Source organism: Eucyclogobius newberryi, unplaced genomic scaffold (assembly GCF_026437365.1).
Source record: "Eucyclogobius newberryi isolate DKJ021-1_F unplaced genomic scaffold, fEucNew1.0.hap1 SCAF_6, whole genome shotgun sequence".
Classification (NCBI taxonomy): Eukaryota; Metazoa; Chordata; class Actinopteri; order Gobiiformes; family Gobiidae; genus Eucyclogobius; species Eucyclogobius newberryi.
In genome coordinates, this window is record NW_027316278.1 from 19,871,234 (window position 1) to 19,994,018 (window position 122,785).

Here is a 122,785-nt window from a genome sequence, read left to right on the forward strand (position 1 = left end):
AAAAACTTTTTTTTTGTTTTTAGATTAAGATTAATGTACTTAAGGCTTTGATGGCAAATTAATAAAAAAATAATTAACTTTTGTTTGTTGCTTGAATGGGTTCCAGTGGGTTAGGATTGCCTAAGCGTTTGTTTTTTTTCTCAGTTATTAATTGGTATAAAATGTGTTGTTAGTTTTAGGGTCTGGCCTATAAGAGGGGTGGGGCTTACACCCTGTGACAGCTGCCTCAGGGGAACACATTGCACTAAGAACTACGTGTCAACAGTGCCTTAAGACAAAAGGCATCCAGGCGTCTTCTTGGTCGGCGGGGGACAGTTCTGAGGGCATGATCTCCTGTCCATACCCCCGCTGAGGATCCAACAAACTCTGAGTTCTGCACCTGTCACACACTGTGGGGAGGTGGTTTGACAGTGTCACCCTCAGAACACAAGTGCACGCCCATCTCCTGAGGTGAACGTGTACAGTAATTATCATGGCTTCTTTTCACATCTATAATCACTCTTTCAACTTGACAGAGCCACTGTGTTTTTGTGTTTTCCCCTCATGCTGAAGTGATTTGGAGCTTGGGGTTTGTGAAGGGTAATTGCCTTACAAAGTAAACCGAGACACGAGGAAATGTGTCTAACAAAGTAATGCATAGACACAACAAGCAGAGCCTGCTCCTGGAGCATATTCTCCCTCAACAACCTGCTCTGCTATTAATTTTGCAGTCAATTCAACTTATAGTGTGTGGGTGCCCCTAACTCACCAGCCGCATGTATAACCTGCTCAGCAGTAGCTAAATGTTACTCTGGGGATATGGCTTCATAAGAGCAACGCCATGCATCACACCAAGCGCATTTAAATACCAAATATTGCCCATTCGTTTCTCCCTATCCAATTGTAGAGGAGAGCACAGCACTGTGTTTAGCACAGGCCAGAGGGATTTGAGCAGGCAAACAGATGGGACTTGAAAAAAGGTATGGATAAGGTACAAACGCAGGCACAGAAATCCCCTGGGAGGCCCCTCCTCATTCTGGCACCCATTTTCAAGGTATGTTTAGTGCCCTACTCTGTATGAAATATGAACAGACTAAGCCTGATCGTGTGAAACTCTGAATACAAATTGTTACACATGCTACATGCCGTACTTAGAGTGTAGCATTCCCTTAATAACTAGAGTCCTTGATAGTCTATAAAATAAAGGGTGTTTGAGATATTTCATATTTTTTTGGACACTGTAAGATTATTTACCGTGTACAGTATGTGGAAGAAAATGGCCACTTGACCAGTCCCAGGCTCCCTACCCACAGCCTGTAGACCCACTCAGCTGCCCCAAGTGTGAGACAGATATTCCTGAGGACCTTTTTGCAGTATATCTTTGAGACGCCACAGAACAAGAGTATTATCTATGATCAGTAATGAATTGAGACATTATTGATGATTGTTTTTTTTCACTGGATCTCCATATTTTCATGGCCCATGTCTAAATAAGGGTGGACATAACAAAATCTAAGTTCAGTGAGATGTTACTATGCACAGTACCGGTAATAATTAATTGATTAAGTCTAGATGACAATAGTAGAAAGTGTATACCGGTATCTGGACCAGTAATGGTGAAATCCAGTGTGCACTGCCGCAGTTTACAAAGTTACACAGCGTAACTGAACAGCAGTTCAGGTTCAAACAGCGCTCTCTCAAAGAAAGAGAAATATCACTTTTTTAACACTGGACTAGGAGCAAGACGGAGCAAATCTGTGGAGTTGGAAGAGAGATGGGGAAAGATTCTGACTTTATGAACTAGTATGCAATGCACCTCGATACACACATGCTTTGAACGTTGTTTGGATGATATTATTTTAAAGGGCCTATATCATGCAAAATCAACTTTTCAGAACTTTTTACCTTCTTACAGCGCTATTTGCACCTCGTATGTGTGCCCAAAGTATTTTTTTGAATGATTGAGTCTTTAGCTAGAGAACAGTCTCTATCCTTCCCCTTGGATGAGCAGATGAACGGGGGCTACTCACCAGGATGACGCGGCACGCTTCCCGATTTCAGCCCCTCCTCCAGGAAGCACTCTGTACCTGTAACACGCCCCCACCATCTCCACTTTAGGCGAGTTTGTGGGCGGGGAACACACGCTCACGCTGAGACTACATCACGGGTTGGTTGGGCGGGGGAGGCAGATCGCTCTTCACTCATTTTGGGCCGAACATGACGTAAAAAATTAAACTGTTAAAAATATAAGAAATAAATAGCTTTATATTGCCTAGTTATAGTTATATGTGGACAAAGTTGCAAAAATCTGCGGCAGGTGAAAGACCATAATCATGCATCAGCAGCTGAAACAGGAACATGGACTTATGATATTATTTCTGATATGAAATGTTGACGTCACAAAACTGATACTCAAACAAATTATTCCTGTAGTGAATCAAATGAGTGCATTGTGTTTGTATTCAGTCGCATTAGTTTGGACTCAGTCAGAGCTCACAGCAGCTTCACTCTGCAATGTTCACACTTTATTACACTCTGACCTGGGTTTTTCCCTGTGGTTCTGGATTTATCCAGGTTTGCACTGGTTTGACTGTTTTCCTCACAGAGTTGTCATCACATTTTCTTGTTGTTTGCTCCACATTAGTGCCGCTTTTAACACAGCTCTACAAAATCGTCCCCTTTCTTTCTTCCACGTGTTTACCAAAACCACACGTCTGTTTCCCTGCTCAGACCTCTGCTCAAGTTTATAAAAGCAAGGCAAGGTAAGTTTATTTGTAGAGCACAAAAAATGCATTAAAATCAAAAAAACAAAACAGAAATCAAAAAACAGTTGAAGACATAAAAGTTAAGTGTGCAAAGAAAATACTTTCAGTCATATGCACAGCTAAACAAAACAGTTTCTTTTTATCTTAGGTTTGAACATTGTCAGAGTAGAAGCCTGTCTCACATCTTCAGGAAGACTGTTCCAGATTTTAGCTGCATAAAACTGAAACGCAGCTTCCCCATGTTCAGTCCTGACTCTGGCACCAGCAGGAGGCCGGTCCATGTTTAGTCCTGACTCTGGGCACCAACAGGAGGCCGGTCCATGTTTAGTCCTGACTCTGGCACCAGCAGGAGGCCGGTCCATTTTTAGTCCTGACTCTGGCACCAGTAGGAGGCCGGTCCATGTTAAGTCCTGACTCTGGCACCAGCAGGAGGCTGGTCCATGTTTAGTCCTGACTCTGGCACCAGCAGGAGGCCGGTCCATGTTTAGTCCTGACTCTGGCACCAGCAGGAGGCCGGTCCATGTTTAGTCCTGACTCTGGCACCAGCAGGAGGCCGGTCCATGTTTAGTCCTGACTCTGGGCACCAGCAGGAGGCCGGTCCATGTTTAGTCCTGACTCTGGCACCAGCAGGAGGCCGGTCCATGTTTAGTCCTGACTCTGGGCACCAGCAGGAGGCTGGTCCATGTTTAGTCCTGACTCTGGGCACCAGCAGGAGGCCGGTCCATGTTTAGTCCTGACTCTGGGCACCAGCAGGAGGCTGGTCCATGTTTAGTCCTGACTCTGGGCACCAGCAGGAGGCCGGTCCATGTTTAGTCCTGACTCTGGGCACCAGCAGGAGGCCGGTCCCTGAGGTCCTCAGAGTCCGAGATGGAGAGACTTGTATACAAGCAAAGCTGCTTTAAAGTCTATTCTCTGAGCCACAGGGTGTGCACAAGTGTGCGTCGGCCCTCGGCTGAGAAGCAACACACACAGTAGCGTGGCTGCTGCAAAGGACTGTGGGACTTGTAGTTCTTGCGATAAAAATGCTATATAACTGTCGGAAAGTAATAACTATAAATTATAAATGTTTTGCAAGCCAGATAAAACGTCTAGGGGGCCGGACATCCCTGGCCTACACAGTGGACTGTTTTTAATGTAATTATTTGGACAAATATCTTAGACCAAGAGTATGAAATAGTCATAGAATTACATACCCACTAATAAAGCAAGCCAATTTTGACATAAAGCAGCAGAAAATTGAGTCTCATTTCCTCGTGGCGTGGACTGCCGATTAGTCCTGCCACGTATCAATCATAAAACGCACCTACCGCTCAGCTGCAGCCGCGTGCGGTTCGTCCCCACGTTTCCTCGTGTCTAAGCGCATTGATCTATCATAATATAGTTCCCTCAGTGTACGGGGCAAAATGAAGACGGAGAAAGACGGTTCGAGCTGACTCAGAAGAAGACGGAAATCTACGGGAGACGAGAGATGCGATGTGATCCGTTCAAACAAACGCACGTGTGTGTTGTATCAGTCCGCACGGGGGAGTGCACATGTGCACTTCCGCCTGCATTCTCAAATCGCCGAAAAGGTTCACTCAATATAGTGAACTGTTTTGTTCATCCAATGAACAAAACAGTAATATATTTGCATTGAATTGCTTTTATGCATTAGCTCAACTTTTAGCAAATTAAAAACTTAATGGACTAATAAATTTGAGCTGTGCAGATTGGATTTTTAACTGTGAGATTCCTGTTAAAAACAGTATGAGTTGTCCTCAAATGTGTTAGTAAGTAAAGACAGCTCTGCGTGTCTGAGATTTAATTCCAAGCTAAGTAGCACCACCGTCATTACAATCACCAGCCTCTCTGTTTCTTTCTCTGGGATTAAACAAGTTTTAAAAACGACTGTACAGCGCATGCTTGCTTGTGTGTGTGTGTGTGTGTGCGTTTTTGTCTGTGGGGTCGTCACGCATTCAGATATGAAGCCAAACGTCCCATGAAAGAGGAAACAAACAGCTGCTTTCTCGATGCGTATTTGTGCATTACGTTTCACAATGACATCTCCAACGCTCTTCACTGTCCCATTTTCCCACTTTTACTCTGCGTCCAGTATTTTCAAATGGTAAAAAAGTGGAGCAATACGGCGAAGAGCAAGATGCGAGCGAGCTGAGAGACGCGAGAGACGTACGAGTCTTATTGTTAAATGAATTATGTGTTTTGCTTTTAAATACATTGAAAAAATCTCATTGTACCTTAATTAATCAGCGTTATTACATATTATACACCCTCTATGGGCTATTTTTAGGAGAGAGAAAAAATGACAGGCAATTATACCGTGTATCATGCTATAATTAGAAGACGGTAGGACGATATGCCGTATTGAGAAGGTCATTATCTGGTACGAAAACTGAATGAGTGATAGAGTGGCTAGCACTCTCGCCTCACAGCAAGAAGGAACAGGGCTTGACACTGGCTCTCTAGTGTCCCCCATCATCCCTGAACATGCACAATGGAAAAATCCTCCAGCTAAGGTGGTCCTGACCAAGCCTAGCTCAAGATCTGGAGATGGGTCCCTGGTGATACGCTTATGACGCTCACAGCTTCTGAGGTTGCCCCAGCGGCAAAAGCAAAGGATACATTTCATTATGGGGGCAATAAAGAGCACCTTAGGTATGTTTATGAAATTAAAAATAAAAATTGTACATATCCTACCATTAACATTATTCACTTTTGAACATAAAATATGCAGCACCGGCTTTTAGAAATATTATTTTTACCTTACACTTTTCTCAGGCTGTTGAGCTTATTTTTCTCATTTATATCCCAGCAGTGAAGGACAAGTGGTCTTGTCCAGGTGAATGTGTGTCACTGTCCATTAATGGCTGCTGTGCACTGGAGACAGACAAATAGCCCTGCTCCTGTGTTATCTCATTCGAGGCCTTTGTAGGTTTTCAGGGGGCATTTGCTCGAGCCATGGGTCACTGTTCGCGTGCCCTGACTTTTACACTTCTGTCTCCATGTGCACAAACACACATGTCACAGACTCACAAAAAAGAATCACAATCTGTTAATCTATGTCACAATGCCCCTGAAAAAAAAATTGGGCTCCCTTCAGAAAACAGTCACATTACAACAAAGGACAGTTGGTGGAACATGTTGTCAAGGTCGAGGTCATGGTGAACCGTGTCACTGTAAGCCACAGAAACAAATGAGGTAGACCTATTAAGCAAACTCCAGGTTACATGGGCATGTTTAAGGACGAAGAGACTGGAATGAATCAACTGGCCCTGGATAGCACCTGCTACCATACTAAATTTAAGCTACCACTGTATATCAGTTCTTTGTAAGCATGTAAATAAATAGCTACTGTATTTTGGCAACTTGATTATTATGTATGAGTTAAAGAGAATAAGTTAACAGTCTTTGAATTATACTGATTTTGCATACTGACATGTGTTGTACAAAAAGCTTTGAAAAATTGCTTGATAGTACCAATGATTACCAATTATTTAGCCTGGTATATTCAGCACTGAAGATGTTGGAGAGATCATCTGCACAGAATGTACAAAGAACTGGTCAGCAAGTTCTTCTCCTTGATATTTTATTCTGATAGCGTTTGCAACTCATATGACATTGAAAATACAGGCTACTTTATAACAACAAAAATCTAAATCTATCCATCTATGTATTATTTTCACAGGATCAGTGCACAGAAAAGTAAAAAAAAAAAAAAAGACCAGCCAGCCCTCCTTCATTCGGTTCAAAAGCAGAAGAATTTGTAACCAGACCATGGATCGATTCAAATAACTGGATAGGGAATTGCTATCTTAAACCTGTTGTGAATTGGACTAGTGGCCAATCCATTGGTACAGCACCAGAAAATAACAACCTGTAATGTAATAACGGTGTTCCTCATGCACGCTTGCATGGGAGAAGAGCACCGTGTATGTTCGGTGGACGGAACTAAAGGATAAACTTGCAACACGCACCAATGTGCTGCCATTGATGGACGATATCTCTAAATACCCTCATAACAATCAGCACAAGCACACTATATGTAACCTTTTTATGATGGATACTTCGGTTGCTCTGATTCAACAGAAATACAGCAGTTCTTTGTTACTCGTAAGCCGCCATGTTTGTTTAGACACAAATGTAACATGCATTTCTCTGATTGGTTAATCTGTCAAACACGCACATTCTAAATACTACCAGAATCAGAATCAGAATCAGAAAAGGTATATTTCCATTGTTAATGAACAGAATTCACAAACATAGGAACTTACTTTTGTGATGCAGTGCATCTTAAAGGTCCCATAACATGCAAAATCGACTTTTCAGAGCTTTTAACCTTCTTACATGGCTATTTGTGCTTCATATATGTACCCAGAGTGTTTTTTGATTGATTCCTGCAGTGTTTAGCTATATTACAGACTATCTCCTTTCCTCGAATCTCCAAACTGACGGGCGGTGGGGCAAGCACGCGTCATAAGGGCAAGCACGCGTCACCACCCCCCCTCTCCACCCCCGCCTCCCGCTCCCTTCCCCCCGGCTCCGCGCTGCTGTCTCCCTACAAGCCCATTCCGGAGTTTTTCTGCTTCGATTTACGACGAAATACGGTTCAAAGAGGCCCAAAACTTCATTAATGATATCGCACTCTTTACTATTATCACAATGGTGAAGGTTTATGTGGCAGTTCATGCAGCAACCGGGAAAATAAACGGAGAGAAGTTCTATCTGATACGAAAAACCAGGAAATAAGAGCGCGATGGACATAAGACTTTTATATATATATATATATATATATATATATATATAGATCTATAGATATATCTGTTCTGCGCACGCTGTAGAATAAACACGAGATTTATTTAGGCTCAAAGTAGTGTTGATCTGAAGTTCTATCGTTTCTCACTCAGTCGCGCGGCAGGAGCGGCGCTTCGCGGAGCAGACAGCTCTGAGACTACGTCACGGGTGGGCGGGGGAGCCAGATCGCTCTTCGCAAGGGTGGGGGCGAATATCAAACCAAGCCGTCTGCATTTCCGGGTTGGTGAGGGGGTCCAAGGTCTGGGTGATATTTCTTAACTATTATGTTAAGGGTGTTGCACAACCCTTATTATTATCAATTATACACTTAGGATAGACTACGAAACGTGAAAAAAGCATGTTATGGCACCTTTAAAACAATGAACAATGATAAAACAACAAAAGAACAATTTAAATCTGCTAGAAGATGAAAACAAAATAAAAATGTACTATACTATGTACACAAAATTTACCAAATATACCACCTGGAGAGCAGCTTCAGTGAGAGACTGATCCACCCTCGCTGTGGGAGGGAGAGGTTTCGTAGGTCTTTCCTTCCTGCTGCTGTCAGACTTTATAACAAACACTGTTAGTCCTGAACACTCGCAATACTGACCTAACCATGTGCAATTCTGTCATATGTGCAATTACTGTTGTGATTCATGTGCAATAACTGTGAAATTCATGTGCAATCTATGTGCTGTTGTGACACATATTCATGTGCAATTACTGTCGTGATCACATGCAATGGTATTTATGTATTTATTTATTTGTCTATGGGAGTTTTTGTTTATAGGAGATCTTCTACTGAAAGTGTTTTTCAGACTTCCTATAAGTGATCTGTTCTTCTGTATCTACCTCTGTATCTACCTGCGTTGCACCAATGAAATTTCCCCATGTGGGACAATAAAGGAATATCTTATCTTATCTTATCTTATTTACGCCTTCCATTTGGTAGGCTACAATATTAAACAAATATCCATTATGGAGCTTCCATTTCCCATTCACTTTCCCATAGACTTTCTAAAAAATTATAATATTTAAAGTTTGAAAGCTTACTAGGGGCATTATTATATATTTATGAAAGTTTATATACCACAAAGTTGGAAGACATACGTTTCCGGCAAAAAAATGTTTGCTAAACTAGCTCAAAAAAAACATTTTTGTGCACCACAAGTGACGTTTTGGGCGTCTGTCTGTCAAAACTCCATGGGGACATTTACCGAAAACAGCTCAAAGGGCTCTTAAAGATCCCATATCATGCTATTTCTCCTGTTTTGTAGTCTACCCTAAGGGCATATTTGATAATAATAAGTGTTGTGCAACACCCATAACATAAACGTTATAAAACATCACCCATATCTTGGACCCTTACGAACCCGGAAATGCAGACGGCTCGGTTTGAGATTCCCCCCCTCGAGAAGAGCGATCGTCTGCTCATCCGAGGGGAAGGACAGAGACAAAAAAACACTTTGAGCACATTTACGAGGTACCAATAGCACTGTAAGAAGGTTAAAAGTTCTGAAAAGTCAATGTTGCATGATATGGGACCTTTAAGCTCCTTTTGTACCTAACCTGCCTGGATACCCGTCATCTGGCTGGATGACCTTCATTAGATGAGCCTCAATCCCTCCCTTGAGTGGCTCCACAGTATCTGGATGTGACTCAGTCTTGGACCATCTACAACCTGTCCGTCCATGGGAGTAAGATCTCTCCTTCACTGTGGTTCTCCTCAAGGTTTTTACTCTTTCCCATGTGTTTTTTGTTTTGTTTTGTTGTTTAGTTCTTTCTTGCCGAGAAGGAGGGTCTAAGGACAGGGGATGCTCTCGAACAGTTATCTATTTCATTCATTCTTGGGAATGTTGGTTGATCTGCTTCTCTTTTTTTCTGGTGGTATGTTTAAAGTCCAGGGACAGTTACACAGTGTGCATTCAGCATTGGACATAATGATTAAACACAAAGAACACAATTATGCCAAACATTGACACTATGGCCTGAAGTCATTTGCTCAATACTCTGTAGCACTCTTCCCAGAATAATGGGTGCATGTACAGTTTGCACAATTGTCACAGTTCTTACATCTTGCAGATGAAAAGATGTTCGTGTTTGAGGGGGCATCACATGTTGTGTGCATGTGGTTAGCTCGAGGAGGCAGCTGTTTGTCTGTCAATCTCTTTCACACATAATGGCCGTGCTGAGATGCTTAAATCTTGAGCCTGGAGGGAAGTAGAGAAACCAAGCATTGTTCCACTCTTATGTCCATGCATCTGGGTTCAAAATGACGGCAACTTCCTCCTATTCCATTTCAGAGAAGCATCTCCCACATGCAGCAAGAGACTCCACTTTAGACAAGGCAAATGATGCTGAGGAATGTGTTTTTTTTTTCCTTTTGAAGTTACTGTCTCCAAGGTAACAACTTGGTTTCTCCATAGCTGACTCTCAAGAATGTAATTGATTTTAATCAGTGAAATTATCAACACAATCACAACAACTATGCAAACACGTAACAGAGCAGTTAAGCTGTTTTCTACTGTGATGAATGATGGCATGTTGTAAGTAATTTGCACTGATTAACAACACAAAGCATCAAGGAGTTATATCACATTAAGCAGGTATTACCACATTAAAATCACACCAATGGATAAAATACGACAATTCAGAAATGAGACGCCACTCACGGCATCAGTTGGGTTGAAATACCGTGTTGCAGCTGAAATACCACTACCCATGGTTATGCAGTAGGAGGCTCAGACCTACTGTATCTGTTTAGTTGAATCCAAGTAGTCACTTTTTTGGGCAGGCAGTGTATTTATTATACTGATATTGCATCCTGATTCAAATCCGTTGACTGTGATAATGATTAAATGTCTTCTTTATAAATAAAATGACTAACAATTTTATTTCATGCTACTTCTATTGTCAGGTTATTATGGTGGCACAAGTTAAAATATTCAGCAGATCAAAAGACAACCAGATGGCCCATGTGATATCAACCTGCTTTGTTTTGAAGATTGTTTGCTTGGTAGCTGCAGCTAACAAGCAAACAGACACGCAGACATAATGTCCTTGGCAAAGGCAGCTTAGTTTTGCATTAAACGCCAAGTTTACTAAGTACTTGGTTTCTAAAGACAGCTCTGCGTGTCTGAGGTTTATTTCCAAGCTAAGTAGCACCACCATCATTACAATCACCAGCCTCTCTGTTTCTTTCTCTGGGATTAAATAACTAAATTGATGCGAGCCAAAAGCCTCCACTGCCCTGTGGGGGATATAAATACCTGCAGAATCACAGAAGCATGCCACTAAGAGAACCAGGAGAGGCCAATCAGGTGCATAATGGCAGGACTTTTTACGTTGTTGGTCGGCTGTACAGGTCGCCATCAGAAGTAATGTCCACCTTGAAAAAAGTAAGTGTGCTGTTTGATCAATGCAGCCTGATGGGAAAGGGGGAAATCAAGCCCATAAACAGGCCCTTGGATGCTAAAAGGGGAGTCGGACCTGAGGGACTGTCCAGGGAAGTGTATGGTGAGAGGTGTATTGATGGCCGCATTCCGAGAAGTAGAGGTGTTAAATCCTATAGCACTTTGCGCACCCTAATATGCATGCATTTGAACACAGTTGATCCACACAAGTTAAATCTTGCCTTCCCGAAATCTGTTTTCCCGCAGTGTTTCTGATACCACAAATCAACAAGACAGTAAATGCTTTTGCTTTGTTGATTCCACATTCAGTTAGATTCCAGCTCTAATTTAAATATTTTTGTCTCAAGACTTTCATCCAGATATTTATATATATTTATTGTCTTTGATCGTTCCTCACACTGCTTTGGCTATTTTGGATGGCAATTTTGTTTAATAAATCGAGTTTCAGAAAGCAATATTAAGCCATATTAAACCATGTATACAACAACGCATGTACATGGAAAATCTGCACAAATCTGACAGACATTTTGACCTTCTTCGGGTGACTTTTAGTTAATCCCTCTATGGTTGAAAAGTTCATTACATCAATACAAATCGAAAGACAATCCATGAGGAAAGATGCCGGATGAAACAGAGTGCAAAAGGAAGAAGCAAAGTTTCTCTTCTCGGTAAAGGCAGCCATGCTTGTGTGTCACTGTTCCCTCCGTTTCATGGCAAAGGGAGGAGAGCCAAGGTCGAGCGTGTCAGTGTGAGTCAAGCCTGAAAGTGTGAAGGCTCCAATTAGACATAGCCCGGGGTATGACTCCAAAAGACAAAGGTAACACACACATACACTCCCCAGCACGGAAAATGTGCCAAACAACCACTAGCGCAAATACACACACACAGAGCAGCACCCGTCTTCATGTCCCTGTTTTACATGAAATGCATGTTGATACCACAGCTGTTTGCACCCCATCCATCATCTCGAGCAGGCAACAAGCAGAATTATTAACAAGCAAAATCTGTCATGCCCTATTAGCGCAATAAGGAACCTGCTAAGGCAAGTAAACAATTTATTAATGTAAGGCTGATGTATCTAATTATCGCTTGTGTGAAAAAAGGCAAATATTTATGATTTCACAGTCTATTTGCACTTAATCGAAAACGTTGCTTGTAAAAATATCCCAGCATTGATTATTTAATGAGCGACAAGATGTTGCACTGAAGTTTAAGCAGATGGATCTCTTCCACTCTCTTAACTTCTTAAAGGAAATGACCTCATCATTGATTTTACCTTGTTTGGAGTAGGGTGCTTTAAAAGGTCTTTACATTTCATTGAACGGTCATCAAAGAATCAAATACCAGCAATAACTTACAGATGTCAATAGCTTATACTTTTGTTGTAGCATGCATCTGATCCCTTTATATTATGCAGTGTATTTTAATAATTGTAATTCAATAATTAATCATTTGGAAGGGTGTATTTTGGATATTGCATATTTCACAGGGTGGTTAATTTTTCTGCATCACAAAAAATCTGAAAATAAGTGTATGGCCATTGTCAAAATTCACAAACTAAGAACTTGCTTCAGTAATATGGTGCAACATGAAACAATGAAGAACTATGATAAAATATGACATGCCTAAAAAAACAAGGATTAAGATCAAATAAAACTAGACTTTGACTGTATAAACACAAGATATATAGTCAGAACAGTGCAATTACATTGTTGACATAAATGATGAATATATCCATGTAAAAAAGCCAAATTTTACCTATACATTAATTGATTCAATTTCAATATATTCTGAAGTGTAGCATCATACTGTACTGATCTAAAAACACACGACTCCAGAGCAGATGTCCTGTGTGCACAGTGGACCTAATGAGCCATGAATGATATGAGAGGCAAGTGGAGCCTCGGTCTTTCTGCTAAGGATGTTCTGGGGACACATCTGGTACTGGCCCCTCCCCTCCTCTGCACCTGTGCTCCGGATGCTGAGGGACTGTTGTGGAGCAAAGCACACCATTTAAACTTACCAGACATCCTTTGCACTGTGCAGGAGAAAGACTGTATCACGATCAGCACTCCTGTAAGAGAGGAAATGTCTAAGCAAATATGTACATTTAATTATGATACATGCAATAGACCAATATGTTGTGTGGCCATTACTGATTAATATGAAATTGCGTGGTCATTATTCTATGAACAGTTTTTGGATTGTAAATAATGTCTGTGAACTGCAAAAAGCCTTTTGTCATTAGCTGTTTATTTACCAAAGGCCTTTCACAAAACAGCACTGCACTAAAATGTGAGTGTGTAACAATTCCATTACTTTTGCAATGCTCTACCAGACGTCCAAAGCAGTAATGGTCTCACTGGTGAGTGATTAAAAGAGGGGTCTGAGTGACTATTATGGGGCAGAATGGGAAATGAGAAAGGGAAGTGTGATAAACCAGAAATGAATGAAGGATAGTGGAGGAACTAGAGCAAAAGAAGGGCTATCAAAGTGATGAGCAGGAGCACGAAATCCACCAGAAAGTGTTGAAAATATAATTTGAAGTTGGTTAGTGAAGCTCCCAGTGGTTAGCTCCTCGCTGTGTCAGGGGCACAGATGACCCAAAACTACAAAGTCTCACCACTGTCGCCCACATCCACAGACCCCAGTGGAATGACCCAATTTACACTGATTTATCTCCATCCAGGGCCTCACATCTGACCTCTCACCCAGTTCTATCAATTTAGAACTTGTAAGTAAAAACTTGCATATTTATGGGCAGCCATGACTGTCACTTAATTGAAAAATGTTTGTCTACCCACACAATACCGCCAACACCATCCTGTTTTGTCTGTTTAATGCTCTTTTGATGAGGACTGAACTCAATCAGCTGCTCTGCCCCTTTAGGGCCACAGGCCCCAAGCTATTGCTTAAGCCTAGGTCCACCTTTAGAAATTCAAGAGGTATGAACTATAGGGCTGAATCCACAAGGATTTGATCAGTGCTTCGGCCTCAATATCAGCTCATGTACCATTGCGTTCAGTGTGAATGAAAGAATAACGTATGCAATTTTAATAGACAATTTCTGCAATTTGTCCTTTAAATGGACCAGTAACATCTGCCTTGTATTGTGGAATATAAGTTGGATTGTATCATAAAACATCAACATACCGTTTATCAGTGATTTCTAGGTAACAAACACCTGCTTCAATGAAAATCTATTAACACAGAGGAGATTTGTAAAATAAAAAGACATCACTGGAGGCTTGGGGTGAGCTTTTATAGCTGCACACGGCTGCTCTCTTGTCCAAGCAACAAATCAGTGGTTAGACTGAGTGGCCCTGCTCCAGCATGTTGAATAATGAATTAGGGCTTGATATCCTGTGACGGAGGCCGGGAGAGAGCACTTCCTCCCTGGGCCAGAGCGGGGCTTGAATACCCGTGAATAATACATGGCCAAAAGTGGCTCTGTTGGAATTACTCAATACTGGGAGTCAAGTGCAAGATTATCTTTCCAAGCTTATGAAAATATTGCAGGCTTCGTAACACAATATGAAAAGTTAGATGGTCGTGCTAGAGAACACTTACAGTTAGTGTATGAGTTTGGAGTATACAGGCTGTTTTAACACAAAGACTTGAGTAGGAAGCCAAAAGCAAGCTTTGAAATGTTAGACATGTAGTTTGTTTGATTCAGCTCCAACCAGTGCCAAGCAGTAGTGAGGACATCCCCTGATTGACCAAAGCAGTTTAGCAATAGATTTAACAAGAATAACAAGTATTTTCCAATGACACAGTAAAACTTACAATTGGATAGTTAGTATTACGCGAGTGCAAGAACAAAAAGCATGTATAATTGAGCTGTAGACCACTCTAACTAACAATTGAATTCAATTGAATTTGTCTTCTTTCCTGGCCTTTTCCCTCTGAGCTCCAATGCAGGATTCTGGTTACAGCCGTCTGGAAAACTCATAGCCCTAGCACCTGTCTTTCCAAACACTAAATAAACCCTTCCAAGACAGAATTATGATATATTTACTTATCTTTATACAGTTGTCAATTTACACATGCGGAATTGGATTTTCAGCCTCCCACAAGACTTGACTGGGCCCCCTGTTTTCAGCTCCCTCTCTGGGCCAAGAAAGCTGAAAAACCACAGTCTCTCACTCAGCCCCTGCTCTCCCGGCTAACCGCTAATCCATGTGTTTGATACATTAGACGCTCTGCTTGGATCAGTTCTATGGGGATGTGCTGTCCCTTCTCCTGCCAACTCTCCCCTATTCCCGGTTGTTATCTCTCTCTCTCTCTTCCTCGCAGTCCAGTGGATTACGCCAAAGTCCATGGGATTTATCTAATTGTGTTTAATTAAGGCTGGGTCAGACTGAAGTCACAAAGTTCAGCATGGTTGGATTTTTACAAAGCAGCAAAGTGGACTTGCCTCACTAGATTGGAGTGTAGGGATTGAGTGAAGAGATAGTAAGAGCAGAGAAAGAGATATATGAGGGCATAGGGGAGGTGCATAGCGGAGGGATCAGTCAGGCGACCACAACACCTCCAATCCCCCCAAAAGAGAAATCAATTGCCACATGCCATGCAGCTCCCCAGACCTTTGCTTTTGAATGCTTTTCTCCATGACACTGGGGCTGCTGGAAGCTGTAACTCACAGCGCTCTTGGGCAGGCTTAAGCGGATTGTGGGTCAGGAAGTCCTCTCTTTTTGGAGCAATGCACTGTATTCGGCTGCTGAAATAAATTCTCCAGTGAAAAGCATTAAGAGTGGGTAGGCCCTCTGCTCTGGTGTGCAGAGTTAGTGCTGGTGAGGGCAACTAGGAAGACAAAAGCCCAAAGGAGTCTCACAAGAAAGATCTGTGCAGAGAGAGAACTCCTAACCTTTTGGTGTCCGAAGTCATTTGACAATTATTTTTTTATTAATTATCTATTTTATTTAATTGTCCCCATTGTAAATATGGACTATAATGTTCTTTTCCCATAGCTATCACTGTTCAATTCAATGTTGTCTTTAATTGAGGTTGCAAAGTTAGTGTAATGTCTCTGACATTGGTAAAAGACTCAAAAATCAAATTAGATAAACAAATAGGAGTTGTCATGTAATATCTCATAAGCTATGTTTCTTGAAAAATAAATTCATTCACCTCGTAATGTTCTTTTACAATGGTATTGTTTGTGTTGAATAAACAAAAGCGCTCCTCTGGGGAGTGCAGAAAATGGTGACTGTAATGTGTGTTCTGATGTGGCCTTGGCATGAAGGTGTTCTCTTAAGTGTGATGTGCAGATGCTGATTCACATACAAATCATGAAGTAAACAAAAAGCCACAAAACAAGAGTTACTAGGCCTAATATGAATAATTTTATGAATGGTAAAACTAGCCCGATCTTCATAAGGTTTTATTTGACATTAAAGAGGGTACATGACTACAGTTGATATAGTGTCCAATTTATAGCCATTTTGTTTCCGTGAAAAAGACCCAATAGAAAGGCAGTTTGAGCCAACTTCAACTGACTCAAAAACCCTGGCCAATTACTCTCCCCTCCTCATCGCAATGACCCATGGCTGTATCCAAGGGTCTCCAATGTGCATCGCAATGTATTAATATACAATTATTCAAATCACAGCTGAATAAAACCTGTGCATGAAGTTGTCAAAATTGATTGAATATAGGAGCAGCATGCAACGACTTACAGGGTCAATGCTGGGCAATTAAGTAATAGGCTTGTAGCCAGGGTAACCTTTCAGAATGAAAAAATAACAGAATAAAATGTGCTTCCGTCTGTCCATGGGAGAAAGCACAGCAAGGCTTACATAATAGAAAAAAATGGTTTTGTTTGTTAAGTGAGATTTCTTGTCTTAAAGTTGTAAATATGCTATTCAGAAGTTATTTTTTCCTCGATCGCTACACTCCCGAGTATCCGGCCATCTTCAGCATGAAATGGAGCATCAGCGGTGTGAGCTTTCATCACATGGGCCCAAGGAATGATAAAATGAGTCAGATTTTATTATTAATCACATGGCTGGCAGTGTGATTTTTGAACACAATATCTCCATTTGCATTGCCGGACCAACATCATCCTCTGTCATCGCGGGCATTAAGACGTGAGCCAAGAATATCAGAGCTCGTCAGTGCAGTGCAGTTCTTTATACCTCTCCTCCATGGCAAATGGTAAATTTAGTCAAGCACACGCACATTTTGTCAAACAACACCACAGAATCCGACTTGTGTATATTTTTCCCATGTACATTCAAGGAAGACCAACGCGTAGTTTTACAAGGGGTTTCCAGATTTTCAGAGAGCATAAAGCAGCAAAAATGTGAAAATAAATAAATAAATACAAGCGACCCGACTGCCACAAAGTGAAACCACAAAAAGTTAGATGTTGTGTGTCACAGCTGAACAGGCACTCATTTGAATTGCATGTTTTCAATAGCTTATTTTACATCAACAACCACTTTAAAATGTTAATATGCTGCATATCAGTCATTCCTATTGACACAAACCCAAACTAGTAAAACGGTGAAACAAAAAATATTTGATTGCAACCCCCAAAAAACACAACTCACTCAGGTTAATAAGATAGATGGATAGCTAGAAAGATAGATAGATGGTATAAAGAATATATACCTGTGAATGTCACAGGAAAGGGCAACTACTACTGATCAGAATATTCCCCCACACACACTCACAGGAAGGAGAAACAACAATGCAGCACCAGGATTCGACCCAGATATGAAAGGTTGTTTTTGTTGCAGAAGTCACCTTTGCCGACTGGTACAGTGAAGTATGGCTGTGCTGTCCCCACTGCACGACGTAAAAGTGGGGCAAAGCCAGCCTTAATTTAGAGGCAGCACATGTGTTGCACATAACACTGGGGCTGGTTGCCTAGTCACAGCGGAACACAGCGCTACATCCTGGTCCCAGCGAGCGGAGTGGAGATGCTGACTCAGGCAAATCCCTCAGCTGCAGGGTTGAATCGGCCCCAGGAGCACCGCGTCTGACCCACAAAACTCAATATGCTTCACTGATGAACCAGCATACATTAAGTTTAGGGAGAGTTTACTTCCTAATACTCACCAGTGAGCTTGAGATACCTGAAATGACCCATAGACTATATTTTCAGACACCATTAAAATGACCATGTTTATTTGATTTTATATATGGACTAGAAGTGAGTTATTTCTCTGTCTGGACTGCGATAAATAGGCTTTTTGTTCTTGAATTAGGCTCAAATCCCATATTGGTCATAAAGCTATCTGACACACAGACAGAGTGGTTATGTGTGTGTTCGCCCGGGGCTAACTCGCCTGCAGCAACAGACCACAGGACCATCGGCTCCCATTAACCTTCTGCCTGCGAGGGGGAGAGGACTGCAAACAGACAAGAGCTCAGGTCTTTATATTTAGAGACAGGCTGCTGAGGTTCTGCTCTATCCCTTTTTGTTCCACCTTGAAAGGCGAAGCTTGCCGCTAGGCAACAGGTTAGGTACTCTTTACTTAATGTGTGCCTTTATAAAACACACACACACACACAAAATAAATAAATAATAAATAACAGTAAATTGTCTAGAGGTAGTTTTGCAGGATTTTCTTTTTTTTTTAAACTGAGAAGTACAGATTTTAAACATGTTTGGTTGTTTTGTTAGGTATCAAAATCCACCAAACAGAGTTGCATTTTGTGTGCCAAAACAGCACTCCAGGTCTATCTATATCTATATCGATATCTATATCTAGCTATAGATATAGATATGCTATAGCTATCTATTTGATATTAAAACATTTGAAATAGAAATGTATTTGTATTGTATTATATCTAGTTGTAACAGTTGAGAATATAAAAACCATCCATCCATTTTTCTTTTAATATCAACCTTTTTAACCCCTTTTATGGCAACTCAACGCTCTTGGCCAGAGATTCAAACAAAGGCTTTAAAAACATCAATCGTCAAGAAAATTAGCCAACAAATGGAACAGAATGAGGTAGAGAGTATCATCAGAGTAGGTCTATTATTGTGTTAAAGGTTGAATGGACGATTTTTTTGGCATAAATCTGAGTCTTATTTCCTCGTGGCGTGGACTGCCGATTAGTCCTGCCACGTATCAATCATAAAACGCACCTACCGCTCACCTGCAGCCGCGTGTGGCTCGTCCTACATTTCCGCGTGTCTAAGCGCATTGATCTATCATAATTTAGTTCCCTCAGTGTACGGGACAAAATGAAGACAGAGAAAGACAGTTTGAGCTGACTCAGAAGAAGACTAAAATCTACGGGAGACGAGAGATGCGATGCGATCCGTCGCGCTAATAAACAAACGCATGTGTGTGTTGTATCAGTCCACACGGGGGAGTGCACATGCGCACTTCCGCCTGAGATCTCAAATCGACGAAAAATCGTCCATTGCGCCTTTAATGTCTCAATGAATAAATCAATGAAATAATCTGAAATCATATCTATTGTGTTGTTTGTTTGTTTGTTTGTTTGTTATCTATCATAACAACAATTATGTTTTGTTTATTATTTAAATCTTCAAAAAGCCATTGACTATACTAAATAGTATTGTAATAATATGCATTTTTTATATCTTGTATATTTTAAACACAGATTTAATAACACAGATTTAATTCCTGCGAGCAAGTCTGCAATCACCACAACTTGTCCTATCTCTGTTTGCTCAAGTGTCATTTATACACCTGTAGGGGCACACGATATATGACTTTGGCGTATTTTGAGATACAACAAAACGACCAATTATTTCGTTTCAGGTGTGAGGACAGTTTGTTTTATTTAACATGCTGTTTATGTCAGGATTTGTGGGTGACTGGCGTCAAATGCTGAATCTTATCAAACAGAATGACATAGAGGCACATACATTGTCACCGCTGTCTTTGTTGCTGTGCTTGTGTCCACAGGTAAAACACTTCACCTTGCAGAGTATGAATGTGGTGTGTGAGTGTTGTTGGTCGGAGGGGCCAATGGTGTCGGCAGCCTTCAGTCAGTCAACAAACTGCTACAAGAATAGCTCACCACCACCAAAAGTGGCATGACTGAATAATGCGCTGTAAAGCAGACTATCCCAAAAGAACCAATACAATATCAAAAGGACTACATGTAGATTTTGTCCCCACTTTCCTATAAGACATAAAGTACTTTTCAATGGCCTGCAGAAAAAAGTATTTATCTGAAGTTGATTGAAGCCTGGCAATTCATCACTTTTTCTGATTAGTGTAAATGAAGAGAATGACGGGTTTTCTGAAGTACAGAATTTATTATTTCCACATATCAGTGTTTGTCTGTCTTTGTATTAATGAGTATTAACCTGTGATTGTTTTCTTTCACGATTACTGTTCAGGTGCTGTCTTCTGAAGGACCCCATTCTCTTTAATCAATTATGCACGAGAGAAGTTTCTATATAAATAAACAGTAAACAATTGATTTATTTAGATGGTCTGACCTTCCTTCAAATAATCGAAAAAAAAGCAGTAAGGATAAGGATCCAGAGGAAATTCTTAATAACTGGCAGTTTTCATTAAGAGTGAAACAAGTTAAAGGTGCACTAAGTAACTTTTCTGATAGAGTGCATGGCATTTATATTAATGCTAACCCTAACCCCTACTATAAAATTGGAAGATTCAATAGTATGGTAGTAAAGGAACCACATATAGCCTGAATAACAACTGAAGCTGGGTGTCCAGTGCCTTAAATGCAGATAGAGACATACAAGTTATTCTCCTTCTCAACATGGACAGGCCATGTCTCATGTGAAAGCACCTTCTCCTCCAGAAGTCCTTCACTGAGCTGTAGAGGCTGCACTAGCACTGATTCATGATGGCTGCAGGTTATGGGCTTTACCAAGAGAGAGGATGCATAAACCATGTCAATCTGTGGAACATTCCAGGCAAAGCATATATCCGTGGGGGTAGAAAAGTTACATTGTGTACCTTTAAATAGTTTATATCAAATAAATATTTTTGTTTAATTATTTTTTGTACATTTATTTTACATAAGAACACAATTCACAGTTTTTTACGTGAATAATTTGTGCTAATTGCTAAACAAAAAGTTCTCACAAAGTTTCGAGGAGTGAGATCTTAGCACATGTAGTAGTTCTTCTAGTCTTCAGTCCACAAGTTCATACAGTTAAATTTCCCCAACATGGGAAAAAAAAAGAAGAAAAAGACGTATGTGAACTTTTCCATGCCTACTTCGATCAACGTTGGGCTGTAACCGGCCTCTGGATTCTGTACAGGAAACTTTGTCCTAATTGTTGAAGCTAACACAGTGCAACCTCTACTGTGTTCTCCGGGCTCCAGTGGACACTCGGCAGCGGGCTTTATTTTGTTGTCAGACGCATGAAGAAGGAAAAACAGCCTGAGTTGTATCAGTGGTAGAAGAGGACATTCACTTTTATTAATAGTAACAGCCCCATGACAGTGAACAGAGAGTAGCCTGTGTGAGCCGCCTTTTGTTTCAGCTACCCTCCCATATTGCCCATGATCTCTCCACTTCCCTCCGCCCCATCATCTTATAAAATATGTACAAGCCAAACAGAGGTGGGGTTGATGTGCGGACCTTCCTCCTCTGTGACTAACCACTACACGTCCAGTGCCATTACTTATTTATAAGGCCTGCCGTGTAAGTGCCAGAGTGGCCTTGCTTGCTTCCCTCCATGCCATAGGGGCACTTTCATAACACACTGTTAACATTTCAACCACAGAGACGAGTTATAACAAAAAGGCTTCTCCAATTAGTCACAGTGTCCAGAGCATGTCACAGGATGCTCAAAGTTCCACTAAATGTTTGTGTTGTACCGTAAAACTCTATCCACTAACATTTGCACCAACAAGCTAGCAATTTCCCTCATAATGTAACTGAAGTATTTGTTGGATCACATAGTAGAGTAAAGTGTGAACCACATAGGCTTGAATTTTATTTGTGCATCGCCATCCCAATTTAGAACTATGTATCTGGGCCACAGAACTCCAGCCATGGTCACAGTATATGGAGGCATGTAACAAAGAAATGATCACTCAAACTGAATCAAATATCAAGGACCGGCCATAATTTATAATGGACATACTTTTGTGTATGTTATATAAAATTTGAAATAATTAAATATGAATGAAAAAAGAATAATAATATCAACAGTACTTAGATTTTTGTGGTATCTATGATTGTGCAACATTGAGGATATCTTTAAATACTAACAAATTCTGTACCACGCAGACAAGTTTGATTACAACACGGTCCCTTTGGAAAACAGCCCTCATCGCAAGCTAACGAAGCAAACGAGGCTAACATGGCTAGCAAATCTGAGGCAGAGAACCACCGCCCCTTCCTGCCAGATAAATGGGGTCCCGCCGGCCCAGATAAAGATTCTCAAGACCTCTTTGCATCGGAAGGGGGAAATAATATAACAAATCATACGTTATTGCTTAAGATGATTAGAAGATTATTCCTGAGCTCCTTGATGGCTCAATAGTTGAAGTCCCTCTAATCACAATCGAAAGAGCACATTGCCTGGGCAAACCAAGACCAGCAGCTGATAAACCATGAGGCCTGATAATGAGGTTTCTTAACGATCACGTGAAGGAAGGTGTCTTTAAGGCTGCAAGGGTTGAAGGAGACCTCCAGTATGAAGGCATGTGTTCTTTGCTCCAGATATTCCATGCATGGTTCATCAACAATGGCAGAAGTTCCACCACATCTGTGAGGAGCTCTTCTGGTGATTTTTGAAGGTAAAAACATGTAATAAGAACACCTGGAGAAGCAGAGTTTCTCCTCAGGAAGATGCAAAACACAGAAAACTGAAGAGTATGAGATATGGAGCCACCAACGTGGGGTATGTGAGTTTGGGTTGTGTTCACATGGCGATACATTTATGTTCATTTGAAGGGACTGATAACATAATTTATTTGTTTTTAACATCAGACTTTATGCTCCATGTGTGCTGTCTGCTTTTGTACATAAACTCTGTGACTAAATACATCTACTCATTGATGTGCCAAATCTGGGAGATTGAATTTGTGGGATATTGGAAAATACTTGCAGAGTGCAGCAGGGGTTACATATCCAGTTCTTTCCAAGGAATGGTGTCAAGAGAGCCTGGGGAGTTTTTTTGCGGGAGCCCTTCATTAGGGTTGGACTTCCCTCCCTTTTACAATCATTTTTTGATCAGGTTTTGGGTTTGATGCCTGTTTCCAGCATTAACCCTTTTGTTTTATTTTTTACCCTTTCAGTGGTTTTGTGTTTTGTGGTTCTTGTTTATGTCTGTTATCAACAGTAAGATCAATACAATCAGCCCTATGGCATCAGAAGTGTTACAAGTAGCTGATTGTAAACCACTCTGAGGGAACCCGAATTTGTGGCAGCAACTGGAATCTTCGCATTCAGCCTACAATGGACATGTCGAGCTCAGGTGTCACTGGAGGAACAATGAATAAGAAGTTCTGTATCTTATTAAAGAATATAGGATTGATTGCCATATGGAGGGGGAAATAGATTACTTGTTTGTTCTCAATAAAGACGGATCTAAAATTATTGAAGCAGATATAATATAAAGATATAAAGATAATCAAAGCACAATAGACCTAAGTGATCATGGTCCTATCTAGATTTCTGGAGATTTGGAGGAAAGACAAAAAAAAAACACTGCCAGCCTGGTTAATGACCCTTTGTTTAAGGAAAAAATGTCCAACAACATTAAGACTTATCTGGAAGAAAATTATACCGGGGAAATGTCTCCACCCATCCTTTGGGATGCTTCCAAAGCAGTCTAGAGAGGACAAATTATAGCCAAAAATGTATTGTTGGAGAATAGCCATGCCAAAAAGGGATGTCCTGAAACACAATCAAGTCACAATGAAAGAAATTAAAAGATAAGGAGGAATAAATTATCTGATTTCAGTTAAGAAAATCCTCTTTATCAAACTCCATTCATGAAAGTGGATCAAAATTTTCCAAATTATATGTTGCCAACGTAGAAAACAAAAAACAATGAAAGAACAATTTGTAAAATATGGGACAGGCAAAGTGACGTAATCTTAACTAAACAAGATCAAATTTAATCAGCATTTGAATCATTCTAGTTAAATAAAAGGACAATAAATAAAACAATATAAATTCCTTTCTGGACACCCTCAATGTGCTTTGTTATGTCAGAAGAACAAAAAAAAAATTAGGAGCTGAAATAATGTTTTGGAAATACAGGGCGCAGTCAAAAGATTAAAGAACAATACATCTCTGAGTGGTATAAAGATTTAAAAGACACATTCAAGACACACAACCTTTAATTGGGCACTTAAGAAAACTCAGACCCCTCCTAGTTAGAAAGAGGCCTTCATATCCCTGATACCAAAGGAAGGGAAGGACCGATTGGATTGTGCCTCATATAGACCTATATAGACAAACACAAGACAACACAAGACGATCCATACACATAATGACCCAAATACAAAAACAACAAAATAAAGCCATAATAAGTGTTGACGGTGAAAAGGCCTTTGATTCTGTTAGCTGGCCATATTTATTATAAGTGTTTCAAATTACTAATTTATTTATTTAAAAAATAATTGGGGCTCTTTACTATGGTCCAACATCAAGAATTCAAATAAATGAAGTTCATCAATGAATGAAGCTCAATGGAAAAATATTGAGATTAATGTTGTGCCGGGGGTTCCTGTACAGGCTTTACTGGCAGATGACAAACGGTTGAGTCTGTTGGAGGAAGTTGAGAGTCACTGGATTAAATCTGTCCTTACCACATGGAAGGTGCTAATCAAGACATACAAACTGGACAAGGATGTTAAAATCTTAAACTGGTTGTTTTAGGACCAAGGTTTTGTACCAAATGGAACTGACCAGAGATTAAATGTATGGATTACAAAAGATATAAAGGTTTTTCACCAGTTGGTAAAAGATAATCAAAGGAAAAGCTTTGATATGTTGATAGAATGCTTTGTCTTGGAGAAACAGGACTCTTATAGGTTTTTACAAATAAGGAGTTACTATAACCAATACATTAAACATGCTAATGACCATTGTAGCCCTCTGACTGAGCTTATACACTTTCAAAGGGAATTAAATGATATAAATGCATTTCTAATCCAGACAGCTATTCCACTACATACTGTATATTTTTTTTAAAAGTGAGTTGTCTTGTTTTGACAGACAAAGCATGGGAAGATGTTTGTACATCCCTATGGAGGAGAGTTTGGAAAGAGTTTTGCTGGAATCACATATTTTCTTAACACCATATCAAAGATCCCATTACTCACAGGGAAATGCAGACTGTTGGAAAAAATGTAGCAGCAAGGAGGCAAACCACTCTCATGTATTCTTGTACTGTCCTGTGGTTCAAAAGTTTAGGACTGAAATTTAAAGATGCACTACAAACAGTTTTTGACATTGCCATTCCACTCGATTTTGGAACTATGCACTTGGGCCTGAGGACTCCTGCCATGGACACAATAAACAGTTAGCTCTGGAATATACTCTTGACAGCGGTTAAAAAGTTCACAACAAAAAAAAGGATGACACAAATTGCACCGACAACCAATGACTAGACAGAGGATACTTTGTACATTCAAAAAATTGGAAAAACTCACATTCGGCATTGAACTGAAAATGGACAAATTTGAAGGACTATGGACTAAGTTGCTATATTTGTGCGGTAAAACTGTGCACCCTCCCTTCTTTATGTCAATGTAGGTCAAATCCCTCAACAACTCTCCCTTATGACTGCCGTACCATGAAGCTAGCCCCCATATCTGGATGCCACAACACAGAGCTACCTCTTGAGACACACACAGACACACCACACATTTTGAGTGAAGCGGAGCCAGCCAGACCTCAGACATGTTCCCATACTGCACCACTGTTCGGGAACATCATAGCTTTAACCTCAGACCTGACCAGCTCTAAACATGTGGCCCAGACCTGGATAACATGAGTCAATCCATGCCACCATTTTTTTCCATTGCTCCCTAATCTTTCCCATCACTTTTCTCTTGCTAGCCACGGGTTTGGGCCCTTGCAGCTTCCGTCCTTGCCATTGCCATCTGCTTTGTGAGTTCGAGAAAAGCAAGAGGAGCAGTTTGCCAGCCCGCCAACTCGAGTCTTGCCCAGGGCTGCCATGTCCAAAAACGCTGTGCCGTGCCGGAGAATCTTAACTCACTGTCACCCAGCCGTCCACTGTGATTGATCTAGTCCATTTAGGTGGAGCAGCCAAGTCTGGAGGAGGGCTGGTCCTGGTGTACAGCCCCTGTCGCCCCCTCAGCTCACTCAAGTCCACTCCAGTCCTGACATCCTCACTAGTGCAATACAAACAGTGCAGCCGTGCCAGCTGGACTGCCCACCAATTAGCATACTGCAGGCCTAGAACCAGCCTTACTGGGCCAGCCACTCCATTTGAATTGGCCTTTCTTGGTGCGAGGCGACCAAAATGAATGACGGCCAATGATTCCATGCATTTGTGATATGTATTTGCTGTTGTTGTTTTAGTAAGTAAGTAAGAGCTGTTGCTGATCAGCTGTTTAGCGCTGCAGTTAACATTAAGCCTACTTATTTTAGTGTCGTCCTCATTTTCCGCGCTGCACAATGATAAGAGGATGTTTGGGTCTTTATGTGCTTAGCAGGTATGCTTGGAAGGTTAGAATATTTGTTTCATAAAGTCACTATATCTCAAAATTACATTCGATTTGTCAAATATTTTAGATTAGGAAATGCCAGATGCTGCCCTACCTTCATGGGAAAACATGTCCCAACAACAAATGTGAACTTTGTGAACTGCAATGAAAAAGGTTAAATGCACTGTTTCCAAAGGTCTAATTTATTATCTAAAGTTAACTGCGGCCTATGATTTACAAGATAATTAAGATGAACCACTAACAAAGAATCTATTAAATTATTGCAAATAAAGTAATACAATATATAAGAATGGACCATTCCCTTGTATCTTGTGTACTCTATAGTCTATTTAATAGAGTGACATTGTTGGAACAAACCATTAAAAATATAATACGGTAGTTTGAATATCCCAGATTTAATCAAGACAATTTGGTTCATAATTTGGTTCAGCAAAAGCCTCCAGAATAACCACAATATATTTCTGACAACTGAAACTGAATGAAGAGGAAATGAAGAGGTCATTGGTTTGAGTTTTTGTAGTTTTATTTTACACTACTCAATATTATTTTATATTCTCCATATGTACTCATCCTTTTCATTGGAACAGGACTCTGGCTTGGCTCAGTCCAAAGAAGACATTACAGTGGTGTTTAGTTTCAGTGAAAATGAGTTCCCTAGACACAGAGGTCACAGCCACAGCTCCTCGTGCAGTTACATCACTTTGAAATTAGTCTCATCCAATTCACTGCACTTCTCAACACTCCCCTTAATAACCCATGTGTTAGTTTTCCAAATGTTCATGGCCAACGGTTTTTCTTAAAATTCCAACCACATCACAGGGACTTATTTTTCTTGAGTGCCGAGAATAAATCGATTCTTCCACTGCTCCATTTCACTATGTAAACAGAAGTGGGTTGTAGATTTAGTCTTACAAGTTGTGTGAGGTTTTCTTGATTTGTTGATATGGATGTGACGTTTAGCTGAAAGAAACATTGTGCAAAAGCTTTGTGGCCACTGAAGCGAGGAGTAGATACCTTTTTGCTTTAAAAGCCACAGTTCAGATGGGAAAGGAGCCAGTGTGCGGCAAAGTTATGAGGGAAGTTACTACATGTGCTCTCGTTAATATTTAACCAGAGAAAAGCTTTTTCTTTGAGACGTCACTGTGTCTTTATGGTCACTATATTTTTTCATCCTGCTTTCGAGCTATTCTTTGTAATTCCCAAGGTGCCTTTTTCTATTTTGGTATTACTAAGCTTGGGTCCATACCTGGGGAACACCACGCTTATTTGAAAGGTCGAGGAGTGAAACAAAATACTGGTAGTCAAATGATTTGCAGCATATTCTCCTGAAACAGTTCCTTCACTTTCAGGAAAAACACTTGGATTACATGTCTGTAGGGGAAAAAAGATGATTAACAAGCAGCGGACTTTTTACCAATATAATGTAAATAGATTTGTAATTAAGGCTGTTTGAACATTGAAATAAAGGGGTTAAAGATAATGATTTTTACTGCGATAAATTCTGCTGTTCAGAAGGACTCTTTACATTAAGTGAATGTATGTGTTTGTGTTTTTACATTCTCTGAACTAAATGTGTAATTTTCTTTTCTCTTATTGTGTGCATGACCTATTCAGCCACTATGCCACTGTTTAACGGCAGTTTAACGATACATTTCTTATACATAATATAGTATGAGTTGTCGTTGTTGTTTTAAGAATTGCCTTTGCCCGAAGTACTATTGTTCTAACATTATCCACTGATTGCTGTAGATTTTAATCTTCATCTGTCGTGTACAAGTCACACTAAAGTGAGACGACAGGCCTTCCCTATCTGCCTGCCAGATAGTGTTCTCTGTGAGCTGTCCAAGGACCACCATGGGAACTCCTCTGGAAGCTGGAGGGACTGTGGGAGAGCAGTGGTGTCCGGGGAACTTTTCTCATGTGAAAAGCCACTGTTCCTTCCATTGAAAAACACCAGCAAAACTGCATTCACACATGTCCTAGTCCGGGTTTAGTTTAATTTTGATACGGTGTGTGCGCCAGTGTGAACTTAAGTGCATCCATGACCTGCTCACGAAGCTATCCATTTTTTTCCCCACCTAAATTCAAAGCCAGGTTAATTAAAGACCTCTTAATTCCCTCACACATAATCACGACAGTTCTGCAAGCTACCAAGGTAACATGATCTCATATTTTGGGTTGCTAACCGTGCCGCAAAGTACTTTTAAGCGTGTCTTCGCGTGGCTGACATCTCATCACGGCGTGCTATGAAATGGTGCTGAAGTTGAATGAGACTCGAACAAAAGCGTGCGGGGAATTAGCACACACGAGGCACATTTCCAGCAAGTGTTTATGTTCTTCTTAAAGCCTTTCTCTGGCAGAAGCGATTACACGAAACGTCTCCCTACTTATTTGTTTTCTCATCCCAATGCTTGGCTGCGGCGTTTATCCATTTTGACAAGCACATAATATGGCTTTTGCCGCTGTGAGGGAGGAAATGAGCCGCAATCGGGAGGCAGGCATAAAATATGGAAGTTGAAACAGAAGCTAAGGGTTTTATCACTTTCCTTGCTCTCATCTCACTCCCCAAAGATGTGTTGAAAGATCACAATAATCCCCACCAAATGACATTACTCTCCTCTCTTTGAGTAGGTGGAAATGTAAAGAAGCCAAATTACTGAAGACACTCAAGGGTGTTAGGAACCATGCGATAAACACGCAAAGTTTGCAGTGTAATTAGATTAAGTTAAAAAGTATAAATATGGAGTGTGCATGCATGGAATTGCATGTAACGTTCATTAGAAGATTTAACCTTTTTTAAGCTCATATAAAAGTTTGACTTTACTAAGAGGGGAGGGGAAATTCTCCAGATCTGAGTAGAAGTACAGTTAGTAAAGTATAGAAGTAACGTCAATAGAGATGCATTAGTCAAATATTTTTTGAATCGTAAACACTCTAGAGTCAGACTATGTTTCAATTATTGCTAAATTTAGAATTAGGCTAACTGAATATTTTGATGATGTGTGGCATCGTATAGGATCTGAAAGAGCTTTATTTACTAAGTATGCATTCCTGCTACAATTCCTCTTCTATCTCCATAGTGTATCACTGTTCAATGCAAATGCTGCTACAACTACTACTACTACTACTACTACTACTACTACTACTACTACTACTACTACTACTACTACTACTACTACATCTTCCCACTTTGGCATGATCTACTTTAGTTTAGTTTAGAGTGGGCTATTTACATTATTATACAAATTTGTGATATTAAGTTAAGGTGAATCACATAATATTGTATTTGTCAGGTTGAAATACATGGTCACATACAGGATATATAAGCAAATTTAGCTTCTTCTTCTTTTTTTTTTTTTAAGAAGAAGAATCACATATTGCGAAAAAATACCTCTTATACCTCTAATACTTTTTTTCAAAGGTTAAAACATAAAACACAAAAACAAACAGAACACAACCTTTGACAACTAAAGATTTGGTCAAGGTTTTTCTGCCATGTAAAGTAATTAATTCTATCATCTAAATTTAGTTCAGAAATAATACCAGCAACACTCAATTTGAAATAAATGTTTTATTTAAAAAAATAAAATACACACACTAGTGACTGGATCTGCCTTGAAGACCAGTCCAAAAGACACATTATAACTGAGTGGCCCTCTAACATTCTTTCTGAACTGCTTGAAAATGGAGCGTTTCAGAACATGGCCCTCTCCCTACAGCAGCTCAACCCTTTCAACAGCAGAGCCAAAGCTGCAGCAAAGTGCTTATTTCTTCTCCATCAGACGGGAGTCAGGGAGGCTGCTCTTGAGTGCGCTCAGCTCCCAAAATTGTGACCAAGATTCATCCAAGACATTTCAGACAGAGTTTACTGATAGCCACAGCCTACTACAGTAACTGAAATGTCTTGTCAGGTGTGAGGCCAGTATGAAATATTGCATTTTGTTTGACCTACAGCATGTCTAGTGTCAAAATAAATGTAGTTTTGTGTTCTGTGTTAGTAGCAGTACTTTGTCGTACAAGTCTCAGTATTGCTCAAGTTATAATTACCTTTTTAGTTAAATTCATACACAACAAATCATTTAAGATGTACGATTAAGATCAAGACTTTTTACATAAATAATATTCATGTAGTATTAGTAATGACAATAGGAAGTAAACATCAAGTTGCTTCTACATCTGCATAAAATTGAATATGTTTATCCTCATTTGTGTTAAATCATTTTTGATAACGGTAAGTATATTTATTATGATCACAATAGCATTTACCCTGCATTATTGTGTCAGCCATGCATGTGTGTTTGCCTATCCACTCACCCTGTACCCTGTGCCTGTGTGTGAAGTGCAGGATAATTAGCCACCTTATCAGCCCAGGACACTGCAGTCTCTTCTCCACTGACAGGTCATGGAGCCCAGCACCAGCGGGAGGCTGCAAGAAAAGAGTGAGGTTGATAGGGCCATGTTAGGAGCAGAGACAAGGAGGACAGAGGGACCCAGCTATGGGTGAGGAGACGGGGGGAGGAGAAGGGGAGTGAGGAGGCCCGGAGATGGAGCACTTGAAAAGGAGGAGACAGCTAGGCCCCGCAAGGACAGAGCAGCTGCTGCGGCCTATCAACTCTTCCTCAAGACCTCGCCGCTCATTAGCATAAATTCAAATGACAAATGTGGCCCGCTTTGGCAAGGACTAATTAATTCACAGAGGGGGGGTAGGCACGCTGGAGTAAAAATTCAAATCATTCAATGCCATGGGCCCTAACAAGTGTTAAGAGGCAGTGTTCAGTTACATAGTTTTATTGTACATACTGATAAAACAAAGAGGCTCATTTCCTCCATATTTTCTTTGTTTTATTTTTGTTGATAATCAAGAAAAATAAATATTTGGGTGTTTGAAGAGGTTTGGTCTGATGTTGAGTGAGTGGAGAGGTTACTCTGATTAGACCCATAGGCCGTGTTGTGCGGTTCATCACATACTTTGGACTTCTTGATTTATAACAAGGAACAATGGACCAAAAAAGATTTCTCAGCTCTGAAGTCTCGGAAAGTTATACTGGCAGATGCGGGAAGGATAAGTGCTCCCCCTTGTGGTTTGTGTGAGTACCTCAGCTTTTAGTCGATTTTCAGACTCAACAAAATGTAACTATCTCTGGGTTTTACAGTTGCTTTCTCAGAGAGGCCTACCTATAATGCACTGCATGGAACACTGATGCTGATAAAGTGCTTTGAATACTTTTTAACAAAGAATTTCAAAGGGAAAAAAAGTGTGCTTTTTATTTCACTTTTGTTTTTTTTCTTTCTGTTTTAAAGAAATCATAGAAAGTAGATGGCATGCAATCAGAAGTTCAAATGTGATAGAAGTAGATCTAGGTTAAGCTGTAAATGACTTGTAAACTTGTAAGACTAGTAAAAGAAAAGAACTTACTTACTTTGTCACTAATTCTAAGTACAATTCAGCACAATTGTATCAATTACGATTAATGAGTTCTGTAACATCTGTAATAAATACGATATTCTGGACATGGGAATGCGTGCCTGTTTTTGTTAACTATCACTTTTCTTTGGAACACACTTTGCAGCAGCTCAAACTGACCACAACATCTGTCCCCTATCACAGCCAGGTGTAATTCCCATTTAAATGCATGTATTTGTGGTGCACCCAAACCCTGTCTTTCCCACCTTTTCTCTCCGTATCTCTATTACTCTCTCCACTTGTCCTTTTGCCCAGTCGAAATCACACCATCAAGAGCCAGGTGTGACCGTTTTTCCTTTACCAAATCCCCTCTTAAACACTTGACAATGGCCGCCCTGGAGAGTTCCCAGCTAAACCAGACTTCTTCTTCTCATTGCACCATAATTACATCAAAACAGAACATGTTGTGCACTGAGACGCCTATTTATACATTCACGACAAGAGCCAGTTTCTCCGCTTCCAACGAACATCCTCCTGCATCCGAGCCATTTGTGTGAGCGCGGGAGACTGAATGGTTGGAGCTGGCAACGGTGGCGCGATTCTCCAGGTGGTACATCGGGGGCCCCTATAGTTGTTTCTGCCCATTACCAATTATATGCCTAGACTGCCACCACACCTGTAAAACACATTATATTTTTGACCAGAGTGGCCACTAGTCTTTTCGTCTGAATGTGGATGACAGTTAAAACGATTCCAAAGCAACGGCGTAACCAGAAGGGGTCATTCAGGCAAAAGCCACTACTATTATGGGCCTACGGCTATTCATATCGTTCAATGAGACCATCTGAATTTCCATAGTAGCCTCTATGTAATATGATTGCCCTCAAATTTAAAAATACAGAAATGGTCTTTGTTAGAAATATCTCATAATGATGCAATGTTCCAGGCCTCTAAAAGGCAATTACAGGCCCTGCCGTTTTATTTATTTATTTTTGTAGCATCGCTGCCATGACGACAATGTCTTCCTCATTCACATAATGGTCAATGAGCATGAGTAGAGTTTTATTTTTATTTCTACAGAAGCAAGGTAAATCTATGCTGATGTAAGTTAAAAAAAAATGGAAGAAGACGTGTGAGACGACCTTTAGGGAGCGAAAGACATTGCATCCTGAAGTTGGCATTTAGAAGTATATTTTTACATGTGTGGAATGTATGAGTAATAACTAGAAAAATGTGTTACCTGTCCAGAAGGTATAGAATTTGGAAAAGTTTGTGATGAGTATCTATAAATAAATTAAAAAACTGTTTTGTAGCCTAAAAGTTCAAGATTGTAGCACATGTAAACCTGAATTACCCAACACTTCTCAATTTGAACGTTAGAACTACTTTGTTTCTTTCTTACGGAAAAGTAGAACTGTCAGTGTGGAGCGACCATTATTTCCAGACTTTTTTGTTAAAACTAAAAGTATTAAGTTAAAACGAGAACATTTACCCATTATAACTATGTATAACTTTATTTTCAAATTTGAATGGCTTGATTTTCATGTTAAATAAAATAGATTACATCTGTTCACCAATAACAGAATAATCCTTAAAAAAGAAGGCTAATTCAAGTTTCACACATTATACGTAAAGTCATTTTTAATGTCCAAGTGTAAAGACTGAAATGGCTGGTTTATGCACACGCCGTGGTGGGGAAGAAGGGGGTGTATGAATCCTGAGAGGAAATGGTTTCATGGCTGAGCTGTCTGTTTGTGTTAGTGTCTGTGAAATGGGCATCGTCTGCTAGCACTCTGACATGGTGTTGCTCTGGCCGCTGGCATACATCCATCCCTTCAAACTGACCCTCACACACACATGCAGACATGTTAGGCTTTTATGCTTCTTGGGGATATCACATTGATTTACATTTATTGACTAGACTCTGATTCTTAAACATAGTCACCCTAAAACAAAACCCTCAACCTGATTACGCCCATATCTCAACTTCAAACCATGTTGTTGATTTAATAAAGGATTTACATGGTGGACAGGTCCTTCTAAAGTGAGTGTGTATACAGAATAGTCCCCACAATGTGATAAATACCCACGCTCACACGTGTATAAAGGCGTTGAATAGGCTTAGAGACACACGTGGTGCATTTCACTTGCCTTCTCGCGACCTCCCCGCTGCGCCCGACACAGCACCCATGATCGTGTGGCTGGCGGGCTGTTAGCTGTCAGGACGACGAGCCATATGGAGACTGACATGTGACATAGCAGACAGGATCCAATGTGCCAGCCTCAGACAAAGAAACAAAGACATGAAATACCCTTTCACAGAAGTACTTTTTCACTACTAAGTTTTCTCACTAATGATGATCCGTGTTCCTCACCGTCTCACTGTTTATAGCTGGGGAACATGTGGGACGAATATTTAAAACGTATTTTCATTTGCAAGTCAATATAGCAGAAGTTGTTTGTGTCTTCCACCTTCTCGCTTTCATCTTTCATTCCTGCCATCATTTTTGTTTTATGCAGGATGCCCTTCCTAATGTACCTATAATAATCTACCGGATTCTCTGTTGACAACCTGGATATTTTTGGAGACCAATACGCAAAGCCAAAAGTGACTTCTATAACTTTGTGTGCTGTATGGGTGCTTTTCACACTACGTTGCATTCTTGTCGATCGATAGGCCCATAACTTTTACAGCAATTTGAACACAGCGATCTGAAAAAGTTGGCGAAAACTTTGGCACGGTCAGTACTAACTTCCTCCAAGTTTTGACGTGACTGGTACAGGTGTTAAAATTAGAGTTGGACACAAAAGTATAAGAGTACTGTAGTAATCCTGCTCTGTCGTCAAGGTGACAAGACACTGACAGGTAAAGCACACTCACACACGTGGGGTATGTACAGTGAAGGCCTCGCGGACTTTGCCCAGCCTGTCCAGCCCTGTCCAGTTGTGCTGCGCTGGCCGACCACACACATACGCATTTCGAAACCTTTATTGTTCCTTCCACTGGAGTAATGGAAAGGGAGTGAGTGTGGTACAGAGGTGAGGGTGTGTGTTGGGGGGGGGGGGGAGCTGGCCAAGGGCTCTCAACAGACCTCAACAGTCCCTCTATGGCTGCCATCCTTCTCCACTCACACTCACATCGGCCTAATTGCGCACACCACCTTTCCTTTCCTTATTCTCCTCTTCTTTCCCCTCTGTCTCTGGGCTGTCTGCATTTGACACACACAAATATACCATTACCAGGGAGTTCGGCAAGCCACACTTTAGTGCAAACACAGTGCCGCCCCTGCCTCCTTCCCTCCCTCCCTCACCTCAGCTCAAATGGGAGGAAATCCTGGACATGTCGAGCACATTCAGGAAAATACTTGAGGTTTTAGAGAAATTGGGATCACCTCATCCCCAAGTAACGTGATGCTAGTTATATTAACAAATGAAAGGGTGCCCAGATGGAAGCTATTGGCAGATTAGTACGTGCACGTATACATGAAAGGAAGCAGAGGCGGGTTGATAATGAGAGCGCCCGTGACGTTTTTATGTTGTTATTCTTCTGTGTGGCTTAGCTAATAGGACAGGGGGTTTATCCACAATTGCAATGTTGGGTTAGGGAGTATTGTTACTGCCTAAACACATTTGTATGGTCTTTTTGGACTTTGTATTATAGTATCAGCTCCACACTTGGCAGGTAGAGTTTAGGGGCTGGTTAGAAGGCAGGATTTATTTAGATTAAACAGAGAGGAAGTGGTGCACAAAAGCGAGCAAAGCAAGGCAGGATAAGGCCTGCTTCTAAAGGATGATTTTATGCTGTTAAATTTCTTTGATTTTTGTGTTTATCTATTTACTATTGTATGCATTCAGGGTGAAGTTTCTGCATGAGAGAATACACAGATGTCTCTGATTGTATTTCCTGGTAAGTGGAGGGTCCGATCCCTTCTTTTCTCCGTGGAGACGATGTTGTTTTGCTAGAATGCTCCTTACATTGACAGAAAATATATAAATCTCGTTTAAGACAAGCAGGTGACTTCACAAAACCAATATTGCTCCAAAGAAAATTAAATGAAAGATCGATAAGTAAGCTTAGGTTTGATTTCTCCCAAAACGCCTGACTAAAATGACCCCAAATTCAAACTGAAGCTGTTTCTGAACATTTGGAGTACAGACAAATGGCTGGGCTCTTTGTGAAGCGGACATAGATATTTTGGCCTTGGCTGTGTGATTTACTCTGATTTCAAACCCTGCCTGGATTTTATTGGTGTAAATATAAGGAGGGGTAAAGCTGCTGTTGGAGGAATGCGCTGACAGACAGAGCATTGGTTGGGTCCAATTTGAAAGCTGAACCAATATTAGACATGTCAGATAAGGAATTACCGGTACATTAATAAAAAATACAAATTAAAGTCCAGGGGGAATCCCTTGAAAGCCTGTTTGAATCAGTTTTTTGCTAATTTGTGGGTTTAGATAACAAACTGATCCTGATTCTTCCCTCATTCCTCCTGATCCTGATTCTTTCCAGAATTGGTTGATCTGACTGAACATAAGTGGGTTATAGGTTTCCCTTTAGGTTTGACATGCCCAGGAGCTTGATAGTTCCCTTTAGCCAGATGGTTGAAAAATGCAGCGTGTCCGTTTGGTTTGGCACAGGCCAGAGAACATATATAATGCACCTTTAATGTTCATAATGTTTGAGCAAAGAGTTTTGGAGAAAATGAAAATTACTATCACTACATTTTTAAAGCCTATTCAGCTTTAATAGTTTGAACAGAAACAAGGAAAGGGTTTAATTCATTGTTGCCTGTGAATGACATTTATGGTAAATTGTAACTTTGTGTCGAACAGCTGTATTTTTCTTGAATAATGACTGGTGTTTGACTGGTGAACAGGAGGATGTTAGACAGATGTGTTGTCCTGGTCTGGTCGATGCCAGGCTGTGTGAAGGTCTGTCTCCCTGTGTTGTTCCAGACTGTGTAATCATGGTATTAATTATTAGCTGTTTGCTCTCCATCATTCTCTCTCCCCTGGGAGGAGCACTGAGCAGAGGTTGCCAAGCGTTGCTCTGGGTGTATCTTCCACTATAAATGTGTAGACTTAACATTACTATCCCACTGGAGTCATTGAAGCACTTCAGAAATCAGAAATAGTTAGGGGAATTACTAGTTTTGCTGCTCTATTTTTAATTTATTTTATTTCAAAGGTGTGGTAGATGTGTTCTCTTGACATTGTTATAGTGACAGTATTTAATTTATGTTTGACCTAACGTCACTATAAAAATCACTGTAGAGACGCGGTTAAATTTATAATTAATTCATGATTTGTTGATTTACAATATCCTTTTTTTATATTTTCAGAATGGTTTATATTTTGTGGCCTTTACCTTTAATCGCCTGGAAACATTTATTTCAGCCATGGAGTAAACAATGTGTCCCTGTGGGCTTAGCCTAAACGGTGTGAGAATAGATGTCACACATTATTGAGCTAAATGTCCTTAGGCTACGGCATGAATTAGAGACTTCTCCAAGTGTTTTTTTACAGACACTGCAGGCAGCATAGCCACATCACATTATTTGTATTTTTGTACAGTGCATTATATTTCTTCAAATGCCTGATTTGCATTGCCCCTGAATAAAGACCTGAAATGAAAGATGAAATGAAATGTCTGAGGGAAAGCATCTGGGAATGATTGAAAGTTCACAGGGCGGAGCGTGAGGAGCACAGAAAGCCTTGTCCGCATGAGCCTATAGAGGCATTTACCTATAAGTTGACTGATGACTTCTGAAAACAATTAGGTCTTCAGCGCAAAGTAATCCTGACAACGTGGCTTTATGTTGTGGAAGTAATAGTTGCTACTGGTGTTTATGAAATATAAGCTAACCGTGTCGACATTTAAAGTCATTTAGTGGATTGAAAGCAATTTAGTAAATCAGTAGATTAAGGCCCTTTATCCAACATTGATCTTGGACGCGTTCACTGCAGCTTCTGTCATGCGTCCAATTTCTTTCATTTTCAATAAGAGTCAAAAAACCAGAAAATATAATTTCAGTAAAATACATTTACCGTCAGTTTACTGGATGGAAACATAAATGAATGGTGTAGCCCAAAAACAATAAACCTGAAGATGACTGTATTTCTTCTGGAACACGGACTGTTTAACAAAAGTCACTTGTGCTTTTGGAGACACAACATTATTTCAAAGTGCAGGAAGGCCATTTGAAGAGGAGGCAGGGATTTAACCAGGGAAGAATTAAAGAATGCATTTTTTGTTTTCATCTTTGCAATCAGAAAAATAAAGCATCTCGGAGCAAGTCTGTTGCATTAATTAAGAACTACACTTTTCCCCTGTGGTTTCCGAGCACTTTGAAGATTCCTTCACAATAGAACCAAAGCTTCAACCATTTACCAGCTCAAGAAAGAGAAACATCCCTGTGATCGGATCACAATGCCACATGTTAGCTGATAGGCAGAGAATTTGTATGGTAAAAGCAAAAAGCCTCTCGGGAATCATGACAGGAAAAGTCCCAAAGAGAAAGCGCTGCCAATAGTCTCCTCCAATGACTGCTAACAGATTTGCACTTTCTTGCTTTAAGACAGAGCGATGTTCTAATCCTTTGCTCATTGTTTCTGGCCGAGAGAAGCTGCAGAGGAGTGGGATCTTTGCCAAAGAAGCCCATAGAAGTTAATAGGTTCTTTCTGTGCTGACAGTGATATCTTGGCTGGCGTCATCACGATCTTCTAAGGCTTTATCTACTGTAGTGGTTTTGACGATAATCTTTAAAGAGGAAAATGTGGATAGGACAATGTCAAGCAGGAAAGATGTCTAAAAGCAATGGTTTAACCAGGACTTACAGCAGATGGAATTATAACTTATCTAAAGCTGATTTGTCTCCGAGCACTAAACACAATGAGGGAAATGAGATTCATGTTTTGATACACAGTTTACACTTAGAGTGCCATCACCATCGCACGCTACTTGATTCATCCGATTAAAAAAACACTCAGACAGCAGCACTGTCAGAATTTTCAAGTTGAAAGAGACTTTTTTCCCTGTGTGGGTCCTCCGTAATGTGCAGATGTTAACAAAAAGGCTTTATTTAAGGGAAAGACAGGTGCTTTTGAGCTATTTTGGGAACAATGATGCATGCCTGCTGCTAAATCATCATAAGGCGATACCGCTGTGGATACATGAAAATGTTGAGGTGGAGATCGCAGAGTTGGGGCATAAAAAGAAATGTTTCAGACAACGTCAAGCCCCAAAGAGAGACTCACAACCTTCCTCACTGGCTCTCCTCACATGTCTTCTTCCCTTTTGCCAAGTGCCAAGAAAGAAAACTAGACGCATTTCCACTCAAACTTGCCCACAGGTGCTTGCAAGCTTGCCGAGATAAGTCAGGGTTACACAAGAATGCTGAGATAGAATTTTGTCGGCACCATAAAACTGACACCTCTCCCAAACACGTAATTAATCACTAAAAGTTGTGGCAAACTATTAGTTAGAAGATGACAGGCAGGGGTTGGGAAGTGGCAAGGAGAAAAAGGTTGATTCACAAACGAGGGCTAAGAATAGTGTGCGTGCATGAGCTATAGTGTGTGTGTGTGTGTGTGTGTGTGTCTGTGTGTGTGTGTGTGTGTGTCTGTGTGTGTGTCTGTTTGAGTGTATATGTGTCTATAATGTGTGTGTGTGTGTGTGTGTGTGTGTGTGTCTGTGTGTGTGTCTGTTTGAGTGTATATGTGTCTATAATGTGTGTGTGTGTGTGTGTGTGTGTGTGTCTGTGTGTGTGTCTGTTTGAGTGTATATGTGTCTATAATGTGTGTGTGTGTGTGTGTGTGTGTGTGTGTGTGTGTGTGTGTGTCTGTGTGTGTCTGTGTGTGTTTGTCTGTCTGTGTGTGTGTGTGTGTGAGTGTGTGTGTGTGTGTGTGTCTGTGTGTGTCTGTGTGTGTGTGTGTGTGTGTCCATGCATCTTCTCCACTGATCTCGCAGGCTCCAGAAGAGGAACATGTGGCCCAGAGCTCTGAGCAGCCAGGTCGGATTAGGTTAGTGTCATTTGGCCTGGTTGCTGATAACACTGCATACAATGAGTGGCACTTCCCCAGCGCCACTTCACCTCGGCTATCCCACACTTGTCACTCAGATAGTCTGTCAGTTAGAAAGGTGATAGCAAAGGGTGGATAAAGGAGTACAGGTCATATACAGTTAGCTACAGTGGATGTGTGGAAAAAAGGCAGTTTACTTTTTTGTCTATAGCGGTGATTTCATACAAGTACAAACATTTTCTTCCACTTATTCTTGAGCAAAAGCACTCATCAATGTCAATATTTATTTAATTTTTTATTCTTTTTATGTAGAAGATGATATTAAAATTAAAAAACTAAAATGTTCTGGCATTGGAGATATACTCTTCAAAATATATATGCTAATTATAGGCACGGACTATCACTAATCTTTGTTTAAAGTATGTATTTGTCATTAGCAATCTGTAGTTTTCTACAGTGTTTAAGTAATTTGCCTTGTGTTTGTGTGTCTACGTTGACCTTTAATGTTGAAAAAAGTTTGAGAATAATTGTACTTCCTGGTTCAACAATGGATTACAGGTCATATACAGTTAGCTACAGTGGATGTGTGTGTAAAATAGGCAGTTTACCTTTTTGTCTAGCAGTGATTTCATACATAAGTACATACATTTTCTTCCACTTATTCTTGAGCAAAAGCACTCATCAATGTCAATATTTCATTTATGTAGAAGATGATATTAAGAGATACACTATTCAAAATATATATGCTAATTTTAGGCACCGACTATCACTTATCTTTGTTTAAAGTATGTATTTGACACATTATTTCATTAGCAATCTGTATTTTTCTGCAATGTTTCAGTAATTTGCCTTGTGTTTGTGTGTCTAAGTCGGCCTTTAATGGTGAAATAATTATTGGAGAGTTTTGTAATTGTACTTCCTGGTTCAACATGAGCAGCAGATGTCACAGAGGTCATTTCACAACTATTACCTAGCGACCATACTGTAAACAAGGGCCAAAATCTATATAAGTTAGACAATAGTTATGATTTGACCAAAATATTACCTGATAACACATACTATATTTTGTTAAATGATTGCATAAACTGTCAAGATTTTTTTTAATTGAATTCAGTATTTGAATCCAGCTCTACTTCCTGTAATGTTCAATTTAGATTAAAATTGTTTTCCTCCACAAACTTGTCACTTGACTGACGTGAAACTGATAAATATTTACCATAGGTCCACACAAAGTAATAATCAAAAAAACATGAGAACCTGTCACAAGCACTTTAAATACGGGTCAGGAAATGCCACAGAATTCCACATGCACATTTGAACTCACAAATCACACAAGGCCTCAAACTTTCTGAACACTTTCTTGAGTACAAACCCAAACATCATTTCATAAGTGTCTCTACAACAATAAGATGTGGCTAAGGATGGATCACTTAAGGTACAGCCTGCAGATAGTAAGGACTGCAAGGCTGACTGACATGTTATCTGGCCCCTCCCTATCACTCTTCCTAATCGGAGTAGACAAGATACCCCTGGTGTTGTGGGGATGACCATGGGAACAAAGCTTCGGCGTATAAGAGGGCATAACTGTCCAAACCAATTTGACTTCAGACTCTGCCTTAACACATGCGACTCTACCTTATACCTTACTTCTAAAGGATGTCAAAAAACTTACTCCTTTTCTATTTTGGAATTAATCTAAATCCCTCTGAAACACACAAGCACTTTTAAGCCGTTTCACGCTCTTCTGCCCTCATTCCAATTACTGTTTTATAAAAGGCTCATCACCTTTTCACACATATCACCGACGATTAACCTCCTGGAATAACATGGGCACGAGCTTCTCTTGGATAGATTTAGTGAGTATGTCAACATGCATCAGTTCAGCTTAGATCTAACCCAAGGTAAAGCTCATACCTCTCTATTACAGCTGCCAAACACCCTTTCTGAACTGGCATCACCAAAGCATCACCCAAAATACTAAAGGTGTATACTTAAGAAAAATTAATGTCATATTTAATCAATCATTATTTCCCTGGAAGAAAATCCTGTTTGAGGTGAAGAAGCATTAGCAATTTTTAGTCTTGGTAAAGTCTGGCTATCCCAACAATGCACCTTCTTTCTGCCTGTCAAAATAGTTCTCCTTTTGTCCCTAATGGAAGGCCATTAGTGCGCGGCCTGATGTGAGCAAAGGCAATGTCGCCACCTGTAGATACGCACAAGGAACTGCAATTTTAGGCCATTTAAGTTTTGTGTGAAATATTAAATGCTTTTCCAAAATAGTAGTGTTATAGAAATCGTATGTGCATGAAAACTAATAAAAATCACAAGAACGCAGCAATTAATTTACCCTTGTATGGTGTTATCCGGGGTTCCATGCAAGGTTGTTATTGTTTTTTTTTAACGTTTTAGCAAATTTTTTTGAAGCTCGGTTTAATTTTATTATTGGATTCAAACTTTTATCTGAACATTTATCTGAGGTCAAATAATTTGGAACATTTCTCATCTGTTCACAGAGTTTTCAGGCTCTTTCTCAGAACAGAACTCTCATTCAGAAACATACCTGTCCAGTGGTAAACTGCACCAAACCAGTGGTCACTTTGTTTGCTGAGAGCAAGACTAGACTTCTGCAGAACTGCAGAGTAAATGAAATGAATGAAATAGCACATGAAACGCATGAGTTTGAGAGTTTTGGTGGTAAAATGAATTATCAGCTTAACATGCGACACTAACATTTTGTGTTTAACATTTTGTTCTCTGAAACTCTGTGTAGGATTTTATGTAAGTGGAGAAGTGTTAACTTATAGTTGAGTGTAAAACATATATTGCCATACATAGAATTATGCAGTCAAAGCAATTAACATCTGTATGGAGACATGCCACCAGAAGCTTTATATAGTGCACCTTTAAAAATACAAAGTAGAAAACTCTATAAAAATCAATTAGACACTATTTATTGTTATCAAAACTTATCAAAATTATCATTCAGTATTGTTTGCTATTTTTTACCAAATTTGATTGCCAAATATGACCCGTCCCCTACAACAGCAACGGTCAAAAACTTTCAAAATAAAATGCATATTGTACAGTAGACTTTTAATAGAAGTATTTTCAGGTGTAGTACATTTGGAGCTTCAGAAAGACATTCAAGGGTGGAATAATGTAAGTATGCTTTAGTGTTTCTATACATTCTTATATACAGTGTGCAGTTTTATTGGATAATACAGAGCTCAGTGAATTGAACGTACAAGGCAAGACAAATTAATGTGATAATGAAAGAATATTATGAAAAAGACACTCCATACTAAAGAGACACATACAAAACAGCACAGTGCTTCTTTATGTGATGCTGTGGGTAAATTAAAATGTGGTAAACAAATATAGTTCTGCAAAATATCTCAGGGCAATAAGATGACATCCAATATGTGATTAGGCACACCAGCCAAGAGAACAGTAATCTATACATAAAACACACAAAACAAACTGGGAGCAGGAAATAATGCTTGTTATGTGAAAATATGGTTATGGGGGGTGAAAAAACGCGTTTGTGATCATTTGTCATCCGTTTGTTCCTCCTCTAGATCATTTTGAGTGTATCGCAACAATAAGTTATTTTGGTTCAAAAGGAAAAGGTCTTATACAAAACAAATGAGGCTGGCTTCATGCTAAGATAAAACAATATTGAAAGTTTTGCAAAGACAGAAAGTTGTTTTACTGTGTGGATAAAGGTATAAGAGCAATTTCCTGAGCGTCTATAATGCGGGCGTGTCTCCAAACTCATTGCGGTGATATGGTCTCAACATAATTGGCTGGGAACAAGCCTTGTCGGCCATCTTGGCTCCAGCCTCTCCACCAGCCTTTGTCCACAGCCTCCACGTCCCTAATGATGTCACCCAGTTCAAAGGAGAGCTCTGATTCGTCCTCTATATAAGAGACCACAAAATAACATGGTGAGGACTGGTTACTCATACTCATACTGTACTTGGAAGTATAGGGCGCACTTATAGCGCTTCGCAATTATTTGCTGAAATTGCAGCTGCTTACCTGCTTGATAGTCATACAGCGCTCGGACACACAAATGTGGTTCGGCTGAAACCTACGGAGGAAAAAAAGGAAGAAAAACAGAAGAAAATTGCTGTAATCATGGAAAGGTCTTTGTGTGCTTCTTTAAACTAAACTCACTATGTCAGGAACAGAAAGTACACAACCCTCTCACACAGGTCACACCCTAAAATGCGATGTATTGTGCTTTTGGACGCCCTTCTATCAGAACCAGAATTTGGAGCTGGCCATAGAGAAATAAGTGGGAAAGAGAAGGTATGTTTGTTTTGACAGTGAACGACGAAGAATGGGAACAGATATGTGCTTTGTTATATGTGCTGATGTGACACGTGCAGATGAATTAATGATAGATCAACAAATGATGGAGCAGATTATTTAGCGTTGTAGGGTCTTGATTTCACTGTACAGTAACAACATCAGTTTCACCTGCCACACAATTTCTGTTTAGTCCTGTAGCGTGCGATGTGGTCCGCAGTAACCATACCTCTTCTCCGTTCTCTGAAATTGTGATGTACTTTTGGATGCAAATGTCGTCCTCTTCATCATCCCGCACGTTACAGTACACCGCGAGCTCTGGACTGTCCAACTCCGGGTCAGACGGACTTAAGGAGTGATCTGAAATTTGAAGAAAAAAAAGACTTTTCATTGGGATTCAATTGCTGCTTTACAGTTTAACCTTTTGCTACAGCTGTACATCGAACCTGTTCCATTGTGCTCCCGCGAGTTTCCATTCGGGATCACGTTGACTGCCGAGTCCGGTGTCAAACATTTGAATCCCAGGCTCTCCTCGGATATAGGGTCTAGACAAAACCACGCCATATAAAAAATAAAACATGAATTTAGTGTAAATTAAAAGGTACTTGATTCCACGTCTACACATTAAAGAACAATCACAAGATCAATAGCAAATAGTGAGATGAATTGTATATAATGTTGGCCAAACTTCTGTGTCAATGTCAATGGAAAAAATGAATAAGACCATTTATTTTTTTATATTTTTTTATTGTTAAAATCATATGGAATTTGAAATAGTTTGAATATGTGAAAAAAAGAAATATTATACAGTTTATGCTTGTTTGTTAATGCTGTGATGAAGCAGACGGATAGAACAAGACCATTTACAGGTCCAAAGACAGAGGCTATGATCTTTTTCTATTTTTAAACATGTGCTATGTGTCTATGGGCAAGACACTTTCCCTAACGTGCCTGTTTTCACGGGATTGTGCACGTGATTATTGAGAGAACAGCTCGAGAGCAACGCTCTGGAGGAGTTACGCAGGCACTAAATTGACCCACAAAGGAATGAAAATTGGACTTAATGTTGCTTTTAGTGCTTGACTTACCTGTGAACTCTGAAGCATCCTCATGCTGTCTAAGCAAAGCCGCTTCGTTCCATTCAGGGCTCAGATGTTTCTCTGATTGGTCCGGCTCCTCTTCAGTCATCTTCTCCTCCTGCTCCTCGGGTTCCTCTGATGTCACATGGGCACGTTTGACCTCTGCAGTCTCTTCTGTCTGTTCCTCCGCTTGCTTCACTTCAGTCTGCGTGTACTCTGTGTACTCTGTGTACTCTATCCCATGCACTTCCTTCTCTAACCTCGTCGCTGTCTGGGCCTGCTCCTCCTCGGCTGAAGTCTCCTCTGGTTCTGTGCAGGGTAGAAGTTCACCTTTCTCCTCTTTGACCTCTTCCTCCTCGACAGTCTCCACTTGGTCGAGCTGTGTTTGTGTCTCGTTCCTTGCAGCTTCTTCCCAAAATGGCTCCTCTGGATCAGGTCGTGGTTCTGTTTTGGGTTGAGTGTCTTCCTTCTCCTTCACATCCGCCTCTTCCTCTTCATCCTCTTCCACAAGCACAGTCTGTACTTTGTAGCTTATTTCTGAAGCAAGCTCAGCAGCTGCAAAGACATGTTTTGTATAGAAATGCATGTGCAGATAGGTTTAATGTTATTTACAACATCATCATTATGACTCTCAGTGTTCCTCAAGACACAATACGAAAGATTTACCGAATTACTGGATTTTAGGTAGAGGCGTAATTTGGATTATTTTGAAATGGCCAATAAAACCACACAATAAAATGATGTTCCTTAGTTGTGAATGATTAGGAATAGATTTTAATATGCAACACATCATCCTTTTGTGCCCCCCAGAGCCCCCTCTCATATATACTTCCAAATACTTTTAAAATACATGACGGGATACTTTAAATGAGTCCAAATATGTACTAATTAGACAAGTGCAAAATACTATGGAAGTTCCAAGCGTGTACGATGGGAGTCTAAGCCCCCAGTGGTGTGTCCAAAGTCATGCACTTGAAACAATCCATTAGAATTACAAATACCAGGCCCACACAGAGACAGCACCGCACTGAAGTCACCATGGCGTTGTAAGTGTGATTTATCTTGTAAATTAGTTGCACATACATTGTTCCGTCTCTCACCTGATATCGGGTGCTCTGGCAGTGAAGCCCTTGGTGCTGGAGGAGATGCATTCAGTTCAAAATTGAAAGCGTTGTGCTCTGTAACGTTCGGTGGTGATCCGGGCGCATCGCCTGCTGAGGAAAGCCCAACGGAAGCCACTAATGTCGGGGAGGCCGGAGGAGCAGAGGGCTCTGATGGTGACCGTGCCCGTCCTCTCATCTGGATGTTGGCCAGTGGGACGCTGGGCAGGGCGGAGGACGGTGGGGGGGATAGGGGCGGGGAAGCGCGGGTTCTTTGTGGAGAGGTGGATGGGAGAAAGAGTGGACTTGTGGGTGGTGATGTGGCCCGGTTGAATGGGGAGGGAGAAGCTCTGGAGAAGGGCGACACAACAGGGGAACTGCGGGGGGAGGATGCAGAGCTCTCCTCGGCTTTGGAGAAGATGAAGGCCGTGTCGGTCAGACTGCGCTGGTAACGCCTGAACGGTTTACCTGAGGAGGATGAGAACAGCCATGAACGTCTGCTAATCTGCTGAAGTAATCTGCTGCAATAAACTACAGCCTCAGGTGGGGAGTACAATTACCAGTCACTTTTTCAAGAAATGTTTGTTACTAATAATTACTATAATTTAACTCCTACTTGCGTAATATTTTACAGTACTGTAGTAACAGTACTCTTAAGTTGAGTAAAAGTAAACTTCCTCTTCGACAAGTAACAAAGGCTTGATGTTGACAATATGAAATTATTTGAACGATTGTCTTTCATGCATCGCTCCTTTAGATAAGATTTAGTTTGTGTAAATCCTTTTTTTATCCTTCCAATTACATAAACTTCCGATTATAAATCAGATGTCACATCCAGATAGTTACTCCTACTAGAGTAATAGTTTCCTTTAATACGTCGCACTCTTTCTTGGACCACTACTTAATACTTCTACTTGAGTCATGCTATTTTACTTGATTATCCTACATTTTTTCAATTCCTTACCCAAATATGGCAGCTGTAAATGTACTAGATGTGTACCACAGAGGCACTGGTTCTAGCACTACACATTTCCCCAGCTCACACATACCAGAGCGAGAGGGACTGGTGGGACTCAGTGATGAGGACGACGAGAGCTGTCTGAAGAACTCGCGAGGGTTCATGGTACGTTGGGACACTAATGCAGCGGCCTCCTAAAAATCACACAAACACAATCAGTTGTACATCCTAAAGAGGGAAAGGTCAAGGGACACTTTTTGTTATCACTCCAAAAAGGCTGTTATATGAGAGCAGAGACAACGCAAGCAAAGAGATACCTCGCTTTTTTCTTTATTTCTCTCATTCTAACTATACTTATGTCTAATAAATAATTCCTAAATAGTGATTTACCGAATGATTTACCAGTACTCTATTAGCAGCTAGACTGGAAATTGACTAAGTTCCTCCCCTTGGATGCCTTTAAAACCAAGTTAAAAGCATTAGAAACTAGTGAGAAATTGTTTTTCATAACTTCATAATGCAATTGTTTTTCATAATCTATGCTTCATTATGTTGTTTTATTGTTGGTTGGTTGGTTGGTTGTTTGTTTGTATGTTCTAACTGTGCCTTTGAAAAAGAGGTTTTTAATCTTAATGGGACTCTAATGGTCAATAACAGGATAACATACATAACAAAACATAATTAGTTAACATTAAGTCTCTCCAACCATTGTTTCCTCAAAGAAGAAACATAATTACATCAGGAGTACATATTTGTATCTTCACATTTCATCTGCGCTCACATTAAAACAGGGTGTAAACTCAGTGTTGCTGCGGCCTTGCCCTGACACTGCTAATTCCGAACATCCCTGGCATTCTGCGCAGGTCTGGCTGACACGGACTTACTGCTGCTTTCTCAATCGATTCACTTCTTTTGAGGCGCGCTCTCATCTCCTCCTCGTGCTCCCTCTGCTGCAGCTCCTGTCAGCGCACAAACACAAAACACATGTCACGGCCTCGCGCTCGGCGTAACCACTCACAGTCACAGGAAACATGGATGCAGCCTCAGCTCAACACTAGTACGTGGTGTATACATGGATTACACAGATGCCGTTGGATATAACACAAAGTCAGGAATGTTGTCATCCCCTGTCATAGTGTCGCTGTAACGCCACTAAGCGGAAGAAACCGAGTGTCACTTTGCCCTATCTTTGCATAAGGATTGTGTAGTTTCCCAGTTCTTTAGCGCAGTTGTCACGTATGTGCAGTACAAACTAGTCATTCTTGTATCTGTAATATTTTCTTTAGATGCAACTGGATGTTAGAATTGTATAATAAATAAATGCAATAATTAGCATTATTATAACCCAAAACCTTCTTTCACTTGTGTTGCTCCCGTGTCAAGTTTGCCTGTATGTATTGAAACACCATTTACTTCATAACTCACCCACTTAAACTTCTCTTTTCTCTGCCCTTCTTCTTCTTGCTCCGCTGCTATCTGCCTGCAACACAAGAGGCATGTGTTTCTCCAGATCTGCCCACAAGAGGTCACTCTCAGTTTTAAAACAGCCTTTACCTCTGCTCTTCAATCATTTTCAGCTTTTCGTTCATCTTTCGATCTCTCTCCTCCGCGTCTTGTCTTTCTTTCAAAGTCCTCTCTCTCTCCAGTCTCCGTCTCTCCTCTGCTGCCCTCTTCCTCTCCTCCTCTTTTCTCTCCTCTTCTTCACGCTGAAAAACAACACACGACTTCATTTAACGCACCGCCGAGCCTCAAATAAACGCTAACAAGAAAATGTACCTCTGCTCTTGCCCAAAAGGAATCCCTGTTTGCCAGCCGCATCTCCATGGCAGCATTTGTTTTTCTGTAATTAGTGCCCTGTTTCAAAAAGAATAACAAAACAGTTTAAGGTTGGACAGGAAAGCAGGAAAGACATAATTATGTAAAATAAACTTTACGGTGTATTTCGATTGATTCATAACTTAGTATTGTCGCCCATTCGAGAGTTGAGTGCTGAGGAAATGTCAGTTTTCATCTACCCCTTATCCCCACCTTCTTCCCTGTACTTACTTGTGATTCATTCAAAAAATCTTATAAAATCAATACAATAATAAAAAAAAGGTAAATTGCTATTTTTTTACAATCAGCAGTTTTGAAGAGGGCATTAATGAATCCTTTTCTATTATAAAGCTACTATAGATCAACTTATGGTTTATTTTATTTTTTTATTAAATATTGATCTACTACTATTATAGTTTCATACTAAATACTCCCCATAAAGCATTATTTGTCTTCTTTACTGCGCTGCAAACTGAGAATGATTTGTGTTTCTCTTTCATTTGAGCGCATGCAGCGCAGTAAAAAAAAATAAGAGCAGTCATTGTCTCCCTCTAGTGGATCTTTGTGATGTTACATGAAGCTCACCACAATGTCCTTCCTGTCCATTGATGATTGTGAGCTCCTCCTCAGCCACTGTGTGGAAGCATTGGTGTGGGCTTTGCTGAGCTCAGCCTTTATCCTCTCCTCTGTCACCTCCTCAGACTTCTCTGCGTTGAGGAACACGTTCACTTCCTGAAACAAAGTGTATGATCTCGGAACATAAATTATGTGTAACAGAACAAGCCTAAATCCACACAGGCACACAAAATGGTTTTAATTTACGGTGTGTAAGAGTTATGCACGCTCACAGCCAAACAGTTGTGCAACAGCTCTGTTTTAAACACTGGGAACAAAACCAGGCTTAAGCGCTGGGTGGTTAAGGGAAAAGTGGTGAGGCAAAGAAAACGTTCTTGCAACAAGACAAAGTAGGTATGAGAAGGAAATTGTGTAACTCAACAGGTATTTGTTTGATGTGACTAAATTAACTCCATTGTTTCCCTAAATATAGCAAACTTTGATCTGTGTTTGGTTTCATTCATGCATGTTTGAAGACTTGGGTTGTCATGTAGACCATCTCCCTTCTTCTGCTGCCAACTGTTGCATGTTTTGTGGACAGGAGGGCTGAGAGATACACTTTTCTGTGTTCCATACATAAATCTCAAACTAAATGTGTCAAATGAGTCTCTTTTTTTATAAATAATGCTTTAAGCAACAACCTAATTTATGATAAGATACAGAAACCTTCCTTTAGGCAGTCAGGTTCTGTTGTGTTTTAGGGCTAAGTAACAGTATCAAAGTCATTTCTGCAGGTAGTTTATAAAGATTATAAATCTTTTCCATCCTGAAAAAGTCTGGAGAGCCAGCACTGTCAAACTCCAGGAAACCACAGCTCTAGGTGAGTGACAACACTGACAATGACACTGAGCCTAACACACAAAGAAACCTGTAATAAAATGTCAGTGCAGAGTGTAATCCACATCACACTCTGCCAGGTTCACACAAACCCACACACTGAAACACACACACACACACACACACACACACTGAAACACACACACACACACACACACACACACACTGAAACACACACACACACACACACACACACACACACACACTGAAACACACACACACACACACACACACACTGAAACACACACACACACACACACACACACACACACTGAAACACACACACACACACACACTTAAACACACACACACACTTAAACACACACACACACCCACAAACTTAAACACACACACACACACACACACACACTGAAACACACACACACCCACACACTTAAACACACACACACACACACTTAAACACACACACACACACACACACACAAACTTAAACACACACACACACACACACACTTAAACACACACACACACACACAAACAAACTTAAACACACACACACACAAACAAACTTAAACACACACACACACAAACTTAAACACGCACACACACACCTGAACACACACCTGAACACACACGCACAGATTTTGAGGCCCGTTAGGGCATGTATGCAATCATAAAAGTAGACGTATTATAATTTATGTGAGTTCACACCACTCCACAATCCAAGGTGTTTTGTTATGTCTGAGGTTCTTTTAAAGGGGAAATATTATAGAAAATGTACTTTACCTAAGATTTTTGTGAAATTAAGGTTTTCCCTCATCAATAGGGAATGATTCATATAATTATGATTATGTGATTATAATTATGTCTGAGTAATCCTGCATTTTCCAGCTACATTTGAGTGCTCAGAGAATGCACCTACCCCCTATCTCCTCCCAACACTTGATACTGCTGACTATGTAGGAAATGTTACAAAGTAAGAACTAAAGGAAAATGTATTGTGGCTGTGAAATGCTATAATGAAGCGGCGACGCCTCTCAGTTCTAAAGTTTTGTAACATTTAACATATAGAATAATGGTCTACATATGTTATAGTTTTGTGCTTTTTTGGAACTTTTGGTGCTCACCGTTTGACAACTATTCATCATCAGAAAGCCTACTGTGACGTGACTTTCTCACTCAAGGGTGTTCTGTTATTTCAGGACTTGAATGCAAACTGTACAATGGGGGAAATGTAGACAACATGTTCATATTTGGGTTTTCTTAACTTATTCCAACAATGCAGCCCAGTATCCACACCCAAATGTGCAGGCACTCGCCTCGACAAAACAAAGTCACAGCCAGCTGGGACATGCCAGAAGAAGCTGCCATAATGGTGATAGTTGTTGTGAAAATGTTTTTTTCCAGATAAAATAATGACATGTTTCTGTAGAGTATTAGTTTATTGTAAAAGTGAATATTAGTCCACCTGTGATCTGTGTTGTAAGCTACAGTGCAGTGCTCCTCCTCTCAACATGGCAGGTTGAAGGCTTAATATTTGTGAGCACCAGGTTCACACAGAAATCCTGTCCAAGTCTCTAGAAAGTACATTCACAGACGAAGACCTTTGTAAAAAACAAACTTTATGAAACTAAAATTTAGTGAATTTGAGTATTGTGTATTACGTAACAGATTTGGCATTTGAAAGCACTGCTGCATTGTTCTGTCTTTATTTTTTGTTTTTAAATGGCACTTCTGTTTATGCAAATGTGTCCTGTGTGTGAATTACTAAAGCACTAATAATGTATCAGTAGAATCTGGTAGCTTTAAAAAGAATTCCCATTTCCCACATGTTCATACACACAACAAACAGTGAATATTCACTGATTATTGATCTAATTTAACCCTAATTATAATCAGGAGTACTTGTATACAACCAGCCACAAACACACACCCTTCACATCTCATGGACGAGCTGGGGGCCTCCAGACAGCTCCCAGAACTCCCAGACTCGACTCACGCTTTCAAAAACATGGACAAAAAACAACAAACATTCCAGAAATGCTTGGCCAGTTGACTGGGTGATGCCTTTATATGGAAACCAGTAACTCAAGGGTCATTTAACCCACTCTGAGTTCACACTGAACCTAGTGGGAAATGTGTAGCCTTGTGAGATAGTCATGTACCAGCACCAGTTTTTAGAATAAATGTAAACTGTAGCATTATTTTGCATCAAGAAGAAGCATGTGGGCCAAAAATAAAGTAGAAGTTTTCAGATCGTTGTCATACAAAACAAGCAGTAATGGGACAGGAAGTGCACTGAGCACAGGAAGCCCTCAAACAATGCAACGTAAACCAATGTGGGTAAAAATAGAATGCCCAAGTGCAGAGATGACAAAAGAGACAAAACATTTAAAAAGACTAAGATTACCTTCATGTGCATGAATTCAAAGTGGTACAAATGGAGACTATACTCTAGAGCAGGAGGATATTAGTGTACCTTGAAGAAGTTCTTGATTGCTGGGATGTGACTGGCACATTCTGTCCTTCTGAAGTCGTCCACATCTTGACCCATCTGAGAACAAACGCAGGAAGCAGACTCTTACATTCATGCCATACCTTTCTCAAGACAAGACAATATAAGCCAGAAGGAAGACAAAAGTGAGGAAGTTAAACTAATACTGTAAATGAACTAGCACTGGTGTAGTTAAGGGGAAATTCTCAACATCAAACTCTGAAATACTCACCCAGATAATCATAGCTGTCCTGGAGCTTCCACTGTCTGCGTTCACCATCCTGCAGAGTCCGTACTGGGCCTGGGACGTGTGGAGCTTGGATGCCAGCTCTGCCACACCACCCACTATGTTTAAAGCAAATGCAAAGAAAACAGAATCAACAATTATAAACGCAGAATCAGAAAAAGTTTATTTCCATTGCTAATGAACAGAAAACCAAATAAAAATGATTTAAATCTGCTACAGGATAAAAATAAAATAAAAATATAGACACATGTTCAAATGACAAGCATGATTTTATGATTTTTATTTTATTTCAGTTGAATAGGAAAATTATAATTGTGTAGCTATATTAGTTGTCTGTTTTGGACCTCACGTTTGAACATTTGCACCATTTGTGACTCTGCTCTTTACCTCCTGAGTCAGCCAGTCGGAGCTTGTTGCTGATGCCATCGTAGACGAACAGCGCCCTGCAGACACACCAAAGGTCAGAAAGATGCAGTACCACAGTATACCACAGTTAGAGTTAGAGAGTTAGGACAGAATATATGCGACATCTGCTTGAACAAGAGCCACACAGACGCACAGTACGTGGTCAGAGATGTTGAAGCACATACTTGGACTAAAGCAAAACACGCCTTCTGCAGTTCTTTACATCTCCACAATGCAACTCTGTGACGCTGCTTTTGTATTAATTGCCCCTCTTCTCTACGTTGCCAAGTGGACCCTCTGTGTCTGTGGTTTATTTCTAACAGCACTCTTCTTGCTCTTCAAGTGTAAAAACATTTATGGATAAAACTCAAATCTTTGCCATTCACTGCTGGAGGATCTGTGCAGGTAAAGGCCTGTCCTACCCCTCCCAAATGTCACAAAGACTTCAGCCCCAAAGCACAGCACTGTTTTAACTGGCTACTTATACGTCAGTGTGAAGGAATAACATTTGATGCATTACTTCAGGAGTTTTGCACAAAAAAGTAATTTGCCTTCAAAACAAGTATTTCTACATTTAGCCAGGAAAGTTGAACTCAAAACCTTATTATTCTGTAGCTAGTTCTGCACTTATATCATTTTATTTAGTGCATGTTGTTATTAGTGCTTTGTGTGGGAAATTACGTTCACTAATAATGACTATAATCAATATTCTGATTCTGATGATCGTAGCGGTGAACAGAGGTATTCTACATGAACAAAGTGTCTTATCTTGACTGTTTTCCTGTCTGTTTATTTTCAAACACAATTGAAATACTACACTATTGTAACTAATATAGACCAACATTTTTCCTGAATTATTTAAAGGTGCTACCCGGTGGTGGAGTGGTTAAGGTGGCAGCACATATGCCTTGCTTCATGTGCACTTCTCTCTTATTCCAATTTCACGCTAATACTGTCACGTCTAATAAAGCCTACGTGCCATAAAATCCTTTAAGAAATAAATATAAATACTAAAAGTGAGGTGCAAAAACCTTTCTTTCTTAATTATTTTTCTTTTGTTGTTGCTATTTACATATACCAAGTGAAAAATGATATCAGATAGACAAAAACAAGAGTTTTTCAAGTGCACCATGGTTTGTTGAGAAGTTTAGCCAGTGGTTTAAAATGAAGTTTGTGGTCATATTAGAGTAAGTGTACTAACTTAACCCTTTTCTAATGGAAGGCACACTGTTATTCTAATGTTGTTCTGCATCAGTCTGTCAGTCTGAGGTAAGTGCGTGACTAAAGACGCCCGTGCAGTGATTAAAAACCCTCTTGTCTGTGTAGGAGACGACGTGCTTGTCAGCGTTAATCTCTGCAGAACTCCAGGGAGTGTGTCAAAAACATCTGCAGGCCACAAGCTGCTCTTACGACAGGTCAAAGGTCAACCTGAAGGTCTATGCGTGTTTATCACCGCGACACAAAGAGAGAGAGTTGTCAAATAAATTCAAAAGGCACCGTATTGAATAATATGTGGTGTTAAAGTTAAGCCTTGTTAAGCCTACTTCTACTTTTATACAGACTTATACAGATAATAAACTTTGAACGGACTAATTTACCAAAAGATTTGTGGTTACGCACATTCACTCGCTGGTCAATTGCGTTGATGCAAAGATCATTTATGGATTTACAGATTGAATTTATGTCCCCTTACCTGCTTCTTACTCTCACCTCTGAAGTCTGTGCACCAAGTAGGCTGCTTTGTCCATTTTTGTGAACTTTCAGTACTAGTTGTGTATTTATACTGACTGTTTATACTGTAATACTGTATATTAAAGCTGTGTTCCTTGGATCTGTATAGGGTGACGTTGCATAAAGTTTCCAAATCATATGTTGTCTTGGAATTAGTGTCCAAATTGTGAAAAATGGTCCCTATACTTTATGCCTCAGCTGTTTCCATTGAACCAGCTGGCATGAATCACTGACATTTTTGCAGACAATCTTCTTTTGTCATGAAAGAGCAAAAAATAGCAATACCAGACAGTGTTTTTAGAGCCACAAAGAAAACAATGAAGCGGTCACTATACTGTGCACGCTATAGAATGGAAAGCGTCCGTGTGTTAAAGTGCACTGATATAAGTCTATTTCACTTTTGTTAATAAGCTAACAGTTGTACATTTTTGTCTTAATTCTAACTAACATTCTTTGAGCCACCTGAGTGTTATTTGAGCTGATTTTATGGCTCCACCTCCTCTACATCATTAGCCCTGTCAGCATCTGAGTTAAGACCAAAATCCACATCCCTGATCCTAAGTCATTTCTTAAGGTCACTTTTCACGAGAGGCTGGGGTCAGGGGTCGCCGCCTCTGAGGGAGTGTGGAAAATATGCATACGTTTCCAACTCAGAACCGAGGGGTCAGCCAGAGGAGACACGAGGAAATCTGAAGCCTTTCTGTTCATAAAGGTTATCTATTACAAATGTTAATATTATAGTCACTGCAACGGAGCAGAGGGCCACAAACAACCTGAAAATGTCAAATTTGTAGAATGACAAAGTGAATCTTTTGAAATATTGCATTTGACATAGTTATCCATGCGCGTCCACACCCTCCACACCCCACTGAGATTTGTGATATTAATATTAAATTGGTATGACATCAAAATGCTTGAATTTTTCCAATTTTCCAGTTCCTTTTTGTTGTTTGGACCAACTTAGCCTGAAGTCGGGCCACATTTGGCCCCCAGGTCGTAGTTTGGACATGCCTGCCCAACATTGTTTCAAAATTATGCACAATAAATTGTTTTACCAAACAAAAATAGTCCATTTACAATAATACACACTTCATACATAGAATACAGCTTTTGTTTTGAAAAAGAAATAACTTTGACTTTACTTGATAAAATGGCTTATGAATTGGACCCTTTGACTTAAGATGACTCTATAATATGCCTCAAAATGAAAATTGTGTCTTTTATTTACAGATTATTGTTAGATGCACTGTGCACAAATGTCTCTTCTAGCTTTTCTATTTGTGACCAGGACTTTTTAAAGAAAGACCTTTTTTTTTATTACATAAATTGCAAAGCTGTAATTTAAAAGACTTATCAACGCATAAGAATTGGGACTGGACAGACTTGCAAAACAAGGACTTATAACAATATATATCTTCATAAAACCAAAGAAAATACATCAGAGTATGGTTAAAGTGAGTAATTTTAAGAGGCAAGTATTATAATTCAAGCTTACGGAGTTAAGATAAGATAAGATAAGATATTCCTTTATTGTCCCACATGGGGAAATTCCATTGATGCAACGCAGTTACATAGACTCTCACACTACTTTTTATACTCGACCGATTTGCTGTGTTCTACTACATTTTTGTCAAGAGGTATGAGATGGATGATGAAGAAACCAATATACAGCACCTTCAAACTCAGCCAAATCTCTGGAAAAGGGAGTGACGACAGCGACAAGGAGGCCAATAATGTAAAAACGAGCTTTGAAACGGGAGGCTAAAGAAAAACAATGACATCACACTCTCAGAAATGCACAATGACTCTCGAGTTGGTGCAAGTCAGCTTTTTGTTACTGTACAAACAAATAAACGCTAAAGAGTACAGAGACAATCACACCTAGTTGTATACAGAGCCGTGACGGAAGGACAGTAGTTAAGTGTGGCATCAAACCTGTCTGTCATGGATGTCAGGTTAAAGAGCAGATCTGACGAGAGCTCACAGTACGAAGGCAGTGTTAGCAATAAAAATACCTGAAAATTATGTTTTAAAGCCATAAAAAAGCAACAGCGTGTCTTTAAGTAACTTGTTAGCCTCTGATTAGTGGAAAACAATTGTGAATATTCAAACAAAGCAAAGCAAAATGTAAAACCCCGTGCGTTTTCCTGTTTCTGCCTCATTGTTGGTTTATTCATTCCATTTGTGCCAGCGGGGGAGATATAGGAGATTTGTGCTTACGTGTGCCTCTACAATATGATAAACTGAGCTCAAGGAGAAGTATATGAGAAAACAGACAACAGACTGAGCTCTCGCCAGGACTCAGCGCTGAGATTAAGGCCTGCATCAGGAGACTTTCCTCCCGCCCTCCCTCACTGCTGCTGTCTTACATTCCCCACTGACCCCCAAGAGTTTTCATCTTTCATATTTTCAGCCTCCACTCTGGGCTGTCACTTAATCCTGCTTTTCTATGTAAATCATTCAAAGTTAAAAACAAAAGATGATACTGTAGCATGAATAAGAACAGTGAGATGTGAAAAGTGGAATCTTAAAAGCAAGATATAAAACGTATACAGTTGTAGACATGTATGTACACAAATGATCCCTCATGGACCCTCCCACCATGGACCCTCCCACCATGGACCCTCCCACCATGGACCCTCCCACCATGGACCCTCCCACCATGGACCCTCCCCAGCATCTTCTCAAGCCGCGCTCTCAGACATTTACTCCTTCCACACTTTGAGAATGAGAGTCCTTGTGCACATGTCACTATAATCCAGTACTCAACACTCTAAACAGTTCTGCACAATTATGGCACTTGCTCTCTGAATCTTGTCCCTCAGCAGACACAACCTGAACAGATCGTCTGGGGGACAGTCCTTTTAGTGCTTGCAAAGAAGCTTTTGAGTTCCATTATCTTCACCTTGTTGAGAGTTACTGATAAGTGCCAGTTGGTGGTCCACTATCATGACAAACCAAATATAGCAGTGACGTGTCCAAACAATAAAATTCAACAACAAAATAGTGTCATTCACCTTATCTTACCTCATCTTCTACTTACTGCATGACACTAAAGTAAAGCCGTGTAATATTCCGGGGGGAATGCAGACTTGGGGGAATAAATAGGACATTTTGTGTCAAATGTAAAAAATCTGGCCTGTTCTGTTCATAAAAATAAGACTGAAAGCCAATTTTATTCGTTTTTTCTGAAGAAAAAAAAAAGTTAAATCAAATAAAAAAATATGGCTGATTACTACAAGGAAAGTCTTTTTTAATTCATGAAAGGTATATTTACTTGTATCAGTGTTATAACATTAAGTGTGATAAGATAATAGAGGGACAAATGTGAAATATTCTCCCAAAACAATAGAGGCGTCCGCGGGCCACTCAGCTAACTACAACGACTTATCTGAAGAACATTTGTCAGGGCGGAGGATTCTGCCATCTCAGGAGACTATTACAGACCACTAAAGTTATTTAGTCTGGACTCCACGATAAATTGTCAAGGAAAATTATAGAGGAGATAAAGAACAAAGATTATACAAAAGAAAAGTGGCTTCATGCAGACGAGCGATTCAGGGACATTCAGGGGGCAGGATGGACAGAAGAGTGGAATGCATAAGGAGGTGAAGAGAGGGAAAATATTTAGTTTTTTTTGCTAAACAGTCAGTCAGAGATTAGAATTTTACCATCTAAACAAATAAGTTATTAAGAATGTGCCAAGGATGAAGGAGAGAGTAGGCTCGGCCATGGAAAGTACTGTGGGAGGTACAAATGTGTCTACTCTCTGGTAAATCCCTGTAAACACTCTAACAACTGAACATAAGAACATGTGAACAGAGGACAATCAAGTTTTATTCTGAAGGCATCGGCGTGTAGCATGGATAACTAGTGTTACACAAGTTAATCCACACGCCACAGCAGCCAGTCATTGTGTAGTGTAAGCAGAGCCGCACTCGTACCAATTACGTATTTAGGGACCACATTTTCCTCTGTGAAACTCAATCCCGAGCGCGAACAAAAACGTCATGTAATGTCTTTAGCACTTCAAAGAAACATAGCATAATTGATTCTCCGGCATGTCCAGTAGATTCGACGGGTGGGTTCAAATGCAGAGAGCAATATTAATGGTCAAGGTCCTTTTGGGGCTGTCCTCTACATTTCTAATATTTGCTTAGTTAAGAGTAATTTTGATCCTCCTTTGGCTACTTTCTTGATTAAAACTCTCGTAGCACTGATGTAGTCCCATTGTCGTCCTGGTTTAGCCTTAATTTAGACCTGAAAATTGTTCTGTTTTAGACCCGGTATAGATCTGGTGGTACTTGGAAAGCCAAATGTTTTCTTAGGTGGTACTTGGTGTGAACATTTAGTCTTGAGACGTCTAGTGAAGCACATACAGAAAAATACATCAACGCTGCTATTTGAATATTCTTTATGGCTTGTAGTCAGATTACAACTTCACAATTTGTTGGTCTGGACATTTTGGTCCTCAATAGTATGGAGGCACTTTGCTGTTGTTTCAATAAAGTCAGACAATATCTACAGGACACTAAAGAGGAGACACAAATAAAGTATGCTGTTGAGTTGAAAACAGAGTGAACTAAAGCAGAGGAGCGCTTTAATGCCGTGTTCCGTCGGGATATCTCAGGCATTTCCTGTGCATGCTGTCTCACACTACAGAAACACCCTCTCAACTGCACATCAATACTGTTATACAACCACATTATTAAAACAGTTCTATAGAACAGCTCAGGCAAGGATCTTCTGGACTTAAAACTCCACCGCAACTACAACTACTACTGCTCTAAGTTGTCTCATCATATCTCTTTCTTTAACAATCAAGCTTTAAATTCAAATATAAGAATCCTCTGGTGTTATGACTGGTGCCTGCACGAAGTATGTACTTTGGACTTGACTAGTGGTTAGAAATGTCATAATATCAAGATTAAGTGTTACGATTATTGTGAGAAAAACATCACAATTTAACGATTATGCACGATTAATCCTGAGATTGTGACCAAACAACAGAGAAATCTTTCATTTTCTTTTCATTCCCGTGGTCTGATATGTTGTTGCTCCTCAATTTTGTGAGCAGCTTTATGAAAATGAACTTTCTGAAAGACAAAATAAAGTGAAATGTGACAAAAACAGCCAAATAAAATAAGTTCTATTAATAGGTCTATTGTTTTGCACAATAGAATGAACAAAAACACTTAATTTTACTTCTAAAACCGTCACAATTGTTATATTTTTGATTCTTAAAATTATATTGTGATCTATATAATTAATAATGATCGTTTAACTGAATAATCTTCACATCTCTATCAGTGGCCAAGGCTGATACAAGACACAAAGACAAACATATATTTCATCACTGTCGCCGCTCACACATACAGTTGAACAGAAAACATCCAACGATCCAACAAGGATGGAACGAACAACCTCCTCACACTCTTACACCCTGCTATGCAACAACATTTGAAGTTAAATGTCAGTTTCCCCTGTACTTAGGGCATCATCATATTTTGTTAGAATTTCTGCCACCAGGTCATAAAATCAAACACAGAATGTCTTTTTTACTTCTTGTTTGATCCATGACCGTCCTGTTGTCCGGCTGCTTCCAAATCGTTAGTGTTGTTGTTGTGTCACTTTTAATGTCAATTGGAGGCCAAATGGAACTGTGCATTTACCACCACCCACTGTAGTCGAACGTCTTCAAAATACGTGTTTTACGCTGTACCGTAAAAAAGAGGGAAAAAAGGTGAGAAAGAAAGAGAAAAAGAAAGAGAAAAAGAGAGAGAAAGAAGGAGAGAGAGCCAAGAGCAAAATCGTGTTTTTTTTTTTACTGTTTGCACCCTGTCCAAGCATCACCCACCTTTTCCCCCAATCCAAATCTTTCCCACCAGCGTCACCGGGACAACAGTGTGTCGCAGAAGCCCTATCCCATCCATCCCAAATGGACAAACAGGGAAATGAAGACCTCACATCCAGCCCAACTTTTATGATCAGAAACCCCTGCTTGTCCCAGTTTTAACAGCTCGGTAACCCCTTCGTAACCATGGTGAGCTGGGGTTAACAGTGCGAGTAATTCTGCAAACACAGCTGACACTTCAGACCGTCTTCTGACACGTCAGACCGATCGAAACAGGTTCAAACTGTTGGAGTTCCTTTTTCATAAAGTTGGAATATAATACACACATCAGTAACTGCTTTGGCCAGATGTGTTGTTACCAACGTGAAACAATTCCAGCTTAATCATTTTTGTTTAGTGTTTTGTTCCAACATAAAGACAAACACTTTCCTGGGACAGATGTTAAGAACAAGATGACTCCTGCAAACAACATGCATTGAAACAAAGTGGTACATAATATCTTATAATGTAAAGACAAAATCTGAAGTTGTTCAGCCTTAATATTTACATTGAGTACATTATTTAACATACATTCAAGATTAATTGAGTTTTGATGTCTATTTTTAAATCAGAACTATGCCTTATCCAGCTAGTTGCTGCATTCCAGGACTCTTTAATGTAATACTTGGTTGTAAATGATGATATCCCTTCAAAGCTGTTGTTGAGGACTTATTCCTGAAAAGAATGCGACCGGATGGCCCTCATTTGTTGTGCTGAGCAGATTTGAGTTAATTCTTTAATAATGAGGCACCTGTGTAGGAGTTGGCTGGGACGCGCAGAACACACTGTCTCCCTTTAGCTTCAACTCCTACTGTCCAAACCAAGCATTTTTCCACGGGCACAGCGTTGCAAGAACATGAAATCCACCACAATTGTTTGCTAAAGGCAAGGTTTCAATTGCACATGTGTATCGCTTATACACACAAGTCAAGTTCTGGCAAATCAGAAGTGAAGGAAAAAAATCACAAATGCCCTCAAAAACTGATAGACACACCCGTTGCTTTATGTTTCTCAAAATGTCATCTGATTTGATAATAATGCAAAGTTGCAGACGTACAAGAAACTGTATTGTATTTAGTCTGCTGTTGTGGGCACAGAGAGAACAGATTGCACTGGAAACTATTTGAGTGTGCGGCTGGAGGCTGGCCATTGTGCCTCTACAGAAAGGAAGCAAATGCAATTTAGAGCTGTTTGAATCAAAAATTTCAAATCATTTACTATTGAAACATAAATGAATAATTGGAGAGGCAGGTGGTGCAGAATGTTGTCACAATGGATTATTGACACTGCTTGATTATCAATCAGTGCGTTGTTAAAAGTTTAGTAAGTTCGTGCCAAATGTCAATTAAAATAATAATAATAATTATATCAATCAAATAAGTTAATTATGTTCTGTGTCCAGAAACCCAATCCTTACAAAGATCTAAAATACAGTGTACACCCAAACACAATATTCAGTCATGTCTGATCTTGCCAAAGGGCCGACTGTTAACTTACAGCTTCAGCATAAACCCATCTGAATCCAAACAATGTTTAGCTACGCAGTAAGCAGTGGTTTTGTGCTGCCTGGGGTTCACCTAAACAAATCTAGGTATAACAGCAATTACTGTATCTATCTGTCATCATGTCCTTAGATGCCACCCACACACGTTTCCAAACTAAATTCTAGTAAGGTTTTTAGCCTTTTAGTAGGTGTTTTAGATTTACTACAATATAGCTTAATAAACTTTTTTGTTGTTGTTGAAAATCTATCACAAATTAGACCATTTGTTTTCATTTTCTGTATTTTTCAATACCCCAAGCAGGGAAATTAAATAGGTTTATTCATCAGTTTTAGTCCTGGGTGACAAAAGATGTGGATTACATTTGTGCGTCAAGTACATGTATCAGTTAAACAATGAACACACATTATGAGGAAAAAGCAGAAGTTTGCCTAATGCGGAAGTAGATACTTCTCCCCCCAAAAATAAATGATTATTTTTATAATTCCTGTAAAATTGTTTATGATACTGCTACTTGCAGGTGTTATGTTACTGTTGATATCTGTATTCTGTATATACCTGAGCAAGTGGTACAGTAGTGTATAAAAGGGTGCTCTGTGACATTGCGAGTCCTGCCTCTTGTGTCCCTGGCCCAAACCCACAGGTGTATCCCATCTACAGTGTAACTATAGCCCAGCTCTCCTGAGTCCAGAGCTTTCACTTAATCATGCATGAGCCTGCTCCAAGTCTGGCAAGTACAAGCACCACAACCACCTCAGGGCTCAGATAAAGAAAAACTTCATCTCTTATCACAACCTCGGAAGTATCTAGTATTATATCCCATGTGTGTCCCAAATTAAAGAATAAACGATATTGTTGTTACTTACCCTTCGTGCTCAGCCTATTTTCGGTTAATTTGGCACAGGAAACTGGACATCATATAACTTGCATCTGTGTGTGTCCAAGTTTGCTAATATCTGCATAAACAACAGTATTTAACCTCCAGCTGCCCAGAACCAGTCTACATTTCTGTGATTATCTGAATTCGAAGCTCTCTGTTTTCTTTCATTCAGTAAAATAAGGGTTAAATAATACCAAACGTGTATCCAGAGGCAGCATCGGTGCTCTCACAATGGACAATCACCTAAACACTCATTATGTTTTGTTGATATATTTCCACATAATAACTGGTTCCTTGTAACACAGTAAGTAGTAGTAAGTAAAATAGTTCTTCTCGAGATGAGAAACAGACTTAACCTACAACTGGCATTACCTCAGTGACTTGGAGCTAAACAAGGTAATTTACAAGACAACATACAGCTTTAATGGTGCTTTGTAAAACTGTTCAAACCATTGTTAACTGCCTGGGTGACCCTGTGCAAATTCACTGAACAAACCCAGAACAAAACATTTTATGGCACGGAAACAGAACATATTTGACAGAACGCCTGTACAATTCACAACCTGAAAAGCTGTTAGGTGTTAAAAATCTCCCCTGCTGTCCTGATGCTGGACATAAGGGAGAGGAAAGCATTGAGCACTCTCTTCTTCAAAGCCTGCCCACAAAAGGTCTGGTTCCCATTCAGTCCACAAGGTCATTGGATAATACACACGGGGACCTGAAGGCCAAGCTGTGGGGGTGGGACCGTTGAGCCAAACATGCACCCCCATACGATAAACAGAAACTTGGAAGCAATTGCGATGTAAAAGTTGTATTGGAACAGGCGGACGAACACAGTGAGAAGTTCACATCTGTCTTGCTCAGCTGTTTGACAGGATCATGACATCATAACCCTCCACCCCCTCCATAAACCCAAAAGTAGGCCACTTCTTTTCCCTTTTTCCCTGATACTGATCGAAACAAATGGATTTCAGTTTGCACACAAAAACCGTGGATTTTGACAATGTCCAAAACCTGCATGAAGAAGAAAGTAACAGCATTCTATTGTTGAGTTTTAGGTGCAGATTTGGCCTGAAAGTGGAGAAAAGAAAGACGGTGGAGATGTAGAAAAGCATCAGTTGCGAGCACATGTGTTTTTTGGCAAGATGGTCTCAACTATGAGTCATAAAGCTGGGAAAAACTTGCAACATAGAGGATTGAGAGACATATTCCTTTGTGCGCAAGTCTCTTATGCAAAGTGGAGAAATCTATTGCATTCAACTATCACTTTTTTACAAGTTTTTAAATGGGTCTGCAATAAAAGTAAAATATATAGTATGAACAAGTAGGTCAAAAGGATGTTACCAAGTCTACCTCTTGCATTAATGTAATACACTTTTAACGCGAAATGTTTAGCAGACAAATGTCTTTTAATTAGCTTCATCGCCCTTCTGAGTATAGGTGCCATGTATCCTGCGTCTGTCAAATTAAAGAGCCACCGTGAAAGACAACCCTGTCAATGATCACCAGAAACCCGATCCCCTGAACAGACAATAGCCCAGTTTTAGAGGTGTGCGCGGTCTTGGTAACAGCAGACAGCCACTGGCCAGGTGTTGCGCATGGAGACGCATCAGACGCTTGACGTGCGTAAAACACTGTCACCCTGCATAGCCTTTAGTTCTCAACGTGTGGGCCTACTCACCAGTGTACTTCAAGTGTCCCACACCAACAGAAGATATTAACAAAGCGCAATATTCCCTCACAGAATGGCTTATAATAAAAACAAACCTAAAACGGGTGCTTAAATTGCGGTGGGATTTAATAGTGAGTGGAGTGACCATGCTGTGTCTAAAAGATGTTTTTTTCTAAATACAAAATGCAGTGGGTTTTTTTTACCAGTTAATGGATGAACGCGGGTTGATGATGTCCTCTTTTGCCGTGAGCAGTGAGAGGCTGTAGGTGTCCAGGTTGATCGTTCGCGTGCTCATCGTGCCAAAAAGTTTCCAGAGCACACCCCGACTCTCTCTCTCCCTTCACCCCACGACAGGGGATTTTGCTCCGTGCAGCGAGTAGCCAGAACCAAAACTGCAAAATGTGGAGGTATGCAGTGCTCATGCAGCGAATGGGCTTGAAGAAGTTCGAGTAGAAGAGGTGTTTGCAGAAGCTGCGCTCTCCCGGTGCGCGGGGGTAGGACTGCCAATGCGCGCTGCTCTTTGTGCGATGGGGTAGAATAAGTTTTCAACAAAAGCCCCACCTCCTGTTGGGTGAGTGGAAGGAGTAATGACTTCACTGGCTGCTGGGTCATCAAAGGAGGAAAGTGCTACTCACCAACATCAAAAAAAACCTACCCATAAGAAGAGCTCTAAACCTGAGATATTTGAGGTGTGAGATTGTCCAAATGTACCACAGGCTTATCTGTGCACACCTTATTTTCACCAAGTTGTCATTTAAATTTGACGTAAAAATATTGAATAACAAGGGTTGAAGGGAAAGGATGCCAGCTGTGCGTGTGCCAACGTGTCTTTGTCTTTGAGTGGACCTCCTCTGGTTCTTGGCAGACTTCAGAGACGCCATTTACAGTGTCACAAGAGGGGAAGAGAAAGCCAAACAGGACCCAATTTCATGGGAAGTGAGTTTGGAACAGGCAGCTAATAGAAAATGCAGGGAGCCACATCAGCCTGAGAACTGGTGGATTTGTGGAGTGGCAATGTTGAATAAAATGTGACGTCTCTGCAGTAATTAGTAAGTTAGGCCTGTATATGTGTACCTGACTTTCCTTTCTTCTAGCGGGTGAATATGTAAAGTAAAAGCTCTACTTTTAGGGAAAAAGTAGAGTGTGATCTTTACAAGAAATGTAGGTAAGATGACTGTACAGAAGCAACTACCAGGGACACTTTTTGTTCTTTTTGTTCCTTTTGTATTTGTTCAGTGATACTTGTTGACTGTCTGTTTATCCCAGGCAGTTATTTTATGGCCAAGGTTTAATATCAGAATGTTAAAAGATTGAGTGGCTGAACATTTATGGGAACTATATACTGTCTGTGATCGTCTCAGAGAATTATTTTTCTGTCATGGTTAAACATCAGAGTGAGAGAAGGTAAAAAGGGGCGAAAAGATTTTTCAGAGAAATATATATGTAGCAGTAACTTGCTTGCAAAAGGACATGAGGAATAACATCCCCACGCAACAATATTCTTTGCCTTCCTGCCATTATGGCCCCTGTAAAACTTGGTCCAGTAATGGGGACAAACTGTTGTACTTGAAGGGGCTTTGGCATTTCCTTTAGTCCACTACATGTCAATTATCACAGACTTCCTGCCTTCTTTATGCAGCCTAAACTAACAGCATGTAATGACAGAATAGCATGGTCTTCTTTTTAACAGTTCTGTTTTTTGTTGTAACGTATTTGTTGTTTTAGTCAAATACAAATTAATTACATTGTTCCATCTGAACTGTCATGATGGACCAAGTCTTGCTGTAATTTGCCTTTTTGTTTGGCATATGATTCAGACCAGATGCCCTGGTATTATGCTCTCTTTTTTCATAGAAAACCATTTATTTGTTTAAAGCTGGATTTCCTACAGTTGTAGAAATAACGTCAGGCGTAATATTTTATATATATATATATATATGTTTATATATATATATATATATATATATATATATATATATATATATATATAATTATAATAAGATCCAAGTACATCAAGGACAAGGCTCCTACAGATGACATGCTCAGTGAATGTCAGACAATGGGGAACAGAGGATGATGAGGTGCTCGAGGGCCCATCATGGGAGGACAAGCCCCGACATGGGATGTACCACCAGAACATAACTGAAGTGGCCGGTCTGAAGGATAGCACAGAGGCCCTGATCATGGCAGCACAGGAGCAGGCCCTGAACACCAGATCAATAGAGGCCCAGATCTAACACACCAGACAAGACAAGGGACAGGATTCATGGAGCACCATAACCAGGTGGCTGGCATAGTGTACAGAAACATCTGTGCAGAGTACGGGCTGGACACCGCAAGGACAAGGTGGGAAACACCTCCAAAGGCGGTGGAGAACGACCGAGCCAAGGTCCTGTGGGATTTCAGATACAGACAGACCGAATGGTGATGGCGAACCAACAGGACAGAGTGGTGGTTGACACGGTGCAGAGGAAAGCTGTGGTGGTGGACATCGCAGTACCATGAGATGTAACATTCGGAAAAAGGAACATGAGAAACTAGAGAAATACTAAGGCCTCAGAGAGAAGCTGGAGAAGGCCTGGAGCGTGAAGGTATCGGTGGTGCCCGTAGTGATTGGAGCACTTGGGGCAGTGACCCCCAAACTGGAGGAATGGCTTGAGCAGATCCCAGGAAAAACATCAGACACCTTGGTACAGAAAAGTGCAGTGCAGGAACAGCAAAGATACTGCGCTTGAACCCTCAAGCTCCCAGGGGCCTCTGGTAGAGAAATAGAGACTATCCGTGGAGGGTGAGAAGAGTTTTTTTTAAATAACTAAAATCATATTATTAATGATCATTGGTGAAGAGGTGAAATTAATTATCTGACCTCACAGGAAATAGTTAAGAAAAGGCTCTTTTACCAAAAGAAATATATTATGAGAGTGGATTAGGTTAGGTTAGGTGTCTCTATTCGTACCTTTGGGTAAATTGGTTTGCAATGATTAAGAGATTTTAAACATACATGCACACAGTATAAAAAAACACAGACCTGGATAATGGATAATCTGGACAATCAATCCACTATATATATAAAAACAATGAACAGGAATGAGAAGGTAATGTTGTTTTGACAGACAAAGTTGGAAAAATGTGTCATGTTTCAAAGAGTCAAAGTGCTCACTGTTTACTGGGATCTGCGAACTGCTGGAGAAACTGTGGTTGTCAAGTGGTTCATCATTACCGTGTGTTTTGGACCTGCCCTATTATTCACGAATACTAATCTGAGCTCAATGGGGCACCGCGGATTGTCTTTGACACCGATATTCCATTTGACTTTAAAAAACCTCATTTGACCTTAAAAAATGTACCTCAGACGTAGGACTCTAGCAATGGAGTTGGACCTTGTACTTGGCCTAGTAAACTAATCAAATTACTCAATTATTGCTTCACTATTATGTCAATTTATATACCACTCATATAGTAGGCCTAAAACACTAAAATAACACAAGGTAAATGTAAAACCTTAAGTGATGCCATACTTACCAGTACATCTTGACGTTTTGCAGAAAATCACGTCTTCCTATCAGGCTGCTTCCAAATGAGGTCACTCCACAGCTATGCACCTTCAAAACACCCTTTAGAGCCCTTTTCTCCTCGCTCAGAAGACACATGTGTCTGGGTCCAGGAGGGAGCTACATATGTTTTTTCAATTTTCACCCACATTCTCAAACTTAAGTAATTCAAATATATGAATTGTTTAGTTGTTAAAGCAGTATGGTTCTTAAATGTTATGTTTGTATCTGATATTTATTAAACTTGTTTTTAGATGTAAAACTAATAACCACAACTAATACTGTGTATAAGATAATCCTTTATTGTCCACACATGGTATAGATGCACACGTACCAAGATATCAACCAAAAGCTGTAAGGCAATGCTACAGCTTATAGCAGCAACAAAATCTAATCATTTCATTTAGTTCACTTTCAAATGTTGTTACCAAAAAGTTACAATCACTTGTGCCTGGGCATCTGTTGTTTAAACTACATCAGTTTAATCCTTTTTAATGAGTCCATCACCAAATGACTGTGAAATGCAGATCTCTTTGTGTCGTTTAGGGGAAGACTGAAAAATGGAAGCCAGATGTGGTGACGTCATTGTGTCTCTTAGAGTGAGCCTGTTAAACCAGAACATTTGTGGGAAATAGGAATTGGAGCAAATGACAAAGCAGATGACAGCTTTGTGGTTTGTAATCAAATATTGGCCTTTAACTAAGAAAATACTGACACATCAAAATGGGGCCTTTATTGAATGACTGCCCAGTGGACTGATTATTCTGGAGGTGGTGTCGTGATATCTCTATCAGAGGGATCTTGTACTTTTCTGTAACTTGGAGTGTCCACAACCAGCTTGTCTCCCTGGAGATGTTTGGATTTATTTATTTGCTGGTGTTTTTATTGCTCAAAAATACCTTGAAAAACATTTCTGCATTCTAACGGTCACTTGACAGACCCACTGACACTAGAAAGAGGAGTGAGTCAAGGATGTGCATGGGCTGTCTTTTTGTTCACTTTGTATTTGTAAGCATTGGCCTGATTTATTAGACATCAAAAACAGTTATACATTGAAAAGATGGAACATTGCCTGCTACTCGGATGGAGATTTTTAACCAAACCATAAAGAACACAATCGAACTCTTTCTCCAGATCCACTAATGTGGACTGGTTGGGCAAACTCCCATGAACCCTCGAGCACCCGATGGAGAGTATAGAGCTGGTCTAGTGTTCCACGACTGGGCCGAAAACCACACTGCTCCTCCTGAATCCGATCTTCGACTATCAATCAGATTCTCCTCTCCAGTACCTTGAAATAGACCTTATTGGGCAAGATCCGTAGTTGTGAGACACCATCTGGTCCCCCTTCAGAGACATGTCAGCCAAGACAATCCTGCAACATCCAGATACTTTGGACAGATCTCATCCAACAACGGAACATTGCCACCAAGGACTGTAGGACTCTTACAATACATGGGTTTTGGTTGACAGTTCTGTCTCTCTTCACCTGAGTGTCCAAGACACATGGCCAAAAGTCAGATGACATGACAACAAAGTGGATCATTGATATCCTGGTGCTTGAACATGGTGTTTGTTACAAACAAACTATGACCAGTCCAATAATCTTGTCTGTAATTATTAATAGGCACAGTCCATAAAATAAATAAATAAATAATAGTGATAACAATAATATTAATAATAATAACATGCATTCTTACTGTGAGCAGGGGCCGCCTCTCCGCAGATCTGACCTGCAATTGTGCCAGGTGGCATTACTAGTTTGTCACCATGGAGATATAAACATACTGTGGAACATTGCAAGCAAAGTAAGATCTCCAAGAGGACACGACAAGCAAGTGGCACAGTTCTGGTTAGTGCACCTTCAAGATCAGCATGAATAAAAACAGAAGTCAAGTTTAAAAGATTCCCAGTTTTAATAAACCCAGTCAAACATCAAAATACTGAAATGGCAAAAAATAAGCTTTTTTTTTTCTCCTCGGATTTTCTCACTATGTTTGTACAAATCAGTGGTTCAAAAATATTACAAACCTTAAGCGTCACAACATTTTTTGCAACTGCCGCAAAAAACATTCTGATTGTTTTAGATTGTTTGAAAGCCCTTGATAGTTTAGTTGTGTATAGTGTGCTCTTTTTGCCTTTTATTGTAAAATACACAACATAAGTAGTAGTAATAAAATTAATAAAATCCATACCATATGAGTAATTAGAAAAAAAGGTGCATCATAATACTACAGAGCTAATACCCTCCACTTAAAATACAGTAAACACCATGTCAGAATTGTACTGCCCAAGAACACTGGGCAAACATTAATCATGGAGAGAAGCCTTTGCTTTGCTTTGTATGTTTAAATTTCCAACACAGCCTTATGTTGATTTAAAGCACAATTTAGTCACAAAGTCTCCTTACAATATTAAGTATAGTTCGTTGTAGCCAAGCAACAAAAGGGTGTATGATTTAGTTTGGCTTAAAGACAAAAGACATAAGAAACAATGGACAAGAATTAGGTATGTCCACACTTAAGTAGTAGTGATAAGCTACATATCATGACATACAGGCACCTTAATGAATGCAACACTGGAAAACACTGCTTTAACTGCTGGGTTAGAAATATGACATTTCAGCATTCAAGCATAGACAATACACTAGATGTACTGGTGGAAATTCTTATAACGCTCCTTGAATGTCTGAAAAGGAAGTAGTAAAAAACACAGGCTAACCGTGCAAGAAGATATTACATAGAAATGAGAGCTGCCTATTGTTGTTTCTGTGCTCTTATGTGTTTCTTGGCTTTATCAACTCTTTTGAGCTCGGAAAGCTGCGAGTGTAGTGCCTGTACACAGCCAAAAGAGTGAGGTTCTACTAAAGGCACCGAAAAGGAGACACCAAACTAACAGTGATGACAGGCTCTACTAGAAATGAGGCCTTGTAGTTAATGCGCTTGAACAGACTTTGGCCAGTAGGTGTCAGTGTTGCACATTTATAAAAAAGTAATGTTTCACCTTATCCCATAACCCCAAGCCGGTTAGAGCCTTTGAGCAAGCATTCAAAAGTAAAATGCCATAATTTATATTTAGAAATCCATATGCATACAAGGCGGATGCTCAAAAAAACATGCACAAGAACTTCTTTACTTAACCATTGTTTATCTTATTGTTTATATAATTCAACCGTATAGTTTGGCTGTTGTAAATTTTATGTAATAATCTGATTCAAATGTTTTAATGTTAATCATGTTAAAAGCACAGTAAGGGCCTAACCAAATGCTTTGGCTGAGAACCCATTACTTTGCATATTGGGTACTTCTGGGAATATTCTTGCCTAATGCTACTTTGAGCTGCAACGAGCTCATTTAGTAAAGCTGATCTGTGCATAAAGCAATATAGCAAATTAAAAGCTACTGCAGAGTTGAACAATAACCATTTTAGGTTTTAGGTATCAATAGCATGCTACAATCAGCAGAACATAGTACACAATAAATTATTTGTGTAACATAAAAGCATAGTTATAAACATAAAAAAGAAAGTGCATTCCAACACCAAGTGCCATTGCAAAGACTAGGCTAACCGTGCACCCTCCCAGCACCGAGACCAGCCAGTGCTTCACTCCGCAGACTCCAGGAATCCACCTGTCAAACCATCGCTTCCTTCTTCCTCTCTAAAAGTGGAGTGGAACTTTTAGACCAAACAATATCACAATCTGAAATAAACCTAAGGCCAAGGTTGCGTATATTACAAAAGTTTAAGTGAAGGCCATCTGTCAGCAAATCTATGACAAACAGACAAAGGTGCTCCCTGGGCATGGCTCAGGTTGGCTCAGAAGATCTCTTGAACAATGGCAGAGAGTGCATAAAACAACATCATCACCCTTTATATCATTATCATTAATTATCTACCACAGAAACCATCTGCAGATTCTGAGAATTTAGTTGAAATCCTACCTGACTGGTTGTCTGACTATTATAAGGCACATGAACAGTAGGAAAGAATTACTGATCAAACCAAAGCAACCACCTAAAATCAAATATACACAGGGACGTCCATCTAAAAAGAAAACAAATGGTGTTGGTTGCATGTACTGCACAAACAGATAGAGCCTGGGTTTGGCTTTTCCTTCATTCAATTCAAACCTCTTTATAATTTGCTAATTTTCTCACTTAGTCTTGTGAGATTTCTACCTTCTATTTCTGTAGCTGACAATAACTTTGACACATCTCCCATGGAAAACAACACCACGTGTCTCACACAATCCATCTTTCTCCAGCAGTCACACTGGTGACGCTAAGGGGCACACAAGCCCCAAATAGAACAAAGTGTTAATAGAAACTTAACACCCCAATGCCTTCTTTTCACATAAAGGCTCAGAATCCAAAGAAATTAGCACTCTTTGCAAAAATCTGTGCTCTCACCTGCTCTCAACTATTCAATGACAATAAAAGCACTATCTTCTGGCTAAGAAGAACAAAATGCAGCAGAGGTCATGGGGTGGTTAGTCGTTTTACACATTCTAATATCACTGATCCTATGTGACCCCATATACACTGTCAAAAGAATTCACAATACTTACCCATTTGAATACCCTCAGATGTGTTTTGGGTAAACACTAACGCTCTTGAGAGACACAGTCAGTGTTAAATTGCACGTGGACACTATAAATTGTATGTTAAGCACCATTTTCAATTACAGCAAGAGGAAATTGAAGGCAGTATGCACCTTTGATATATTTCTCCCAAACCAAAACCTACACATATTACAGTGCATTGTTATTTTTTGAATACTCTTTAACTATATCTTCTGTCACCTTTTGCTAAAGCCTGTGTGGATTAAAATAAACCACGGCTTTGGTTTGTATGAAATAAGTAAAAGTATTAGTAAATTAAGCATGTGAGTAAAGAGGTCCCCAAAATCTAATTTGTCAGTAGTGGTCACTGTCAGAAAGCATACAAAGTGCATAGGGGTTAATTCAGTTTGTCACTAAAAGCTCGTATTTGATATTTCAGTCAAGCACTAAAGATTTGGGCAGTTTGTATAGACAGAAGACCACTTGAGCGGGGGTTGATTGCCATTATCAGGTCATACAATTACCATGGTGACTAGCAGTTTGGAGTTGTCTTGTTACACCCACTTCCGCACTTCACTTTAACAGTCTTTCTTTCTGGGGCTAGTGACCATGCATGCTCCTTATAACATAACTTGTGAAAGAGAATAGCAAAAAAGTCAAAAAGACATTGCCATTGTCCATGTTTCCAGTGCTGGTTTTGGAGGGCTGATCATGTTTGTGTGTGCAAGTTAACAGTCTGTGTACAAGTGAAGGCAGAATTAAGCCCCACACAGGGAGCCTTAAGGTCAGTGTGAAGGATGGAGACTGAGAGATCAGAGCCCTTGCACCCAGTGCACACTTGAAGGCTGGGCACTCTGCCGCCGAAGGGACCAGTTCAAGTGGAGGAACAGAAGCACGGCACTGGGAAGCACAAGTGTCACCCAAAGCTACATATCCATAACAATCCATCACCCACCTGAACCCAATTTTAAGTTCCAAACATTCATAAAAAAATTCAGGCATGATCAGTTCTCTCTTCGAACCAGGGAGCACACTTCAGGAGATGTGTGGAGAGGAAGATGGGTGTCTCCAGAAACACCAACCCCTTTTCGTGTGCTGCTTGCGCAGAATCTCCTCCTCACGCTCACGCTCCTTTTGGGAGCGCAGGTAACGGTCCTCTTCCTTCAGGAACCACACTGGAGGCCAACGCTGCTTTTCAAAGTGCTTCTGGTTATCTGCACATACAGATTTTGTGTTTAATGAACATTAAACTAAGTAACTTATTAACAGACATTGTTTGCTTTTGTACTGTAAAGTGTTTCAGCAAGTGTGTAGAGTTACCTGGAGACATGGCCTTCATGTCCTTGGGAAACTTGCGGCATATGCTGTTATAGTTAGTGCAGATGTGATGAAGACACCAAGCTGAGAGTTGTTTGGCATTGTGAAACTACAACAGGGAGGAATATATTAATGAGGAGGAATTAACATATTTCCTAGTCGGTACTTCTTTGTTTCTAACCTGTGCCAGTTCCAAGTAGGCCAACACTTGCCCATCAATATCTACTCCTTTCATTGCCAACTCCAGAAGCTCATCAACAGCATGTTGTTCTGTGAGCACAAAATAGCATAGTTAGTATTGTTTGTTTCAAGTCAGTAACATTTTGAAAGATAATATTTATAAAGAAACACCAATTTACCGGTGAGAGCAACTAGACGTGGCAAACAGAGACGATTGGCCAGAACTATAAGTTCTATGGGCTCCAGACCTTGACTGGGAGTCAGCAGACCACAGTAGAGGAACTCCAGCACCCCTCTCATACATGCAGTGCTTGTATTGGGGATGGACACCTATAACAAACAGTAAATTATAATTATGCACAAAGTTTAGTTTGACACTGTACCACTGGGACTAACGATGTAACCACTGTGTAATTATGATATGCAAGACTAAAACTAGGGCGACCACTTGGCTATTGAAAAAATATTGGCTATTGGCCAAAATCTCTAGATTTTCTAGAATCTAGAAAATCTCCATTCATCTGACAGATTAATGTCTTAATATTTTTATATTAAAATGTCTCGTCTCCCGCAGTGCACCTGAATGCAGCACCGGAGTGACACTCCTGTTTGCACCAGCTCTGACCTTTCATGACTCTGACTGAGGTCAGAATTAATATATAATATATATATAGAGAGAGAGAGAGAGAGAGAGAGAGAGAGAGAGAGAGAGAGAGAGAGAGAGAGAGAGAGAGAGAGAGAGAGAGAGAGAGAGAGAGAGAGAGAGAGAGAGGTATCAGTACACAGTATGAAGAGCCTTACGATCTAAACTCAAGAGTATTCTTCCTGAAACACCTATTTAGGCCACTAGATCACCTAAATACCTTTCCTAAACTATAAAGCACCTATTTGAATAGACTAACACATTTACAGAAACCTGCGCTCCACCATAAATAAATTACACTCAGACAGAAAAAAGAGAGCCTAACAAACTAACCCTGAGCAGCAGGCATTCATTCACCTGTGCGCTATGGGACTGTAACACGGAAGGAGGCTAAATAATAATGAGCGCGATAGTCTGACCCCACAGGGCGCTCCTAACTGAGACTCTCTTTCACCTCACCTTCCATAACCAATTAGAGAGAATGTCAGCCCAGTGACCAATCAAAAAGTGTAGTAAGCGACAATGCCAAGACATGGGTGGTCTCCAGAACTGAAGACCCCATCTGAGAACAGGAAGCATAAAAGAAAACACCCTACAACAGCAATCCTGCAGGGCACTTGTGTAAGGCGCTCTATGTACATTATCTACCAATTGGTTTAGAATTTAAATATCACAATCATAAGAAATAACATTTAAATAATAACACAGAAATGTCAAACCCTAACCCTATCTTAAAATATGCTAGAAGAAAAAAGCTATGCTTTTAGTGTCTATGATTGATGACACTTTGGCTCTTAAACATGCACATTTGACTGGGCGACAAGTGCATTGCCTGAGGGAGGTCAGTGGGGCCAAAGGACACAGTTTGAATAAATGTGTAGAGTGAGATAGTGTGCAAGGGGTTACCTAAAGATTTTAGTTTATTTGAAACACACTGACTATGGATGATGACGGTGACTACTGCCCAACTGCACAGCCAAATATGTGGGTTACTGTATACAACACAGTTAAACAGTGCCACAGCAAACTCAGTTAATGTAACCATAGCCACAAGCAGCCCACCAGCAGTCCACACTGTGCCCCCTCAGCCCTGCTCATATCCAGTCTACAAAAAAAAACACTTTCACCCACTCACACAATGTGTTTCTTTTCATTTTAAGTTAACACAAAATTTGTAAATCTGTGAAACCTGCTTTACTTTTTTACATCTGGGTCTAGGTAATGTTAAACTTTTTTTGTAGTTTTTCCTGGCCGAGAAGGAGGTTCTAAGGACAGGAGACCCTGGGACATTACCAAGTCCCTATGAACATTGTTTAATCTGTTTTTCACTGTCGCCCTCCGAGACAACTGCTGTTGTGATTTTGGGCGTTATAAAAAAAAAAAAAAAAAAATGGAATTGAAATAAACTGATGTTTGCCCAAGAAACGATACTCAAGGTATCCGATTCTTCATAGTCGACAGCGCATAGAAATGATGAGATAATCTACTTCCTGTGAAGTTAGGTCAGGCCTGAATATGAATCTAAGCACTCCTCACAGCACAATAACTTCTACAAGGCCAATCCTAAATTGTTACTAATTTAGAAAATAGTCACCTATTGATAAAAACGAAAATACTAACCTCATCTCTTTACGGTAATTATTGATGTAATTGAGCATTACCTTACATTATTGAAGATCATGCAGAGTTACAAAGAGTATTTTGCATTTACATTTTCATCAAATAATGTGCAATAGTCTGTGGTCAAGTCTACCACATTGACCCTCAGTTTTGTGAGATCGACTCCAAGTCAGGTCTCTGATAATTTGCTGATTGTCTCGCCCCACTCTTCTTTCCCTTTCAAGCTTACATTCAAATAAAGCAGAACTTGACCCACCTCGTCAGTGTAGCTTTCCATGAAGGAGCCACGGAACATCGCAGCCATCCAGTCACAGCTGGAGATGAGCAGAGGCTTATGGGCCGGAAGACAGCCATCATCCAGCTGGAACACCACATCTGAAAGCGTGTGGAAAAGAGCATTCACCTTGTGGAGTGCCACAGAGAAGCCCAGGCTACAGAGACAGGTACGGATGGACATACACCATAGGACACACAGGGAGGCAAACAGGGACAGAAACATGGACAGAGGACAGACAGATAAATCGACAGAGTGAAAGAACAGCTACTGACGTCGTGACGTGAGTGGATGTGAACAATGAAGTTAACTGTATAACTGTATCAGGGAGCTGACGACAGACTCCACAGAAAGTAATAATCTACACCAGCTTCACCAATCCTTCCAGCAAAGATGTATGAGCAGAGTGAAGATCTACTTTAGCCTTTTTATTTTTGAAAGAATGCTTCAAACTGGATTAATTGTATTGTGGACTGGGACTTATTGAATTGGAGAAAAACACTAATGGAATGCAAAACTTTGTAGCTTCACAAGAGATGAGTAATAAAGTATTATTTTATTTCAATTTCAAGGTTAGTTTACTGTGGAACATTCCCGCCAAAGCAATAAGCAATCCATTCACCAGGAAAGTTATATGGTGCACCTTTACCTGAATTAAAATCATTTATTGAGGATGTTTATTATTTATTATTATTATTATTATTATTATTATTATTATTATTATTATAATAATAATAATAATAATAATAATAATAATAATAATAATAATTAAAGCCGCGGTAGCGGCAATGATGGCTCTCGCCACCGGTGCGACCGCCATCCCCCGCGACTGTGTTTTGAGCGCAATTGCCCCGATACTGCGTTCTCTTAGACTTTATTCTTTAGACTTTATTCTTTAAACCCCCTCCTCCCTGCACCCCCGTCACCTAGCAACAGAGACCCGGCGTTAATGTTGATGCTAACGCCAATGCTAAGATCACTTCCTCTTCCACAAAGAGGAAGTGAAGGCATTAATTGCGCCCCTGCTGGCCAATAGTGAAAATACACATTATCTGCAGTGCACTTTTTTCATAGCGTCTCGAGGAGAATATAATCCATGAGTTTCAAACAAATCAGACAATGTTGAATTTTTCACACAACGGGTAGGGGGCGCTATAGAATAAATTTGTTACATGGGTATTTATTTCCAATAAGATCAATTCCAATAGGCGTGACTTGTCCTTGAAAAAACAGGAAATTAAGGGTGTGTTACGCAGAGATTGTAAGGTATATCACTTTTTTTTATATATATATTTATTAAATTTCAATGTCTTTAGATGCAAAAAAAGTACAATTTTGAAAAAAAAAAAGTCAAACATGGTGGCGCCACTTTGATTCAACATGGCTGACTTCCTGTTTATCATAGATCGATGCTGCCAGGTGTGTTTTACTTGTCAAAGGTTAGAGGTCAAAGGTAGCTCTATCACTGTCCCAAGTCTCCTATGTGCCTAAGATAAGATAAGATAATCCTTTATTGTCCACACAAGGGGAAATTTCGTTATTACAACGCAGTTGCGTAACTCTGCAAACAGGAGGAAAGGACAGAGGAAGTTTCAAAAACACACTCTTAATAGAACTCTTATGAACAAAAACAAAAAACTCTTATTAACAAAACTCCTCTCCTATCTTAATAGGGAATGGATGGGGGGAAATAAAATAAAATAGATAAAAAGAAAAAGAAAAAATAAAATAATGGTAATAGAATAAAATAAAAATAAAGTAAAAATAGCTAGCACAAGACTAGGTCAAAGATTAAGAGTTTCATGTGTTTTCTTTTTTGAACTAGTCGGCACTGGTGCGACGGGCGTTCTTGCAACCTCCATTTTATTCTAGTTCGGGCCAAGCCGATCGCGTCTATGTCCCATGTGGGACATTCATCAATGTTCAGGGGGTCAAAAATGCCCGAGTTGTGGCAAAATGACCATGAAAGAATAATAATAATAATATTACTAAGAAGAAGAAGAAACCTGGCAAGAACAAAGACTCTTCGCATTCCATTCTCGAGCCAATGATAATACTATTATCAGGCCTAAATTTTAGTAAATTCCATATAAAAAAAAAGATAAGACATGATGCCACAAAACAAGCACAAAAAGACACTTGAAGTGAGCAGATCAATAAATATAATTGAATTATTGATGCTTGTGCACCTCAGCACTTGTACACTGGCCTAATGTACAGTATATTAGCACATGCATGTATTCACAAAGAAAAGTACAGTAACAATAATCTTTCTAAGCTTCATATTTTGAAACCTATGGTCGTGTGTGGTTTACCAGCAAAGGTCCCTTTGCTGAGACACTCCTTGATCCGGTTGGCCCTGCGCACGTGGAAAGCCTTGGTAATCTCCTGGTTCATGAAGCTCTCTCGGTTCAGCACATTGGCCACCATCATTCGCAGGTCAAACACTTCCAGCAGCTCAGCTATAGTGGCCACCTGCATTAGATCCCCTCTGCCCTCATCCAAGCTGCCTGTGTAGAGGTACTGGAGCGCAGCCTAGAAAAACAGAGCAGCCCAAAATAGGGCAAACAAGCAATATAAATCATAATCATTGTGTTTTTTAATTCATTAAGGTAAATTAATGTAATATTTGTATTATAAATAAATGGTGGTCTAGTAATGTCTACCAACAAGCAGGAAAGAATGCAGATTTACAAATCCAGGTGGTTAAGTACTACTTAAAATTAGCATGTGCCATTTTGTGGACATCATGCACGTTATTTGCCATTAGAAACGTACTGCGTGCATATTATTAGTGCCGCAAATCTGATACGTGTGCCCAAGCTGTTGTGACAGCCACATATAAAAAGTTATGAGGGATAAATGACAGGAGATGTTCACTATTAATAATTAGGCTACTACGTTATAAAAACAACCTAATTCATTCTATTGTAGGTCTATAGCAAAAAGATGTTCTTATGAGACATAAAAACTATTTTGAATTGCTCTGATTGCGAACTTAGAGGCACAGAAAAAAGGGGTAAATAGTTAATCAACATCTATGACTGTGTCTCTCATCTGATGTTCACATTGCAGCTCCTCTAGGCCCTGGACAGAGGGACGTGCTGAGAGAACCTGCAGGCAAACTGTAACCAGCGCTGCCAAAAGTCTGAACCTGGGGCCGAGGACCACTGAGCTTGAAATGGGAAAACAGGGGAGTACGGACACACGCACGCTTGTATGATGGAGTCGCCCGGGATCAGAGGAAACAGTGAACAGCGCCTCCTCTTGTGTCAATGTGCACAGACCCCACTGTCTTCATTAAGGACTTTAAAAGGATGTGGGACTCCTTAAATCTGTTTGAGGGACAGCTTCTGTGAATTGCTCAAGTACAGATTACTATAAAGGTCAACGCATTTTATAACGGCTGCCGTCAAAACAGCACATTATTATTTGATCATGATAAGGAGCTATATCCAAGCATCGATACGCAAACTACAGTAGTCTGTGCTGGTTGACGTTTACATCTTAGGTATTACATTAATTTTGGAATACAAGAAGTCAGGGTTTTGGCTGTTTTACCCCTCATGAGTTGTTACAAATAAGACAATGTTCGATAAAAGATATAATTTGGATTTTCTCCACTTAAGATTTTGCACAATGTGGTAAAATTGCTTCATTTTAAATTTGCAATAGCTCCCTAGAGCCAAATTTGCGCTGCAACCTTTTTGCGTTCATTAAAGTTCATGAAACTGGCCGTTTGCTCCACGTAAGCATGCACGGTCCATTTCGCAAGTGAAAAAACACTTAATATATCTGGTTCAAGTGTACATAAAGCACATGAACTTTCCCCCGAAGAGTATATTGTAAAAGCAGATATTTGTGACAAAATGAGACCACTAGGCACTGAGTACAACTATTAAAAAAATATTTTAGCACTCATAAACCCAGAAGTAAAGGCCAAAAGCAGCACTCTGATTGCGCTTCAGCAGTCAGCCCCAGTTTCACTTCTGTTTGAAAAAAGCTGTTCTAAAGCCGCAACAATTCTTCACTCCTAAAGAGTTTGTGAGAGCTATGAATTTAAACTTTAGCCTTTTGTGGTTTGAAAATCACATACTCCAGCTTAAAGCTTACATGTGTAATAAATGAAAAACAACAACATTATTATTACCTTAAATGGTTCTTCTTGTATGAGCGCATCCATGGCTACCACAGTCATGAGTCTGGGCCGTCCTGTCATGGGATCATCCACATGCTCCAGACAAACACCCAGAAAGCCCCTGCCCCATCCTGAAAGCGCCCGTCCGGTCCCGAGCACACCCAGTGCGTACTGGGCTCGAGAAGGGAGAGCGTTATCACTCTGGGAAGTCCTCAGAGAGCCCTGCTGGAGGAGATGGGGTTGGTTCAACACCTGTACCCCTCCCTGAATACCATCTTTGTCAATGTCCAGGCTTTTGGTACGACCCGCCTGCTCCTTCGCTCCTCTCCTTGTTTGTTCATCTTCTTCTCCAAGTTCCATGTTTTCTTTATTCTCTTGATCCTCCTCCATCTGCCCTTTAGATAACCCACCTAAATCTAGAGTGAATAGGTCATAGAATTTGGAGCAAGATGTGGCAAGATAGACTTTATGTGCAAAGACTCGAGTAAAGCCGCCCTGAAGGAGAAAAAGGACATCCGAACAGAGCGGCAGGCAGAACAGAGAGTCTGGACCTTCTCCATCTGAGGGTGGGGGGTCTGGGATTCCTACTATGGGCCGTGGCGGGCGAGGGGGCAGGAAGGGGGCCTGGAGTAGCGGCCTGTGGACCCTTTTCAAATGGGACTTCCAGAACTGCAGGTGCCGTCGGGAGATGAGGGCAGCTCGGATGGCATTGTCGAAAACATCCTTGACTCCAAACTGAGCTACAATACTTGTCTCATAGTAAGGAATACCGAGTTCCTTTGCCACCTCATGGCCTCTCTCTGGTGGAAGAATGTCCGTTGGTTTGATGGGTCTGTAGAGAACATTAAAAACAATTAATTTAAATGTACTAACTTTCTGTGCTATATCTTTGGAAACGTGTGTGTGTGTGTGTGTGTGTGCGTGCGTGCGCGCGCGCGTGCGTGCGTGCAATAATAGTTTATTGCGCTGGGCCGCAATAAATTATTATTTTAGTGGTGGATTATTCAGCAATTATTTTTTCGATAAGATTATACAGACGATTATTGTTCAGTGAGAATTTAAATACATTTTTAACAAAATAAAGGTTGACATATGGTGACTGAGGGTCTCAAGTTCAGGAAAATGTTATTATTGTATTATAGAAAGGTTTTTTGGAGTCTGTGATTATTTTATAGTCTCGTCATGGTTATTCAAATTAAGTGTTGCAGCCCTAAAATAATTTAGATTTAGCAAGTGTTTATTAGATTATGGTTTGACAAGTAACAATTATGGGTAGTGAGATTAAATCTATATATGTATTAACTTGCAGTTTGGCCTCAAATGATTCTTGATCTGCAATGATAATAGTTCAGCAGAATTTGTCTTACTTGGCTAAGGGTCGACGTGCACGATTAACAGCATCCAAGTCAGCGTAGCGCAGATCCAGCTGGCAGCCAACAAGGATGATAGGCGTCCGAGGACAGAAGTGCTTGATCTCCGGAAACCACATGGTACGGACATGTCGCAGGGAGTTTGGGTTAGCCAGAGAAAAACACAGCACCACAACGTCCGACCTACAGGCACAAAATACAATTTAGAGACACCAAGAAAAATTTATTACAAACTAATAAACTGTGTGGCATTTACAATTATGTGATGATTGCAATATTTGAATAGTAACGGTAAGTATTTAAAATAGGGTTGGGCGATAGGACAAAATGAATTAATCATCTTTCAATCAATAATTTTATTTTGTTCATTCATTAATTCATTAACTATCCCAGTGATTTTATTATGTTTATTTTGTTTTAATATTACAATCTTGAAAATAAACAGAACATAAAGACTTTCAATCCGTGCCATTAAAGACAAAAGAATAGCCAAATGCCTTCTGAACTCAGCTCCGAACTACGTGCTTTTAAGACAAACTGTGGATTTTATTTAAAAAGACCCAAGCATATCATTGACAATTAAACAGGACTGAATTACAATTCAAATTTGATTAATTGCACAGTCCTAATTTAAAACAAGCGTTATGATTGTAACTATGGTTCTATGAATCCCTAGTGACCGCCAAAGGCTTAAGCACTGAATGAATCCTATGCACGCTTAAGCACCGCCTCTGGCAGAGGGATGAAATAGAACCACTGATGTACAGTATTAGATCATCAAACAAGTTCAAATTAGGACTATAACAATACACATTTGTTTCTTGTGAAGCAGACATTGCATTTGCAAGTATTTATTATACATTGTGCACTCCTGATGGCTAGAATGCAATAGTGCAGAGAGCCAAATGTGAGTGTGTATTGGACTTGGCTCTGCATCTATGTGCACATGTCTGGACCTCCAGGCTACTGATTTGTGTGGCCTATTTTTCTCTTACATAAACACATCTAAGCCCGCTAAGGCTACATGGTCACAAAGAGATGACTAAGAATAGCTCAGACAATGTAATTTGCTTAAATTATGTTTTGGGCATCAGCACCAGGGACTGTCATTATCTCTACAACACAACGTGCATATCTAGGTAATGGTTGATAAAGTGAGTACATGCTGACATTACACAAGTCTGTTAAATCCTACGTGTAGATCAACACCACTACAAGGGACTTTGGACTTCAAAGACCAAAATAATACACAGATTTCTTTTTTATATCTACTAAAAAGCTGACCAAAATGAAAAGGTCATGGTGTCAATAATCAAGAATATTAGTTCAATAATTGTATATGGTGACATCCCTACTGCTCAAAGGATATATTGAAAATCAATATAATAATCCATTACCACAATAGCGCCCGGCTAGTTCCAGTTGCCGTAAAAGTGCGGATCTTAATTTCTCTATGGGAATTAGCTAAGCCTTGGTCAAATAAATAAAAACAAAAAAGATCTCATAGTGCAGAGCAAGCCGAGGTGCAGCTGCCCAACAAGCAAGACTTCCTTATTGTTGCAAAGCAGAAGAACCACACTAATGTTTATAGGCGGACTCAGTTGCTTCGGCCCCAAAGACCCCCTTGCAACACCACTGAGAGTTACAGATGGATAATCACTGGCAGCATGTTAAGACTTTTATGCACAATGTAAATATGTCACTGGAGGAAACCTGTGTTCATAAAAGTATGTGTTTTTGTCTCAAACTAAAGGCTAACACACATTAACTTAAATCTAAAGTAGACAAACTTGATTAAAGTACGTTGAAGGCAAAGTCAAGGGTCTTTGTAAACAGGTTAGTTGAGTTTGTGGTATTATTTTAACAATATCGATAACATTTATTGTATGTTACAATTACACTGCGCTTACTTTTCTAAACATCGAGATTTCCCCAGGTGGTTTTTACATGGTACATAAAGATCTTAACATGCTGCCTGTGATTATCCCTCTGTAACTTGATCTCAGCTTTGTGTTAATTAATTATTTATTTATTTTAGCAAGACTCAGCTAATTCCCCCGGATAGAAGGTAGTGGAGCGCCACAATTCAAGGCCACCGGAATTAGCCAGTCAGTTTTGTGAAAAGTGACTATTGTGGGGGTTAGATATTGGATCAAATTAAATTTTGAAATAAAAAAGCAATTGATATTATATTTATATTATATTGTATAGTATTATATTGAGTATATAATTGATAGCAACATTCACACCAGTCCAGAGGGACCTTTCAGGTGTCAGGTGTTTGGTATTTTGTTTTATTTTTTTATGGAATGTAAACAATCTTTCATTGTTTCTACAATTAACATAATAGCAAAGCTGTATTGCCAAAATCACTCTTTAAGATGTTTTTAATAAAGCACTTTTTTTTAAACAGAAAACTTATGAAGTACTAAGTACGACCCGTTACAATTATTATTACAGTTAAAATTGTGGGTATTGTGTAAGATCATATGCATAGGCATCTTACTAATCTTAAAAAGATGCAACATTACATAATACTGCAACAGCTGCCACCCATAAGATTAACATGTTAACGATATTTTACTAACCAGGTTTTTTCTGTTTCGGAAATGACCTATTTTAAACAAACTTGTTTTGTTTTCCAACTCCTGACAAAGCATGTGACATTTGGTGTGATACTTTGAGTTTTTAAACACTAACATAGCCTTCCGTGTAGTGCCATGGCCAAATGTATTATGGGAGAAAGGTTGAGTTATACTGGGCATTTAGGAGATAGGAGAGGTCAAATGAGGTGACAAATGGGTCACTAGGCAAGTTCCTGAAGAACAAAACGCACAAATGCAGCGTAAATACAACAGAAGGAGAAACGGTCAGAGGTCAGTGCTGCAAACTGCTGAGCTGGCACTGCGTCTCCATCAGCTGACTACAGTCAGACAGAGCACATAGGACACGCTCGGGGATAAGCACTAAACACAACCGTGTACTATGGCACTGGGGCTCATGTGGAGGGCAAACAATAGGATGCAATTACACACACAGTTGATGCATAACAAAACACAGCTTATTATAGAATACAGCATCACAGTATTTTTTAGCTTAGCAGTTCACTTAATGCTAAAGATATGAATAAAGTCCAAAAGGAATAGTTATTAGTTTTGAACGTGTACTGTAATATATTTTACAAGAGTATGTTTGGTAACGAGTTTGAATTGGCAAGAAGAGCTTTCGTAATTATATTTAAATGTATATAGGTCATTCTGATTTGGAATATTTAAAGCACTATGTAATTGTGATCATTGTAGTAATTATATTGCTATCGTATGTGGATTTGTTTATATTGCAAACCTTAATCAACAATGCATGCTTTTGACATCTGTAAGTATAATTCAGTGTACACGGTTAATTTAACTTTTTCACTTCCCTATTGATATTTTAAATAAATACGCAGGCGGCAGTTCCCTATTTTCAAATATTAATCTTTCACTGTCCCTTTACAGATTTTGTTATTGAAAAATCTCAAGCCAATAAAGCAGCTTTGACAGAGGATGTGGAGTAAGAGGATAGAGCGATGATCCAATCATGTTTGAAGGAGCACGGATGTAGCTGGCAGAGGTCAGGGGTCAGTGGAGAGCGTGGCAGCTGGATTACACCAGTGTGGGTCTGAAACAACTGTGGTTCTCTTGTTTTCTTGAGTAATCTACAATTCTTGCTCTTTCCTTTTTTCTGTTTGTTCTCTTGTTACTACAGATTATCTAATGTGTGTTAATAAGTGTGCAGCTATATCCCACATGTCACAACATTGTATTTGCACTAATATGTTTGTGATTTGTTTAATTAAAAAGCCCCTGTAATGTTTTCCTGTTGGCTAGCCCGGACTACATTGGTTTATTTTCATTCTTCTGCGTTTTACTGACAATGCAAAGGCAAGTTATCTGCTTTGAAGATGTATTTAGTTACAGAATACCGACTACTTGCATAAAACTGTATTTTGTAACGTATTCTGAACACCAAGAAATACTTTAAAATTGGCTCATATTATAGTTTAAAACATGCAAAATTGGATTAAAACAGCGTTATCGTCGGTGCACCTCCTGTTCTTTCCTATAATATCTGGACTTACCTGCCATATGCAAATCTTCTGTCTTTGTGGTGATCCCCAAAGGTATCCCACAGCCGCAGAGACACACTGACCTCATCCACGACATCACGAGATCGCTCTAACACCTGTAAACCACATTCGCCTCAAAGGGTTAAAAAAGGCAAAGCAGCCTGAAGAAGGAAGCGATCTTGGCCTCATAAAAGAGCACTTACCTCCTGGCACACTCGATACTGGTCAATGGCCCAGACTGTTGGCACGTGGGTGGCGAGCAGCTGATACTGAGTGAGGGTGGCGTTGCAGGCCCGTGCGCAGATGAGCCTGGTTTTACCAACTGCGTTATCCCCGACCACCACGCATTTAATGGTTTCCACATTGGGCCGCTCATAATCTGTGTCTATATCCATGGAGAGGGCCCTGGAAGACAAATGTGTAAAGAGTATTATTAAATGGTAATTGCAGCATTTAAACACCGTAATACAGCCATAAGTTCAGTTATTTATTGTTAATCGGCTGTGTTTCGTTTTAATCCATATTCTTTCACCTATTGTCTCGGATTGGGATGTCACGATATATAATGTTTGTGTTACAAATATTACAATTTTACAATCATTCCTGATTATTGACACCATAATAAAACAAGTGAAATCCTTGATTCTCTTTCATTCACATTTCATTCACACTTTTTTGGTGCATATATGGAAATGAATGACTTCTATTTGTTTCTGACGATTCTCACTATTGTTATTTTGTATTTCTTGCGATTGCAATGTGACCTGAATAATCATAATCATCTGAATTATCAATTAACCGAATCATCTTGACATCCCTAGTCTCTGATGATGGGTACAGTGGCCGGTGATGGTAAACAGTAGCGCTGACCAACAGCAGATACATGCAGCAATCCACTCCCATAATTAAACGTATAGAAACAAATAAGCACATGAATCTTGCTTCAAGATATAGGAAGAACTATGTTTAGATGGCAATAATAGAATAAACATGCCAATTCAAATCTTTCAACCTAACATTCAAGGTGACTGAACTGGTTTATAGAGTACTACACACCTCAACCAAGTATCATGTGGTTGCGGTTGAGGCGCTCTAGTACACATCAATGCCCAACCACAGCCTTGGCACTGGATGTTGGCAATTCTGTGCAAAGCTCGACTTCCTCTTAAAGCCACGCATAACTGTGACAAGCTTATCAAAATCTACTTTCCAGAAACAGCTTACAAACATTTCTGGCATGTCCAAATGCATGATAATACTTTTTTTTTTACATTCCTGGAAGAATCTACTTGGTTGCATAATGGCCCACGTACCCACACACACCGGTCTATAGCCAGCAAATCAGTCCATCTGTCCCTGTGGCGAACTTGTTTATAGAACCATCCCATGTCCCATAAATAGAGTATCTGAAACATTCATAAAGGTCTCACTTGTTATTCCATTGATATGAATGCCAAAGCAGCACTTCAGTCAAGCATTGACAGATTTGCAGCTAAAAAGAGCATCTATTCATCCGACATACGAGCCACGTGTGCGCTCTTTTAAGGCCTCAATATTGTGTTTTGCATAGCCTTCTGCAGCAACTTCACTAAAAAAGCATTTGATGTCATTGAGTACTCTCAAGAATAAATGTGTTTGAATGATCTGTTGACTTTATCCTTTCAGATTTATTGAAACAACTCTCCTTCTTAGGTCACATTTTATTTATTTGCACACACAATGAGAGACAAGAGGAAGAAATTACATTTTCTAGCTCGGATTCGAAGGGAACCATGATTATATATAATATTTTCCATTGCTGTACAGGATGTTAGTGCTGATGTAACCAATGGGCAGCTTGTCTATCAAGTAGGATCAAAACAATACACCAAATATTATTATGTCTGTGGTTCTGCACTAGGCTCTAGGCGGGTCATGCATCAATTACCACAAAACACTCACACATCTGCTGTTCCCAATTTTACACTCCGCTACAGCTGAAAACTAACTTTCACCTCAGGCTTCGTTGATATATTTAGCAATAACCAAAGTGACCTCTAGACCATAATACAAGCGTAATACTAGCGTAATACAACAGATTAAAAGACTTCAAGGCCCAGAAGACTAAAAAACCAAAGACATTCCTAACATGGCTTTTCTTTAAGGACACTTCAGTGAGAATATTTCAGGACCCTCCCACACAGCTCTAGTTCAAGCTGTTTCAACTTTTTAAATTTTATTGTTTCAATTCAGTACTATGCAAACATCTAGAACAATTTATCTTATGGCATTATCATACATAAATCAAACATATAAATGTGTATGTTAAAATATAGCTCAGATGCACATTCGATTTACTTCCCAGACTTCCTCTCTGTTATGCAACACTTTCAGCAATTCCAGTGCAAAAAAACTCATCTCAAAAGCCTTAGCGTCTCTCCTCATGTTGGGCATTGGATTCTAAAAATGTTGTTCATCTAATCTCATAAACAATTTGCATTTACACAAAATCACGTTTGTAATGAGATAGCATGCAGAGTGATGGGTTTTACAGTATAACAGGCTTGAATGCAGAGCAATGGGTCATGTATATGTATTGATATGTGCACTCATGTAGGTGATCCAATTTAAGTCTTTGTTTAAACCTATATGAAACTCTTGTTTTCCATTGTGTTTGGGGGTGAGACAGAGACTACCATATGCACAGCTGACAGACTAGTTATATAACCTGATGCGCCTGGTTCCCCTGCTGGATGACAGTAGACCTCATTGGCACACAGCAGTCACCTCGCCCACTGCAGATGCTCCCAGTGCTAAACCGCACCCAGTTACTGACGTCAGTGTTACACATCTATCACTGTGAATGAAAAAGTCAATAGAACAAACAGTCCCCTCACTCCTCAGTAAATGCACTGGAAACACAGTCCCCTGTCCTGCCTGGTCTTTTATCTTGTGTCATTGTGCTAGTTTACTTTATATTGAACATGGTGAGTCCACTACGGTGAAAAAAAATGGTTTGTCATCTTGTCCAAGATGTGCAACACAGTGAACATGATTGTACAAAACAGCAACAGAAATGCAAAGAAACAGCTTGGAATTATTGCATAATGTAAAAAGAATTCAAATGCTATTTATAGAAAATGCAGTTTTAAACATCTGAAGCAGACTCAGATCCAAGGTGACAGCGTCACACCGGCACCTGCGTAACACTATCGCCCCGTGACGTCACCGCGCCTCGGATCCACATTACAGTGGAGATGTGCGCTCGCTCGACCTCCGCACAAGCTCCTCTGTCCGCGGGCCGGCGCCAGTAGGAAACTGCGTTAGAGCACGTCCAGGATGAGGCAGCCTATGGAAACAAAGCATCTCTGTCCTCATCAATGAAAAGCACCTCAAGAGCTCCTGCTGCCATTCATAAGCACCTGGCCCATTCATGTTTTCAGCCAATTGCACGCCAACAATTAATCTAATCTCAATCATTTAGAAAGATAACACATTTGATACGAGAAAGTCATTTATCATGTTTGAATGGACTGGGGAAAGGTAGGAGTATGTCTGCCTACATCCTAATTGCGCTGCTTAGGTCTTGCGTAACGTGCCAAGCCCATCTGCTGCACTATAACGCACGAGCAAAATGCCTCAGTAACAATGACTCTATCACACTCACATGTGGATTAAGATAACACTCTCGAGCTGCATGTCAAACAGCAGGGACATCATGGAGTTAACTCAATGTGAAATGGCATGTGGGGTGAGAAATAAAAACAAACAAACACAAAACACAATAAGCACAGGGTGATGTTTTAAGACAAGAGCAGACCATTAGACAGGAATATTGCTTTGTGCACATGTGACCTACTATTCGTGCAGGAGACGCTTGCCTACCTTCCGACGGTTCCGGAATTGACCCACATGCCACTCTATTGGGGATTTGGCCCGTCCCAAAACCGGACAAAGCACGACGAAATCAAGATTTAAAAAATAAATAAACTGTCGACTTGGTTGTGGTCAAGGAGAACGTTTAAAACAAGCGTTGCGCGAGGGACCGTGTCTGCTCACACATCCTTCTCCTTTCAATGGGATTTCTTTCCGCCTCGTCTGGAGAAGAGCTGCTTGCACGGATGGAGAGCTTTTGCACGCAAACTAGTTTCATAAATTCATGGAATCAATTGTCCAGACTGAGCCACCCCTTTTTGTTGTTGTTTCCCCAGCTGATTTCTACAAAGACACGCCTCCGCGCGCGCGCGTCATGACACAAGACGCTCCGGCGCTTTCTTTGATGCGTTCGAGGACGGTCAGGATAAACAGACACAATGCAAAGGTTGGCCAAAATAGTCATGGAAAAGTATACTTGTGACAGCTTTAGACATCGGTTGAATTGAATGTCTGGCTTGAAATAATGTTTGCCAAAGTTGTGTCACGATGCACTCTCAAATATGGATTTTAAAGATAAGTGTGCGTGCCAGACACCATGTCACCGGATGTATATTGAGTTCGGGTCATGTTCCGGGTGTGTGTCCCTCACAAGTCTTGGTTTTCATCAAACGTTGCCTCCTTCACAATTCTGACCAACATTGAAGCGTTATGTCATCTTATGGTCATTTTTTTGGGTCCACATTTGTAATCATAGGCGGTACTCAAACGCGTCAAAGTGATGACAATACAGCAGCCAATGGAGTGGAGTGTACGTCCTCGCAAGGCCGCCCTAAAACTGCTCTCATCCTGTTAACCCCATCCGGTCCGGAAAGCACGCTGTCTTTTGTTGAGGGAACGTTCATGCGTCTGGTCCGGCCCAGACTTTTCTGGTATCAATTACTCAGGTCCTATCCCTTTCTAATGTGATATGAGAATATAAACTATACATTTGATCAATGATTGCTCATGTCAGTAGGCTTCCAGGTGTTATTATTAAGGCTCAAGGGTGCTACCAGTAGTAAATGTGTATTGTTTCTAAACTGACACGATTAATGATGCCTATTGGTTATACGTGAAATTGTAATAACCAGTGGACCTTTTAGTTGCTTCTTTGGTTATTCTGGGTGTGCAGGCATAGCAACAAACTGCCACATAGCAACACACGTGGAGGAAAAATAGCTCTATTAATAGTGGTCTTATTTTCTGATGGTTAATTTACCATTAACCATGTGTGACATTGATTCCCCACCTAGGGGTTTGGATCACAATTTGGGACTCCAAAGATTCACATGAGGTCCCCAGAGGTTTCTTAAAGTGCAAGTCCAATCTAGACTGCTCGAATTACAGTAAAGAGGGCTTGTTAACTGCTTCTTGCATGTCTTATTATGATTAACCACAAAATAATTATACTTTCATTCATTTTGAAACCAATTTCAACGCGTAAACTCTGTTCATACTACGTTTGAATATGATTGCTGCTGCTCTTTAAGGTCATATGTAAGATGGTATGCATCTCTATGATTACAACACAGAAACTGGGGTATTTTACTGGGGTACTTCTTAGTCCAAGACAGTCTGGGCTGTTTGACCAAGCTTTCCTCCAGAAGACAGACCTCTGCTGGCTGCGGCTGGAACTGGTCGCAATAACAAAGGAGACAATGAAAAGGCCTTCTTGTCTATGTCTGGGATGTTCGGTCATCGATTCTGTTATTTATTCCCATCCAACGACAGGTTCAATCTGGGTAAAGATATGACAGAATATGATAACAGGGAAACTGTAACAATTATTTGTATTATTTTCTCTTTTGTAGATGTTGTTTAGATCCTGAGAAAATGGTAGCCTTTGCCCAGGCTGGCATGGTCTGAATAAAACAGCACGAAAGATGGGCTGAAATGTTGCAGAAGTAAACAGGGCATCCAATGTGCCAGCATCAAAAGCTCTTTGAATGCTGAAAAGGCGATCCTTTGTCCAGGAGATGTACTTGTAAAGGAATTCTCAAGCGGGACAGAAGGTGATGTCTGGCCCTTTCAGCTACAGTAGTATGGAGCCACTGTGGATCTTTGTATGCACGCTTTATCACTCTTTCATTAACTGTGTGGGAAGCTAACTCCCCCAGCATTTGCACTCTGTTGAGATTAAAATTGGGAGAATGAGCTGAGGTCACTCCTTGGCATGGACACCAAGAAACTCTCTAACAAACCGCTTCTAGAGTGACCAAACATTAATTTACATGCTTCTCAAGAACCAGTACGTAACACTGAACAGCTGCTATGTGATTTATGTCTTTACATTTCATTACATTACATCATATTGCTGGTCAAGACTACAATAACCTCTAAATTGTGTTGTTTTCTATTTAATGGGCCTCCAGTGTTGACTTTTCCGCCGGCCTTCTTCTGACCTGTTTGAATTAATCAAATATTCAACAGAGCAGCAAACCCCTGCCCAACAATGTGCTGGAGTCGCTCTAAAGCTGTCAAAACACACAGCTTCTCACACTCCACGCGTCCACCAAACAAATACACACACATACAAGTTACACTCAACACAAGTAGGTCAGAGCAGCAGTGGGTCTTCAGCACCCTGCAGCCGATAACAGTATCAAAGATTAAGTTCTATCTTCACTGACACACGCATCATATGTAACAGGGTCAGTTTCAGGGTCTAATTTTGAAGATTCTTTGTAACTTTGAATCCGCACACAAGAGGACAGTGTACCCCTTGTAACTGCCCCAAACCTTGATATAATTATGACAATGTAAGAGGCAGCTGATATTCCAAGCCAAAAATAAAGATCAGCAGGTATACAACAGCTGCTGGAAAAATGTAGAGCTGAAATATGTATATTTTTTGTTTAAACTCACTTGACCAGTCTCAAGTCAGACTTACTGGCAAAGATTGTGCCATGAGGGTCAATTGACCATATTAATATGCCGAACAAATGGGATAGCAAAAAGTTCAAATTTAAACCAATAGAGCAGAGCTTATCAATCTTTTTCTGGCGCGCCCCCCTTGGGAAATAAAAAAAGTATGCACCCCCACAATCTCTGAGACAGTGCAGAATTGGCACTTTGTTGCTGTAAATACAGCGTTTCAAGGAGAAGACATTACTCTCGTAAATGTCATCTTTTTCCACTGCTGGTCCACGACGTCACATACAAACTTCTTTCGGCGGCGCTGACTCGTACCACTATGTTTATGTTTCATTTTTTTCAAAGCGCATGGGATCAAATTGGAAAGGAATCGAATGTACAATCTTTTTGCATATGCTTTATATTGTCACATGACCGGTCTGTAGCAGAGCAAGTTAAACATTTAGATTCAGAACGTTAGAATGTTAGAACATTAGAACATTAGAGCTAGGCAAGAACAAATAAAAAATAATAATTACAATTTTGTCCGCGTGATCACTGTTACTAGCTCATTACATTAGCATAACTGTTATCCACTTATAAAGTAAACATTGACATTTTTTCAATACTACATTCATATTACAAACCTTGTTCCCCTGTCGTCTGTCTCTTGATCCTTGGATTTTTATAACTTTCACCATGTTTTCACCATTAACCGTAGCTTACTTTACTTTGCGCCTTTTCGTTGACCCTCAAGTAGATTTTTGTTTCACTGTAACTTCCGGTCTCACAGGAAGTTGCCAAAAATAAAAGCAAAACCTTATGAATTTACCTTTACTGGGAGGGAGACGAGTGCAAAGGGAACCAGGACAGAAGTGCGTGCGGCGGGACAGAGGAGGGACAGAGGAGAGATAGAGGAAGGACAGAGGAGGAACAGAGGAGAGATAGAGGAAGGACAGAAGAGGAACAGAGGAGAGATAGAGGAAGGACAGAGGAGAGATAGAGGAGAGATAGAGGACATGTGTGAGGGGCACAGAGTCAGGCTGACCCACTCCTCCGCTGCTCCCTCGTATTTAGAGATTAACCACGTGTTCATACTGGGCGTTTTTCTGTTACTTCAAACAAGCTTAATGCGAGCACAATTCTCCAAATGTCTCGCGGCCCGCTTGGCACGGCTCTGCGCCCCCAAACGGGCGCATCCTACACTTTGAGAAGCTCTGCCATAGAGGAAAAAATGGAGCATTCAGTATAAAGTCTCTTGTGAGAGCCAGACAGTCTGAATATTAAAAAAACAAACTAAGCTCCCGAATAATGTGTAATGTCCCTCTGTGGGATTTGACCTCTTTCTATTCTCCTCTCAGTCTCTGGCCCTGTCTCCTACTCACATGCACCGTTTGACACACACAACTGTCAGCGACACATTGGCAGAGTCGCAGCTCTGGCATGAAACAGTGTGTTCTGTAAAAGCCTTTTTAGAGACAGCTGATAATGTGCATGTCAGTTCTGCATTAAAGTAAAAAACAACATTCAGCAATGAGATGGGGCTTGTATTAAGAGTCAGAACAAAGTCCATAGAGGCTAAGACATAGGTTGTATTGTTTACGGTCAACTAATGCGTAGTTTGTCTTGTCTTCTCACTACTACTCTCATGTCTGCTTATGCCAAGCTGCAGTGTAATCATAACTTTTAATGAACATTTATTGTTGCAACTGAGGAAAAAGAAGGGAAATCTTGCAATTGACAGAAACCATATACAGAAAACCTATTTTAGAATAAGGTGGAATTTGTCAGAATTTGTCACTTAAATGGAGCTCAAAAGTGACTGTCCACCTCAAGTAAATTGCTCTTACATTTTTCCCACAGGGATTCTGAATACATTTTTGAAAACTTGCTCGGGGCTAATAAACTGTATGTGGAAATGAATGAGTACAAGGCCTATAACTTAATCTGTTGGTGAAACTATATAAGCTAAAAAATTAGGACCAAAATGTAGTTTTGTGGACTGAAATCAACTGCGACATTGACATTAGCCACATTGTCAGAAAGACTAAGGGGGAACCAAAGTTTAGTTCCGTGTTTCTGGACGGCCCTCTTTTACTGTTACTATTCAAGCTAACTATTCAGCAGCACCACATATTGTGTGCGTAATTACTATAAAAGTGAGTATTTGGTTGTGTTAATGTTTATCAATTGTATACGGTTGATGTTTATCCTTATCTTTGACAGTTAATGCACTGTATTCAGCTAAACTGCCGCGATCCTTTACTTATCCTGTTTTCGCCGTGAACTAGCTTGTTCTAAAAATAGCCCCGTCATCGGCGCATATGTAGGTTACTAATGTAACCCGAGTTCTATACCGCATATACTGTGCAATGTAGAAGTTTAGTAATGTGACTAATTCATGTTTACTGTCTTTCTGTTCCCAGACCACACACATATTACAAATTAAAGGACATTCTCAATTCAATCCAGTTTCCCCTGATTCTCTAACCGGAATCAACGGCCCATACTGTCCGCTCCAATCAGCGTTATTTCCCCTTGTCTAATGTGGATATTTCTACATTAAATTCTGGTCCTTCGAGCCGGATTGGAGCTACGCTTTAGCAGTATGGACCACGCAGTACCCATGGAAGAGGAACTTACCAGGCCCCAGAGAGAAGCCCGTGTACCCTCACATCTGATGGACTATGAAGTCAACTATGGCGTACACAGCTCACATCCTCCAAACGCTTCATCCAGCTACAGCAGCAAACACAGAAGCACCTCGAGGAGAGCCCACAACCTCTGTATCTGGCTTCAGCTCACGCTCAGGGAGACACACGGCTTACTCTATTGGTCATTACCCACAAGATGGTCTCTCTCCGATACAATCTGCAATACTGGAAGAGAATGCTAAACAACTTGAACTTGTTACCTCCGGAGACAGATGGAAGAGGATGTACAGGCAGAGCGGGAACTTCATCAACTACAGACCCAAGCGAAAGCTGCTCAACGAGCACAAGAGGAAGCCCTTCAAGCTAAAGAGGCCCTGAGCAAACGCCTCGACCAAAGCCGCAGACTGATGTTGAACTAGCCAAACTGGTCACGTCAATGCTCAGTACTAACAGCAACTCCTCGAGCCCCTATCAGCCTCAACCAGCAGCTACAGCTTCACCTGCGCAGCAGCAAAGTATTCTAAGTCAAGCAACAGAGTTAAACCCTGCATCGCACCCCACTCTCGTCAACACAAACGCAGTGCAGCCAACACCGCCAATAGCATATTGCAAGTGGGAGCAGCCTCCGGCCACATCTTATCCCATCCAGGCTCCCTTACCAGCACCTGCGCCCTATCCTGGTCTACAACCACAACTTGGAGCAGAAATGCTAATTGCCTCTGCCTTTGGCATCCCCAAGCCCATGCTGCCTGTGTTTGAGAGCGGTCGTGAGAGTGACTTTGCCCTCCTGAAGATGGCACTGGATAGTCTGCTCAGTAACCACAGCCATCTCAGTGAGCAATACAAATACCAAGTGTTGCTAAGCCATCTGAAGCTGCCGAGCGCTCTTCAACTCGCAAAGGCATACATGCATCACTCAAGCCCGTATACCGCTGCACTCAACGCACTACAAGATAAGTATGGTCAACCAAGGCAGCTTATCCAGTCCGAGCTCGGCGCCATCCTAAACTCTCCTGCACTTAAGACAAGTGATGCCAACAGTTTTGACCTCTTTGCTCTGTCCATCCAAGCCCTAGTGGGTATGCTGAAAACTCTTGAAGGACACAACGGCGTGGAGCTCATGTGCGGGTCGCACGTTGACCGGCTGAAGTAAGCTGCCCCCTTCTTACCGTGACGGCTTTGTGGAGTATTGTCTTAACCGAGGGATTCTGCAATCAGGTTCAGACCGCACCTACACACTTCCTGACCTAGCTGACTGGCTCCAAGTCAAGTCTCAAGCCAAACGCATTTCAAGTCGTGCCGCAGCCCTCTACCAGACTGAGTCAAGTAAACCAGCTAAATCTACAAAGAGCTTCCCCTCTACAACCTACAGAGAGCGGTCCACACCTGTGCTTCTCACAGTGAAGGAAGAGTCAACTCATTCTAAACCTGCCCAGTCCAAGCCGGCCTCAAAGTCACAGCCCTACTGTCCGCATTGCGACAACAAGGATCACTACCTGAACTCCGGTGATAACTTTAAGAAGCTCACACCCAACCAGATAGTCAGTTGGATCAAAGATGGAAACCGCTGCTGGAAATGTGGGCGCAGTCATGCGGTAGAGAGCTGCAACCTCAAACGGCCCTGCAAAGTGTGTTAAGAGCAACATCTCACAATACTTCATGACTCCATCCGTGACACCTCCAATGCTGTCCTGACAATGAGCCCAGGATCAACAAAGGTCTACCTTGACCAACCCAACCGTATGCAGCGAGTGATGCTAAAGGTGGTAAAGATCCTCATTCACAATGGCAAGCGGTCAGTGGAAGCACCTGCAATTCTAGACGACGGCTCTGAGAGGACAATCGTCTTATCACCAGTCCTCCAGTCCCTCAATCTTTCTGGCGTTCCAGAGACTCTTCCCATCCAGACAATACACCAGAATGTCAAACAGTTAGAAGGCCTGACAGTTTCCTTTCAAGTCTCTCCTCTTTCTAAGCCCAATGAGAAGTATCTCATCTCCAATACATTTTCAGCTGATGGACTATGCTTTGCGGAGCACAACTACCCTATCGCTGCTCTCCAGCGGGCTCACAGACACTTACTGCATATTGCTACAGCTGCAGCCAACACGGAGTTACTCCAGCACGTGCAGCGCCTCTGGCAACTTGACACCCTGCCTTACTGTGAGAAAGCGGTAACCAGGTCTAAGCTTGACCAGCAAGCCCTCGACCTTCTCCAAACATCTACAGTTAGAATAGACAATGAGGGTACCCTGCGCTATGCCACACCGCTCCTCCGCCGCTTTCCACCGATCCCTCTTCAAGCGCCCAAAGAAGCAGCACTGCCAAGTCTCCGCAGCACCGAACGTAGACTTGCCAAAGACCCAGTAAAGGCCGCCACCTATTGCTCAGAAATCCAGAAGCTCAAGGCAGCAGGCTATGTAGCAAGGATCTCACCTGAAGAAGCATGCAAGTCCACAGAGTCCTGGTACATCCCGCACCACATTGTGCACCATAACGGCAAGGACCGTATAGTCTTCAACTGCTCATTTCAATACAAAGGCCAAACTTTGAATGAGCAACTGCTTCCAGGGCCAACCCTAGGACCAACCTTGCTTGGCGTGCTTCTTAGATTTCGCCAGCACAGTGTGGCAATCAGCGGTGACATTCGAAGTATGTTTCACCAGGTACTCCTGCTTGCTGCTGACAAACCCATCATGCGCTTCTTGTGGAGAAATGTGCAGTGAGAGGAGGAGCCCGACATCTATGAGTGGCAGGTCCTGCCTTTTGGGACCACCTGCAGTCCACGCTGCGCAACCTATGCTCTGCAGCGCCATGTCCAAGACTCTCAAGCCAACCCATCAGGTCTTGCCGAAGTAGTGACCCAGGCATTCTATGTTGACAACTGTCTCTACAGTACACCAGACCCTGCTCATGCCAAGGCTGTCGTGGATGGACTGTGCCAACTTCTCGCAGAAGGTGGTTTTGAGATCAGGCAGTGGGCAAGCAACCTGCCTTCAGTCATTGAGCACTTGCCCACCGAAGCTAGATCTGTCAGCAGTGAACTGTGGCTGTCCCGCGATAGCGCTGATCTGAACGAGTCCACACTTGGACTGCAGTGGAACTGCCTTGATGACACCATGGGTTATTGACACCGCCTACAAGAGCCTCTTCAACTCACGCTCAGAAACCTGTACAAGACTCTTGCAAGCCAATATGATCCATTGGGGTTCATAATACCATTCACAACTAGAGCAAAGGTTCTAATCCAGGACCTTTGGAAGCAAGACCTCAGCTGGGATGACCCAATCGAACACCAACAGCTTAAAGAGCAGTGGCTTGTCTGGGTCAAAGAGCTCCCCAATCTCCTTCAAGTGCAGTTCCCCAGAGCCTACATGCCTCCAAATGCTGATACTTCCACAGTGACCAGGGAGCTCCATGTGTTCTGTGATGCTTCGGAGAGGGCATACGGTTCAGTCGCTTACCTGCGAACCACTGATGACCAAGGTAATGTCCATATTGCCTTCATCCTAGCCCGTTCCAGAGTAGCCCCGAAGAAGTGCCTCTCCATTCCTCGCCTTGAACTCAGCGCAGCACTAACTCGTGCACAACTTGTCAAGCTTATTGAGACCGAGCTCACCATTCCAATCCACCAAGTCATCTGCTGGTCCGATTCCACCACTGTACTCCACTGGCTACAATCAGAGTCCTGCCGCTACAAGGTGTTTGTTGGAACGCGGGTAGCGGAAATCCAGACGTTGACCGACCTTACAAGCTGGAGGTATGTTGACTCGCCTCGTAACCCTGCAAATCACATAACCAGGGGCCTCACCTTGAAAGAGCTGCTGTGCCATCGCCAGTGGAGATTTGGTCCTACATTCCTCACTGAAACTCAAGACCGGTGGCCAACTATGCCTACCGCTGCTGCTGAACCTGATCAACGCGAGCTAAAGAAAAGTGCCTTCATCGGAGTTGTTACAGTGCCACCTAGCCCCCAGCTTCCTGACTCCAGTAAGTTCCACACCTGGACAGAATTAGTTCGAGCCACTCAGCAGTCCCGTCACGGGGCGGCTACGCCTGAAGTCAATATCGAAGCTTCAGACTTCATTGCAGCTGAAAGAGCCCTGCTAGTTCTAGCCCAAGTTGAGTCCTTCCTGGCAGAAGTTAAAGCACTCAAGACCCTTCGTCCAACTCCTACAGATAGCAGGCTCAGTTCCCTCGCTCCAGAGTACGAGCAAGCAACTGGTCTAATCCGAGTTGGTGGCAGGCTTCGACGGGCGGCTGACCTCGAAACTGAAACCATCCATCCAATTGTTAGGATAGACTCAAGGATAGACTCAAGACACCCTATCACCAAGTTGCTTATCAAAGACTGCGACGAACGGCTCCATCACCCGGGTGCTGAACGTGTCCTTGCGGAGTTGCGACGCCAATACTGGATCCTAAGAGGACGTGAGGCTATCCGCAAACACCAGTACGGCTGCCGTGAATGCCAATTTTGGCGTGCCAAACCCCAAACTCCAAGAATGGCAGATCTCCCACCGGCAAGACTGCGGCTCTACAAACCACCATTCTACTCTGTGGGAGTTGACTGCTTCGGTCCATTCCTTGTGAAGACTGGTCGCCGCCAAGAAAAAAGATGGGGCATTCTATTCAAATGTATGACAACAAGGTGACTTCACTTAGATCTACTTGAAGGCTTGGACTCTGACACTTTCCTGCTTTGCCTCCGCCGCTTTGTTGCCCGTCGTGGGAAGCCATTTGAGATACTCTGTGACAATGGCACAAACTTCACTGGTGGCTGTCGGGAACTTCAAGAGGCCTTTCAAGCCATGAACCCTCAACTCCAAAAACATCTTGCAGAACATAGAATCAAGTTCCGGTTCAATCCCCCAGCTGCTCCCCACTTTGGAGGGACGTGGGAGAGGGAGGTCAAGTCGATAAAGGCTTCCCTTAGAGTCATTCTAAAGGAGCAAGTTGTTCCTGAGCCGGTCCTGCGCACCCTACTCATCGAGGTGGAAGGCATCCTGAACTCCAAGCCACTTGGATATGTCTCAGCCGATGTCGCAGATCCTGACCCGGTAACACCCAACATGCTGCTTATGGGAAGCAAAGATTCGTCACTTCCACAAGCTCTCTACGACAGTGAAGACCTGCTGGGAAGACGCCGATGGAGACACAGTCAGGTGCTCGCCAACAACTTCTGGTCATCCTTCATCCGCCAGAACCTACCTGGTCTACAAGATCGACGAAAGTGGAAGACTGACGTGAAGGAGCTCCGCGTTGGACAGGTGGTCCTCATCGTAGATCCTCGCTTCCCGAGAGCATCCTGGCCCGTGGGCACAGTGACAGAGACATTCCCTGCACCAGATAGTCGGGTACGTACAGCGGCCGTGAAGGTGAGAGAGAAGACCTACACCCGTCCGGTCGTCAGGCTGATTCCTCTTCCTCCGCTGGTGGAAGAAGACGACAGCGCTCCTGATAGTCTTTCTGGTGATGGACAATTATCCAATTGACAATTGGGGGCGGCTGTGTCAGAAAGACTAAGGGGGGAACCAAAGTTTAGTTCCGTGTTTCTGGACGGCCCTCTTTTACTGTTACTATTCAAGCTAACTATTCAGCAGCACCACATATTGTGTGCGTAATTACTATAAAAGTGAGTATTTGGTTGTGTTAATGTTTATCAATTGTATACGGTTGATGTTTATCCTTATCTTTGACAGTTAATGCACTGTATTCAGCTAAACTGCCGCGATCCTTTACTTATCCTGTTTTCGCCGTGAACTAGCTTGTTCTAAAAATAGCTCCGTCATCGGCGCATATGTAGGTTACTAATGTAACCCGAGTTCTATACCGCATATACTGTGCAATGTAGAAGTTTAGTAATGTGACTAATTCATGTTTACTGTCTTTCTGTTCCCAGACCACACACATATTACAAATTAAAGGACATTCTCAATTCAATCCAATTTCCCCTGATTCTCTAACCGGAATCAACGGCCCATACTGTCCGCTCCAATCAGCGTTATTTCCCCTTGGCTAATGTGGATATTTCTACATTAAACACATAGTTGTGCCTTTTAACTCGTAATATTTTAATTTTTCAAAACTTCTATGGCAAACTGAATGTGAAATTCCCTTTGGCAAACTTTAAATTGGACGAAATTGTTGAGCTCCATGGGAGTTAAGATAAACTTAACTAGCTATTGATATTCTTATTATGTCTATTTTTACACCACAGTATTACTTTTTAGCCATACGTGATGACAATGGAAATCTTGCCTCCAATAATAGTGATGAATGGGAGGGTCATATCAGCTGTGGGGATGGAAGAATATGTCAGGAATGTGAATTGCCTGAGGATGTTCAAAACTGTGAGGCCTACAATGATATCATGTGCTTTCTGTCTCAATCCTCACTCTGTACAGACTTGTTCTGTGGAATGAGCCTTCCGCATCATATATAGGTACATGGCAGTTCTCAGCCTACAGCTTTGGAGTGTTTATTCTACACTGTCGGACATAGACACAGAGATCAGGAAAGACGCTTCTTAATCCATGACAGTCAAGAACTAATCTTGTTAAGTGTCATTTTGTCCTAGACTAAATGGTCAGATTTTAAAACATAGTATAAAACTGAGTGTAATGATCCTTATCCAATTATGTTAATGGTGATATATCATCAGGCATGTGCTGACACACACAGCTCAGGTTGAGGCTGAGGTTTCATTGCACAAAATGTGAATTGACTGTAAAATTTGCCATTAGACTTTTGAAGCATCATGTCACCTACACACTCTATATTTCTGTTATTTCTTAAATTAGCTGTTTATACAAGTTTTTTAAATGCAATACATTTAATTTTATACTTTTGCATGCCGTATTGGTGTTTTTGCCAGTTAATATGGCTGTTGAGTTTCAACCTTGTTGGGTTACAGTATGGAGATAGAGACCAAAGGCATTGCAGGACTACAGCAGAGAGAATCAGGTTGAGAAATCGGATGGTCAGAGGGATCAGGAAGGGAATCAAGGACCAAATCTATATAAGGAGACAGAATATAGGTTAGTAAACAGACCTGGAGAGGGCCTGCTGTGCTCCATACTGACTATGATGAATGGTGCTGGTGTCTGGTAAAACATTTTTACTACGGAAATATGAATAAGAAGTATGCTACAATGGATCAAACATGTACAACCTGATTTGCATAGAAAATGTGGTTTGGGGCGTTTGGGTTATGACAACTTTGTTGATTAATTTATCCAAGCTTGGGACTAGCATAAAAAGCAAGCTAGCATCTGACCCCTATGTGGCCATACCTGGTTATCAATGCCCAATCTCATCACATCTCGGAAGCTAAGAGGCCTGGGTGGTATTTGGATAGGAGACCACTGGGTAAACTAGGTGCCACAGTGATGTGACTGGTACAAACTGCTGTTGTGTCCTTAGGCAACACACTTGGTATACATCTGATGTGTGGGAATGGTGGTAGTCAGCTCTGGCTGCAATAGCTTACCACCACCGCATGTGGAGTGAATGGATAATACTATGTAAAGTGTCCTTGAGTGTCTAAAAATGCTGTATAACTCAAATGCATTACTGTATTATTATGATTGTAGTCAAATTAATGTAATACATACAATAGTAGAAATAAATGTAATACTATCTCTTTCTGATAAACTTAGAATGCAAGCACATGGCAGGATGTTTTCCCCTCTAGACAGAACAGCTTGTATACTCAGTGGTGCTGGCATGGCAAATGCGATGGAAAGTAACTCATGTCCCCTTTCTTATTCAGCCAAGACAGGTTATATCTAAATGTTACAATTAAAAGACCAATGACAAAGGAGCAGCATATAGAGGGCCAGAAGCATAGACTGTCCAATTGTGTCCTTTAAATGCAACTAAAAACAGATGCATATATTTATTTTGTTATGTAACTATTATCCTTATCATCAATAAAGTACATATTATTGGGTACACTTTGTTATCATACGATGAAAATATATTGAAAAGGGTACGAACCTGCAACTGTGATGAAGATTTGCAAAGTGAAGTACATTTGGCCTGCTCACCGGTCGGTGAGTATTCCAGAAACAGGCTGATTAAACAGAGATTGAAGCCAAGCCAAACAGCCCTGGACTTCACTCTGGCTCAGAGGAGCAGAGCTACAGCCTGCTGGGATCACACTGCACAGAGCCCGTACTCTGACCCAGCACTGCCTGCACTAGAGGCTATACGCTTCCAAAAGTGAAGCCGGATCAATACATGAGTGGACTGAGATACAAGGAGCCGCTGTTATAAATGTATACTGCACTTATGTTTATACATTTTCACAACAGCTGTACAGTTCTTGTTCCAAGAGAGAAAATCTACATTTCTTATCTTTATGAAATTCACAGAATAGATAGCAGCTTCAGTTTCTGGAAAAGTAAAAACCAACATAAATTCGCTGTAAGGTAAGAATCAGGCCAACCGTGTTTGTACAATGGAAGAGCCTCTTGTTCAAATAGCCTGCATGTTACACTGGCATGCCTGGTCAGTTCCTCATATTGTGTTGTAGCTGCAAAACAACCTCACAATTGACAGTCTGCATTTGCCGCCTTCTAACCACACATTCAAGTAGTGTCGCAAACTCCACTGAAATATTAAGGAAAACAAAACTGCTCTTTAATACCAAATGCCCTTAGACTTGTTCTGAACTAGATCTAGACCATTTGACCGTTTTGATACTAGTTTTAGTATCAAAACTAGGTGTCGATACATTTGACAACCCTACAGAGATGTTCTGCCACAAAAGTTCACGGATGGATTTTTCTCAATGTTCAACAACAGAAATGGATGCATGCACAACAATAGATCTAATTATAGAACGCACCATAGGCATACCGAAATAGTATGATGGAAAAATCTATACTGGTATCTAGTTATTTCCGCACTGCTGCTCAATGGCCCAGTGATACAAGCAGCATGTAATAGTCACCACACACTGTGACCACATGTCAAACCCTCGCAAAGCTGCTCTATCCATATTTAATCATAGAATAAGAGTAAGGGGCCTGGGCTTGAGCATAAATGTGTAATCCAGACCACTTATTATGATAGTCGGAGCAGAGTGATGTTCAAGTTGAGCTGTTTAAGTGTTTTTTCTATGTTCTTTGCACGTAAATACAAATAGATATAGGGTCAGACTTTGCTATAACTGGTTATATTGAATGGATGGCAATTTGAAACCATAACAGTTATTATGAAGAATGATAACACTTCACCAATCAATATTTGTGTATAACATGACCCGTGTTCAGGAATGTAATAGCATCAAGTATCCCATAGTGCAGTACGTAAATAGGCAATGCATATGTTTATTAAATATTTATCTTATAATATATCCAAAGTTTGTGCTGTCCTAAGATGACCACATAAGACATACCACCATAAAATGTTGGCTTCAAAACTCAATCAACTGTTAAAAATAATCGTATCTATACATATAATAGTAATAATATAATAGTATCTTGTTCCATGCTATTGGTTTCTAAATATAGATATGGTTTGAACTGGGCTGAAACAGGCTAACTTAAGTGTATAATATGTAGTGAGTCATTCTGAGAAGTCTGAGTGAGCAGACCACACACACTGGAGTGATGACAGCGCTCTCATCTCAACCTGCTACACGGGGTTATCAAATCTGATTCAGCCTGTTGTCTGTGCTCTGTGTAAGTGACACCAAGACAAGAGAAAGGTTCCCTAAACTGACTCTCATTCACGAGTAACACGTGAGTGTAAAAATAGATTTGGCGGAAGCTAAAGGCTGTATAGAACACCAACACACAATCGATTAAAACCCAAATGTTTTATGAGTTTTATGACTCAGTCATTGGAACCTGTCTGACCCTGATTAACAGGAATGGCACACTTGGGTGTTTCTCTCACAACAGATAAGTTTAAAGCCTCCGTCTACTCCTAGAAACCACATGTCATTAAGTCATGCTATAAAAGTATATTCCACCTGCCTTTGAGGGAGTATTTGACAAGTTTTTTACCACAACACTACAATAAAAGCACATAGTAGCCAAGACATTATTGCTTGAATAACTTACTGAATTAATAGAAACAAAAAAACAAAACATGCACATTAGTCAAACATATGGTGACAATATATGTGAAGTCCCTCCTGTGAAGGGACGTAAAGTCCCCCTCACATAGGGAGATAAAGTCCCCCAGTATAGGGGCGTAAAGTTCTCCCGTATAGGGACGTGAATTATAGGGACAGAAAGTCCTCCCGCATAGGGACATGAAGTCCCCTGTATTACGTAAAGTCCTCCCGTATAGGCCCGTATAGGCCCGTATAGGGACGTAAAGTCCTCCCCTATAGGGACGTGAAGTCCCCCGTAGTATAGGGGCGTGAAGTCCCCCGTATAGGGACGTAAAGTCCTCCCGTATAGGGACATGAAGTCCCCTGTATTACGCAAAGTCCCCCATATAGGGACGTAAAAGTCCCCCCGTATAGGGACCTGAAGTCCACCGTATAGGTACGTAAAGTCCTCCTGTATAGGGACGTAAAGTCCTCCCGTATTGGGACGTAAAGTCCTCCCGTATAGGGACGTGAAGTCCCCCCTGTATAGGAACAAAAATTCCTTCTGTATAGGAGCGTAAAGTCCCCCATATAGGGGACTGAGACAGTCACACCCAGCCCTTGCTTTTGGAAGTCTCAGAGGACCTCCACTGGTGTGAAATGCTTTGTGTGATTTTGTAGCACACTACATCTGAATGCCTACATGCCAAATCAGTTGTCATGTGCCGGTGAGAGGATTGGCTTTCTGCTCTAAATGAGAGGAACAGATGCTAGCGAAAGAGACACACGGGGATCAACTTGCATTCATAGTTACACATATGCACTCTTTACTATGCATATATGAATACATGCTGTAGAAGTGGTCGGCTGGCTTCATTTACTGCCCCCTATGTACTAAGCTCCATTTAACACTTTCTGAAGTAACTACAACAAATGCTATACATCCCTCTCCGAGCTTATCAAATGAGTAAATGAAGTATAATACAGAGGTAGTCTTTAGCCAGATAATTGCCAGATAGTGAGTCAAAGTGTAATCTCGAGTCAACACTTAATCGAGCAACATTCCTTGCATAGATTGCATATAACAATCCCAGCTGCGTACTTGGCACACTCCATTTTTCCAACATCCCACAACCAGGAATGCTTTCTCAGTCACAATGGAAAACCCTTGGGTTTACATACACACCAGTCCTCTCTTCTGCAGACAAGCACCTCCTCTGAGTCAGAACAGCAGACAGAGGGCTGGGCCTCACCCCAAAGAAAGAATGGTTCAAATTCCACTGCTGATAGAAAAGCGGAAGACCTGATGTCAACTTTGCAAACAAGCAAACTGCCTCTGCCCACTGTTGTCTCCTGACATGCACGAGTGGAACCATGACCAGAAAGACCACTGCTATTCTTTCTACTGTTTTACACATGCAAATTATTGACAGCTGTTTTGGTCTCTATGTTCCCCTTTTTTTTGGGTGCCATGGGCATCCACCCAAGGCGCCATCAAATCTGAGGGAAAATACAATTATTTTTATAGTTAAAATTAGAAGTTGACTGTGTGTCTTTTCTGTGAGACACGGAGAGGGTTCAGAGGGGCAGTGCCACATTAGGGAACGCTGGGACCCAGACACAGCCAAGAGAATTTATGAAATGAAACAAAGCACTAAGTGACATTTGATGACAGCAGTATCATTATTTATTATTTTCTTTCTTTCTTTTTTTTCAATGAGATTTACATTTTAGAAACGGGTTGAAAAGAAATACAAGGAAAGCACAATCAAGTATTTAAAGTTGCTTAGCTGTTTAGGTTATGCTTTTGGTTCAAACAGAAACAGCTCTGGACTAAATGCATCTAAGACAATATACATTTGAATGATAAGGTAGTTGCACCACAATCCTTAAATATTTCAACAGGTTAACATCAACAGATTGCTATAAAGAGGCTTCTCGAGTGAACGTAGCCTAAAGGTACTTTTAATATAACTCTAGTTAAACTTGATCTGCCACTTCACTTTTCATCAAGTAAAATAATGTATACAAACGTTCGCCAAATACATGCAGTACAACCAAATGCAACATGTGGTACAGTTTCTACTCGTCTGCGGTCTAAACTTCTAAACTTTTCTTACCTCTAGAACACATTCGCTGCTGTTGGATCTATCCTCTCAACGACTATTCTTCATCTTCTTGCTCCTTTACTCTTTATTCTTGCTTCGGTTTCTCCCACATTCAACTCTGAGGAACATAAACAAATACAATCACTTCGTTGGAATCATTTCTTGGAGCTTTCCGGTAGATGACTCGCACTCGCTCCGCCTTTACGCAAATCAAACCCTGTTTTAACGTGCCTGTTCTAACAGAGCAAATAGAGACAATTGTCCCACATTGAGCAAGCAAAGAGTCGCAGGGAGGACGCAATGATAAGAAGACCACTGCATGTGGCCAAACCCCACATCAGACTCCGCTGTAGTGCGTAGTCTGGGCTGTGGTCCTGATGCGAGTTTTTCCACGTTCCTTTGTGGCTGAAGACGCAGCGCGTGGACAAAACGCGCGGACTTTGTCTGTTTTACGCAGCGCACGTGATAAATCATGGATTTTGCAATATTTACAATTTTAGCTTGCACTTTATCACACTCGCGCGAGACAAAAAAAAAAACCTGTATTGTCATTCTTTTTTGTTACCGTATCCTTGTTGTTTTAGCCCAGGTCTCGTGTCTGGTCCTCCCGAAGTTTTCTCTGTTGTTGGAGTATCCGCGGCTCTGACTAGGCGTCTCTCTCTCTCTCTCTCTCTCTCTCTCTCTCTCTCTCTCTCTCTCTGTCTCTCACTCTCTCACTCTCTCTCTCTCTCTCTCTCTGTCTCTCACTCTCTCTCTCTCTCTCTCTCTCTCTGTCTCTCTCTCTCTCTCTCTCTCTCTCTCTCTGTCTCTCACTCTCTCACTCTCTCTCACTCTCTCTCTCTCTCTCTCTGTCTCTCACTCTCTCTCTCTCTCTCTCTCTCTGTCTCTCACTCTCTCACTCTCTCTCTCTCTCTCTCTCTCTCTGTCTCTCACTCTCTCTCTCTCTCTCTCTCTCTCTCTCTCTGTCTCTCACTCTCTCTCTCTCTCTCTCTCTCTCTCTCTCTCTCTGTCTCTCACTCTCTCACTCTCTCTCTCTCTCTCTCTCTCTCTCTCTCTCTCTGTCTCTCACTCTCTCACTCTCTCTCTCTCTCTCTCTCTCTCTCTCTCTCTCTGTCTCTCACTCTCTCACTCTCTCTCTCTCTCTCTCTCTCTCTCTCTCTCTCTCTCTGTCCTCTCTGTCCTCTCCTTCCCTCTCGATGTCTGTCCCAAACAGTGGCACAGCTCAGTTGACTGTGAGGGGACAGCAGAGCGCGACAGCACGCAGATTAGCGTGCGTGGTGACGATGGCCCTGTTGCTTGTTAACTGTGTCACACCCATCCATTCATAAAGTGGAAACATGTACAATTTAGAATAACAATGAAACACATACAGAAGTCAGTGGAGACACTGGCTGCTCTCATTACAGAAAGGGAAGGACTTTCTGTGCAATGTAGTGTGTTGAGCTGGGACGACAGTTATAAAGGTAAGATAAGATAGGATTATCTTATCTTATCTTATCTTATCTTATCTTATCTTACCTTTATAACTGTCGTCCCAGGTCTCTGCAGGACATTGACCAGCTCCTCCTGTAGTTCTGGGCTTATTCCTCACCTTTGTTATCATCATTGATACCCCACGATCTGAGATCTATGATGGAGCCACAGTCCAAGAGAGAGTGAACAACAATTGCTCAATCAGTTGATCTTTTTCCACCAAGCTGCTTGCCAATTGCCATGATAGTAGTTGGAGACATGTGTCTTTATGCAGCTAACAAGCTCAAAGAGGTGCTGCTAATTTAGATTAAATAGTGTAGCATTTCTTTGAGAGCCAGAATTCCAAAAACGTTAATGCTGGAAGCGGGACTCAGACCGCCAACTTTTGGGGTTTGTAGAGGACAAACTCTGACTGACCAGTGTGACTGTCATTTCCACATTCACTACAGTATTATTACACCATGTTGCCAGTGGTTAGGTTCATACTGCTATAGGTTTTCCTCACTCTGATGAGTAATGAGCGCAATATTTACTTATGTAATGTGACAACACCTCATTCCTTGGACAATGTTGTTGTATCGATGATTATGGTCACAGACTGGGTTGGACACTGAAACTTTACTGTCTACGACAACACCCTTTAATAGGATATCATCTTAGCAACAAGCAAACAGAAATCACACTTACTATGTACAGTGAATATCACAGCTTATTTGATGCGGTCATATATTTTGACACCAAATGTTGAGCTTTCTTAAAAACTTTCTACAAAAAAGTGAAAGAAAGGACAAAAAAGACTTTGCAGCACTGATTCAATGTGATTTGGAGACACTGGAACTATTCTCCTGACAATGCTTCGGACAACTGATAAAATGTATAATAATACAACCTGTGGAGAACAAAAAATAAATACAAATAGGCCTAGTTATGTTTGCTTTCCGAAAATACATTGAGAAATGTCTTCTTGTACTTGTTCTTGTTCTTGTTCTTGTTCTTGTTCTTCTTGTTCTTCTTGTTAGGCCCGAGCGCCACAAGCTGGCGAGAGGCCTATTAATCTCGTAAGGCCGTGCGAAGCACGGCTGCGAAAGTGCGCACGAAATCGAGCGCGAAGCGCTTGACCACTTCCAAACACTCACTAACGCACTCCTTCACTCATGCACGCCCCGTGCATACTAATTAGTAGTAGGAAAATGGAACATTACCGTTGTAAACGGGCGAAGCCCGTGCAAAAGTGCGCACTAAACGAGCACTTTACATTGAGATGACGACCGCGAAGCGGTCGTCATCCCCATATAAAGCACTCATTTGCGCTAAGTAGCTCACGAATACGTTCCCCATCTCTTGCATGTTCCGTGCATATAAGCATGTAATGCAAAAATTGAACATTATTACTGTATAGAGGGCCAAAAACACAAAGTGGGCGGAGCCCACTCAAAATTAACGAAAGTACCCGTCAGTGACCAGGGACCCACACCATGAGGTAGGAAAGCGCGGGCGCTTTCCGAAAATGTATAGTTTATGATATTTGAAAAATGGGAAACATTGTTTTCGCATCGGAATATTATTAGGCCCGAGCCCCAGCAGGGCGGAGGGCCTATTGCTCCCGCAACGCTGCCGAAGGCAGCGTTGCAACTGTCTGACCAAACATGCGGGCTGTTGGTACCCCGTCGCCCCTGGCAAGTACAGTGAACTAGCCCATGCCGAAGGCATGGATCATGCATACTTACTCCTGCTATGACAGAAAAGTCAACAATGAGTGAATGGGCGTAGCCCATTCACTCATTGTTGACAACAGCAGCGCGAAGCGCTGCATTCCTCCAAAAACCCTCCTGGCATCGTCCTGTACGCGAGAATCCATGCCGCAGGCATGGGCCATGCTTGTATCTGCTCAAATCAATGGAAGTCTATGGGGAGTGGGCGGGGCATCCCGACGGAATAGGGAGTGACGAGCGCGTAAGCGCTCGTAATGATGATTCCACCCCATGGCGGCATAGGGAAGGCTTAGAGCTTTCAAACGATGTATAATTTGTTGTTATAGTGCAAACGGCTATATTGTTTTTGCTAAAAATATTATTATTATTATTAGGCCCGAGCCCCAGCAGGGCGGAGGGCCTATTGCTCCCGCAACGCTGCCGAAGGCAGCGTTGCAACTGTTCGACCAAACATGCGGGCGCAGCCCCTGGCAAGTACAGTGAACTAGCCCATGCCGAAGGCATGGATCATGCATACTTACTCCTGCTATGACAGAAATAGTCAACAATTAGTGAATGGGCGTAGCCCATTCACTAATTGTTGACAACAGCAGCGCAAAGCGCTGCATTCCTCCAAAAACCCTCCTGGCATCGTCTGCCGAAGGCAGCGTTGCAACTGTCTGACCAAACATGCGGGCTGTTGGTACCCCGTCGCCCCTGGCAAGTACAGTGAACTAGCCCATGCCGAAGGCATGGATCATGCATACTTACTCCTGCTATGACAGAAATAGTCAACAATTAGTGAATGGGCGTAGCTCATTCACTAATTGTTGACAACAGCAGCGCGAAGCGCTGCATTCCTCCAAAAACCCTCCTGGCATCGTCCCGTACGCGAAAATCCATGCCGCAGGCATGGGCCATGCTTGTATCTGCTCATCACCGTATGTTTGGTACCCCGTCGCCCCTGGCAAGTACAGTGAACTAGCCCATGCCGAAGGCATGGATCATGCATACTTACTCCTGCTATGACAGGAGTAAGTATGTATTTTGACAACAGCAGCGCGAAGCGCTGCATTCCTCCAAAAACCCTCCTGGCATTGTCCCGTACGCGAGAATCCATGCCGCAGGCATGGGCCATGCTTGTATCTGCTCAAATCAATGGAAGTCTATGGGGAGTGGGCGGGGCATCCCGACGGAATAGGGAGTGACGAGCGCGTAAGCGCTCGTAATGATGATTCCACCCCATGGCGGCATCGGGAAGGCTTAGAGCTTTCAAACGATGTATAATTTGTTGTTATAGTGGAAACGGCTATATTGTTTTTGCTAAAAATATTATTATTATTATTAGGCCCGAGCCCCAGCAGGGCGGAGGGCCTATTGCTCCCGCAACGCTGCCGAAGGCAGCGTTGCAACTGTCTGACCAAACATGCGGGCACAGCCCGCATGTTTGGTACCCCGTCGCCCCTGGCAAGTACAGTGAACTAGCCCATGCCGAAGGCATGGATCATGCATACTTACTCCTGCTATGACAGAAATAGTCAACAATTAGTGAATGGGCGTAGCCCATTCACTAATTGTTGACAACAGCAGCGCGAAGCGCTGCATTCCTCCAAAAACCCTCCTGGCATCGTCCCGTACGCGAGAATCTATGCCGCAGGCATGGGCCATGCTTGTATCTGCTCAAATCAATGAAAGTCTATGGGGAGTGGGCGGGGCATCCCGACGGAATAGGGAGTGACGAGCGCGTAAGCGCTCGTAATGATGATTCCACCCCATGGCGGCATCGGGAAGGCTTAGAGCTTTCAAACGATGTATAATTTGTTGTTATAGTGGAAACGGCTATATTGTTTTTGCTAAAAATATTATTATTTTTATTATTTTTCTTGTTCTTCTTCAGCGCTTTGATCTCTAATTTGACCCCCTGAACATGCTCAAAAACTCACCAAACTTTGCCCAAAATTCAGAATCGGCGAAAAATTTTATTTTTTCTGGGCCATTTGTTTTTTCGTTAAAAAATGGCGCGACAGCGCCACAGACAAAAGTCAAAATACATTGCGCCTATGGGAGACGCCCCGAGGTCAACTTTGGCGTAAAGCTACGAAATTCGGGACACGCATTCCTCTCGTGAGGACAAAGGAAAAAAATCATTGTGGCCATGCCCCCAGACTTACCCTATGGCCGCCATCTTCCTTTGAAAATGAAAACACGCTGTGTTAGCCATTTTGTTCACGTCAAACTTTGACGAACTCCTCCTAGGGCGTTTTGCCCACCAACTTCAAAATCGGCGTACGTCCTCTGGACAAGTGGGGCATCTAAAGTTATCCAATTTTTGGAGATACCTTCTACGGTCTGTGTGCGGCGCAGCCGCAAAGTTGGACAACTTATTTTGGAATATTGCAGGTCTAAAAATTGCTCCCATTTGATCAAAACCAGTCCGATCAGGACCAAATTTGAATAAGTTGTTAAACTTTCTAGTTTGGACCAGTTTAGCCTGACAAAATTTAAATGGGCGCGATAGCGCCCCCTACAGAGTGACCTTTAAATTAACATTGAAGGTCAAAAATTAGTTTGACCAAAATGTTCTAAACTTTACCCAAAATTCTATTTTGGCGTCCCTATCAAAAAAGCCAATAGACAAATGCCTTAATTTTTACGGCGTAGTCGTAGCGATGACATAAACTTCCCATGTTATCCCTATGGGAAAACCGCTAAATCTCTCGAATATCAACATTTTTCTGTTTCACACTTTAACGAACTCCTCCTAGTGCGTTTTGCCCACCAACCCCTAAATCGGTGTACGTCCTCTAGACAAGTGGGGCATCTAAAGTTATCCACATTTTAAGAATAACTTTTACGGTCTCTGTGCGACGGAGCCGCAAACGTTTCCCAGAATTCTGACTATTTGGCCTTCAGAGTGGCCTATAAGCAATAGAGTTTTTCCAAATGACATGATATTTTGAACAAAATTCTAATTTGCCATCCTGATCATGAAAGTATGAGAGCCGAAGTCATATTTTGTACGGCGTAACCGTAGCGATGACAGAAACATCCCATGTTATCCTTATGGGAAAATCGTTGAATCGCTCAAATCACCACATTTTTACGCTTCACACTTTAACGAACTCCTCCTAGGGCGATTGTCCGATCAAGTTCATATTTGGAGAATATCATCTACACAAGCGGGGCATCAAAACGTATCCATATTTTGATTCTAAGTGCTACGGTCTCTGTGTAGCGGACCCGCAAATATATGTCAGAAATGGGAAAACAGCGAAATCTCTAAAATGACCACATTTTTACGCTTCACACTTTAACAAAGTCCTCCCAGGGCGATAGCTCGATCAAGCTCATATTTGGGGAAAATCATCTACACAAACGGGGCATCAAAAGTTATCCATATTTTGATTTTAAGTGGTACGGTCTCTGTGCCGTGGAGCTGCAAATATACTGTCACAAATGGGAAAAACGCCAAATCCTTGAAATGTTCACATTTACGCTTCACACTTTAACCAACTCCTCCTAGTGCGTTTGGCCCACCGATCTCAAAATCGGTGTACCTCCTCTATACAAGTGGGGCATCAAAAGTTATTCAAATTTTATGGATAACATTTACGGTCTCTGTGCAGCTGAGCCGCAAACTTTTCGCAGAATTTGGACTATTTGGCCTTCAGAGTGGCCTATAAACAAGAGTTTTTCCAAATGACATGACATTTTGCACACAATTCTCATTTGCCATCCCCAAAATAAAAGTATGGGAGCCAAAGTCATATTTGGTAAAGCGTAGCCGTAGCGATGACAGAAACATCCCATGTTATCCCTATGGGGAAACCGCAAAATCTCTAAAATGACCACATTTTTACACTTCACACTTTAACAAACTCCTCCTAGGGCGATTATCCGATCAAGTTCATATTTGGGGAGAATCATCTACACAAGCGGGGCATCAAAAGTTATCCATATTTTTATTCCAAGTGTCACGGTCTCTGTGCGCTGGAGCTGCACATTTGACCGATATTTGTCTTCATTTGCACTGGTTAAGCACAGCATTGTACATGTCCAATGTGTCACTGTCTTAGTTCTTAGACAATTGCGTTAGCGCCATCTCTGTAAAATGCAGAGAGCAGAGTCGGAAGGCCGGCGGCCCGCGAGGGCCGTTGGATGCCGCTTGCGGCTTTAATTTTTCTTGTTCTTCATCGCTTTGAACTCTAATTTGACCCCCTGAACATGCTCAAAAACTCACCAAACATTGCCCAAAATTCAGAATCGGCGAAAAATTTAGTTTTATCTGGGCCATTTTTTTTTTCGTTAAAAAATGGCGCGACAGCGCCACCGACAAAAGTCAAAATACATTGCGCCTATGGGAGACGCCCCGAGGTCAACTTTGTCGTAAAGCTACGAAATTCGGAACACGCATTCCTCTTGTGAGGACAAAAAACAAATATTATTGTGGCCACGCCCCCAGACTTACCCTATGGCCGCCATCTTCCTTTGAAAATGAAAACACGCTGTGTTAGCCATTTTGTTCACGTCAAACTTTGACGAACTCCTCCTAGGGCGTTTTGCCCACCGACTTCAAAATCGGCGGACGTCCTCTGGACAAGTCGGGCATCTAAAGTTATCCAATTTTTTGAGATACCTTTTACGGTCTGTGTGCGGCGCAGCCGCAAAGTTGGACAACTTATTTTGGGATATTGCAGATCTAAAAATTGTTCCCATTTGATCAAAACAAGTCCGATTAGGACCAAATTTGAATCAGTTGTTCAACTTTCTAGTTTGGACCAGTTTATGATGACAAAATCGAAATGGGCGCGATAGCGCCCCCTACAGAGTGACCTTTAAATTAACATTGAAGGTCAAAAATTAGTTTTACCAAAATTTTCTAAACTTTACCCAAAATTCTATTTTGGCGTCCCGATCAAAAAAGCCAATCAGACAAATGCCTTATTTTTTACGGCATAGTCGTAGCGATGACATAAACCTCCCATGTTATCCCTATGGGAAAACCGCTAAATCTCTCGAATATCCACATTTTTCTGTTTCACACTTTAACGAACTCCTTCTAGTGCGTTTTGCCCACCGACCTCAAAATCGGTGTACGTCCTCTAGTCAAGTGGGGCATCTAAAGTTATCCAAATTTTAAGGATAGCTTTTACGGTCTCTGTGCGACGGAGCCGCAAACGTTTCCCAGAATTCTGACTATTTGGCCTTCAGAGTGGCCTATAAACAATAGAGTTTTTCCAAATGACATGATATTTTGAACAAAATTCTAATTTGCCATCCTGATCATAAAAGTATGAGAGCCAAAGTCATATTTTGTACGGCGTAACCGTAGCGATGACAGAAACATCCCATGTTATCCTTATGGGAAAATCGTAGAATCGCTCAAATCACCACATTTTTACGCTTCACACTTTAACGAACTCCTCCTAGGGCGATTGTCCGATCAAGTTCATATTTGGATAATATCATCTACACAAGCGGGGCATCAAAACTTATCCATATTTTGATTCTAAGTGCTACGGTCTCTGTGTGGCGGACCCGCAAATATATGTCAGAAATGGGAAAACAGCGAAATCTCTAAAATGACCACATTTTCACGCTTCACACTTTAACGAACTCCTCCTAGTGCGATTGCCCGATCAAGCTCATATTTGGGGAAAATCATCTACACAAGCGGGGCATCAAAAGTTTGTCATATTTTGATTTTAAGTGGTACGGTCTCTGTGCCGTGGAGCTGCAAATATACTGTCACAAATGGGAAAACACCAAATCTTTGAAATGTTCAAATTTATGCTTCACACTTTAACAAACTCCTCCGTGGGCAATAGCCCGATCAAGCTTTACTTTGGGAAATATCATCTACACAAGCGGGGCATCAAAAGTTATCCATATTTATATTCTAAGTGCTACGGTCTCTGTGCGGCGGCGCAGCAAATTTGACAGACACTTGTGTTCATTTGCACTGGATTGGCCATGTCCAATGTGTCCCCGTCTGTCAAGTTCTTTTTTAATTCAACACACAATAAGGGCGCCATCTTTATCAAGTCGAAAGCGCAGAGTCGGAAGGCCGGCGACCCGCGAGGGCCGTTGGATGCCGCTTGCGGCTTTAATTCTTTCTTCTTTCTTCTTTCTTCTTCTCGGGACCAACCCCCCTATTTTTCACCCAGTGAACATTGACGAAAAGTCACAAAAATGTTCACACCTGTAAAAATCGTGCCTCTCTACATTCTGGCTATTTCCCTTTTCTAAAACAAAAAAAAATTGACGCGTCAGCGCCCCCAAATGTACCAAAAATGCATTGAGAGATTGGAAATGACCCAAAAAAAATCTGATCGTAGAATCATGAAATTTGGTGCAGAGGTAGATGGTGACAAGAGAAGTAAAAAATATTATTACGGCAACGCCGTCCGCCCAACCAAATGTCGGCCATATTGCTTCAAAAATGGCTAAACATGACTTCGGAGTTTTTCCAAACGTCGTACTTTTACGAACTCCTCCCAGGGCGTTGGCCCTAAAAAGCTGAAATTTGGTGAAAATGCTACTGAGGAGTGGGACATCAAAAGTTATCCAAATTACATTGATACCTCTCACGGTCTCTGTGCGGCGAAGCCGCAAACTGTAGCTAGAATTTCAGAAATCTCCCATATTTAAAATTTCTGCCGTTTGCGCGGATAAAGTCCGAATTGCGTCAAATTAGAATCAGTTGTTAAACTCTTTGCCCTAAACCTACTTGAAGTGAAATAAATTAATTTGGCGCCACAGCGCCCCCTACAGATTTTATATGGAGGTTAAATGTTTAGTTTTGCGAAATTATATGAAATTTGACACACAACTCAATTTTAGCATCCCCATCAAAAAAGTCAATGAGACCCATGTCATAATTGTTATGGCGTTGCCATAACGATGACCGAAACCTTCCATGTTATTCCAATGGGGAAATCGCCAGAACATGTTTACACTTTAGACTTTCACAAACTCCTCCCAGGGCGTCAGCCCTATTAACCTGAAATTTGGTGAGACTCATCTTCAGGTGTGGACCATCAAAAGTTATCCACATTTTCATTCAAAGAGTCACGGTGTCTGTGCGGCAAAGCCGCACATTTTGCCAAGAATTCAAAATAAAATAGCTTTTTGATGGTAAAACAAAGGGGAGAAGATTCAGATTCAGCTGTAGGCGTAATAAAAGGACAATTGGGGCGCGTTAGCGCCCCCTCCTCTTGCGGCGTGGCGGCGGTGTGGCGGCGGCGTGGCGAGGGCCGATCATTGCCGCTTGCGGCTATATTTAGGCCCGAGCGCCACAAGCTGGCGAGAGGCCTATTAATCTCGTAAGGCCGTGCGAAGCACGGCTGCGAAAGTGCGCACGTAGTGCGCACAAAATCGAGCGCGAAGCGCTCGCCCACTTCCAAACACTCACTAACGCACTCCTCCACTCATGCACGCCCCGTGCATACTAATTAGTTGTAGGAAAATGGAACATTACCGTTGTAAACGGGCGAAGCCCGTGCAAAAGTTCGCACTAAACAAGCACTTTACATTAAAGCACTCATTTGCGTTAAGTAGCTCACGAATACGTTCCCCATCTCTTGCATGTTCCGTGCATATAAGCATGTAAGGCAAAAATTGAACATTATTACTGTATAGAGGGCCAAAAACACAAAGTGGGCGGAGCCCACTCAAAATTATCGAAAGTACCCGTCAGTGACCAGGGACCCACACCATGAGGTAGGAAAGCGCGAGCGCTTTCCGAAAATGTATAGTTTATGATATTTGAAAAATGGGAAACATTGTTTTCGCATCGGAATATTATTCTTTCTTTCTTTCTTCTTCTTCTTCTTCTTCTTCTCGGGACCAACCCCCCTATTTTTCACCCAGTGAACATTGACGAAAAGTCACAAAAATTTGCACGCCTCTAAAAATCGTGCCTCTCTACATTCTGGCTATTTCCCTTTTCTAAAATTAAAAAAATTGGCGCGTCAGCGCCCCCAAATGTACCAAAAATGCATTGAGAGATGGGAAATGACCCAAAAAAAATCTGATCGTAGAATCATGAAATTTGGCGCAGAGGTAGATGGTGACAAGAGAAGTAAAAAATATTATTACGGCAACGCCGTCCGCCCAACCAAATGTCGGCCATATTGCTTCAAAAATGGCTAAACATGACTTCGGAGTTTTTCCAAACGTCGTACTTTTACGAACTCCTCCCAGGGCGTTGGCCCTAAAAAGCTGAAATTTGGTGAAAATGCTACTGAGGAGTGGGACATCAAAAGTTATCCAAATTACATTGATACCTCTCACGGTCTCTGTGCGGCGAAGCCGCAAACTGTAGCTAGAATTTCAGAAATCTCCCATATTTAAAATTTCTGCCGTTTGCGCGGATAAAGTCCGAATTGCGTCAAATTAGAATCAGTTGTTAAACTCTTTGCCCTAAACCTACTTGAAGTGAAATAAATTAATTTGGCGCCACAGCGCCCCCTACAGATTTTATATGGAGGTTAAATGTTTAGTTTTGCGAAATTATATGAAATTTGACACACAACTCAATTTTAGCATCCCCATCAAAAAAGTCAATGAGACCCATGTCATAATTGTTATGGCGTTGCCATAACGATGACCGAAACCTTCCATGTTATTCCAATGGGGAAATCGCCAGAACATGTTTACACTTTAGACTTTCACAAACTCCTCCCAGGGCGTCAGCCCTATTAACCTGAAATTTGGTGAGACTCATCTTCAGGTGTGGACCATCAAAAGTTATCCACATTTTCATTCAAAGAGTCACGGTGTCTGTGCGGCAAAGCCGCACATTTTGCCAAGAATTCAAAATAAAATAGCTTTTTGATGGTAAAACAAAGGGGAGAAGATTCAGATTCAGCTGTAGGCGTAATAAAAAGACAATTGGGGCGCGTTAGCGCCCCCTCCTCTTGCGGCGTGGCGGCGGTGTGGCGGCGGCGTGGCGAGGGCCGATCATTGCCGCTTGCGGCTATATTTAGGCCCGAGCGCCACAAGCTGGCGAGAGGCCTATTAATCTCGTAAGGCCGTGCGAAGCACGGCTGCGAAAGTGCGCACGTAGTGCGCACAAAATCGAGCGCGAAGCGCTCGCCCACTTCCAAACACTCACTAACGCACTCCTCCACTCATGCACGCCCCGTGCATACTAATTAGTTGTAGGAAAATGGAACATTACCGTTGTAAACGGGCGAAGCCCGTGCAAAAGTTCGCACTAAACAAGCACTTTACATTAAAGCACTCATTTGCGTTAAGTAGCTCACGAATACGTTCCCCATCTCTTGCATGTTCCGTGCATATAAGCATGTAAGGCAAAAATTGAACATTATTACTGTATAGAGGGCCAAAAACACAAAGTGGGCGGAGCCCACTCAAAATTATCGAAAGTACCCGTCAGTGACCAGGGACCCACACCATGAGGTAGGAAAGCGCGAGCGCTTTCCGAAAATGTATAGTTTATGATATTTGAAAAATGGGAAACATTGTTTTCGCATCGGAATATTATTCTTTCTTTCTTTCTTCTTCTTCTTCTTCTTCTCGGGACCAACCCCCCTATTTTTCACCCAGTGAACATTGACGAAAAGTCACAAAAATTTGCACGCCTCTAAAAATCGTGCCTCTCTACATTCTGGCTATTTCCCTTTTCTAAAATTAAAAAAATTGGCGCGTCAGCGCCCCCAAATGTACCAAAAATGCATTGAGAGATGGGAAATGACCCAAAAAAAATCTGATCGTAGAATCATGAAATTTGGCGCAGAGGTAGATGGTGACAAGAGAAGTAAAAAATATTATTACGGCAACGCCGTCCGCCCAACCAAATGTCGGCCATATTGCTTCAAAAATGGCTAAACATGACTTCGGAGTTTTTCCAAACGTCGTACTTTTACGAACTCCTCCCAGGGCGTTGGCCCTAAAAAGCTGAAATTTGGTGAAAATGCTACTGAGGAGTGGGACATCAAAAGTTATCCAAATTACATTGATACCTCTCACGGTCTCTGTGCGGCGAAGCCGCAAACTGTAGCTAGAATTTCAGAAATCTCCCATATTTAAAATTTCTGCCGTTTGCGCAGATAAAGTCCGAATTGCGTCAAATTAGAATCAGTTGTTAAACTCTTTGCCCTAAACCTACTTGAAGTGAAATAAATTAATTTGGCGCCACAGCGCCCCCTACAGATTTTATATGGAGGTTAAATGTTTAGTTTTGCGAAATTATATGAAATTTGACACACAACTCAATTTTAGCATCGCCATCAAAAAAGTCAATGACTCATGTCATAATTGTTATGGCGTTGCCGTAACGATGACCGAAACCTTTCATGTTATTCCAATGGGGAAATCGCCAGAACATGTTTACACTTTAGACTTTCACAAACTCCTCCCAGGGCGTCAGCCCTATTAACCTGAAATTTGGTGAGACTCATCTTCAAGACCATCAAAAGTTATCCACATTTTCATTCAAAGAGTCACGGTGTCTGTGCGGCAAAGCCGCACATTTTGCCAAGAATTCAAAATAAAATTGCTTTTTGATGGTAAAACAAAGGGGAGAAGATGTGACAGCGTCACAGATTCAGCAGTAGGCGTAATAAAAGGACAATTGGGGCGCGTTAGCGCCCCCTCCTCTTGCGGCGTGGCGGCGGTGTGGCGGCGGCGTGGCGGCGGCGTGGCGAGGGCCGATCATTGCCGCTTGCGGCTATATTTCTTCTTGTTCTTGTTCTTGTTCTTGTTCTTGTTCTTGTTCTTCTTCTTCTTCTTCTTCTTCTTCTTCTTCTTCTTCTTCTTCT

At 41.1% G+C, this 122,785-nt stretch overlaps 2 protein-coding genes across 7 annotated transcripts; both read right to left on the bottom strand.

Moving 5' to 3' along the window:
• Positions 1-43,085: 43,085 nt before the first annotated feature.
• LOC140346539 (drebrin-like protein) lies at positions 43,086-65,903 on the bottom strand. Of its 3 annotated transcripts, XM_072432656.1 has the most exons (17): positions 65,716-65,903; positions 53,817-53,872; positions 53,415-53,527; positions 53,168-53,242; positions 49,861-50,007; positions 49,237-49,314; positions 49,015-49,166; positions 48,886-48,940; positions 48,345-48,419; positions 47,552-47,654; positions 46,503-46,970; positions 45,556-45,957; positions 45,412-45,501; positions 44,770-44,868; positions 44,553-44,683; positions 44,051-44,102; positions 43,086-43,929 (listed from the first exon to the last, which is right to left on the bottom strand). In XM_072432656.1, the coding sequence occupies exons 1-17, from the start codon at positions 65,805-65,807 to the stop codon at positions 43,784-43,786; spliced, it is 2,334 nt and encodes a 777-aa protein (XP_072288757.1). In that variant the 5' UTR covers positions 65,808-65,903; the 3' UTR covers positions 43,086-43,783. The 3 variants fall into 3 exon arrangements, with proteins under 3 accessions (XP_072288757.1, XP_072288756.1, XP_072288758.1); XM_072432655.1 differs by having other exon boundaries at positions 45,412-45,957; XM_072432657.1 differs by lacking the exons at positions 45,412-45,501; positions 45,556-45,957.
• A 5,057-nt stretch (positions 65,904-70,960) lies between these two features.
• rhobtb4 (Rho related BTB domain containing 4) lies at positions 70,961-110,049 on the bottom strand. Of its 4 annotated transcripts, XM_072433605.1 has the most exons (12): positions 109,400-110,049; positions 108,847-108,952; positions 87,478-87,679; positions 87,287-87,390; positions 83,164-83,349; positions 81,809-82,628; positions 79,974-80,193; positions 77,641-77,759; positions 75,301-75,451; positions 75,123-75,211; positions 74,945-75,050; positions 70,961-74,838 (listed from the first exon to the last, which is right to left on the bottom strand). In XM_072433605.1, the coding sequence occupies exons 3-12, from the start codon at positions 87,667-87,669 to the stop codon at positions 74,660-74,662; spliced, it is 2,166 nt and encodes a 721-aa protein (XP_072289706.1). In that variant the 5' UTR covers positions 87,670-87,679; positions 108,847-108,952; positions 109,400-110,049; the 3' UTR covers positions 70,961-74,659. The 4 variants fall into 4 exon arrangements, with proteins under 4 accessions (XP_072289706.1, XP_072289708.1, XP_072289705.1 ...); XM_072433607.1 differs by lacking the exons at positions 108,847-108,952; positions 109,400-110,049 and adding an exon at positions 104,677-104,698; XM_072433604.1 differs by lacking the exons at positions 108,847-108,952; positions 109,400-110,049 and adding an exon at positions 91,139-91,419.
• Between the last annotated feature and the right edge of the window lie 12,736 nt (positions 110,050-122,785).

Excerpts from the sequence above, each read along its gene's own strand:
- rhobtb4 (XM_072433604.1), bottom strand. The coding sequence starts at position 91,167 with ATGTGGGTCAATTCCGGAACCGTCGGAAG. Across the intron at positions 77,760-79,973 it reads CAGCAAAGGGACCTTTGCTG|ATGTGGTGTTCCAGCTGGAT; the intron begins GTAAACCACACA and ends ACACGCTTTCAG. Across the intron at positions 75,051-75,122 it reads CCTACTTGGAACTGGCACAG|TTTCACAATGCCAAACAACT; the intron begins GTTAGAAACAAA and ends TCCCTGTTGTAG.
- LOC140346539 (XM_072432655.1), bottom strand. The coding sequence starts at position 65,807 with ATGAGCACGCGAACGATCAACCTGGACACCTACAGCCTCTCACTGCTC. Across the intron at positions 53,873-65,715 it reads CCGCGTTCATCCATTAACTG|GGCGCTGTTCGTCTACGATG; the intron begins GTAAAAAAAACC and ends GTGTGTCTGCAG. Across the intron at positions 44,103-44,552 it reads TTTCAGAGAACGGAGAAGAG|GTTTCAGCCGAACCACATTT; the intron begins GTATGGTTACTG and ends TTTCCTCCGTAG.